Source organism: Schistocerca serialis, chromosome 3 (assembly GCF_023864345.2).
Source record: "Schistocerca serialis cubense isolate TAMUIC-IGC-003099 chromosome 3, iqSchSeri2.2, whole genome shotgun sequence".
Classification (NCBI taxonomy): domain Eukaryota; kingdom Metazoa; phylum Arthropoda; class Insecta; order Orthoptera; family Acrididae; genus Schistocerca; species Schistocerca serialis.
Window position 1 is genome coordinate 1,001,378,708 of NC_064640.1, and position 144,179 is coordinate 1,001,522,886.

At 43.2% G+C, this 144,179-nt stretch overlaps 1 protein-coding gene across 1 annotated transcript; it reads right to left on the bottom strand.

Annotated features, from left to right (window-relative positions):
• Nucleotides 1–13,318: 13,318 nt before the first annotated feature.
• Nucleotides 13,319–108,650, bottom strand: LOC126471361 (uncharacterized protein CCDC198-like; the record flags this gene model as incomplete). Its single annotated transcript, XM_050099483.1, has 5 exons — nucleotides 13,319–13,823; nucleotides 47,703–47,776; nucleotides 82,073–82,227; nucleotides 108,521–108,600; nucleotides 108,631–108,650. Coding segments are annotated over 4 exons (321 nt in total), but the record flags the coding sequence as incomplete, so codon positions are not given.
• Nucleotides 108,651–144,179: the final 35,529 nt, after the last annotated feature.

Sequence of the window (144,179 nt, forward strand, 5' to 3'; positions counted from 1 at the left end):
GAACCCGGTATTAGCCTATGGTAAGCGCATAGTGGACGTACCGTGATCGCGTAGATCAGATATTGTGTAACAGGATATTCTGAGCATCACAGGCCGAACTTTTCAACAAATAAGTTGCGGAATAGGGACACAATTCGCTACATCGGTATCAATTCGACATTCGTGAATCAAACTGTGTTTGAAAAGACATTTTTCAATTTTGCTTACCAGAAACTTCAATTAAAACAAACCTGTTTATACAACTAGCAGAAAAGAAATAAATCAAAGAAAAGTATTTTAAACGTAGATACTTTGTATGGCTTTAAAACTTTTCTTAGATTTTCCCTCTATAAAACAGTAAATTAATTCGTTGTTCAGAGTCCTCATGCTTTTCCGGTGGATATCTCTTTCGAGAGTGTGCCCGGAACTTTATTAATTGCTCAGTTCAAATCAGAAAAGGCATAGAAATGAAACTATATATTGGAGTATTTCGTTAAAGGTAAGCACTTTACAGGAAGAACGTTGTACAAATTTCATGCACTGGTAACTAGATTTTTCGCTTTCATCACTCTGACATCTAACTTAACCTTTCGGTTTCATATAAATAATTTAATTTTTAAATTTTTCACACCATTTACCTTTATCATCGTAATAAGCAATGAATACATGAACAAATTGGCAAAAGCAAACAAACAATTGCTTGAGGAGGTAGTTTCGCGGTAGAATATAATTTTAACATTTTTCACAAAATTTTGTTTCCGTACTAAGCATGGAATACAAAGGAAATTGATAAAAAGTAAAGAATCATTTGTTATAAGAAGATGGTTTTCTTTGGAACCATAGGTACATACAGTTTTCAACCACTCATTGTTTCTTGACATATATTTGAAAGCAACTTCACATTTTTCTCTGGACATAATCCCACGTCACTGAACCTCCATAGACTCATAATCCCTAAAATAAATTATAGTCCTAAATAATAAACAAAATTGGGCCTCAAAATTAATAAATTTATATCAAAAGCGTATACTGCCCCCTGTGGTTTCATTTCAAATCATCTCATTAAAGCAGTAGTACGAAGTCAAATTTACGTTACAATAACTTTAGATGTACTCAAAAAAAAATGGTTCAAATAGCTCTGAGCACTATGGGACTCAACTGCTGAGGTCATTAGTCCCCTAGAACTTAGAACTAGTTAAACCTAACTAACCTAAGGACATCACAAACATCCATGCCCGAGGCAGGATTCGAACCTGCGACCGTAGCGGTCTTGCGGTTCCAGACTGTAGCGCCTTTAACCGCACGGCCACTTCGGCCGGCTAGATGTACTCACTCCCACTGTCAATGACTTATGATCATTATAAAATAAAAATGTTTTGAACGCTGTGACTGTTACAGTACATCACATTCGTAGAATTCTTCCAACTTAGTGTGGACTTTAATGCGTCATACTTCTAATAGAGTCCACAATGAAACTATACCTTTAAATCAAACAGAAAATCCAAAGAGATTCCAGTCGCACGTAAAGCACACTAGCAGCAAGACACAAATAATATCTTCACTGTGCGATACCAATGGTTATAAACGATGACCGCACCACTAACGTGAATTTGTTAAACACAGTTTTCTGAAATTTCTTCCCTAAAGAAGACGAAGTAAATATTCCAGAATTCGGATTGATAACAATTGCCAACATGAGTAACTTAGAAGTACATCCTCGGTGAAACGAAGCAGCGTGAAGCACTTAACAAAGGCAAATCTTCCGGTCCAGACAGCATACCAATAAGACTCCTTCAGGGTATGCTGGTGCAACTGCCTCATACTTAGCAAACATATACAACCGCTCGCTTGACGAAAGATCCGCACCAAAAGACTGGAAGGTTGCACAGGTCACGGAAATAATCAGAAAATGAAAATGGAGTAATTCGCTGTATTACAGACCAATATCACTGAAATTAATTTGCAGTAGGATTTTGGAAAACACGCTATGTTTGAACATTATGAATTATCTCGAAAGTAATGTCCTATTGACACACAGTCTGCATGGATTCAAACAATGTTGTTCTTGTTAAACACTACTAGTTCTTTATTCGACGAAGTAATTAGCACTGTCCTCAAAGGATATTTAATTTTTCCGTACTCCTAGATTTTCAGAAGGCTTCTGGCACCGTTCCTCACGAGAGACTTGTAATCAAATTGCATTCCTATGGTGTATCTCTTCAACTGTGTGACTAGATGCGATATGTCCTCTCACACAGGTCCCCAGTACGCTCTAACTGACGGAAAATCATCGATTAAGACAAGAATGATACCTGGCGTTCCCCAAGGAAGTGTTGTAGGCCCTCTATTGTTCCTTGCCCTTATAAATAATTTAGGAGACAATCTGAGCAGCCGTTTTAAGTTGTTTGCAGATGATGGTATCGTTTATCGTCTAGTACAGTCATCAGAAGATCAAAAAAAATTTCTAAATCCAGTAGACACGACATCTGAACGGTGTGAAAAGTGACAATTGCTTCTCAATAAAGAAAATTGTGAGGTCATCCACATGAGTATAAGAAGAAGTCCGTATTTTTCCATTAAGCAATAAATTACACAAATCTGAAGGCAATCAAGTTGACTAAGTTGGAATGATCACATCGACAATATTGTGGGGAAGGCAAAACAGAGACTGCGTTTTACTGCAGGAACAGAACATACAACACATCTTCTAAAGAGACTTCCTACACTACATTTGTCCATCCTCTACCAGAGGATTGCTGTGCTGCATGGAAACCTTACTACATAGAATTGACGGAGGACGTCGAGAAGGTTCAGAGAAGGGCAGCTCGTTTTGTATTACCGGGAAACGGGGAGAGAGTGCCACAGATATGATAAATGAGCAGGGATGGAAATCATTAAAACGAAGGCGTTTTTCGTTGTGGCGAGATCTTTTCACTAAATTTCAGTTACAAACTTTCTCCTCTGAATGTAAAAATATTTTAACTTTCACCACCCTACATAGGGAGAAATGATCATCGTAAAAAATTAAATAAATCACAGCTCGTACAGAGGGAACTATGTGTTCTTTTTTCCCCCGAGCTGTTAGAGTGGAATGGTAGAAAAACAGTCTGAAGGTGGTTCGATGATGATGATGTTTAGTTTGTGGAGCGCTGAAGGTGGTTCGAAGAACTCTCTTCCAGGCACTTAAGTGTGAATTGCAGAGTAGTCATGTAGATGCAGGCGCAGATTCAGACAGAAACCACTGGTACTCAAAGGGTTAATACACGTATTTCTTTTCATAATTAATGTAATTACTTAACTTTTTCTGAAGATTTTGGAGGTAGAACAATATCAGAGTTATTTTGTAAACTTCCCACAGTGATCCAGAAAAGTAAGAGTGAAAGGTTTGTCGAAAACTGAATATATTATGGACAGGCAGAAAGTTGACAGTTTTTCGTGTATCTTTTACGGCTATAAATATTTTAGAAATTTTTTGAATGTTAGTGTTAAAATGTAGTTATAAACTCGGATTATTGCAGCCCACCACCGACCCAATTAGCAAAATGATTCGGAAGTTGTATCCAGGAGAAGTGTGGGTCGGTTCCCAAAATGTAAAAATGAGACAGAATTCTCAGACATTCCTTAAAAAAACTTTATGCAGATTTACTCTCGGTAACAGAAATAAAACACTTTTAATGTCAATAATGTTGATAATTAAAATAATATCACATGAAACAGCACACTTCCCAGAAAGGACACGACGTAAACCTGAACTTACCTTGAAAGGATTTCCCTAAGCGGAAAGTAAGACTCGAAATTAAACCGCATGTATTACATATTTTCGAATATTTTCCATTTTTAGCACTCAAACTTACCAGTTCTAACAAATGTTGGGAATTTCCACCGAGAAACCCTCGAGTAATAGCAGCTGCATTAACATGATGTTAAACATCGAAACGACTGCTGGAGGGCATAGAGATCAACGCGATACGACATGGCGTGCGTAGTCGGAGGTCGTATCGAGCGACGTGACGCACCACTGGCGAGCTGGATTCGCCTTCGTATTATTCCTGCGTCCACCACGATGACTCCTGCGTGCCTTCCACAGCTGCAGCTATTCTGTTTCCTTAGGTAATGATGTTTCTCTTCTAGATATGATTAACTTTTTCCATTCACTTTGACGAGTCAGTACCACTCGTAAACTTATACAGTCTCTGGCAATCTACTTAGTGACACATGTGTGGAACGCTTCTACGTTAACAAATAGAATCTGACACCAAACCCAAATAATAAATTTTTTTAAGGATACCATTTTGGAACAAAGTAATCAGAAGAAGTCTTAGAACGAACGACTAGTGTCTTGCGTATTAATAACCGTTTCAGCCGTATTTAGTTCTTTATTATTGGATCACTACCGGTTTCGTGATAATAAAAGCCATATCTTCCCGTGAACATCGGTATAACCATGAATCCAGAAGAAATGACAACACTGGTACGGTAAATTATTAATATTTTAAAGAAATTTAAAAAAACTTTCTAAAAACTTTTACATGAGAAATCAAAATATTAGTACTCATATGACTAAAACATTACATCGGAAAAGCTACGAACCTTTTCACTCAACATTTATTGTCTGTCAGAACGAAACACCACTAAAAGGCTAAAAGAGCCTGATTCCAACATTCATTGGTAAGGGGGAAATCCATTGGTAATGAGGAAATAAATGAATACTATTAAGACCTAATTTTGGGCCAAAATGAAAAACCAAGAAGTGGTTGACACAAAATGGAGGGATGTTCTACCTGGGCAAAATTGTCAAGTAAATAGCTGTTAGTGGAAAAGCAGAACCTAAGAATCGCACTTACCGCTTCTCCGGTCTATATAGAATCGCGACCAGGGAACGTGACCGCTTACTCTCTCATACTGATGGCAAGAAAGTAAACAGCTAGCCTGTGGACGACTCACGCATATCCTGATGATGCAATGGGCTCGACCGAATGTTTGGTGGTCTTTTGGAGAATACACGGATAGTGAATGAGAACAAGGAATATTGGAATAAAAAGTACTAAAACTTTTTATGAAAAACAGTCTGCATAATGACAATATGATAGTGACAGTTGACATATTTTTCGTGAAAAACGCCCGTAAGTTATGCTAAAGCTAGGGCTTAAAAGAGAGACACCATATGCATATATTACGGCAACGGAAACGATCTGCGGGCAGAGTCAACAGAATAAACTTTAAAACTTTCAAGCACATTAAAATTCAAAAATTACCGTTTTGTAAAAATGTTTCAAGAAATTCTTCACTTTGTAGTTAAAGGGATCCAAGACTGTAGTGAATTTTGATGCTTCTTAAGAGCAGATAAAACTTAAGAAAATTTATAAAGATTTTAAAAATGGTTCAACTGGCTCTGAGCACTATGGGACCAAACATCTGAGGTCATCAGTCCCCTAGAACCTAGAACTACTTAAACCTAACTAACCTAAGGACATCACACACATCCACGCCCGAGGCAGGATTCGAACCTGCGACCGCAGCTGTCGCGCGGTTCCAGACTGTAGTGCCTAGAACCGCTCGGCCACTATAAAGGTTTTAAAACATACTTGAAATGAAGACGTGGAAAACCTAACATAATACGGAGATGTTGATGTTTTGGTTTGTGGGGCGCTCAACTGCGCGGTTATCAGCGCCAGTACAAATTTCCAACTTTTGCTCGGTCCAATCTCGCCACATTCATGAATGATGAGGACATGATGAGAACAACACAAACACCCAGTCATCTAGAGGCAGGTGAAAGTCCCCGACCCTGCCGGGAATCGAACCCGGGATCCTGTGCTCGGGAAGGGAGAACGCGACCGCGAGACCACGAGCTACGTACAACATAATAAGGAGGATGCGTACAAGCCGGAGAGGTAAAGTGAGGACGTGAAGGGGAGGGGTTGAGGGGGGTAGAAAATGGAAAGACCCAGGAGGAACAAAGGAGGACTAAGTAAACAAAGAGAAAGTACAGAGTGTCACGTTTCTCCATTCAGGGTTTGGCGTGGAAAGCGACTAATGGATCTCATAATTTCGACCTCCTCCAGGATGCGTAAAGTGTGACCCTTGTTTTCTCTATGTAAAACACGTACGTTACTAGTGATGGTGACGGAATGCCTCTACTCATGGAATAGGATACTCATGGCAGTTTTTGAGCCAGAAACCCTAAGATCTTCTTTAAACCTTGTGCTAAAGCTCTTGCCTATTTGTCTGATGTACCACATGGGGGATCATTGCAAGTGATACAATACACCCAATTATATTTGGAAGAAGAGGCATGATCTTTGTGCCCATACTTTGTGCCGACGTTACCGGGAATAAAGAAAGCAGATTCAATATATTTAGACCTCAACTGTCTGCCGATGTTTTCGGAAATATTGCCAAAATATGGAATTTTATGATACGCGATACCAGCGGTCGTCCGACTATCGATATTAATAAAGGTGCTGTCCGTTGGGTTAGCTTTCCTTCTTATCTTTCTGTGGTTACCCCGATTAGTACTATTGACAAACTCGCTGTCATAGCCATTTTTGTAGGCTATGTGGTGTAAGATTCGTAATTCACTAACAAAGACATTCTTTAATAACGGGACACTATGGAGCCTATATCGAAATGACGAAACCGGTAGTGATCCAGTAACAAAGGACTAAATACGCTGAAGAAATAATTAAATTCCCAAGATGATTACTCATATGCAATTTTGTCATATGATGACATGGTTGGAGACCGTGGCTGTTATTTGAAGACAAATGTTGATGGTGTTGGGAGAGCAACCAGCAATAAATTTATTTTAAGTTTCTTTATTCAGAGGGGACCGTTACCGGTTTCGAATCATTACGATTCATCGTCAGACGGCTTTCATGCGTTCATTACAATTTGTGCTGCGTTTTTTACTGATTAGTTATCCTAAAATATAAATAATACATAACTATGTATTACCCTACATTATAAGTAATACATATTCTTTTGTTCCTTCCAGCATGAATCACGGAGGTATCTGGTGTAGTTCGTGCTGCATTATGAAAAGTAAGAATGGGATTTGTTGGCGACTAGCAATTATCCTAAAATATAATATTATTTATATTTTAGGATACCTAATCAGTAAAAAACTCAGCACATGTTGTAATGAAAGTATGAATGCCGTCTGACGATGAATCGTGATGACTGGAAACCGGTAACGGTACCGTTTTGAATAAAGGAACTTAAAATAAATTCGTGGCTACTTGCTGCTCATGGAAGCGGGTACTCATGACAGATTTTGAGCTAGCTTCTGTAAACCTTGTGCTAAAGCTCCTGCCTATTTGTCTGATGTACCGCATCTGATGCCCAACTTCTAATGGGTGAATAACTGTAGTTGTTTGATCATTATTTTCATAAAAGTTACATACATAGCTGTGGTTGCCCTACCTACAAGTTTACCTGCAGGATGACTAGAAGCTGGAATTTGGTCGACGTAGTGAAAATTTTCACAATTATTACCTATATCACGTTACAGTGTCCAAAGTTTCTAAAAACTCGTCATTTTCTGCGTTACCTGTTATGTCTTACAAGAAAAATAGCAGTCATTCAGCTGCTAAGACCGCTGTGTATACCTGCGAATCTCGTACTAAGGACTGCGCGCTTTCATGGTGAGCCGGCCGCGGTGGCCATGCGGTTCTAGGTGCTTCAGTCTGGAACCGCGAGACTGCTACGGTCGCAGGTTCGAATCCTGCCTCGGGCATGGATGTGTGTGACGTCCTTAGGTTAGTTAGGTTTAAGTAGTTCTAAGTTCTAGGGGACTGATGACCTCAGATGTTAAGTCCCATAGTGCTCAGAGCCATTTGAACCATTTCATGGTGAGTTATTATTGTTTCGGCGTAACGTCAAGCGCCGTCATGTCGGGCAAGAATGGAAGAACACAGAGGGCTGTGAGACGACGCACGCGGAAGGGCGCCCTCTAGGACAACACGAGACAGGAGCGGTCTCTGCATGAAGAGAATATAAGTACCGCGCGCGTAGCCGCGGCCGAGTTGAGGTGGAGCCGACATACGAGCGCTACAGCAGTGACCTACAAACTGTATTGCTTCACTTGTATTACGAACTGTATATACTTAAGAGCTTGCTTATGTTTGTCCGTCACCCCTTGTTTGCGACACGTCTATATGTCACAGAGTTAAGTATTGTAATCATTTCCTTTTGTAATAAACTCTGTTAATATGATTTCAATAATATTTTAGTTGCAATTGAAAAGTAATGAAATGTTTCACTATCCATGATCACCAATGAAGTATCTGAGGTTTACGGAGTTTATTCCGTTTACTATCGTTAATTATCAGGTAAAAAATTTCAGAGTGTGTAGAAGTACTTTGGGTTCCGTGAATTGATATATGACCACAAAAAGAGCTATAATCGGGGTAGACGTATAGCAGTTTTAGATTATATTAGACATAATTTTCGTTCCATAGACCCTATTGAAAACAATTTTAATGATGGAAAACTTGACATAAAAACACAAATCAATAGTTTACAAAAATCCTTCTACAGATTCTAAAATAAGTGGTTATTATTGATGTGGAATTCATATAAAACGTTATGTCCAACTTCTAACGGGTGGATAACTGTAGTTGTTTCATCATTATTTTCATAAAAGTTGCATTCAAAAATGATTAACAAGATACAGGTAACTTATAAAATTAATATTTTGCAGCAAACTGCATATAGAGTACATATTATTTTAAATCAACCTCTCAGAAGTTTCGTCGCCGACTCCATTTATAATTTAGAGCTCTCTTCCAAACATTATGTACAGTTCGACTAAGACTTCTTTGTGTAGTTTCCTGATTTCGGAGTGTCTCATAATTAAAGCAACACGTATGTACTGTATTTACATTTTGTTGCAAATTTTCCTTCTTATATTTCCACACTAACAAGAATCTAGTAGCATACGGTTCGACAGCGTTGGTGGCCTATCAATTGGTTAGAGAACGATAAATTTAAATGATCTGTCACTCGACTAGTAGACAATAGAGAAAAAAAACATGAGTAATGCATAACTCATATGAACTTCTTCCAATTACAGTGGTAACACACTTTGCAATAAATCTTTATACTTGAACCATGTAAGAGGATGTGACAAACAAGCATCACATTTAACAAACTAGCGATCTTACCGCACCGCGCATTTACAAAGATACAATGCCCGACAATAGAAAGTGGATTTTCGGCGCATTATAGACGTGCGTTACAGAGCACAGTAGAGCGCAATGAATATGGTGATTCACTCGCGTTCTGGGGGAGCAAGTGAAATCCCTATTTACCCAGCCAGATTTAGGTTCTCCACGGTTGTCCGTAATCACTTAAGCCAAATGTAGAAACAGTTTCTTTGAAAAAGACATGATAACTTTCCTTCCCCTTTTTTGCTCGTTCTCTGGGTCGAATGACCTCGTTGTTGACCCTATGTTTAATCTCAATCTTACCGCACCGCGCATTTACAAAGATGCAATGCCCGACAATAGAAAGTGGATTTTCGGCGCATTATAGACGTGCGTTACAGAGCACAGTAGAGCGCAATGAATATGGTGATTCACTCGCGTTCTGGGGGAGCAAGTGAAATCCCTATTTACCCAGCCAGATTTAGGTTCTCCACGGTTGTCCGTAATCACTTAAGCCAAATGTAGAAACAGTTTCTTTGAAAAAGACATGATAACTTTCCTTCCCCTTTTTTGCTCGTTCTCTGGGTCGAATGACCTCGTTGTTGACCCTATGTTTAATCTCAATCTTTTTTGTTTCTTCCAGCGTAAATTACGGAGGTATCTGGTGTAGTTCGTGCTTCATTTGAAAAGTAAGAATGGGATTTGTCGGCGACTAGCAATTATCTGTAGACATAATTCCAACCTTAGAGATTCATCTCCATCGTGAAAGAATTGAAGCTACTGGTGATAAAATGGCACAAGCCACGTTTACTTAATGTTACTCATACTTCTGCAAGTGGAATACCAATACTTCTCTAAATCGTTCGTAAGAATTGATATCATTACATTTTAATTTCAATGATGAATTAATTCTGTTTCTTCCACACTCCGGTTCAGTTAAAGAAATACGTGCACTGCGAAAGGCATCGGTCACACTAAATTTGTTGACGTCAGGAATAAACTCTCTTGAATCCAGTATACTGCTGTTAGGAAAACACTTACAGTTTTCCACAGAAGGATCAAGATCATTTTCATAACAGAGCCTGTAATCAAATACCCCGTCTGTGTATTCTACAAATGTGAAGACATGTGCAACTGTTTTCAGTACTTACATTGCTCCCGACATAACAGCTCGAAAACACAGTCTAGTTTGATTCAGACACCAGAGTCGCCCGTGCTAGTTAGTATTTTCATCTCGATCGTGCATCAAAAATGATTAACTTTAGTTTCAAGCAACCATGTATTCACATCCACTTAGAATGCAGTGGCTTTATGTCATACTTTTACACATAAAATTACCTCTTGCGACATTTGCAGTTTCACCGAAAACATCATATGTGTACTTCATACAGTTGTAAAAAGACACAATAGAAACAGTTCATAGGACACATAATGGCATGAATACAATTACTTCATAGATGAATGAACAATATAAACTGACGGGAAAAAAATCGCAGCGCCAAGAAGGAGTTGTGCGAGATAAACGAAAGTTGGTAAGCATGTTTCTACATCCGAAAGATGACGTCGCTTGAGATTTGGCGCTAGTCTACGAGGATGTAAATCAGGTTGGCCTTAACTACGCGCTGTAACAGTCATGGGAGTTTGTTACCTTTGAGGTTGGACGTAGTGAGTTGATGTCAGTCAAGAATGTCTTTCAGACAACGATGACGCCATTATAAACAGCTCACTGAGTTAGAACGAGGTCGTGTAATAGGGCTACGAGAATCTGGATGTTCCTTCCGCGATATTGGAGAAAGACCTGGCTGGAAAGTAGCCACTGTACATGATTGCTGGCAGCAATGGTCACGGAAAGGTACTATAGCAAGAGCACCGGGCTATGAACGACCACGTGGCACTACCGATAGGGAGGACCGTCACGTTCGGAGTATGGTTTTGGGGCATCAAACTGCGTCTACAGAAGCAATTTGAGCAGCACATGACACAACGAGCTGTTACAAATCGGTTACTTCAAGGAAAGCCCTGTAGCGTGCATTCCACTGACCCAAAACCACCACAGCTTGCGACTTCAGTGGTGTCAAGCGAGAGCTCATTGGATGGTGAAGTGGTGGTCTATTGTGTTTTCTGGTGAAAGCCGGTTGTGCCTCGTTACCATTTATTGCCGTGTGTTGTTTAGGAGGACGCCAGGTGAGCATCTGCAGCCAACCTGTCTGCTACGTATATTCACTGGACCTACACTTGGGGTTATGATCTAGGCTGCTATTTTACAGCACGTGCACGCTCGTTGCTATCCCGCCCACACTAACTGGAAATTCGTACGTCTGTCTTGTGATTTGACCTATTCTTCTGCCATTCGTGATAGCATTCCAGGAGTGTTTTCCAGCAGGATAACGCTCGCACACATACCGCTGTTGTAACTCGACATGCCCTGCAGAGCGTCGACATGTTGCCGTGGCCTGCTAGATCACCAGATCTGTCTCTAGTCGAGCACATATGGGACATCATCGGACGACAACTCCAGTGTCGTCCAGAAACAGCATTAACTCTCTCTATTGACCGACCAAATGCAACAGGCTTGCAACTCCATTCCACAAACTGACATCCGGCACCCATACGACACAATGCATGCAAGTCTGCATGCGAGCATTCAACATTTTAGCAGTTACACCGGTTATTAATGTACCAGCGCTTACATTAACCTCTGATCTTGCAACGTTACTCTATTAAATATCTTATCTATAATAACGCATTTGCGAATTTTCGTGAGTGTACAGTACTTGTTTCTCGGTGAGGCGATTTTTGTTCCATTAGTGTAAAAGTGTCTGTGCTACACTTCCTACGAAAAGACACAAACAGTAGCTTTTCATACAAAGCGATAATGATACAGTGACGATCGCAAAATGTTAAAAAATCCAGTATATTGGCGAGTAGTTATACTGTACAAATACGTAAATCTAAAATATTAGAAAATAAGAGACTGCTACAAAATTCCCCTTGTTGCAAAATTTCAAATATATTTAAAAAAAGAAAATTTAGATATACTGTTTTAAAAGTTCCTAAATATTGTGCGAGATATTTCAGAAATGTGTATTAGTTTAACAGAACACATTTTCTGTTGTGACTTGGCAAGACAGCCAAGCCACTAGGAGGTGAAGCCGAAAGGCGTGCGTTTAAGCTCACGCAGGCTGGCGTGAGGTCTGGAACAGTTAAAGGATTTGAGTCTAGCAAATAAAGTACGTAGCTGTTGGAATACTTAACTTTAATCCATAATTGGTGAACATCGGTCTGACGGTACATTCATCACAAGATAAATAGCAAATGATAATGGCGCCTTGCTAGGTCGTAGCAAATGACGTAGCTGAAGGCTATGCTAACTATCGTCTCGGCAAATGAGAGCGTAATTTGTCAGTGAACCATCGCTAGCAAAGTCGGCTGTACAACTGGGCGAGTGCTAGGAAGTCTCTCTAGACCTGCCGTGTGGCGGCGCTCGGTCTACAATCACTGACAGTGGCGACACGCGGGTCCGACGTATACTAGCGGACCGCGGCCGATTTAAAGGCTACCACCTAGCAAGTGTGGTGTCTGGCGGTGACACCACATTTTCAGTTCAGAAATTTGCTAAACCTCAGCAATACCGCTATTTTGTAGAAACATTTGGCCAGAAATGTTCAATAAATCTTGAAACTGTAAAACCTGAGTAGCTTTTCCTCTACTGAGGTTCAACAGCCCTTCTGAATTACATTACTTCTTCGAGAGGTCATATTGTGAACACGAAGTTGATAAACATCAAAATGTCGTCTGACTGCCTGCACCACTGACTGAGGAAGGGCAGGTAGTGTATTTTGTTCCTTGCTGGCGCTGCAATACGCGGTATGGGCTCAAGCACGAATTGGGACTTCCTTTCAACGAATCCAGCGGTTTAACAGGCCATTAATGGTGTATGATTTGATATGTGACTATGTCCTACAAAGCACTGACTGAGACATTCCATTAACGTAAATAACTTGTCTACATAGTTGAAACACTTATAAGAAAGAATCTTCTGTCACAGCTCAAAAGAAAATCCTAGAAGAAATATCCAGTTTCCAAATCTCCTACTAATTTTATTATTTAATTCTTTATTGTCATTTTATGCTTTTTCAGAAACTGAGTTCTGCAGTAAAACATTGGAAGTAAAATATAACAGTCTCTAACACACATTTTTATCGCAACCCATAAACCGGTGGTTTTTTTTGTTTTTTGTTTTTTTGTATTTTTGTTTTTTTTTCACTAACAGATTGAAATCGTGAATACAATCTTGAATTTAGCACTCTAGAATTTCTTCGTACAGTAAGTTTGCTTCACACTTTTCACAAAGTTTATAAAAAGTTGAAATACAGAAGTATGTGTAGGGTTCGTTCCACTCACGGATTCTGGTTACAATTATCTTTAAACAAAAGAGATGTACATTCTTCAAACAGGTATTCTAAAACAACTACTTAAGATATCTCACCTTGCTTTTTTTAAGAAAAATAGTAATAGTTTTTCTGTGGATAACTTGAACCTAAGGAAAAGAGCAAGACATAATTGGCAGGTTTTTCTTCGATCAGAAATTCTCTCAGGCCATGATCTAGAAAACCGTGGCCGTCGAAGTGTTCGCCAGGTGTCTTGTCCTAAGCTGAACGACACGTCACGGAAGCATCTCACGGAAGCTGAACCCTGAAAAATAGAACAACGCTGTAGACGAGATTGATTTTAATCTTTCATAAACTTTCATTTCAGTCTATGAACATTTTAAAGTACCACAATCAAGACTTCACATCTTCCAGTGTGGAACTATGTATTGGAGCACACATAACCTGAAATAACGATTGGTTTTGAAGAACGCTAGTACAACTCTGCATCACAAAGCTGCTTTTCCCTTACAGGGCTATTACAAATGATTGAAGCGATTTCATAAATTCACTGTAGCTCCATTCATTGACATATGGTCACGACACACTACAGATACGTAGAAAAACTCATAAAGTTTTGTTCGGCTGAAGCCGCACTTCAAGTTTCTGCCGCCAGAGCGCTCGAGAGCGCAGTGAGACAAAATGGCGACAGGAGCCGAGAAAGCGTATGTCGTGCTTGAAATGCACTCACATAAGTCAGTCATAACAGTGCAACGACACTTCAGGACGAAGTTCAACCAAGATCCACCAACTGCTAACTCCATTCGGCGATGGTATGCGCAGTTTAAAGCTTCTGGATGCCTCTGTAAGGGGAAATCAATGGGTCGGCCTGCAGTGATCGAAGAATCAGTTGGACGTGTGCGGGCAAGTTTCACGCGTAGCCCGCGGAAGTCGACGAATAAAGCAAGCAGGAAGCTAAATGTACCACAGGATGGTGCTCCACCGCACTTCCATCATGATGTTCGGCATTTCTTAAACAGGAGATTGGAAAACCGGTGGATCGGTCGTGGTGGAGATCATGATCAGCAATTCATGTCATGGCCTCCACGCTCTCCCGACTTAACCCCATGCAATTTCTTTCTGTGGGGTTATGTGAAAAATTCAGTGTTTAAACCTCCTCTACCAAGAAACGTGCCAGAACTGCGAGCTTGCATCAACGATTCTTTCGAACTCATTGATGGGGACATGCTGCGCCGAGTGTGGGAGGAACTTGATTATTGGCTTGATGTCTGCCGAATCACTAAAGGGGCACATATCGAACATTTGTGAATGCCTAAAAAAACTTTTTGAGTTTTGTATGCGTGTGCAAAGCATTGTGAAAATATCTCAAATAATAAAGTTATTGTAGAGCTGTGAAATCGCTTCAATCATTTGTTATAACCCTGTATATAGGGTGATTCAAATGTGGCTTACACACTTGGTGGATGTAATATATGCATCAAAATAACAGTAAAAAGTTAAATAAATTTGTGTGTGAAATTTCTTTATTTCAACATATGTATTAGAAAAAGGATCAAAAGTGAATCACAATTGACTCAAAATTAATTCTTGGTGATTGGAAAATAACTGTAAATACCTCATGGGTGTAATGTGTGCATCAAAATAAGAGTGAAATGTTAAAAAATGTTTTGCTTTATTTCAGAGTTATACAGCAGTGTAGGGCTTGTAAGTGGAACACAAACACCATTAAAATAATTCTTCTCAGAAAGGAAAGACACGAAGGGATCCGACATTCAACACAACTGTGTACTGTACATTTATCCCAGAACATGTTCAAAATGATGTCCATGTAGACGAAGACAGTGACGTGCTCAACGTCTTACCTTTCGAGGAACATAGCAGGCTCCGTTCATATCATTCTGCACAGTTGCACAGCTATTTTCAGTTTGCTACTGTAGTTGTGTCGGATTCTCAGTCGCAGCACCGCACATAAGCTCCTTAAGAAGGTCCGAAAAGTGGAAGTCCAAGAAATGCAGATCTGGAGATCTAGGGGGCCAAACAACTGGTCCTGAAGGACCAATCTGCTTATCGGGATAAGCAACATTGAGACACTCTCTTGCCCGTCAACTGAAATGTGCAGGCGATACTCTGCTTCGTGTAGCGAGTGGGACATCATGAAGCAGACCACCCAGTTCAAGTTCCAAAAACTGTCGATACAGTCTGCCAGTCAGGTGCTGTGGAATAACAGCCGGTCTGAGTAACTGACTATACACTATACTACACCAAATAATCACTGCAAAACAATTTTGATACCCTCTTACGGCAGTTACGCGAGAATTCTCTTACGCCCACACGTGCATGTTATGAGCATTCACGATACCCAGACGAGTAAATAGGCACTCATCCATAAACAGTGCCCGACGACCGAACAGTGGATCAGTAGCATGGTGCTCAAGTAAACACTGACAGAAATTCTGACTTGTACTGTAGTCTACAGATGTCAGCTTCTTTACCTTATGCAGGTTAAATGGATGGAACTGCTGTCTCCGTAGAAGGCGCAATACAGTTGACTGAGGAAGTCCTACGATGGCAGTTATACGGAGGGTACTTAGGATCGGATCTCCAGTATGCTCTAAATGCACATGATTTAATGCCTACCACAAATGATATTATGCATCATAACTCGGAAATAAAGCAATTTCAGAAAAAACCTTCATTTAAAAATTTAGTCTTATTTTGGTGCATGCATTACACCCACGAAACTTGTACAGTTATTTTTTAATCACCCTGTATAAACTTATTTACGAGTTCTGTGTTGTATTTTTGTACAATAGTAAGGTACAGGGTGTTTCAAAAATGACCGGTATATTTGAAACGGCAATAAAAACTAAACGAGCAGCGATAGAAATACACCGTTTGTTACAATATGCTTGGGACAACAGTACATTTTCAGGCAGACAAACTTTCGAAATTACAGTAGTTACAATTTTCAACAACAGATGGCGCTGCGGTCTGGGAAACTCTATAGTACGATATTTTCCACATATCCACCACGCGTAGCAATAATATGGCGTAGTCTCTGAATGAAATTACCCGAAACCTTTGACAACGTGTCTGGCGGAATGGCTTCACATGCAGATGAGATGTACTGCTTCAGCTGTTCAATTGTTTCTGGATTCTGGCGGTATACCTGGTCTTTCAAGTGTCCCCACAGAAAGAAGTCACAGGGGTTCATGTCTGGCGAATAGGGAGGCCAATCCACGCCGCCTCCTGTATGTTTCGGATAGCCCAAAGCAATCACACGATCATCGAAATATTCATTCAGGAAATTAAAGACGTCGGCCGTACGATGTGGCCGGGCACCATCTTGCATAAACCACGAGGTGTTCGCAGTGTCGTCTAAGGCAGTTTGTACCGCCACAAATTCACGAAGAATGTCCAGATAGCGTGATGCAGTAATCGTTTCGGATCTAAAAAATGGGCCAATGATTCCTTTGGAAGAAATGGCGGCCCAGACCAGTACTTTTTGAGGATGCAGGGACGATGGGACTGCAACATGGGGCTTTTCGGTTCCCCATATGCACCAGTTCTGTTTATTGACGAAGCCGTCCAGGTAAAAATAAGCTTCGTCAGTAAACCAAATGCTGCCCACATGCATATCGCCGTCATCAATCCTGTGCACTATATCGTTAGCGAATGTCTCTCGTGCAGCAATGGTAGCGGCGCTGAGGGGTTGCCGCGTTTGAATTTTGTATGGATAGAGGTGTAAACTCTGGCACATGAGACGATACGTGGACGTTGGCGTCATTTGGACCACAGCTGCAACACAGCGAACGGAAACCCGAGGCCGCTGTTGGATCACCTGCTGCACTAGCTGCGCGTTGCCCTCTGTGGTTGCCGTACGCGGTCGCCCTACCTTTCCAGCACGTTCATCCGTCACGTTCCCAGTCCGCTGAAATTTTTCAAACAGATCCTTTATTGTATCGCTTTTCGGTCCTTTGGTTACATTAAACCTCCGTTGAAAACTTCGTCTTGTTGCAACAACACTGTGTTCTAGGCGGTGGAATTCCAACACCAGAAAAATCCTCTGTTCTAAGGAATAAACCATGTTGTCTACAGCACACTTGCACGTTGTGAACAGCACACGCTTACAGCAGAAAGACGACGTACAGAATGGCGCACCCACAGACTGCGTTGTCTTCTATATCTTTTACATCACTTGCAGCGCCATCTGTTGTTGAAAATTGTAACTACTGTAATTTCGAAAGTTTGTCCGCCTGAAAATGTACTGTTGTCCCAAGCATATTGCAACAAACGGTGTATTTCTATCGCTGCTCGTTTAGTTTTTATTGCCATTTCAAATATACCGGTCATTTTTGAAACACCCTGTATCTTCATAGAAACATCTGTTTTAAGCAGTCATTACCGCAAAATGTCACATAAAGTCGCTGATGCTATATGCGTAGCAACTGCTGCCAAAATATTATGACAACTGCTAATCGCGAGACTGGATGCCGGCTGCTGGTGAATAGTGCGCGTGATGCGGTGTCGAACGTATGTACGCGGAACAGAGACAAATGGGGAATTATTTTAGCGACGATACAGGCCGTAAATGTGCTGAAATAAGCGACTTTCACAAAAGGGAGATTCCTGTCGCCCGATGCCTGGGAACGAGCATCTCGGCATCTGATCGTCTGTTCGTGTCTACTGTCAGGAGTATCTATGCAAAGTGGTTGAAGGACGGTGACAATACATATAGATGACAAGTTGTTAGACGTCCATGTCTTACTGCAGAACGTGGACTCTGGAGGCTTTCCCGCTTTGCAAACCGGGATCGACAGCGATAAGTGGCAGATGTGACGACAGAGTACAATTCTGGTGCAGCCACGAGTGTTTCGAACCCGCCGGTTCAGTGCACGTTGTTGAACATGGGGCTCATCAGCGGATTATCAGTTGCTCGAAAAATGAACCGTGCCACTGACGCAGGCTTCTAAGGGCAGCATTATGCTGTGGGGGCATTCAGCTGGGCTGCCAGGGGAGTTGTGATAGTAATCGAAGATAACATTACAGCTGTTGTCTACGTGAACAATAATGCACACCTGCATCCCTTCATGCCTGACGTCTTTCCTTCTGGATGGCAACTTCTAGTTGGGTAAGTGCCCATGTCACAAGCTAACAATCGTGCTCTAGTGGTTTGTGTAGCGTGACTGTGAACTCACGCTGATGTCTGCTCCGAACCCGATGGCGCCCAACCATAACGCTATAGGGCGCCAGCTCTGCGTCCACCAGCCACCGGCAGCAGTTTACTAGACCTGCGTGACTTTAACATAGACATACGCTGCCACATAATTTCGGAAACTTGTCGATAACTTGTCGGAGTCATACCACGCAGATACGCTGCGGTAATAACTTCCAAAGGCGGAGCAAGACACTATTAAGCAGGTGGTTATATTGTATTTCAGTGTATATCGTACACCATAGAGTGGATGTATTATGAACACTGATACATAAAATAAAGGATTATCGTCCAGAAATTTCATTCTAAATTATGTCCTACACTGACAAAAACTAAATGGTCTTAATGATATCTGAAGCACGAATTACTGCACTGGAAAATAACTCATTCACACAACTTTAACTTACTACATTCGAAAAGAAACGTTTATCTGTTTTTACTGTTTTTCTTAATGAACTGCATTTGAACAACATATATAACCTGACAAAAAAGGGAAGTACTTAGAAGAGAAGAGAAAATGAAATGGAACTTCACAGGTTGAGAGGGTACGTGATGTTATTTTAGTAATATCAAAACCGAGTCAAATGTACGAAGAACTTGCTATTATGGAGTTTTTATCCTCTCCTGAGGCAAGGTGTCCCACTTCTGATGTAAATCACCATTGATATTCTGAACGCTGGCGCTGGGACGGAGCTGATCCCATTGCATACATCTGGATGTGGCTGGCCACGGGAATACCTCAACATCAGGCAGACAGTTCACAGAGGGACGTACCATGTGTACACGAGTTTGTCCTGTTGAAAAATGCCACCAAGACACTGTTCCGTGAGAGATAACACACGAGGGTGCACGATGTCCATGGCACAACGCCGATGCTTCAGTTTTCGCTCAATAACTACCAGCCGTGAGCTGAAGCCACAGCCCGTGGCTCACCACATTACACCGCTATGCCTTTCCAAACATCGGAAGAATGGGATTTCTCTCAACGTCACCATCATTCTCGCCGATGATGGTCATCCTGAGTAGTACAGAATAACAGTTCACCGTCGAACAACATGCGACGCCATTCTTGAGCAGTGAATGCTTCCCAGTCACGACATCACTCTATACGCAACCGTTTGTGTTGTGGTATTAATGGCAGTCCACGCTTGGGACTAGCTGCTGCTAGTCTCTGACCAATGACAAAGAATGTTACAGGGAATTCATTACCTGTACTCGAATGGTGCAGTCAGACTTGGAGGAGTTGCGATGTGCTTGGTGCACAGTACGACTATCCTAACTTGTGGTTTTCAGACGTGGTCGAATGCTCCACAAATTTGGATACTGCGCAGTTCGACCAGTTGACCAATTGGAGACCCACAATGAGGCCGCTCTGAAACCCTGTCAGGTGCTGATACCGCTGTCTCGCATGAGTACACCTCATCCCTGTGTCCTTCATACTGATCACTCAACACCTGATGCTGTTCACGCCCTTTATATACCCTACCATGCCTTGTCATAAGACAAAACACGAAAATCACTAATGCATTCTGGTGGCCATTCTACCTGTCACATAGAATCGTAGATCTAAAAGTGTCTGATGAGGCACTCCCATACACCCTAAATTTCGTAGTCGAGACAAGAAAATTGTGGAACAAGGAAGAAATATTTGTGCCCTTCAAGCAGAAATAGAAATGGCGTATTTTAAATTAGATAGTTTGAAGGGGGAAAAGAGACAGTGGTAACTGGGAAAAGGTGCTAAGTAATACGCAAAAGGAGAAAATCTCATGAGTCACATTTGAAATTTTCGTTGGCAATCAGGTTGACTAGTTATCTGAAATATAAAAAAGAGCCTTAACCAGTTTATGAGAAAAGCAGAGTGGAGCATACTCGTAGGAACAGTTTTAAGGCTAAGTCGGTTGAAAATTAGGTAGAAAGAAAAGAGTCCTGCTGCTTGGTAACAGTCACGGGAGGGACGCAGGCCAAATGCTACAAGAAAAACCTTGTGTAGAATATCAGGTCACAAACATTGTGAAACTAAGTGCCAAGCTTATCCAGGTGACAGAGAACATAAGGGGCCTTGTACAGAGTTTTGATGAAGAGGATCAGGTAGAGTAGGAAGAGCAGGAAATAGCCTGGTTAGCAACTTAGACAGTAGTATTAAATGTGACCTGGAGGAAATAGGAGCAGCTACAGCAGACACTCGTGTGGCATTTGTGGAGGTCTTGCTGCACCAGACCAGTCCTGGATTAAAGAGCTTAGTGAATTGCTTATGACTGAAACAAAGTCTCAAATCTTTGCCGAGCTTCTTCCTGTAATTGGGACATGGGGACACACATATCACGGCCTGCACCTGAATAGTAGGGCGAGGGAAAGATTTACTGAATATCTTGCAAAAACTGTAATGAGGAGCCACAAGAGCACAGGACAATATCCGTGTTATTACTGGAGTCAGAGATGCACATTTTGTAGGTTAGTGTCAAGTTACAGACAGACAGTATATAAGGAAACTAGAGCAAAACAAGATCATAATGTATGTAATAGATTCCTGAAAAATAAAATTAGTCTCATCACAACTTAAGGGCGCTGAGGAACAAGAGAACAAGACAGATGAGCTTCTTCTATGCATAGAAGAAGTGGAAAATTCTCAAGTGATAGATGTTCTGTGGCTCTCTGCACTCCATGTAACCACAAGGTCGGAGAAGTTTAATGTCAGCGATTATAGACTAGCATCATATGGATGCCCAAATCACTTCGTCACCCTAGCATAGTGCAGAATACTTCTCGTAATTTTATCAGTCTACAGATCCTTTCTAATAAATTTTTAGCTATTTTTGAGAAGTCAAGAGGCATTACTGAGCTAGCTGTCGGTCGAGAAGAAACATTTAGTAGTTTGTGGAGATTTCACTACAGATTTCTTAAAAGATACAGACAGGGAAAATGAATTGGAACCATTATTTTAGTGTTTCAGTCCAATTTCAGTTATCAGTTCTCCAAGTCGTGTGCAGCAAGATATTAGGACACTGACTGACAATATTTTTACGGATAGAGCTCAGACTGATACAATTAATGTGTACCCAGTTGTTAATGGACTATCTGTTCATGATGGCGACGCAATGCAAATTAACAATACAGGACCTTACAGCCCTGAGGCTTATTAATGAGAAAACAATACAATGTTTTAAGAGTAAGTTAAAACAGTTTGTAAGGCATGACATATACATAGAATGATATGCTCATGACAAACTCAATTTATTCCATGCAAAATTTGTGTCAATATTTGAAAGTAACTTTCCCAAATAGTAATTCGGAAAATTCATTAAAAAATAGAACTATGGAAAGTTAAAGGAATTAAAATCTCATGCAAGAAGAAGAGGGAACTTTTTATAAAGGCTGGACTAAGTCAATATCCAACATTACTTGCATACTACAAAAAAATACTCTAATATTTTAACGAAAGTCACTAAAATGTCAGAAAGTATGCATATGACAGGAATTAATTATGCAGATAATAGGATTAAAACTATATGGGAAAATGTCAAATGAGAGACAGGGCAGCCAGTCAGTATACAAGCTCCTGTACCAATTCTGTATCAGTTAAGCTAAGTGACAGTGCTGTGGCTGATAATGCACAAGCTGCAGGTACCTTTCACAATCACTTTCTAAATGTAGCAACATAAACAGGATTAAATGGTTGAGTTGAAGAAGAAAGAGAATATATTAAAAACATTTTTAATATATTTTCTCGCATGTACAACATTTTAAGCAACTAGAAGTAGCACCTAGTTCTTTCACTGAAATTAATAGAATTATAAAAATATAAAAAATAAAATCTGATGTAGTGTTGATGCAATTTCAAACAGAAATCTGAAAAGTTCTTCTTTCAACTCAATAAGTAATGTCCTTAGTGAAATATGCAATGGATCACTGGCACAGGGATTTTGCAAGACAGATTAAAACAAATAATTGTTAAATGTCTTCTTAAAAAAAGTGACAAGATAAACTAAAACAGCTACCAGCCAGCTTCCCTACTAACATCTTTTTTTCCAAAACATTGAAAAAAGTAATGTGCTCAAAAGTAGTCTCACACTTAAGGGATACTCCCAGATACACGATGAAATACTTGTTTATCGGAGGTATTTAGATGACGTATTTGTAATATTCTATGGATCTGATGTGGATGCTTCTAGGCTAACAACATTTGTTTATTCCGATAATTTACAGTACCAGATGGGTGAAGCGTACTGTCGGCGTGCCATCCGCGCACTGTCCCGCGAGACTAGCCGGCTCAGCAGACTCCTGGTGTGCCGACACCACTGCTGCCGTCATCAAGGTCACCCGCCAATGGAAGTCGGCTGCGGTCTCTCGCTCACCTACCGCCGAGGTATTGTGACTAGCGCTGCTCTGCTGCCCGCAATTCCGGAGACTGCTACAGTCCATGGACCTCGCCACCCTCCAGCCTGTTTGGCCTGCTCTGGCCGACCATGGGATGAAGGTGGATGTACTGGTCACCCGTGGCCCTCAGAACGCCGCTACTCCCAGGACGGGACCGGACTGGAACCCGCGCGTTCCTGGACACTGTGCGCAACTTGCCACTAGTGGTGCTTGCTTGATGGCAACACCTGCCACTGTCTCTTGCGCTGTCACAGCGCTGCTGCGTCTCCTGCAGCGTACACCTCGCCCGGACCCTGACAAGCCAGGTGAAAAGGGAACATGGCCGTAGACTCGATAGGAACCGAGCCCCTCCTCGACCTGCAACAGACCGCTGACACTACCCTCCTTCAGGCAGACTGTGCAGTCTCCAAGTTCCAGGCTGCTGTTCCCTCCTGCCCCAGTGTTGTGTCCCCGGAGGCGGAATATAGAACAAACAAGTAAATGAAAACAAAGTACAAGTTTGTGCAGAATACTTATAACATTGCTGCCAGACTGGCCCCTATAAGCGTAGACCAGCACAGGTCCATCCCGATGCTCGACTGACCTGGCACACTCTGTCCCAAGCTAAAATTGCCCCTCTATTTATACTGTTTTTCCCTCATGTCTGATGTAGTGTCAGAGAGAGAAAGAAACTATGGCAGGGATAAATTCCCACAAGTCAGCCACTTACAAATCGCCACTCTTGGCTCTGGTCTAGTGCCCCATCGCATACATCGCAATAACTTAAAGCAACGCTGCGTGCAATACCGCCGTCGCAGCTCCGTGCCTGCAAGTGCCATGTTTACCTTGCCTGGCCTGCTGGCTGTCGACTGTTATCACACTCTGCCAGTGGCCCCAGATTTCATCGCCTAACCGCGTCTTCATTGAATTTTGATAATATTTCCCTTTCCCTCGACGAGGACTGACACTAGTGGAGGAGAATTTAATGCTTTACATCCCACCATGCCCTGTGCGCATGAGGTTACGAAGCATGACGCACGTCTTAATAATGTAGATTTACAATTGCAGTTTGTGATCAATACTATTCATTTTGATGTTTTAGAAAACCCACAATCAGTAATGCAGTTATCCATGATTCACCATGTGATCCGTATGAGCACTAACAAAGTTTTTTAGATCAATGATTGACTGCCTCTGAACCGTCCCCCTCAGCAATTTATCTACAAAAAGAGAGCATGATAATTTAGAGTTTATTGCAGCTGCTGATGGCTATAGTCCACGTATCGTAGATAGACTATATAAAGGAAAATTATCGATTGACAGGAACAATACGCAATCGAATCTTTTTTCACCACCACAGACATATACACTGAAGCATGCAGAAGTGCAGCAGTGTGACGTGGCATTGACTCGGCTAATGTCTGAAGTAGTGCTGGAGGCATGAACCCTGCAGGGCTGTCCATAAATCCGTAACAGTAAGAGGGGGTGGAGGTCTCTTCTGAACAGCACGTTGCAGGGCATCCCAGATATGATCAACAATGTTAATGTCTGAAAGTATTTAAACGCAGAGAAGTTCAAATGGTTCAAATGGCTCTGAGCACTATGGGACTTAACAGCTATGGTCATCAGTCCCCTAGAACTTAGAACTACTTAAACCTAACTAACCTAAGGACAGCACACAACACCTCAGAGAAGTGTTTCTGTAGTCACCGTGTAGCAATTCTGCACATGTGGATTGTCGCATTGTCCTGGCGCAGCCGCCCGCCATGGCCGAACGGTTCTAGGTCCTTCAGTCTGGAACCGCGCTGCTGCTACTGTCGCAGGTTTGAATCCTGCCTCGGGAATGGATGTGTGTGATGTCCTTACGTTAGTTAGGTTTAAGTAGTTCTATGTCTAGGGGACTGATGACCTCAGATGTTAAGTCCCATAGTGCTTAGAGCCATTTGAACCGTTTGTCCTGGTGGAATTGCCCAAGACCTTTGGAATGCACTGTGGATATGAATGGATGCTGGTCATCAGATAGGATGCTTACGTACGTGTCACTTGTCAGAGTTGTATCAGGGGTGTCATGTCACCCCAACTGCACACGCCCCACACCATTACAGAGCTTCCACCAGCTTGAACAGTCCCGTACTGACATGCTGGATCCATGCATACATGAGGTTGTCTCCATACCCGTGCACGTCCATCCACTCGATACACTTTGAAACGAAACTCTTCCGATCAGGCAACATGTTTCTAGTCATCAACAGACCACAGTCAGTGTTGACGAGCCCAGGCGAGGCGTAAAGCTTTGTATCGTGCAGACATAAAGGGTACACTAGTGGGCCTGAGGCTCAGAAAGCCCATATCAATGATGTTTCGTTGAATGGTTCGCACGCTGACACTTGTTGATGGCCCAGAATTGAAATCTGCACAATTTGTGGAAGGGTAGCACTTCTGAAACGGTGAACGCTTCCCTTCGGTCGTCGTTTGTCCCGTTCTTGCAGGAGCTTCTTCCGGCCGTAGTGATGTCGGAGATCTGATGTTTTACCGGATTTCTGATATTATGAAAGGTCTCTGCTGCATTCTTTTCATGTTAATTTCTTAAATCTGTTGTCATTTACGGCATAAATTCCTCTTCTAAATTTACTGTGGCGTTTCTGTTTATCTGGGAGGAGACTGAGTAGTGGAACGTGTTACTTTTACACATAAACAAGAACGATCTGTCACACTACTACACTTTAAAACACAGTTTATATGTAATTCATGTCACACAGTCTCATACGGAACCTACATCCGCTTTCTTTTATATACTGTATATGATAAGATACTGTCATCTGCCTTCCCTTCTGTGTGAGAGGATGAATGAGCAAATGTATTTCTACACTCCTGGAAATTGAAATAAGAACACCGTGAATTCATTGTCCCAGGAAGGGGAAACTTTATTGACACATTCCTGGGGTCAGATACATCACATGATCACACTGACAGAACCACAGGCACATAGACACAGGCAACAGAGCATGCACAATGTCGGCACTAGTACAGTGTATATCCACCTTTCGCAGCAATGCAGGCTGCTATTCTCCCATGGAGACGATCGTAGAGATGCTGGATGTAGTCCTGTGGAACGGCTTGCCATGCCATTTCCACCTGGCGCCTCAGTTGGAGCAGCGTTCGTGCTGGACGTGCGGACCGCGTAAGACGACGCTTCATCCAGTTCCAAACATGCTCAATGGGGGACAGATCCGGAGATCTTGCTGGCCAGGGTAGTTGACTTACACCTTCTGGAGCACGTTGGGTGGCACGGGATACATGCGGACGTGCATTGTCCTGTTGGAACAGCAAGTTCCCTTGCCTGTCTAGGAATGGTAGAACGATGGGTTCGATGACGGTTTGGATGTACCGTGCACTATTCAGTGTCCCCTCGACGATCACCAATGGTGTACGGCCAGTGTAGGAGATCGCTCCCCACACCATGATGCCGGGTGTTGGCCCTGTGTGCCTCGGTCGTATGCAGTCCTGATTGTGGCGCTCACCTGCACGGCGCCAAACACGCATACGACCATCATTGGCACCAAGGCAGAAGCGACTCTCATCGCTGAAGACGACACGTCTCCATTCGTCCCTCCATTTACGCCTGTCGCGACACCACTGGAGGCGGGCTGCACGATGTTGGGGCGTGAGCGGAAGACGGCCTAACGGTGTGCGGGACCGTAGCCCAGCTTCATGGAGACGGTTGCGAATGGTCCTCGCCGATACCCCACTAGCAACAGTGTCCCTAATTTGTTGGGAATTGGCGGTGCGGTCCCCTACGGCACTGCGTAGGATCCTACGGTCTTGGCGTGCATCCGTGCGTCGCTGCGGTCCGGTCCCAGGTCGACGGGCACGTGCACCTTCCGCCGACCACTGGCGACAACATCGATGTGCTGTGGAGACCTCACGCCCCACGTGTTGAGCAATTCGGCGGTACGTCCACCCGGCCTCCCGCATGCCCACTACACGCCCTCGCTCAAAGTCCGTCAACTGCACATACGGTTCACGTCCACGCTGTCGCGGCATGCTACCAGTGTTAAAGACTGCGATGGAGCTCCGTATGCCACGGCAAACTGGCTGACACTGACGGCGGCGGTGCACAAATGCTGCGCAGCTAGCGCCATTTGACGGCCAACACCGCGGTTCCTGGTGTGTCCGCTGTGCCGTGCGTGTGATCATTGCTTGTACAGCCCTCTCGCAGTGTCCGGAGCAAGTATGGTGGGTCTGACACACCGGTGTCAATGTGTTCTTTTTTCCATTTCCAGGAGTGTTGTTGCATGCTTGAGGGTAGCAGACAAGCCTGTCTGCTAGAGAACAGTGGGACCAACGTCGGAACAGGTAGCTACGCTTTCTAAAAGCGGAGAATTTTCTATTCTTAGTATGGTCCTGTCCGTCCCTTGTCATGTTGGTATAGGAAGCTGCCCCTCTGGCCACTTCCGTTTGTATTTGTGAGCCACCCTCAGGAAGGGACCAGGTCAGTCGGTCCGTGGCGAGCGTCTGAAGTGGTAAGATCTCCGGCTAAGTGCGTGTCTGCTAAGTCCGTAGGACAATGGATTTCCTAAGTTCAGCCTGACTGAAAATTTAATCACCTTTATTTCAGGTTTAGCTCTATAATGTCTAATGTTATCTTAAATTGCAATGCAGTGTAATTCGAGTGTGAAGTTCAGAATATATTCCGGTAGTTGCTTTGTCACTACTTTGTGAGTAAAGTGGAACCACGTGTTGATCAGTAACTCTAACTAGCATCATCCATCTTCAATGCGAATGTGCGTGAGATTATAACGGTTCGTCTTGACAATTTTTTTCAATATAGCAACTTCTCTTTATGTTCAACCCACGTGGGGTGTACTTTGTGAGACCAGTACCACGTGCTCATACAATGGTTTGACCCATCAAGTTAATAGTAAGACGATAGTAACCAGTTTGAGGTTTTTCTTTTGTAAATTGCTTTTCGAACTAATTTATTTTAATTATCAAAATTATTGTGGAGTTACACTCTTCGTGTAAACCAAGTTGACCACGTGAAGCATGTGGTGTAATCATCAAAGTAGCCCTCAGCTTTTCTTTTCGGGAAGATTTCACAGAGAGTTAATATGAATTTAGTATACCAATGTGTGGTAATTACATGACGGACAGGATTGCGCTACAAACGTAACTTCTTTGGGTGAAAATTGAATCGGTTTGTTGTGGTTAATTTCCTCTTGCATATGTTTCAACGTTCTTCGTGTGTTATTTTATGAATGCAGTGTTGTATGCAGTCTCCCAATCTTGGCTCCATATTTGATGTGTTCCGTAAGATTACAATCTCACATTTTCACAATCCTAAATAAGGCACCAGCTTAGTTATGAATCGAATTTAATATGCTGAAATTTCAATGATCAATGTTAAAATAAATTTCCAATTATAAACTGACTTATTTCTTTTTATTTAAATTCTCTTTTTTATATACATATCACAGGTTGTTGTATGACTATTAAAAGATTATAATTAATGTTAGTCTGGTTGGGAGTTTGGTAAGCTAGACTGGAGACCTGGTGAAACAGATGCTCAGTAATGCAAGGCTAACTTCCCCAGACAGCTTACAGCTTTTAACCCGCTTTTATTGTCAATCAGCACCGCTTTCATAGCAAATTAATGCAACAACGTTACACATGGCGACCCTGTTCTGTGATTCCGCTAGACTCTGGAATCTCTGAAACGTTAGATTGCGAGCGTTGTATAATCTTAATTTTTTCCCTGCAGCGCTCAAACAACTTCTGCGTTGTTTCTGAGCAGACTTTCAAATGATTCATGGCGTTATTTAGCGGCGTTGTGTTGTTTGTCTTGTTTTGTTTTCTATATTTGTGTGTTTTATATGTATGTGTTTTTTTTCTCACTTGTAAATTGCACTGACTTCGATCAAAGATATAAATTTGATGTGCATGTGAAAAAGTACTTACTAAGTTGGGTACCTTTCGTGTAACTGTCGTAATTTTTGGGGGATACATTTATTGTGATTAGTGTGTTGCGTACCGGGTATAAATTGAACTAATGCAGACACGTAACCAAGCTAAAAGTAGGTGGTCCAACAACTTAAGCAACATGGACCAAGGGGATAATTTGATTTCGAATATTAACACGTCAGACGGTTCCGAAAATGCAATGGGGAATACTTCAGAGGAAATGCAAAACAGGACGAACGGGCTCACAGCAGAGCCAGAAATTAATTTGCCCCCTACTAACCAAATTGATTTGGCAGAACTCATGAAAGCCTTATTGCAACAAAATAAAGAAAACGCAGAGAAATCAGAAAAATCGTTCCGAGAACAAAAAGAATCATCTGAAAAATCGATTCGAGAGCTAGGCGAAGAAATGACAGAGAAATCTGAAAAATCGATCCGTGAGCTAGGCGAACAAATGACGCAAAAATGTGAAAAATCGATCCGAGAGCTAGGCAAACAAATTACGCAGAAATCAGAAAAATCGTTCCGAGAACAAAAAGAATCATCCGAAAAATCGATCCGAGAGCTAGGCGAACAAATAGACGAAAAACTAATCCAGCAGACAAATAAAGTCGACAAGTCGATGCAGAGAGTGTCCGATGATATCTCACAAAGAATAAACAATCTGGCAAGTGAAATAAAAAGTGATATTATGAAAGAATTAGGCCTTACATTTGAACAAATCGATGATCGTCTGCAAGTCTTAGAACAACGCAAGCGGAGTCGCGATGCGGAATCGAAAGAGAGCGAAGAACAGCTACTTAGGAATTTCCAAGCGCTGAGAGAAGAATGCCAAAGGGAACGCCAGAAGGTACTCTCGAGGGTCCAGGAGGCGGAAACGCATTGTCCCGCATCCATTAGCAATACAGTAGCGGACAACAGTCAAGCGATCCCCGCACTTGAACAGCAAGTAGAACAATTGAAGCAGACTGGGGCGGAGGACAACAGACAAATACATGATAAGACTGCGGCATTAGCGGACATCGTAGGCACGATGAAGGTGACGGAAAGCGAGAACAATACTACACTGGTAGCGGTCGCAGAGACTGAAGAAGGGGTTCGCTTCTTAGATTTCAGACGGGACAGTTCGAAGTGAACAGGCGGCACAAAGCTGTAACAGGCGAATTACAAGAACACGTGGCGCATCTGGAAAACCGCATGGCGTGTGATTCCGAACTCGCCAATAGCACTAAAAATAGCCGTACAAACAGTGCAGAGAGGGACTCTGGCCACGAGGGAGATTTTGACGACAGGGAAGAATAGAAACATTCAAGGGCCGCGCCAGGAGGAAATGCGGGGATTTGATTTCAAACATTTCCTTACGGTGAGAAAGTCTGAGATATTTCGAAATTCGAAAAAAGGAATACATCCACGAGCATGGCTCGAGCAATTTGAGTTTTGTCTTCCCCCCAACTGGGCAAGTTCACATAAGATAGAATATATGTGTGGCTATTTGGAAGACGAACCGGCGATTCGCATGAGGTCGGCAGCGCGTCACTGCAACTCCACTCGGGAGTTTCGACAAGCCTTTCTGTCCGCCTTTTGGTCGGAAGCGGCACAAGATAGGGTAAAACATGGCATAATTATGCTGCCAAATTTGAACCAGTCTGGTTTCGGCAGCCCAGCACGCCTATTCGACCACATGCTGCAGGCAAATCAATTTTTATACGACCCATACGGGCCTGCGGAACTAATTAGGATATGCATCACCAAATTGCCGATGCACTTGCGCCACGTCATTCTTGCGGGACGATGCAAAGAGGACGTGTAAACGTTTAAGACACTTCTCCAAGAGTTGGAATACAATACAGGAGAATACCCGCCTAATCAGGCACAAAGTTATTACAGGACACAGCAGTGCGATCGCAGTCGTGGCCGTAGTACTAATCAACGGCGTGACTGGTCGTCGCGACGGGAACGGAACAATAATCGGGACCGGCCGTATAGAAACTGGGGTAACAGTCGCGAACACAGGTGGAACAACGAAAATGATCGAGGACGTGGACAAGATCGTGAACGCAGCGGGTACGGCTACCAGAATCGATACTACGATGAACATGGTGGGAATAGGATTGTAGGCGGAGCACCACATGATGTTGAAATTCGGCCGGCCAACCCTAGACGTAATCCAGCAAATGGAAATGAACAAAGCCGGCAATGACAAATGATCAACGCAGAAGGCGCCCAATCAGAACAAATGAGCGACATGGCAAATGAGTACATAGGGTATATAGAAAGGACAGTGAGGAGTAGAGAGGACGGGGAAGAGAAACAATTGATTAGTTTACATTTGTGATAAATGCATTTTGAATAATATGTTGGTAAAAATAATGATAAAGGTGTTTCTATGTGATTGATTGAAGTGATGTTTTTAGTTTTTTTTTCTTTCCTTGTGCAATTAGGATTTAGGTTCGTTCAAATGTGTAGATAAAAGGTTTCTTTGTGAACGAATGAAATGTTGTTTATGGTTTTTTTGTGTAAATTGGAAAGAGTCGCTCCTGAGAGAAGCAAGATCTGTGTTGAATTAATGCAAAACTCAGGGGAATATCCGATCTGTGGGTATTATGGGTCTCCCAAACCCAGGTCCCCAGCTGTTAGTAGCCTTGTTTCCGATTTTCTGCTTTCAGTGCTACTATCTATTTATAACCATTCTATATCTGTCAGTATAAATGAGGATCTCTTACTATAGTATGCGTGCTGTATGAATATTTTAAGATAGGAGAACTCTGAGAAAGGAATGAGTAAGTTTGGAATCTTGAAAACAGGATGCGATAATACGATTGTTTAACCAGTGGCTTCCCAATATGCGATGATATGTTAATAATGATGATATATGCCTTTTTGTTCTTTATAGCTGAGTATGTAATGTGCTGTCTGTGGATTTCGTCAGTATATTGATTCCCTTCAAGGTGAAAGAAGAATTGTGGTTTGTGTAATTTACGTGGCCCTGAAATATTATTGTGGTAGTCAAATACGAGCAGTTTTTCAGCCAATGGAGAATGGAACAGAAATATGGATCCCTTCTGTAGTCTTGATTGATGTTGAGCCAGAGGCTGAAAAATTATTCTGCGTTAATACTTGTCCTAGAAAAGCGACGTTTATGTGTTTTGCTGATGCTGTGAGCATTACAGCTTACTGTTTTCGCTGGTGCGGGATGCACTGCAGCCTATATGATTTGTACTGAGGAAATTTCCCTCTTGAAGGTAGAGGAAGATTAAATAACTTTGATTATGGGACCGAAGGAAAGCTTGGTTTAATGTAATAAGGATGAAGCAAAACATTTGTCATTTAAACTACAGGAGGATTCTGATCTTATGTGTCTGTTGTAAGTTCAATATGTTAAGATGAAACTATTTTACTGAATAGAGGTGACCACAATTTTGCCATTCATGAGAAATGAATCCAGAATGACCACCACAGGCGAAATAACTGATTTGGAAGCGAAAGGTAACTTAAAGAAGGAACGAAATGGGTAAGAAAATGTAGTATAACCTGTATGATGAAAATATTTTTACATTTCTCAGACTCATCTATGTTATTAATTCTTGTGATAACGTAATCTTAGATGAAATTATCTTACTGTTTTATGTATGAACATATGAGTATGATAAATGTATAATTGCGAGTTTCTTATCAGGTGTGTTAACTGGTATAAATGTTTTGGCGTCTAAATAACGATTGTTCTTTTTACTGTGTATGTTTAAGGAAAGTTTCTCCATATTTATCATGTGATAATACGTATGCCGCGAGCGTCAGGAAGAGGACGAATTAGAACAATGTTGTAGTGGTATAAACACTGTGTTGAAGTAGCATTGAAGTAGCTTGTTGGATCAACTAGTAGTGGATAGAAGTAGAATTTTGAGTAATACATGTTTATGGGTAGTTAGTTTGTAGTATAGACAACAGGTCTGCATGTGTGTGTGTGTGTGTGTGTGTGTGTGTGTGTGTGTGTGTGTTTGTGTGTGTTTGTGTGTGTGTAAATAACATGTGGACCCTATGCTGCCCTGACCTATACTTGCACAAGGCATAATCCTATTCATTTTAGTGAATTAATAAGTAGCATTTGATTTATTAAAACGGAAGTGAACCACATTAGTGATGTGGATTTAGATATTATATTGTCAGTTCATTTAATTTTTATTTTTATACTGTCAAGTCATTTCACTTTTATTTTTTTTATATTGTCAAGTCATTTAAATTTTGTTTTTATATTGACGATTCATCTAACTTTTTTTATTTAAAATAAAATTAAGTCTCACTTTTGTTCTTAAAAATTGTGAAAGACAATACTAAGTGGTATTATGTATGACACTTTGTAATCACATAACTATGATGAACAATTTCTGTGAATGCAGTTGAGAACGTGAAAGCGAACCGGCTAAACTCTCACGAGACAGCGGGAGCAGCGAGGAGGAGGGCTAGTTGTAAACTGGCGGGTTTCCCAGCAGGACACACTGTCAACCGGGCCACTTCGGGAGCGCGGTCACCCACAAAAGAAGGGTACGCGGCAAACACTTTCCCTTGCACCCGGAGCTAATGGCCGGCCGCACCAGTGCGACCCTCCGTGGAGGCGATGACCTGAGATGGCCGAGCGGTCCACCGCGCGGAAATCCATCTGCTGGCAACGCACCACACACACGCGACCGTGACGAGACGGCCGCGGTGAAACGACAAAAGACCGGGGATAAAGGGGCATGGATCTTTTTGACAGGTACTGTCCAGAGAAACTTGCAGACGTCAACGACTACTATCAACATTTCCTGACGGATGCCCACTATCAAGCGACAGTAAATCATGGTTCGATGTTCTCTGGTCGCTAAGGGTGGCACAAAGAAGAGCCATTAAGTGTCATCCTTGTCCAGGAATATCAAACCGACGAACCAATTGAGGATAACTCAAGAATTTAACAACACAAGGGGCGTGGAGCCTTTTGACACGTACTGTCCAGAGAAATTGGAAGACTTCAACGACGCCTACCAACATGACAAGGGATGGACAGGACCATACTAAGAATAGAAACCTCTCTGCTTTTAGAAAGCGTAGCTACCTGTTCCGACGTTGGTCCTACTGTTCTCTAGCAGACAGGCTTGTCTGCTACCCTCAAGCATGCAACTAGAAATACATTTACTCATTCATCCTCTCACACAGAAGGGAAGGCGGATGACAGTATATTATCATATACAGTATATAAAAGAAAGCGGACGTAGGTTCCGTATGAGACTGTGTGACATGAATTACATATAAACTGTGTTTTAAAGTGTAGTAGTGTGACAGATCGTTCTTGTTTATGTGTAAAAGTAACACGTTCCACTACTCAGTCTCCTCCCAGATAGTCAGAAACGCCACAGTAAGTTTAGAAGAGGAATTTATGCCGTAAATGACAACAGATTTAAGAAATTAACATGAATGGAATCCAGCAGAGACCGTTCAATATTCACGGTACATTCGTGAAATGGTCGCACGGTAAAATTCCCACTTCATCGCTACCTCCGAGGTACTGTGTCCGATCGCTTGTGCGCCGACTATAACACCACGTTCAAACTCACTTAAAACTTCATAACCGGCCATTGTAGCAGCAGTAACGGATCTAACAACTGCGCCAGACACGTGTTGTCTTATATAGGCCTTGCAACCGCAACTCTGTATTCTGCCTGTTTACATATCTCTGTATTTGAATACGCATGTCTATACCAGTTTCTCTGGCTCTTCAGTGTGCGAAGTTTCCGGTTGTGGGGAAATTGTCGTATCAGATAGCTAAGTTATTCAAAAATCTTGACGTTCGTGTAGCTTTTTTATCGCATTATCAAGTTCACAGTTCTTACGTGCATAATGAGCTGCCTCTAAAGATTGGTATAACTTCTCTGTTGTTTACAAAGTGGAATGCAGTTCCTGGCATAAATTCTACATTGGTTAAACTGGAAGAATATTTAAGACAAGACTGATGAGCATTTGCTAACCGGAAAAGGTCAAGTAAAGCAGCATTCTACGTTTGCCGAACAGCAGGGCACCAGCCACTCACGCTTGACGATCTCTTCATCTTACATGGTGCTCGGAAAGACAAAAAGCTTGGTTTATTGAAGAGTTAGAAATACTTTAGCACACGTGTCCAGTCGACGAACAATTGCTGAATGACCAGCTCAATAGTAAGAAGAAAGGCTATTATGAGTCAATGACGCAAGTTTTTAAATTTCTTACATAAATTTCGTTGTGCTTTTCTAATGGGTTCCATTTCATGTTTATTAATTACGTCCCCTCCCCTCCCCCCTCCTCCCACAAATGACTCATTCCCAGACAATGTATTTGCAAAGTCAAGTCGGGATTTCCTGTTTTAAGAATTTGTTTTATGCCCAGTTATTGGGGTGGTTATCTTATGGTTTTATTTAGATACGGCTCATGTTACTATTTTATCTTAGAAAAAACTTAACTCCGTCCGAACAGGCAATGAAGTACCAACGGTACCGACCGGCCACCGTATCATCCTCAGCCCACAGGCGTCACTGGATGCGGATATGGGGGGGCATGTGGTTAGCACACCGCTCTCCCGGCCGTATGTCAGTTTGCGAGATCGGAGCCGCTACTTCTCAAGGGCTGAGTGCACCCCGCTTGCCAACAGCGCTCTGCAGACCGAAATATTGTATCTATCTGGAGTAATTTAAAGGTTCCTTTATGGGTTACTGTGTTCTAGCCAAGTTATTTCATTAGAATGAATCAACCATTTTTGATCCTTTTTGTAAGCATTAAATACGCTTCACGTAACTGCTTTGAGCGCCGTCTATGTACGTCCACTGTAGACATAGGCTGAAAGCCTCATTCCATTGCTCGCCCGTCTACCTGCTGGATGCTGCTCCCGTGAAACTACGGCTGCAGCAGCACTGAGTCTGCAGCACGATCTCTACGAGAGAAATTAACTTCAGTATTTAAAAAGAGAAGAGGAAGTAGGTCAACATGAGATAGGAGATATGTTATTAAGAGAAATATCTGAGTGATGACTGAACGACCTGAGTGGAATCAAGTTGCCTGAAGTAGACGACATTCCCTCTGAATTACTGAAGCCCTTGGGAGAGCCAGCCATGACCAAATTATTCCAGCTAGTGTGCAGGGTACATGAGAGGCGAAATACACTCTCGTTCAGTTTGATTTCTATCCCACGATTACGTGATGTTATATTAGTTGACACACAGACAGACGGACGGACAACAAAGAGATCTCATAAGAGTGTCCTTTTTACGGATTATTAAATCTGACTGTGGCGCAGAGCTTATTTCAATATGCATCAAAAAAAGTTACTGATCGTTTGTCCAACAATGTAAAATATCTGTGAACAAGCAGAGGAAGTTTTAAAATTAACCTAAAGTCACTTCTTCTGGACATGTTCTCTTCCACAGACGAATTTCTATTTAATAACGAGTAGCCTGTTAATCATATATATATATATATATATATATATATATATATATATATATATATATATATATATATATATATATATCTTGTATATTGACTCTTTGCACTTCATGTCGATAAAAGAATCGTTCAAAAGATCTACGGAACACGTAACTAACTATCTATTCATATGTTTTCCCTCCAATGATGTGTGCGTGTGCGAAATTACATTGAAGTCCGACCATATCTTTTGGACACTTCACTTTTTTTTCAGGCCGTATATAACAAATGGTCACGGTCCAAGAGACCTGTTAGATATATTTGTTTAACACTATAGATACTGAATTTAGCTGTCGAATGGAGAAAATATAAACATGCAAGTAATGGAGCAGGCAAAAGGAAATACCGATGTCTAAAAAATGAGTTTGACAGAAAGTACAGAATGGCTGACAAATATGGCTCCAGGACAAACCGAGGCTGAGGAGGCTTGTATGACTTGGGAAAAACTGGTGTCGTAGATTGAAAAATTAAAGAATCTCTGGAGGATGTAAGCCTGTACTAAGTAAAGAAAGGACAGCTGAAAAGTGGAAGGTGTATAGGACAGTCTATACTAGAGAAATTAACTTCAGAACAATATTAAAAAAGAGAAGAGGAAGTAGGTCAACATGAGATTGGAGATATGTAATTAAGAGAAAAATTTGACTGATGACTGAACGACCTGAGCGGAAGCAAGTCGCCTGAAGTAGACGACATTCACTCTGAATTACTGAAACCCTTGGGAGAGGCAGCCATGACAAAATTATTCCACCTAGTGTGCAGGGTATATGAGAGGCGAAATACACTCAGCGTTCAGGAAAAATGAAATCCAAACAAAGGCAGATGCCGAGAGCTATGACTGTTACCGCACTATAAGTTAAGTTATGATTGCAAAATACTGACACGAATGGTTTATATAACAATGAAAACACCGATAGAAGCCCAGACTGAGAAAAATCAGTTTGGGTTACAGAGAAATGTAGGAACGGGTATGGCAGATTGAAGGGAGGCAAACCTGCGGTTATAGTATTTGTAGGTTTAGGAAAATTATGAGGGTAGGAGGGATACAACACAGATAGCTAAAGGTTACCTATAACTTGTGCAGAAACCAGGCTGCGGTTTAAGAGTCGATGACATGAGAGGGAAGCGACAGTTGAGAAGTGAGTGAGCCTAGGCTATAGCCTAATCCCGATGTTATTAAACGTGTACATTGAGCAATTTGTGAAGGAAACCAGGGAGAAATCTGAAAAGAGAACTGAAATTTAGACAGGAGAAATTAAAAATTTGAGTTTTGCCGGTGACATTGTAAATCTGTCAGAGACGGGAAAAGTCTTGGGAGAATGGAATGGATAGCATCTGGGAAAGAAACTAAAAGATGGAAATAAACAAAAGTAAAACAAGTGATCTTGAATGTAGTGGAATTAAGTCAGACAATGTCGAAGGAATTATATTAGGAAATGAGATACTTAAAGACGTGAATAAATCCTGTTAACTGAACAGCAAAATAACTGATGATGGACGGAGTAGAGAGGAGATAAAATGCAGACTGACATACGAAGATAATCATTGTGAAAAACATAAAAAAATTAAACGTTAGAAATTATTTTCTGAAGTTATTTGTCTGGAGTGTCTGGAGTGTAGCCTTGTCCAGAAGCGAAGCATGAACGATAAGCGATTCAGACACGAAGAGAACAAGGTTTGGAAATGTGATGTTACAGACGAATACTGAAGATTAGATGCTGAATCGAAAAAGGGAAGAAAGAAATTTATAGCAAAACTTGACTAGATAAAGGGATAGATTGATCGACACACTTTATGCATCAAAGAAGCGTCATTTTGTAATAGAAGCGTGAGAGTTAAAAATTATGGAGGATGGCCAAGGTCAGAATGCAGTAATGAAGTGCAAATGGATGTACGTTCGTTATGCAGAAATAAAGAGACTTGCACAGGACAGAGTAGCGTGGAGAGCTGCATCAAACCAGTCAACGGACTGCAGAACACAATGGAAATGTAAATGTCGTGTGGCTAGGGCCTCCCGTCGGGTAGACCGTTCAAAAAAATTGTTCAAATGGCTCTGAGCACTATGGGATTTAACTTCTGAGGTCAGCAGTCCCCTAGAACTTAGAACTACTGAAACCTAACTAACCTAAGGACATCACACATCTCCATGCCCGAGGCAAGATTCGAACCTGCGACCGTAGCGGTCGCGCGGTGCCAGACTGTAGCGCCCAGAGGCGCTCGGCCACTCCGGCCGGCGTAGACCGCTCGCGTGGTGCAAATCTTTTGAGCTGACGCCACTTCGGCGACGTGCGTGTCGATGGGATGAGATGATAAGAACAACACAACACCCAGTCCCAGAGCGGAGAAAATCTCTGGCTCAGCCGGGAATCGAACCCGGGCCCCTTTGCATGACATTCCGTCGCGCTGACCACTCAGCTACCTGGGCGCACGCAGAACACAATAATAACATAATACATTTTCGAGGTGTATTACTCTAATAGACCGTTGGGAACAGTAGCAGAAGTGATGCTCTCGAAATACGTGCTTTAACTAATTTTGCCACCAGTACAACATCCTTGAACATCTTGAAAGGAAAGTAGGACATACGTGACCAACCAAGGAGCATTGCCGTTGATAATGAATTAAAACAAAAAAATAATTAAAGACATACAGACATTATAAAGGAAAATTGATTTTATACTGAATAACTTTTACGTATTATTTACATTTTTTACAGGAAATTCGATTGTGTCAGGAAGTTATTTATGCAAGATGGTAGAAATGTGTACGAAGAGGAACATAGATCTTTGGCCTTTCTTCCTTATGCTGGAGGCTTATCGTTAAAGATTGGACGAATTTTAAGGAATTTTAACATTAAGAGTGAGTTCCGTCCACCTTCTAAGATTAGGGCTCTGCTCGGCTGTGTGAAGGATGATTTGGGGCTTAAGAAAACCGGCGTGTACAAAATTCCGTGTCAATGTGGGAAAGCTTACATAGGCCGTTCGATTGGTACAGTGCATGACAGGTGTGAGGAACATCGCCGTCATACGAGGCTACAACCGCCGGAAAAATCGGCGGTAGCAGAACACTGCCTAAATGAGGGACACAATATGAAATTTGAGGAAACTGTGGTGGTTACCAACATTTCCGGTTTTTGGAACAGTGTCTATAAAGAGGCGATTGAAATTAAGTTGGCTGACAATTTAATTAACAGAGACAATGGGTTTCCTCTTAGCAAGACGTGGAATCCTGTATTATCTCGCATAAAAGCTGAACGTTCTTTGGTGCGGCCTTGATTGCGATATATCGTTGCCAGCAGTGTTTCACTAAGGGCGGCGCCACCTCCCTGTTTTGGAAGGCAGAAACCGTGATGGGCGGCGCATGCTCCGTGTTCTGAACGGTGGTCTATATAGGACGTCGATTTACAACCTGGCGTCAGTTCTCAGCGGGACTCATCAGCAGAAGCAGCATTTTCCTGAAGATTGCGACCAGTTGGATCGCCGAAATATCGAGTCAAGTTGATTTTAGGCCTTGATTGCGATATATCGTTGCCAGCAGTGTTTCACTAAGGGCGGCGCCACCTCCCTGTTTTGGAAGGCAGAAACCGTGATGGGCGGCGCATGCTCCGTGTTCTGAACGGTGGTCTATATAGGACGTCGATTTACAACCTGGCGTCAGTTCTCAGCGGGACTCATCAGCAGAAGCAGCATTTTCCTGAAGATTGCGACCAGTTGGATCGCCGAAATATCGAGTCAAGTTGATTTTAGGATCCCGCAGCAAACCCGAAGAGACTTTCAAGAAAGTAACCTGCAAAACTGAACAGTGTTCGCGTTTTATTTTCTTTAAAAGTTCAGGATTTTCATAAATTCAGGTCTTCATAATTAATAACCTGTGGCCCGGTGACATGGTTAGGAACACAAAGTACACGAATGGCTGCAGATGGTCTCAAAGTAGCCCAGCATATCCATTTCCAGTCAACGATCGGTTCAGTTGGACCAGAGGAGCCAGTTCATTCCATTTAAACACATCCCACGTCATTATCGAACCACCAAAACTTTGCATAGTGCTTTGTTGACAACTTGGCTCCATGACTTCGTGGGGTCTGAGTCACTCTCGAATCCTACCATCAGCTCTTACCAACTGAAATCAGGACTCATCTGATCAGGCCACAGTTTTGCAGTCCTTCAGGGTGCAACCGATATGGTCACAAGCCCGGGAGAGGCGCTGCCGTTGATGTGCTGTTAGCAAAGGTCGTCTCCTTCCATGTACCATAAACAAAAAAAAAAAAAACGCCTTACTGTCCTAACCGATGCATTCGTCGTGCGTCGCACATTGGTTTCTGCTGCTATTTCACGCAGTGTTGCTTGTCTGTTAGCACTGAAAACTCCAGCAAACTCCGCTTTTCTCGGTCGTTAAGTGAAGGCCATCGGCTACTTTGTTGTCCGTGGGGAGAGGTAATGCTTGAAATTTGATATTCTCGGCACACTCTTGACACTGTGGACTTAGGAATACTGAATTCCCTAACAATTCCCGAAATGGAATGCCCCATGCGTCTAGCTCCAAATACCACTCCGCGCTCAAACTCGCCGGCACGGTAGCTCAGCGTGTTCGGTCAGAGAGCCGGTTGGCCTCTGTAATAAAAAACTGAGTGGAACGATCGACCACCGGACTTGAACAGGACGTCTTGCGACGTCCGCAACGACCAAACACAACGATCAATAACGGAAAAAAAGTCTATTAATTCCCGTCGTGCGGCCATAACCACGCCGGGAACCTTTTCACATGAGTCATTTGAGTAAAAATAACAGCTACGACAAACGCACAAGTCTTTTATACCTTGTGTGCGTAATACAACCGCCTTCTGTATGTGTGCGTATCGCTGTGACACCTCAGTGTAATGAGCCGTGTATGACCCACAGAAACGAAAGTAATATCAGGTGCTCCCAGGCAGCATAATAGGATTTGCAACCTTCTGCATGCACATAAGTGATTTATCAGATAGTACAAGCAGAGCTATAAGGTTGTTCTCCGACACTGCTTTTGTCTACAGGAAGCTGTATACGATATACCTGTGACATTCGTGTTGTTGATCATATTTTACCGTTTTCGGCACAACAATCCTGTCTACGTGCAGACGAGCGTCTTATTAACACATGCAGTCCTTCATATCTCACAGCGAGCTTAATGCTCTTGTCTGAACAACATTACTGGGACACTCCTTCCAGTAAAAGAAAAATCCTTTCTGTCCTACTCTGTCACTTTAGCCACTTTCTTGAAATCCTTTTAAGCAGCGGGAATACGCCCTTGGAATGACCTCCCATACTATATCAGAGAACTGAGTAACATTCGAGATATTCCTCATTTCCAAGGGTTCTTAGTTCTCTCCTTCAGTACTCACTTTGTCAGAAAAAAACACTTTCGTAAACTAATAATTACTTTTGTATCTGGCGATATTACTATTGTTATTATCATTATTAGCAGCCGCAGTAGTACTACCAGAGCGTGCTGAGATGTAATGCCTCCGCATATCTTATGGGAAAATTCTTAAGGCTTCTTAAATAAAACGAACGATATTAACATTCTACATCTTTATTCCACATTGCTACGTATTTTTTCTCAACATCTTCACCCTAGTGACGAATACATTTCTCTCAACGAAAGACCAGTTTGTTGATTCATCACTCTAGAATATTTGTCATTGTTGACAGAGTCGCAACCTCACCTCTGCTTGCACCGTATCATCATTATCGAAGTGAAGTCCTCGAAGGTTTTATTGAAGTTTGGGAAACAGATGAAAATCAGATGCAACCAAGTCGGGACTATATGAAGCATGATCTATGACAGTGAACCCAAGATGTCGGATTGTTGCAGATGCCGCCGAGCTCGTGTGTGGTCTGGCATTGACATGCTGAAAAAAGGGTTCTCCATGTGTGGACGAACCCTTCGAATTCGAAACACGATTACAGATATGGGCTGCAAGTGAGGAAATCCATTGAGATAAGCTACTTTCACAAAGGGTGCGTTATTATTACGCAGAGCCTACGAACGAGTATCACGAAAATGGCAAAGCTGGTCGAATGTTCAAGTGCTACTGTCGTGAGCATGTGCGAAAAGAGTTAGGACAGTGAAACTAACCACTAGGCGCTAAATGATTGAACGTCCATGATTCTTCACAAAATGTGGGGTTCGGAGGCTTGTCTGCTCTGTGAAATACACTCCTGGAAATTGAAATAAGAACACCGTGAATTCATTGTCCCAGGAAGGGGAAACTTTATTGACACATTCCTGGGGTCAGATACATCACATGATCACACTGACAGAACCAGAGGTACATAGACACAGGCAACAGAGCATGCACAATGTCGGCACTAGTACAGTGTATATCCACCTTTCGCAGCAATGCAGGCTGCTATTCTCCCATGGAGACGATCGTAGGGATGCTGGATGTAGTCCTGTGGAACGGCTTGCCATGCCATTTCCACCTGGCGCCTCAGTTGGACCAGCGTTCGTGCTGGACGTGCAGACCGCGTGAGACGACGCTTCATCCAGTCCCAAACATGCTCAATGGGGGACAGATCCGGAGATCTTGCTGGCCAGGGTAGTTGACGTACACCTTCTAGAGCACGTTGGGTGGCACGGGATACATGCGGACGTGCATTGTCCTGTTGGAACAGCAAGTTCCCTTGCCGGTCTAGGAATGGTAGAACAATGGGTTCGATGACGGTTTGGATGTACCGTGCACTATTCAGTGTCCCCTCGACGATCACCAGTGGTGTACGGCCAGTGTAGGAGATCGCTACCCACACCATGATGCCGGGTGTTGGCCCTGTGTGCCTCAGTCGTATGCAGTCCTGATTGTGGCGCTCACCTGCACGGCGCCAAACACGCATACGACCATCATTGGCACCAAGGCAGAAGCGACTCTCATCGCTGAAGACGACACGTCTCCATTCGTCCCTCCATTCACGCCTGTCGCGACACCACTGGAGGCGGGCTGCACGATGTTGGGGCGTGAGCGGAAGACGGCCTAACGGTGTGCGGGACCGTAGCCCAGCTTCATGGAGACGGTTGCGAATGGTCCTCGCCGATACCCCAGGAGCAACAGTGTCCCTAATTTGTTGGGAAGTGGCGGTGCGGTCCCCTACGGCACTGTGTAGGATCCACCGGTCTTGGCGTGCATCCGTGCGTCGCTGCGGTCCGGTCCCAGGTCGACGGGCATGTGCACCTTCCGCCGACCACTGGCGACAACATCGATGTACTGTGGAGACCTCACGCCCCACGTGTTGAGCAATTCGGCGGTACGTCCACCCGGCCTCCCGCATGCCCACTATACGCCCTCGCTCAAAGTCCGTCAACTGCACATACGGTTCACGTCCACGCTGTCGCGGCATGCTACCAGTGTTAAAGACTGCGATGGAGCTCCGTATGCCACGGTAAACTGGCTGACACTGACGGCGGCGGTGCACAAATGCTGCGCAGCTAGCGCCATTCGACGGCCAACACCGCGGTTCCTGGTGTGTCCGCTGTGCCGTGCGTGTGATCATTGCTTGTACAGCCCTCTCGCAGTGTCTGGAGCAAGTATGGTGGGTCTGACACACCGGTGTCAATGTGTTCTTTTTTCCATTTCCAGGAGTGTAGATTAGATAGTGATCTGTGGCATTTCTGCCGAAAGAGCATAATGCTGGTGTTCGCACAAGTGTTTCAGAGCACATCATTTATCGTACATTACAGGTTCGCAGCAGACCACCCCCATGTGTTCAGATGTTGACCCGACGACACGGTCAATTACGATTGCAGTGGGCACGGGACCATAGGGACTCGACAGTCGATCAGTGGAAACGTGTGTGAACAGCTGCTCGAAATGTGCAGCACGTAGCGGACACAGGTTGGTCAGAGCAGTATTATGATGTGGAACACATTCTCCTGCGCTTGTGTGGGGCCTGTGGTGGTACTCGAAGACACGCTGACTGCTGCAAACCGCCTGCATCACTTCGTGCTGGATGGCACCCCGACGGCGATGTTATCTTTCAGCAGTATAATTGTCCGTGTCTTGGAGCAAGAACCGTGCTATAGCGGTTTAAGGAGAATTACAGTGAACTCACGTTGATGACTCGGCGACCAGAATCGCCTGATGTGAATCCTCTGGGAGCCATGTGGGTCGCTGTTGGGCGCCATCACCGAGTACGCAAACAGCGGCTGGTTATTAACGCGAATTATATGATCTGTGCGCAGGCATCTAATGTCACATACCTCCACAAATCTACCAACAAACTATCGGACCCTTGATAGGCAAAATCAGTGATGTATTTCGTTATTTCGTTCCACAGATGGACAAACACGCTATTAAGCACGTGGTCACAATGTTTTGGTTGATCAGTGTAGCTACGTTATACGCCGCTTCAGTTCGGAGCCCTCTAACGGCAGAGGGTTGCAAATGTGTAGGCACGATGAATTGTTGTTGTTGTTGTGGTCTTCAGTCCTGAGACTGGTTTGATGCAGCTCTCCATGCTACTCTATCCTGTGCAAGCTTTTTCATCTCCCAGTACCTACTGCAACCTACATCCTTCTGAATCTGCTTAGTGTATTCATCTCTTGGTCTCCCTCTACGATTTTTACCCTCCACGCTGCCCTCCAATACTAAATTGGTGATCCCTTGATGCCTCAGAACATATCCTACCAACCGATCCCTTCTTCTGGTCAAGTTGTGCCACAAACTTCTCTTCTCCCCAATCCTATTCAATACTTCCTACTTAGTTATGTGATCTACCCATCTAATCTTCAGCATTCTTCTGTAGCACCACATTTCGAAAGCTTCTATTCTCTTCTTGTCCAAACTATTTATCGTCCATGTTTCACTTCCATACATGGCTACACTCCATACGAATACTTTCAAAAATGACTTCCTGACACTTAAATCAATACTGGATGTTAACAAATTTCTCTTCTTCGGAAACGCTTTCCTTGCCATTGCCAGCCTACATTTTATATCCTCTCTACTTCGACCATCATCAGTTAATTTGCTCCCCAAATAGCAAAACTCCTTTACTACTTTAAGTGCCTCATTTTCTAATCTAATTCCCTCAGCATCACCCGACTTAATTAGACTACATTCCATTATCCTTGTTTTGCTTTTGTTGATGTTCATCTTATATCCTCCTTTCAAGACACTGTCCATTCCATTCAACTGCCCTTCCAAGTCCTTTGCTGTCTCTGACAGAATTACAATGTCATCGGCGAACCTCAAAGTTTTTATTTCTTCTCCATGAATTTTAATACCTACTCCGAATTTTTCTTTTGTTTCCTTTACTGCTTGCTCAATATACAGATTGAACAACATCGGGGAGAGGCTACAACCCTGTCTTACTCCCTTCCCAACCACTGCTTCCCTTTCATGTCCCTCGGCTCTTACAACTGCCATCTGGTTTCTGTACAAATTGTAAATAGCCTTTCGCTCCCTGTATTTTACCCCTGCCACCTTTAGAATTTGAAAGAGAGTATTCCAGTCAACATTGTCAAAAGCTTTCTCTAGGTCTACAAATGCTAGAAACGTAGGTTTGCCTTTCCTTAATCTTTCTTCTAAGATAAGTCGTAAGGTCAGTATTGCCTCACGTGTTCCAGTGTTTCTACGGAATCCAAACTGATCTTCCCCGAGGTTGGCTTCTACTAGTTTTTCCATTCGTCTGTAAATAATTCGCATTAATATTTTGCAGCTGTGACTTATTAAACTGATAGTTCGGTAATTTTCACATCTGTCAACACCTGCTTTCTTTGGGATTGGAATTATTATATTCTTCTTGAAGTCTGAGGGTATTTCGCCTGTCTCATACATCTTGCTCACCAGATGGTAGAGTTTTGTCAGGACGGGCTCTCCCAAGGCCGTCAGTAGTTCCAATGGAATGTTGTCTACTCCGGGGGCCTTGTTTCGACTCAGGTCTTTCAGTGCTCTGTCAAACTCTTCACGCAGCACAATGAATACAGATGTAGAATGTAAATAACGTTTGAATTATGTAAAAGCTTTATGAGTTTTTAAAAAATACAGGGAGACTTCTTTTCAGCACGCTCTCGTAGCAGCTGTAGTAGTAGTAATAGTAGTAGTGTTAACGATATTAGTTTCCTCCGTACCGTTATGCGCTTAGTCATTAGGTGGACTCAAATCATTTATAACTCAATTACATCGTTTTACTACTACTTACCATACTAAATTTACTGTTCTTTTGCATGTATCTATGCTGTAAAAATGCTGTATATATGAAACCCTAGTAAAATGTAAGACACGAACTGCAGGCCGTAATCTGATCAGGGTAAACAAAAAAATAAATAAAATGGGACCTAGACGAGAGATAAGTGTTTTTAAGCTAAAACAAGAACAGAACTTCACTCCCAAATGGAACAGTTTTCTCATTGCTGTTGTATTTTTCAAACAGGAGAATCCTCTAAACACAAGAACAGAAAGTTCCACAAATAAATCAGTAACTTAAGAAATCCGTAAAGGTTATTTCTTCTGCCGAAAGTACAAGAAAGCATTGTATCAAAGGGTCGAAATAATCACAGTGTCACTGTGAAAGAGGATGTTTACTTTTCATGAATACCTGCCGTGAACGGATCCGAAGACATGGTCACCCAGAGCAGTTATAGAAGAAATGAAAACTCTTTTCACAATGGCTATAGACACTGGGCACGGAATCAAGCTGTTAGGAGAAATGATCTAAATCATACCAAGAGATCGACGAAAGAGCCGGAATTTGCAGAAAGAAGAGCGATGATGGAGAAACAAGAGGTTGTGAAGTATGGAGAGGATATTATACTAAAGGCAGGAACACTGAGGACAGCAGTTTGGCTTTTACGTGGGGCACTCAGAACCTATCCTAATGTAAATTAATAGCTGTTTGTAGATCACTTGAGTGCAGTTCTAATATCAGTTTCGTAAAATTGTTGTTGTCCAAAAGATTTTATCTTCCTATATCTTGCTACTAAATTTGTGTCTCTTTTCGTGATATCGAACGACAGGTCACTAATTTGCTGTAGTGAATTCCCACAAATATTGGTAATGTACACCATCACCATCACAGAGACTAGTTTTCCAACTTGGGAAATATTGCGGGCTTATATGCATTTTCATTTATAATTTTTGGGTACCAGCTAGAACTAAGAACTTAAATTTGTGCTCCTAAGTTTCATATTAGTTACAGTTCTTACCATGGTGCTTAGTATCCTTGAAAGTTTCTCTTGGGATATCTTTGTTGCGCCGACTGCACACGCTGGGTCAGTATCTGAAAGTAAAAGCATGGCTTAAAATTGCATCGATCTGTCATGTGCGAAGACTATGCAGACTGTATTTATCTGGTTAAAAGAGGCTTATAGGTAAAAAATCAGTGCCGTATAATTAATAAATACAGATTCTAGTGTGAGAACAAAAGCAATGGGATTTTAATGGGCTAGAGTATCGCTAACTTTGTTTCTTAGCACTTTCGAAACATATCTATTTAATAGTAGATTAGCTCAACTTGTAAGGCTGAAAAAAGCAGTAATATAAGTAAGAGACAGCAAGAAAGGAAATTAAAAGATTTCCAATATCTTTTGAAGGTTAAGAAAGTCCCTTGGTTGCCCTTTACTGTGCTTTTTGGACATTTTCAAAATTATTTTTGTGAAAAAATCTTAATTCTATATAACCAACAATATTAGATTACAGTAATATTCCACTTGCATCAATTCAAAGTTTATTTGTAATATATTATATGCACAGATATAGTTTACAGTTAGCCCTATCGAAGTGCCATCTTTCCATAACAAATCAACCAGTCCTTCTGGAAAACCTAAATCTTCTTGGTATTAATCAAGTTTCTACAAACAGAATCAATTAGCCAGCTCAGCATCATAGTTTTAAATACAACACTATGAAACCAATCTAAACACGTTAATAGTTATTAGTTCAGTGAATTCTGAGTTCTTAAAACAGAATTAGCTATACTAAATTGTATTGGTACAGTCGTGCTCAAAAGTATCCGAACGACCTGAACTGCATTTCGCCTGATTCGCATGGAACCAGCATATCGCGGCTGTCTAGCAGGTCCTCTAATCGCTCCTTGGTACAGTCGTTTGACAATTGAAAATGGTTCCAACAAGTCACCACTAGAAAACACTGCTCTGTGTCGCAGTAACTCATGATGTAAAGTAATACCACGATGCTACAAATATCAGGGAACACCTTATCACAGATAAGACTGTCCATAAGGCTTGTAAGGTTAAATTTATTACAATAAACGACATACCTGAAATGCTACCACTCTCGTTATTAGGTCAGATAGGTAATGCACGTAATAAATTCGTCGTATTCATGATTTCCTCTGCAAAGTAACATACAGTACTTATTATTTCACACAAAATGACATTAAAAATTTAAGTTATTCACGAGCAGTTAGTTGAGAATATGTATGAACTTCAAATGATACGACTAACCTTCTCGTTCTGCATATGGATGCAAACCCAGGTCAGGCAGACTAAGCAAAGATTTCGTGACTGACGCAAACTAACAGTCATTCCTGATTAGGCATACAGAGAGTGATTTACCTGCTGCCTGGCTGTCTATTAAACCTGAAAAGAACAAAATGTCACAGAAGTTAGCCCTTTTTCCACATGCGACTATTTTGGGTTGAGAAGTGAAGGGAATTATGTTCAAAGTTCCATTAGACTGGTAACTTCAGCAGACAGCAGAATTGCGTTTTAAAAAACTTTAGCAGTAAATGTATTCGAACTCGCGACATCTTATCTATGGCGCACGACACTTACCGTTATGCTACTAGCTGACACATAGAACAGCTCCAGAGCTGAAAAACAATTCCTCCAGAACTTCTGCATACCACAGCGCTGCGAGATAATGCAAATGGCCGGGTCTAGACTTCTGACAATGAGAGAAACAGTTACAGCTTTTCTTTTGCGCTGCACGACGTTTTTTACAAACAGATAGCGCAATAGAATAGCTAAAGTGGAAAGGAACACTTCCTATTTAAATTTCTGCATCCTACACTGTTGTCAGTTCTGTGTAGGTGGCAGTTACGTGATTTTATTTCGGTGATTACAAAATAGAGTCGAATGTATGCACTCGGTAGCCGAGGCAGCTAGTTCATGGTGATTCGGTCAACCAAGTAAATGAATTTACTGAACATGCTGCAAATTACTACAGGGAGCCTGTGTGTCAGAATTCTCATCCAGTGTGACGCAACGGCATTACGACAGAGAAATGAGTCACAGAAAAGAGGGTTTGGTGGTCTGTTGGACATGGTAGGTTATTATACCTATGGTCTGGGTTCGATTTCCACTTCTGTCAATGATTTTAGATAGGAAGAGAAAGGTTCCATTCTCTTCTGACTACACCAAGTGAAGAAGAAATAATGGCAGTGTGGTCTGAAATTCACATTAAAGATGATGTTCCTTCTCTGACAAGTACACGTTAGGTTGAACCACAATAAGGTCTGGAGTGGCGACATGTAGATACTCTATCACCAATAACCTTCCTTATACTAGTTATTTATTTCTAGTGACGAAACAAACGCTATGTAGGTTCACAGGACACTTATTCCATCCTTTATCTGAGCTTCTGTATGTCGATAAAATTGTTTCTGAACTGAGAATGCAACTCATACCGCCCTTAACGCGGAATTTGATCCCTTCATGACAATACAGCTCGGCTACAATTTGTTGTTTGTCCAAAACTGTAGATTTCTTAACATCTCCACATATTGCGCGTGAATGGGTTCGAATCCTGGCCCGGCAGTAAAGATTTCATTATGTATTATCAAGCTCTAGCATGGGAACACTTATCTGCTGGTGGATAATAATTTTGATTTTTAATGTTTTTTCATTCGTTGTCAACACTAACTATAACTGACGTTTTTGACTCCCAGTGCGACACAGAACTATTTGCGAGATCACTGTAAGTTCAAGATGTTATTCCGAGCTGCTGGTGGAGAAAAATTCGGTAGATGAAGTCTCTTTGTGTGTAGTCAACAACGATATGCGTGGGGCTCTATTCCCAGTGAGCACTGAACTTTTCGTCATATTATTTCTAGTTCAAACATGCTCACATGTCGCTGCTGGTGCAACAAACCCACATTTAACGTTCGTTTTCTCTAGAATATAACAGCGACAGGTGCCGAGTTGGAGTCCTGGGAAGGAAAAAATTAATGTTTCGTCTCGTCATTTCAGTTAAAACATCTAGCTACTGCCGAGAAAATCCGATATGTCACAGTTGGTTGTGCTTCGATATCAATCCGATTAGGTTCTGGGTTCGAATTCCTGTCCAACACAAAGCTTTACCTCACGGCATTTCAAGTAAGTTACTTGTGAAGAAGCAATATTTAACATCTCTCGTAGTTCGTTTACAGGGACAAGAGATGCTGGGGAGGAATTCACGTCCGTTAAAAATGTTTGCGTTATGTAATTTAAAGTTGATATTTGCTAACTGATACTGTCTAAAATCGAGGTATATCACTCTCTGTATGCCTAATCAGGAATGACTGTTAGTTTGCGTCAGTCACGAAATCTTTGCTTAGTCTGCCTGACCTGGGTTTGAATCCATATGCAGAACGAGAAGGTTAGTCGTATCATTTGAAGTTCATACATATTCTCAACTAACTGCTCGTGAATAGCTTAAATTTTTAATGTCATTTTGTGTTAAATAATAAGTACTGTATGTTACTTTGAAGAGGAAATCATGAATACGACGAACTTACTACGTGCATTACCTATCTGACGTAATAATGAGAGTGGTAACATTTCAGGTATGTCATTTATTGTAATAAATTTAACCTTACAAGCCTTAAGGACAGTCTTATCTGTGATAAGGTGTTCCCTGATATGTGTAGCATCGTGGTATTACTTTACATCTTGAGTTACTGCGATACAGAGCAGTGTTTTCTAGTGGTGATTTGTTGGAACCATTTTCAATAGTCAAACGACTGTACCAAGGAGCGATTAGAGGACCTGCTAGATTGCATGCGGATCAGGCGAAATGCAATTCAGGTCGTTCGGATACTTTTGAGTATGACTGTACATGTTAACAGCTAACCGGTATCATCTTTAAGGTTGTATCTGCTTCACTTCGCTTATTTTACTTCTGCGGAATTGCAAATTTCGAGAGTATCATCTTATGCAAAAAATATTTAACATTTTTTTTCTTCACTTTATATTTTTTTCAGATCCGTTTGTTACTATAACAACAGCAGAACGAATTCCTACAGCAGTTATTTACACAACTGAGCCGGCGCTCCTTTTCGTATAGAATGATTTCAGGAGAAAGAAATATCTTAAAAACAAATATTACGAAAAAATTTAACCTGGGGAACAGTTATTTCTGAATCTTACTGTATGAGAAACAACAGGGTGGCCGATGTGAAATGTTACATTCTATTTTTCTTTTCGTTGAGCCTCTGTGTTAATGATAAAGTCCAAAACGAGTCACTTTCAATCTATATGGCTTTTCCTAGCCGAAGGATAGGGAAATTAACTCTGTTGTAGTCTGAAATGAAATCTGAGCGGTCCATTACACACTGAAATAGAATAGGCAGCCATTGTAGCGGTGGCATGTTAGCTCCTGACGGAGTAAAATAATGAAACCCAACACTGTATACCGACAATGTTCTGGGACTAACGAAGAATTTTTCATAATGGAAATTTGACTCCATAAATATCGAAAGACAACGCGAGATCATCAAAAGGCTTTTTATGACTATTCGAAACAAGAATAACGGGCGGATATTAAAAAGGGGGTTCAGTGTACGACAACATTCGCCAACAAACCGCACGCAAAACAGTGGCGCTCCGCAACAGTTTTCGTTCGTATATTGTGTTCCATTCGGCTCGTCCTACCCACCTAGTACCATACGACTTCTTTCTTTTCACCATATTAATGCGGCACATGGGCGGAAAACGTTTTTCACCTGAAGAACAGGAGAATGATTCCGAGTACGTTTGGTCAAGGCATTATCAATAGGAACGCGCGTAAGAAGTGTACAAAACCTAATGCCCCTAATATTTGGAACATTATGCATATTACGTGGCTGTACCACAATATTTTCACTTAAAATGCGACGGTAGCTTCAATACATATAAACTTTTTTTTCTATTCGAGAAATATATTCAATTCTTACTTATCGAACACGTTTCATACACTTCGCCCCTATACCAACCAGGATATCAACGGAGAAAATATCAATCATTCCTCTGAAAGAGCACAATAATCACATTGTATCGAAATTCTTGCACAAAATTCTATAGTTTTCCTAGTAGCGTTAGGCGTAAAAGATGCTTCAAGCTTTCGACGGGTTCCTCGTCGTCATGATATGACTACAGCATCTGATTTTGTGTTGTTCTTCAACTAATTTTACACTTCATAGTAGCTAAAATTACGTCGTGTCGGTGTCATGCTGTGGTGAAGGAAATAATTTAAGCTTGCAGAGATTATGTCGATGCCTGAAAGATCGTACTCTACTAGACACCATCATCCCAGACACCGTCATAATTCGTGGAAGCATATTTATATTCCTTGGAATTCGCATGACGTCATGATAACGTAAGTCATAAAACTGTTTAATATAAAACTAGTTGAAATAACAGCACTACATTAATTACAACTTGCAGCTATCGACGATGCTGTCAGAACTTATCATTACATCATTTCTGCTTGACAACTACTACTCCATTGATGAACTGCTGAACAGAGTAACATTTGTGAGGGGGGGGGGGGGGGGGGTGTTCGGTAGGGAGTTGTTCAGTTCCTAAATTTAAATGTAAGTTAAGGTTAAAGTAAAGCCACATCGCGTAAGTGTGGATCATTTAGCCACATTTCCAGTGATATCATGTATTATATTTGTGAGCTTTATTACAAGTTCTACGTCTTTGAGAGATATCGCAGATGTGATGCACAGAACTTGCAAATAACTAAAGTAACTAAAAGGAAGCAGACGTGTGTGGCGGGACCCACACTAGAGAAGGTCTGTCAGAAAATTGTTCTATTTATTGCACAGAATTCATATTGCGCGTCCGCAGATTACTGACCGGTGATCATCCCCGATGACTCGCGTATTCTTGATGGTCTAGTTGGCGTCGGCGGCCTGCAAGAAACGTAGGAGAACAAAGTCTCTACAAGTAGTGAGCGAAGAACAGAAGGTAGTTGCGTTAACGTTATGCTCAAGCGAAGGTTTCCCAGGCTTTCTCCACAAACATTTATTATAGTGGAAGGCACACTTCATCAATTCCATTACGAATGCACCTTCGAAGTCACCTTTTTCAGCACATAATGATCGCTTTCGCTGTCTTACAACAAGAAGAACAGCAAATTTTTGAAAGAGCACGCCAATGGCTTCAAAGAACTTCTTTACCCTTTAAAAATTCCTTGTATTGTAAGACAGTTGAACATCCGTGATCTCTGTACGAGACAACCAGCCACACATCCTGGAACAACTGTGGGAAGCGCAGGAAACAGCACGATTCCGGATATCAGCAGATGGTCGTAATGATTTGCGTCGACAGCGCATTGGTTCCATTATTTTCATAACTGTCTAGTTGTTGGCTCACCTTTAAAGTCTAACAGCACAAAAATGCACTTGCATTGAGCTATAAAACTTCTCAACCTTATGTGAAACCATATTCGCAGTTGTCCTAGAATAACATGTTGCCTTCACAACCTAGAATACCTTGATCTCAGTGTAAATGTGTGTACATACTCGTGAGACAAAACATTATGACCACCTGTTTAATAGCTTGTCTGTCCATCTTTGAAACGAAATACGTCACTGATTCTGCTGATTCTGAGTATCAGGGATCCGACAACTTGTTGGTAGGTTTGTGGAGGTAGATGTCTACGTACAGGTCATGTAATTCGCGTAACTAACGGGCCGCTGATTTTCGTATGTGGTGATGGAGCCATATAACGACCCAGATGGGTTCCATAGAATTTACATCAGGCGAGACATCACTATAATACTCCTCAAACCACTGTAGCACGGTTCTGGCTCCGAGACACGGACAATCATGCTGCTGAAAGATGACATTGCCGTCGGGAAAGACACCATGCATGAAGGGATACAGGTGGTTCGTAGCTGTCAGCGTTCCTTCGATTACTACCACAGGTCACATGCAAACGCAGGAGAATGTCTCCCATAGCATAATACAGCTCCCATCAGCCTGCGTCCGTGGCGCGCTGCACGTCTCGAGACGCCATTCGCCTCGATGATGGAGTTTGTGGAGACGACAATCGACCTAGTGTAGCAAAACTGTGATTCACCCGAAGAGCCGACACTTTTCCACTGATCGACGGTCGAATCCCTATGGTCCCGTTCCCACTGCAATCGTAATTGGCGATGTCGTTGGGTCAACATGTGAACACGTAGACATGGCCTGCTACGTAGCTCCGTGTCCAACAATGTACGAAAAAGTCTGTGCTCCGAAACACTTGTGCACACACCAGCGTCGTGCTCTTTCGGCACAGATGCCACAGATCATCATCTATCCTAATTTACAGAGCAGACAAGCCTCCGAACCCTACGTTCCGTGAAGAGTCATGGATGTCCAGCCATTTAGCCCCTAGTGGTTAGTTTCACTGTCCTTCTACAGCTTTCCATACATGTTCACGACAGTAGCACTCAGAAATTCAACCAGCCTCGCCGTTTTCGAAACAATAATAATGTGCCCTTTTTCAATGTCGCTTATCTCAATGGATTCCCCCATTTACAGTTCATGTCTTGACTAGGGTGTTCCCCGTCCGTGTCTGTTCCGCTTCCATACTTTTGTTACAGAAGCCACCAGACAGCATCTAACATCGCGTTGGGCAATGGTCGTAATGTTTTGGCTAATCATTGTCGCCGGCCGGTGTGGCCGAGCGGTTTAGGCGCTTCAGTCTGGAACCGTGCGACCGCTACGGTCGCAGGTTCGAATCCTGCCTCCGGCACGGATGTGTGTGATGTCCTTAGGTTAGTTAGGTTTAAGTAGTTCTAAGTTCTAGGGGACTGATGGCCTCAGAAGTTAAGTCCCATAGTGCTCAGAGCCATTTGAACCATTTTTAATCAGTGTATGTTTAACTGTCATGTCAAGTAGTACTTACGATTCCGACTTATGATGTGTCCCATACCCGAGCGAGCTGGATGAAAAGTATAGATAGTTTCCTACTTGAAATTTAGATATTTAATGAAGATGGCAAAAGTCAGAGTACCGCTTTCCTTAAAAGGGAAACTCCTCATCGCACCCCCACAGATTTTGTGGTAAGATAGCTTCACAATATATATAAATGACCTAGTAGATAGTGTCGGAAGTTCCATGCGGCTTTTCGCGGATGATGCTGTAGTATACAGAGAAGTTGCAGCATTAGAAAATTGTAGCGAAATGCAGGAAGATCTGCATCGGATAGGCACTTGGTGCAGGAAGTGGCAACTGACCCTTAACATAGACAAATGTAATGTATTGCGAATACATAGATAGAAGGATCCTTTATTGTATGAATATATGATAGCGGAACAAACACCGGTAGCAGTTACTTCTGTAAAATATCTGGGAGTATGCGTGCGGAACGATTTGAAGTGGAATGATCATATAAAATTAATTGTTGGTAAGGCGGGTACCAGGTTGAGATTCATTGGGAGAGTCCTTAGAAAACGTAGTCCATCAACAAAGGAGGTGTCTTACAAAACACTCGTTCGACCTATACTTGAGTATTGCTCATCAGTGTGGGATCCGTACCAGATCGGGTTGACGGAGGAGATAGAGAAGATCCAAAGAAGAGCGGCGCGTTGCGTCACAGGGTTATTTGGTAAGCGTGATAGCGTTACGGAGATGTTCAGCAAACTCAAGTGGCAGACTGCAAGATAGGCACTCTGCATCACGGTGTAACTTGCTGTCCAGGTTTCGAGAGGATGTGCTTCAGGATGACGTATCCAATATATTGCTTCTCCCTACTTATACCTCCCGAGGAGATCACGAGTGTAAAATTAGAGAGAGTCCAGCGCGCACGGCAGTCGTTCTTCCCGCGAACCATACGCAACTGGAACTGGAAAGGGAGGTAATGCGAGTGGCACGTAAAGTGCCCTCCGCCATACATCGTTGGGTGGCTTGTGGAGTATAAATGTAGATGTAGATGTAGATGTAGATGGATAGCCCGTCAAAAACTGAACACAGATCAAACATGAAAACGGGAAGAAGCTGTACTGAACTGCGAAAGAAAAAGGAAACTATCCAAGCTCAAGATACGCGATGTTGAGTGACTTTGATTGACCGTGGTGCCGTGGTCACGTGCTCATGGAGTTGCACTGCGAAACGGGAAATCTGGGTTCAAATTTCCCTCATGCCTCACTTTTTTCACAAAATTATGAACTGTGCGTCCGGCAAGTGGCGTGTCTGTATGCTGTATTCAAATTTGCGTCTGTATCGTGGTGTTACGTCTATTAACAAAAGCGACGTGTAACGACGGTACTCCAGACGTAAGTACATCCTATTTGTACTACCCAAGTATCACATGTTATGCCGCTTGCGTTCCGTTTTGGAAGTTTTGACTCTTGAATTCCTTCGTTGTAATATAGTTCGCACCGGTTTCTTTGTTGTTTTCACTTCCGTAAGAGCTCTATGAGGCATCTCGCATGCTCTCACAACTCATCACATTTACTTGTGACGGTTATACACTACTGGCCATTAAAAGTGCTACACCACGAAGATGACGTGCTACAGACGCGAAATTTAACCGACTGGGAGTAGATGCTGTGATATGCAAACGATTAGCTTTTCAGATCATTCACACAAGGTTGGCGTCGGTGGCGACACATACAACGTGCTCACATGTGCAAAGTTTGCAACCGATTTCTCATACACAAACAGCATTCGACCGGTGTTACCGCGCGAAACGTTGTCGTGATGACTCGTGTAAGGAGGAGAAATGCGTACCATCACGTTTCCGACTTTGATAAATGTCGGATTGTAGCCTATCGCGATTGCGGGTTATCGTATCGCGACATTGCTGCTCGCGTTGGTCGAGATCCAATGACTGTTAGCAGAATATGGAATCGGTGGGTTCAGGAGGGTAATACGGAACGCCGTGCTGGATCCCAACGGCGTCGTATCACTAGCAGTCGAGATGACAGGCATCTAATCCGCATGGCTGTAACGGACCGTGCAGCCACGTCTCGATCCCTGAGTCAACAGATGGGGACGTTTGCAAGACAACAACCATCTGCACTAACAGTTCGACGACGTTTGCAGCAGCATGGACTATCAGCTCGGAGACCATGGGTACGGTTACCCTCGACGCTGCATCACTGACAGGAGCGCCTGCGATGGTGTACTCAACGACGAACCTGGGTGCACGAATAGTAAAACGTCATTTTTTCGGATGAATCCAGGTTCTGTTTACAGCATCATGATGGTCGCATCCGTGTTTGGCGACATAGCGGTGAACACACATTAGAAGCGTGTATTCGTCATTGCCGTACTGGCGTATCTCCCGGCGTGATGGTATGGGGTGTCACTGGTTACACGTCTCGGTCACCTCTTGTTCGCATTCACGGCACTTCGAACAGTGGACGTTACATTTCAGATGTGTTACGACACGTGGCTCTACCCTTCATTCAATCCCTGCGAAACCTTACATTTCAGCAGGATAATGCACGACTGCATGTTGCAGGTCTCTGGGGGCCTTTCTGGATACCCTGGCCAGCACTTTCTCCAGATCTCTTACCAATTGAAAGCGTCTGGTCAATAATGGCCGAAGAACTGGTTCGTCACAATACGCCAATCACTACTCTTGATGAACAGTGGTATCGTGTTGAAGCTGCATGGGCAGCTGTACCTGTACACGCCATCCAAGCCCTGTTTGACTCAATGCCCAGGCGCATCAAGGCCGTTATTACGGCCAGAGGTGGTTGTTCTGGGTACTGATTCCTCTGGATCTATGCACCTAAATTGCGTGAAAATGTAATCACATGCCAGTTATAGTAAAATATATTTGTCCAATGAATACCCGTTTATCATCTGCATTTCTTCTTGGTGTAGCAATTTTAATGGCCAGTATTGTATATTCGTACCACGTGACTTATATTCTACAACCAGTGTATTGTGTAACAGTCGCCAAGACTACAGAAGGAGAACAGACACTTTAATGACCGGACGGGAAGTTCATAAATTTGTGGGAAAAAGGGGAGACTCAAGGGAGGTTCCAGCACAGATCCGAGTCACCGGTGTTGAGCTGACACGTTAAAGTAGCAAGTTCAAGGATGCATGTCCATTCCCCACACAGACTATTTAAGTGGCGAGAGCTGTGCAGCTCGTATGTATGGCAATAAGCATTAATCACACTAACTTGCATTACGTCTCTTCACCGATGAGCCAAAACATTGTGATCATCTGTTTAATAGCACGTTGGTCCACAGTAAAAATGCAGTGCATCAGCGATTCTGCTTGGTACGTACTCTGTAAGTCATTGGCAGGATTCCAGAAGTATGTGGCACGAGATGCCTTTGCACAGGTCACTAACTCCCGCAAATTACGGGATAGTGGTTTACGGGCACACAGCTGGTGTCAGATATGTGTTCCAGTGGGTAGAGATCAGGCACATTTGCTGGCCAAGATATCAATGTGAGTTCACTATAATGCCCTTCAAACCACTGTAGCACGATTCCAACCTTGCCTCACGGACAGTTATCCTGCTGGAAGATGTCATCGCCGTAGGGGGAGACTCCTAGCATGAAGCGATGCAGCTGGTCCACGATAATGTTCATTTAGTTCATTGCTGTCATGATACCTTCGATTGCCATCACAGATCCCATGAAAGCTCATAGCATAAATCTGCTCTCACCAGCCTGCATCTGTGGCGTCGTGTATGTTTCGTGCATCCATTCGACAGAATGACGGCGTGTAAGGACCCAACCATCGATCTGGTGTAGCAAGAAATGCGATTCATTCTACAGGCGACATGTTTCTATTGATCCACGGTGGAAACTGAGAGATGCTGTGCCCACTGTAATCATAGCTGACGATGTCGTTGGCTCAACACAGGAACACATAGTGGTCGTGTGATGTGGAGCTCCATGTTCAACAATAGCTTTTGAACGGTGTGCTCCGAAACACTTGTGCCTGCACCAGCATTGTGCCCTGTCGTCAGATCTGCCGCAGATCGCTGTCTATCCTGGTTTACACATCGGGGGATTCTCCGACGTCTACGTTTTGTGGTGAGACGTGGTCGTCCAATAGCATGGGCTACTCGTTATTTCACCTTCCTTCAACCACCTTCCGTAGGTGCTCACGAAAGTAGTACGCAAACGGGCGACCAGGTTCGTCGTGTCAGAGACTCTACTTTCCAGCCGCAGCACTGCAACAATGTCTCATTTGTCAGAACTACTTTTATCAGTTGATTTTCGCATTTGCGGCCCGTACCTTTGTTATAATGACTGTCTATTCGTTTCTCTTCTGCTTACATTCTTTTCTTACAGCGTCACATGCCCGCAACACCTCCCGGTGGGCAGAGCTCATAATGTTTTGGCTCATCAGTGTATTCATGCCTTCAGCAGACGAAGCGTCTACTGAAGCAAAGGAGCGACATTTCGCAAGCAGGGAACTCTATGGGCACCAGGAACACGTGCGTCTTTATTTATTACGTTGGTCGAAGACTTCCGGTTACGTGGAAACGCAGTGTAAATGAACGCTTTCCTGCCGAACGCCAGACGGAGCAAATATTCCGATCGGACTGCGCTGTGAGCTGACAAACGAAACCTCCATTATTCTTATACATATTCTGCGAATGGCTTTTCTGGCCCACACTGACATAGTTGCTTCCCATATCCTGTCTTTGCATTCTCCTACTCCCGTTCTCAATATGTTCTTCACCGTCTTTTTATAATCATAATTATTTTAAGAGTTCGCGTGGCTTGCACTTTTGATAACATGTGTTCAGACATTGTGTGTCTTTAGCATTTGGGTATATACAGGGTGGTCCACTGATAGTGACCGGGCCAAATACCTCACGAAATAAGCATCAAACGAAGAAACTACAAAGAGCGAAACTCGTCTAGCTTGAAGGGGGAAACCTGATGGCGCTATGGTTGGCCCGCTAGATGGCGCTGCCATAGGTCAAACGGATATTAACTGCGTTTTTTAATATAGGAACCCCCATTTTTTATTGCATATCCGTGTAGTACGTAAACAAATATGAATGTTTTAGTTGGAGCACTTTTTTCGCATTGTGATAGATGGCGCTGTAATAGTCACAAACGTATAAGTTCGCCGACCTCATCATCCCAGAGCAACACTTATACCCACCGTTTTGGTTTCTTTCTTGGGTATATTTCAATCTTTATCTTCCTCTACAGTTTTTGCCATCTACGTCTCCATCTAGCAGGCCTACCATGCAAATTATTACCTGATATTCTAACAGATGGTCTATCTACCTGTCTCTTCTTATAGACAGTGTTTGTTAGATATTAGATTCCTCGCCGATTCTGCGGACGAATTTATTTTTTATTTTATCAGTACGCTTAATTCTCGACAACAATCTGTTATACCACATCTGAAACGCTTCAAGTCTCTTCTTTCCTCTATATATTACTAATCTGGGGCTTTACTTCGAATTTTTCATTATTTCTTTCACTTTTATTTTCTTTTAGCAACGGACTTTCTCTGAGCCACGAGAGCGAATTGTTTATGAGTGGCCAAGACGTCACTGATCCATTTTGAGTATCATAATATACTCTATTGTAAAGCCAGACGCGTTCGCTCACTGCCTACACTTCCTATAACCACATAAAAGACCACGATCAAATCCTGATCACCACCCCTTGCTACTAACTGATGTCTGATTACATGCCGACAGTTATCGTCTTCCTGTAATTTATGTAAACTGCGCTCTCTGTAACCAAGCTGTACACATTAAAGGCAGTAGCAGCTGAACATTAGTAACTGATATTTCTTTGGTGTTTTTCCGTTACTGATAGAGCATAATGAAATCTACTGTACTTGAAAATGGCTTCTACAGAAAATCTTAAGTCGCAGTTACCTCTTACGCACTTACTATATCATACAAGAAAAAGATTTACGTGAAGGACTGATCATACGGTTGCCCCTTGCTTTTCGTGTCTATTGTTGCGTTTGCTGGAGCAGGCAATGGCCTGTCTCTTCTTAAGTGGGCACGTACTGGCGATTGAGGACAGACGACTGCAGACGACGGCAAGCTTTGTGCATATTTCACTAGGGTTGTCTCCACTGGCTAACATGCTGAATATTGCACTACACAGGCCGAGTTGAGGAGAGACGTCACTTGTGAAATGGTCTGCCTTCCACGTTTCGTCACTCGAGGTTGCTGACAGATTACGTTTAGATGCTTGGGCTGAAATTTAGACCTGCATTTTTTATGAAGCGGCATTGGATCAATCACTCCTCACGCAAACCTATTTAATAACGGTAGGAGATGGTGCTGTTTCAAATTTCATCACGATTTCTGCGAAATTACAGCGTTCAACTAGCGATGCCACTGATGTCTAACAATATAAACAGCTTTAGCAGTCAGAAATAGACAGAAGCACGTTTCGATTTCTAATAATTATTTTCAAGAAGATAAGTATCATGCACGAGTGTTGCTCTTCATGTAATCCCTCCCAAATGCGTCACATGTTTCAGAAGAATGTTATCTGACGTTATTTTACTATTGCTGCACACTACTTGCGACACTAGAAGTATCACACGTAGACACGTGTGACTTCGTAACGAAAGAGAAAAGAATCCATGCTAAGGTCCAATGGACTTTTCGTATGCCAAATGTTCACTTCAGTGTGACCTGTATGTTTTAATTTTTGAATGTAGCTCTCCCCGCAGCTTTCAACCGTCTGACGCGGTGGGTCTAGATAATGAATAAATATTGACGCTATTTTGATGCAGCTTGTTGACCAGTTTTAACAGGCTGTTTAGCTGCCTAGAGTTACATATTACAACCTGCCACCAGAGAGTTACCAAATGACTTTGCAGCGTCCCAATATTTGAATTTTAGGTTGAGTATCTTTTCCTGTTATCCTCTGAAGAAAATATGCAAAGTAGTGGAGTAAAATTTCGTAGGAGAATTTATTGGAGCTTGTGGCATTAGTGTACCACGTACAGGAACACTGTGCTGAGAATGTAGCGTACAGTAAGGTAAGCACTTCCATATGTGTGAAACGACGCATTTGTAAACAATTAAAATGTTTATTTTGGTTAAATATTTTAAACACTCGGAACTAGATAAGAGATCGTATTTAAAGATGATGATGTCCCTCACTAGTGTCTCTAGCGAGAGGATATTTAATGTATATCGGCTCGTCATTATGGATAAACGTAATGAAATAGCTACGAAAAATGCGAATAACCCGCTTATGGTACACTGCACCGCCGTGTAACTTTCAGATACATTTACAAAACATGCTATTTTCGTTTGTCATAAATCTCTAACGACTTAATAGCTTGTTTCAGAAATAAATTCATCCAGAAGGTCGTTACAGCGTTACGAGATGACGAATATTTCTGTACTGCTTGAATTGGCCGTGCGGTTAAAGGCGCTGCAGTCTGGAACCGCAACACCGCTACGGTCGCAGGTTCGAATCCTGCCTCGGGCATGGATGTTTGTGATGTCCTTAGGTTAGTTAGGTTTAACTAGTTCTAAGTTCTAGGGGACTAATGACCTCAGCAGTTGAGTCCCATAGTGCTCAGAGCCATTTTTTTGTATTGCTTGAAGGAACAAAGTTTTCAATAAACTTCATAATTATATCTTTCTTGTCTGCAGTTTAGGTTTCTTTATTATTTTAATTTTAACAAGTGCACTTGCGCCCAACAGGTAGTTCAGTTGCTATCACGTAGACATTTATGCACATACCGAAGAGTAGTAATTCCTAAACTTTTTTGATATGCGATCTCCTTCCACACAAATCTGACAGATCGCCTTCCACACAAATCTGATGTGTGCGAGGCCCCGCCTTATAAAAGAAAAAGGACTTACTGTAACTCGGAAGTAACTGAATTCCAAACAAATGGTTTAATAACTCTAATGCTTTTAAAGTGCTTTACATTTGATTTGTATCACACTAAAAGATCTGACGAAGGCTTTTGCTCAATGCAGAGCTGTAGTATGTAACATTAAAGTATTTTACACTTTTCTGTTAACCTATAAGTTTTCATTGTAGGACTAAGTGGGTCGATCCTCCTTTGGAATTCGTTGTGGAGGATCCGCCTGGTTTGCATGTCGCATAATTTTGAAATCAGAAACCACAGAAGTTAAAGGTATCTGAAATTACTCTCACTGAGAAGTTTGTATCTTTATTTACTTCTTACGTGAGCGTAAGAAGGAGGAGATGATAAATTTGTTTCCTCTTTGTTTAACATCATTGGAAACCACCTTTAAGCTTAACCAGAAACTTACCGGTGACAAACATAGTTTTATTTTATGTAATTTAATGTCGCTCTAAGTTTCGATTAGCTGCTTCTTTTAAGGTACATTTCATGAGGGTTCGAAAATAACTGTCTCTTCCAAAAGATTCCGAATCCAGTTCCTATAACTAGACAGAGCACGGAAACAGTGTTTGACAGCTTTTCCAAATCCCTTGAAAGCTTCATTAATTATGTACTTGATATTTTCGTTCTGAAGAAAGATGAATTTCTACTAGTAAGTCGTGAGGGTTAACGAAGCAGCCGGCCGCTGTGACCGAGCGGTTCTAGGCGCTTCAGTCTGGAACCGCGCGATCGCTACGGTCGCAGGTTAGAATCCTGCCTCGGGCATGTATGAGTGTGATGTCCTTAGGTAGGTTAGGTTTAAGTAGATTTAAGTTCTAGGGGACTGATGACCTCAGATTTTAAGTCCCACAGTGCTCAGAGGCATTTGAACCATTTTGAATTTATTGGTGCCTAAAGTTGTCACGATATTCTCGTGCACGTGGAATAACAGGTTCTACGTTCCTCACTTTTTCACCAAAGTCAGCAATATAGGTATATGGCTGTTTCTGTATAAAAGTGATTTCTGCCGTAACAGTGAATAGCACTTCGGTAACAGGACACATTTTGGCTCGTCTTGGACGAAATTAAACGACTGTATCAAGGAGGCAGACAGCCGATTTACGTCGTTCTCACTACTAAATATATTTCAGTCAGGTTGGATGCGTATTACATGTCAGATTCAAATTTCAGCAAGAAAGACTGTGTTGTAGATAGGAAAGGAGAAAGAACAGAATCTGACATCTCGTCAACAAGGAGATTTTGGAGATAGAGAAATAGTTTACTTCCATAATGATGGGAAGGAACAGATCATGGACTTACGGACGACACATCTAGCAAGTCTCTTGAATGAGTCATTACAACTACGTGAGTTGTTCGACCAAACTCAACACACTGAACTCCTTCATTCATTTACTGGAACTTTTCTAGATCTCGCGACAGTTAATACAAGAACAAGGGACGTTCAGTAAGGTATGCAACACATTTTTTTCTGAAAGCGGGTTGTTTTTATTCAGGATACCAATATATTATTCCCTACTCTTTTGGCTACAAAACACTGTTTTTCAATATAATCTCTGTTCAATGCCACATTAATGGGAGGGCCTATATGCCCACATCGTACCACTCTACAGGTCGACGTCGGAGCCAACGTCTTACTGCATCAATAACCTCTCCAACATCTGCGTATTGCTTCCCGAGAGAGCAGCCTTCATAGCGCCAAACATATGGAATTCTTCTGTTACGTGGCGAAGAATCCAGCTGCTACAGACCTTGGAGTACCATAACTGGCGAACGAGTGTGTCAGCACTAGCAACAGAGACATCCAGTAGTGTAACGAAGTGTTTGTGACCCGTCGATCACATCGGATTAGAGTGTCCGCACGTTCCAACTTTGCAGGAGTCGCAACTGTGTGCGGCCGGTCAGCACGCGGAAGATCCGACAGGTTTGCGCGACCTTGTTGCAATGATGACAGGCGTCTAGCCCAACGATTCACAATGCTTTTGTTCACTGCCATCTCTCTGTAGACATTCTGCAAGCACCTATGAATATCTGGCATGATCTGGTTTTCCGCCAAAAGAAGCTCAATGACAGCTCTGTGCTTGGAACGCATTTCCGTTACAAAGGCCCTTTTGAAGACTACGTATAGCACCGCCACCTATCGGAATTTCATGAAGCTATGTGGGCTGAAGCGGGAATATTTCAAAATGTAACACAACAAATTCCGCATTTTTTCAACTGAAATTAGCCGAGAAAAGAATTTGTTACACTACTTATGAGCGTCCCTCGTACTAAAAAGTGAACTTACACTGATGAGCTAAAACACTGATACCACTGTTCGCCGCGACTGGTGGCGGTGACATAGTACGAAAAGTATATAAACGGGTCAGAGACAACTGAGAAATCATTTCAGTGACGATACGTGCCACAAATGAAGAAATACACGAAGATACTACGGCTAAGAACAAACCGTTATTGTCCGTAGTTTGGGAATGAGCATCTAGGTAACGTCGAAGCTGGGTGGTTGCTCCCGTGCTACTGTCGTGACGATTTATGGAAAGATGGTGACAAGACGTTCGACATCAGCCGTTCATCACACAACGTGAGGGCCGGAGGCTTGTCCGCTCTCTAATGCCAGATAGGTGGCGACCTCGAGGCAGATGTGAAGACAGAGTTCAGTGCCGGTGCAGCTTCAGGTCTCTCGGAGTACACTGTTCACAGCACATTGTTGAAAATGGGGCTCCTCAGGGACGACTGCTACATTTTCCCATGTTGACCCAATGACATGGTCAATTACGATTACAGTGGGCAAGAGATCATCATGACTGGAGCGTGGATCAGTGGAAAAGTGTCGCCTGGTCGTATGAACCACGTTTGTTGTGACACACGATCAGTGATCGTGACCGGTTACCACGTCTTTCAAACAGACGACTGCTCGAAGTGAGAACCGCATCAAAGACGCAGGCGATGGAGGCACTATTACGCTAAGGGGAGCATTCACTTGGACTTTCATAAGACCTGTGCTAGTAATCGAAAGCACTTTGGCAGCTATGGAATACGTGAATATTATTACAGACCATCTGAATTCCTTCATGCTTTATGTCTTGCCCGACGCCAGTGGCATCTTCAAGGTAGATAACTATTGTTGCCATGAGGTCAGAATCGTTCTACAGTGGTTTGAGGAGCATGCTAGTGAAATCATGTTGATGCTTTGGTCAATTAATTTGCCTAATCTGAACCCGATGGTGCACATCTGGGACGCTACTGCCTTCCTGCTGACGAACCACAGACCCATAATTTATGGGAACTGCTTTAAGCAGTGATCACGAAGTTTTAAGCCATCAGCGTAATTACACACGATTTCCACTGTATTACTGCAACTGCTACCAAAAATGCGATAACTGAAGAATACATTCGTAGCTGCAATAGATCGCTGAAGCAAACGCGGACATATAAAATAAGAGACTATACCTCTACTTACGGCAATTCTTTACAGTTGCACTTTCACTAGATAGCAAGTATTGGTTCAAATGGCTCTGAGCACTATGGGACGTAACATCTTAGGTCAACAGTCCCCTAGAACTTAGAACTACTTAAACCTAACTAACCTAAGGACATCACACACATCCATGCCCGAGGCAGGATTCGAACCTGCGACCGTAGCATTCCCGCGGCTCCGGACTGCATCGCCCAGAACCGCACGGCCACGGCGGCCGGCAGCAAATATTAAAACGTCGTCATAAGCTTTGGGGAAAATGGCGAAAAGCTACGGCATCGCTAGCCATGTTTGGAAAGTAAGAGTCAGCGCGTTTGATACTACTCTATTTGTGTGTAGAAGACGTGACCACCCATGTACAACACTCCCGCAAGGAGTTTCATAGCATGAACTCATTTGAAAGAAATGGCAGCTTTTGATCTGTCAGCAGAGAAAAACGATTTCCGCGAGAATAGCATTTGCACAGGAAGGTATGACTATTTTGCGGGTTCCACCTTCAACAGGCTTCCTGCAAAACTGAAAAATTTGAGTGATAAACTCAATTAGAAAGCCTTCCTTGTGATGCAATCCTTTTTGTTGCACTTGAGTTCCTCGCTCTAATACGCTATCCAGCTGAATACACAATCAAAAATTTTCTTGTAGTTTCATTAATTATTTTAGTTTTTTAAATTTCACATTTTTATCATCATTTTCCGAGTTATGTAGTCACTCTTCCTTCAACCGAGTAACGTAGGCATATACTGTTGAGTCGAATTCGAGAAAAATATAAGAAACGACATTTCACAAGACCTGCAGGTAAAAAATCGAAGGTGAAAATGAAGTAGGACTTGTTCTCGTTCATCTTCCAATGTAGGTTCGATTACCATGCATGAATCTTGTCCACAGCCTACGTGATTATGCTGCCAACCAACTAACCCACACCTCGTGAAATAGGTTTCTCAGCGAATGAAATATAAGCAGAAAGTAAATCACGAACCTTTCACGTACAGCTAACTACAGAACACACACAGCACGATTCAAGAAATAGATACCTTAAAGACTCTAGGAATGTAGCTATAGTTCTCTTTGTATGTATTCTATAGTACTTTTGATCACATCTATTTCATGGATATAGAAGAAAGGGTGGAATGGACCGGCCGCTGTGGCAGAGCGTTTCTAGGCGCTGCTGCTACGGTCGCAGGTTCGAATCCTGCCTCGGGTATGGATGTGTGTGATGTGCTTAGGTTAGTTAGGTTTAAGTAGTTCTAAGTCTAGGGGACTGGTGACCTGAAATATTAAGTCCCATAGTGCTCAGAGCCATTTTTGAAAGGGTGGAATGGATACTGCATACATTATGTGATCATCCGGACACCACCAAAAACAAACGTTTTTCATATTAGGTGCATTGTGGTGCCACCAACTGCCAGGTACTCATATCAGTGACCTCAGTAGTCTTTAGACATCGTGAGAGAGCAGAATGGGGTGCTCCGCTGATCTCACGGACTTCGAAAGTGGTCAGCTGACTGGGTGTCACCTGTGCCATTCGTCTGTACGCGAAAATCCACACTCCTAAACATCCCTAGCTCCACTACTTCCGATGTGATAGTGAAGTGCAGACGTGAAGGGAAAGGTAGAGCGCAAAAGCGTACAGGCCGACGTCGTCTCTTGACTGACAGAGACCGCCGACAGTTGAAGAGGGTCGTAATCTTTAATAGGCAGACATCTATCCAGATCATCACACAGGAATTCCAAACTGCATCAGGACCCACTGCAAGTACTATGACACTTAGGTGGTAGGCGAGAAAACTTGGATTTCATGGTGAATGCCAAACGTCGCCTCGTTTAGTGTAAGGAGCGGACGGTGGTGTTATGGTGTGGTCGTGTTTTTCATCGAGGGGAATTGCACCTCTTGTTGTTTTGCGTGGCACTATCACAGCACAGGCCTACATTGATTTTTTAAGCACCTTCTTGAGTCCCACTGTTGAAGAGAAGTTCGGGGATGGCGATTGCATCTTTCAACACGCCTATGGCAGAGTGGTTACGCGACAAAAAAAGTCTCTGTAATGGGCTGTCCTGCACAGAGTGCTGACCTGAATCCTACAGAACACTTTTGGGATGTTTTGGAACGCCGACTTTGTGCCATGCCTCACCGACCGACATCGATACCTCTCCTCAGCGCAGCCCTCCGCGACGAATGGGCTGCCATTCCCCAAGAAACCTTCAAGCACATGGCACCTGATTGAACGTATGGCTGCGAGAGAGGAAGCTGTGATCAAGGCTAAGGGTGGGCCAACACCATACTGAATTCCAGCATTACCGATGGAGGGTGCCACGAACTTGTAAGTCATTTTCGACCAGGTGTCCGGAGACTTTTGATCACATAGTGTAGCCTATACGGATATCATTAGGGATGGAAGACTAATTCATTTAGACAATAATGTGGAAGTAAATCGTACGTGGCAAACTTGAATCACAGCGGAATTACCTGAAAAGTTTAGAGGCACAACAAGAAAACTGAACTCTAGATTCACAGACGGGAATATAAAACACTCATCCCTAATACAAGTTCAGTGTCTAAATCGTAGCACGCAACTGATTTACTGCTTACTGAGGGTTATTCGACCAACCGAGCGAGATTTTCCCAACATAGGTAGGAGTTCTGATTTATCTCGTCATTCTTGTATCCCAGCCTGGCGGCTTTGAAAGCCCAGTTGGTTCTCTCTTTCCGGATTACTCACTGAACTCTTTTTATCTTTAATACTGTCTCCAGTCGTCCGCTTCCTCGATGGTATCTTTTCTGTTCTCACTCGACATTCGCTATTGACGGCTCCAATCCAGTCTCTGCAGCGTCATCAGGTTTCTCTCGCATCGTTCCCGAGATTCGATCGAAATTCGGTCGCAATAACTGGCCACAAATTAAAATATTAGCAGAGTACGATGAAAGCGAAGGTTGTAAGCTCCTGGAACAGCATCAGATGCAACTTTAGCAGTAATTGGAACACCAGTTCCTGCAACAGCAGCAACGATATCAGGAGCAAAATGAGTTCCTCCGTCAGAAAGTTCAGCTTCTGAAGGGTGAAGTGCAGATACAAGTAGAGAGACCGGTTACCTACCCAATACAGTCGGTAGTCACTACCCAGGAGGAGAGACGCGCACTTACGTTTCCTCTATTTAATGATGCCAAAACCAATACTTCATCGCTTTTCCCGTCACAGATGACAGTCTCGAACGGTCGCTCTTCATGTCATGGGCTTCCCTGGAGACGTTTTTTCTTATTTCAGGAGTCAGCTCCTCTCTCCAATCCAGTGGTTCTCAAATTCGAGTAAATGTGCACTTCACTTTCAAATTGTTATTGTCAAATATTCCAAGTGGTTGCATCGATACTCGAATTTCATCAGTACCACAAACATCCGGCTCAGACTTATTGCTACTGTGTGACGGATTAACGAGTTTTAAGTCGCCGAGGCGGTTTCGCTTGTGCTACACCCAGAATGCAAAATCTCATTTGCACACTCTTTACTTGGAGACGTACACTGAGGTGACAAAAAACGCGGAACAGCGATAGGCACATACATAGATGGCGCCTGTCTCACCTACGCAAAGTAAATAACGGCAGTGCATTGGTGGTGCTGTGGTTTGTACTCAGGCGATTCATGTGAAAAGGTTTCCGACGTGATTATGGCCCCACGACGGCAATTAACAGACTTTGATCGCAGAACGGTAGTCGAAGTTAGACGCATGAGACATTCAATTTCGGAAATAGATAAGAAATTCAGCACAACGAGATCCACGGTGCCAACAGCGTACCGAGAAAACCAAATTTCAGCCATTATCTCTCAGCAACGCAGTGGTCAACGACCTTCACTTTACGACCGAGGGCAGCGGCGTTTTAGTACAGCTGTCAGTGCTAACATACAAGCAACTCTGCTTGAAATAACCGCAGAAGTTAACGTGGGATGTACGGCGAACGTATCCATTTGCTGTTAATGGACCATGCAGCAGACGACCAACGCGAGTGCCTTTGTTAACAGCACGACATCGCCTGCAGTGCCTCTCCTGGGCTCGTGACCATATCGGTTGGACCCTGAACGACTGAAAAACCGTGGCCTAGTCAGATGAGTCCAGATTTCAGTTGGCAATATCTGATGGTAGGATTCGAGTGTGGCGCAGTTCTCATAAATCCATGGACCCAAGCTGTCAAGAAGGCACCTTGAAAGCTGCTGGTGTCCCCATCACGGTGGTGTGGACTGTGTTTAAATGGAACGGACTTGGTCCTCTGGTCAAATTGAACCGCTCACTGACTGGAAATGGTTGTGAAACTTCCTGGTAGATTAAAACTGTGTGCCCGACCGAGACTCGAACTCGGGACCTTTGCCTTTCGCTGGCAAGTGCTCTACCAACTGAGCTACCAAAGCACGACTCACGGCCGGTACTCACAGCTTTACTTCTGCCAGTACCTCGTCTCCTACCTTCCAAACTTTACAGAAGCTCTCCTGCGAAAGGAGAGCTTCTGTAAAGTTTGGAAGGTAGGAGACGAGGTACTGGCAGAAGTAAAGCTCTGAGTACCGGCCGTGAGTCGTGCTTTGGTAGCTCAGTTGGTAGAGCACTTGCCCGCGAAAGGCAAAGGTCCCGAGTTCGAGTCTCGGTCGGGCACACAGTTTTAATCTGCCAGGAAGTTTCATATCAGCGCACACTCCGCTGCAGAGTGAAAATCTCATTCTGGAAATGGTTGTGTTTGGCTACGTGGAGACCATTAACAGCCATACGTGGACTTCATGTTCCCAAGCAACGACGGAATTTTTATAGATGACAATGCGCCATGCGGTCCATAGATGTTTGCGATTGGTTTGAAAAATATTGTGTACAGTTTAATCGAATGATTTTGCTACCCAGATCGCCGAAAACGAATCCTATCGAACATTTATAGGACATAATCGAGAGGACAGTTCTTGCACAAAATCCTGCACCTGCAACACTTTCGCAATTAAGGACGGCTATAGAAGCAGCGGGGCTCAGTACTTCCAACGACTTGTTGAGTCCATGGCACGTCGAGCTGCTGCACTATGCTGGGCAAAAGGAGTTCCGACACGATATAAGGAGGCATCCTATCACCTGTGCCACCACAGTGCAGTTGTCCATTTGGCTCGTGATCCAGAAGCACAAGTGTCTATCCTCAAACTAGAGAACCCTTCATTGGAAGTGTTTCGAAATTACCAAGCTGCAAATGGGCGCTTCATGGTCCGACCACAAGGAACAACGGTCCAGACACCACATGGCTCCCCAGGGATGTGAAATCCCCGCAAACTACTACCAACACGGCGGCGTCGTAACTCATATAAATATTAGATATATCAGTGGCCACTGAACAGCCTGTCGTACTCCGTCGGCGCATCTCGTCATACCCACACTGGTTGATGGCACATGCGCGGGCAGTGTCTGGACCTCTCGACACATTACACCCACTGTGGAAAGGATGGACATCTCCGACCAGTCTGCCACAAACCGTCAGGACAATCAGAGCCAGTTCCCCACATGCATTATGGGACAGTGCATGAACTTCAGGCTGATTTCTCCCAGACGTTCCTTTCACCAACAAACTATTTATATAGTTCACAACTGCAAACAGAGGCATCCTATTCCAACTGGTCACGGGGGCTAAAGTTTAATTAGTAAACCAGCAGAAGTATGTTCATCCAGGCTCTCCTGACTTAGCACTAACCTTCCATACGTCGGCAGATGTGGTGGCAATGCAATTCCCCTTCGGGATCAATGCACAATCGCCGCTGCCCACAAAAGGCCAAAGGGCTGACAACTCTATTTGTTGTCAATAGTCACTCAGCCGAAAGCATTTTCTGTCGGGATACCTTTTCGATGTTGGGATTCTCCATTAATGAGGAAGTTCAGATCATATCTGGCACTGTTCCCTTCCATGAAATTGACGACCTCTATGCTGCATTTGCACCTAAATTCGAACTTCGCCTGGGGCTCGCCATAGATTTCCAGACTCGTATTTGCTGTGACCAGAACCGATACCCTATTTCTATCGAGCATGGTCCATTCAGTTTCCTTATGGACAGCCATTAAGCAGCAAGTATTGAGTGCTGGAGGTTATGGTGATTAAACCAGCTGAGAAAATCACGTAGGCCACGCCCCTGGTAGTGATCAAGAAATCCATCTGATGTGATTACGAAGGCTTTCCCGGCGTAATAATTGATAATATTCTTCTCTGGTGTGGAGCCGGATCATAACGTCATCTTGGCACAATATTTCCGGGGTCCAACTGGTCGCCATCTTCAGGTGAGAGTGCTGGTACACGATCTCACCGGAACTGATTTCTCAGCGCAAGCGGCGGCCCATATGTAGGCCGCAGAAGGCCCACAACGCGTGCGCGAGAAGGTGCCGTAACTGCCCTCTAGCGCAAGTAAACATACCACGCCGCCATTGGTGGAAACAGGCGAAATAGAGATATCGTTATCAAAAATTAAAAATTATTCAGACGATCTAAACACAGACCGTTCTTTTTTAATGTCTCATAACACGAGGTTCCAAGTCTTACTTAAAAGGTAACCCTTGTCTCTATTAATAAGATTATCAGATAAACGAATCTCTATGGATTCTTTTAAAACACAGTCCCAATAGTGAGATGCAGGGGCAACCATTTGTGTCTCGTCATACAGTATTCTATGTCCCTCAGTGAGACAGTGCTCCTCAGATTTCTCAGGTTGAAGTAACCGTGCGTGCCGCTGGTGCTCAACACATCGGTCCTGAATGGTCCGGATTGTCTAACCAATATCAGCATTCCCACAGTGGCAAGGGATGTTGTACACACCGGGCTTCCTCAAACCCAAGTCATCCTTAACAGAGCCAAGAAGCACTCTAATCTTGGCTGGCGGACGAAGAATACTTTTGATACGATATCTTTTTAGAATTCTTCCTATCTTCAAGGAAATGCTCCCAGAAAAGGGTAGAAAAGCCACCGATTTGCAGGTATCTTCTGGCGGTTCAGTCGAAGGTCCAAACTGGAAAGCGCGATGGATCTGTTTATCTGTATAGCCATTCTGCTTGAACACAACCTTAAGATGGTCCAATTATTGTGTCAAGCTTTCTCCATCTGAAATGACATAAGCTCTTCGCGCCAACGTCCGCTTGCGCTGAGAAGTTCCGGCGAGATCGTGTACCAGCACTCTCACCTGAAGATGGCGGCCAGTTGGACCGCGGAAATATTGTGTGAAAATGACGTTATGACCCGGCTGCACACCCGAGAAGAATATTATCAAGAAATCCATCTATTTGGAGACTTTACATCAACAGTCAATGGCCTGTCATAAATCCAGAAGACCTCTTCACATTGCTTGTCGTTGGAGAATATTTTTCTACGAACGGCATTGCCGATGCATATTTGCAATTATCGCTGAATGAGGAGTCGCAAAACAGCGTAGTTATCTACACTCCTTTCGGCTTGTACAAATACAAGCACTTGCCTTTTGTGATTTATTCTTCCCCTGAAATCTTCCAGGGATACATGGAACAATTTACCATGCCCATCCTCGGTTGCAATAACTATGTAGACGACTTAATTGTCGTAACTGATAGCATCAGGAACACATGCGATATCTTTGCACACTATTTACTATGTTAAGCGACGCAGGGCTGAAATTCCGCTAAGACAAATTCCAGTTTTTCAGGAACCAGCGGAATACCTCTGACACTCTCTCAACAAAGAAGGGATCCAGCCCACGGATCGCGTCACAGCCAGCGACTCTCTACACCGCCCCCAAAACTTAAAGGAGCTCCCAGCTTTTTTACGAAAAGTAAATTATTATTCTAATTTCCTCCCCCCAAACCTATCCTAAATCGGCAGTCATGTAAGGAAGCTGTTCTGTGCCCGCGCCCATGAGCATACCTTCACGCAGTTTACGGTTATACTGCACTCGTCCCCCTGCCTCGGAGCAACTTAACCATCGTGTCCTCAGGTTCTCGTTACACATCTCTCTCCATATGGCACCGGTGTAGTGCTGACAGCCGCGCGGGATTATCCGGGCGGTCAAGGGCGCTGCAGTCATGGACTGTGCGGCTGGTGGGTGTGTGTGTTTGTCTTTAGGATAAGTTAGGTTAAGTAGTGTGTAAGCTTAGGGACTGATGGCCTTAGCAGTTAAGTACCATAAGATTTCACACACATTTGGTGCTGACACAGCAAAGATGAAAGTGATAGGCAACCCGTCTACGCATTAGAAACCTTAACATCCGCATAGAAGAACTACTCACAGATAGAAAATGGGAAACTAGCGATTGTATTTGCAACTGAGGATTTCCGTGTTTACCTACTCGTAAATAAGCTCACTTTAGTCAAGGGCCACAACCGTTGGTAGTGCTGTCTGGGCCATGGTTCAGTCTTCTAGAACGAACAGCACAGTACCTCCAACGTTTCGTACATTTCCTGAGCTCCTACAATTATGCAACTAAGTGCAAGCGAACAGAGCGACACGAAAATAATGACGATTAACTTCGCTTTCCCTTGTGACCAGACCAAGCCTTTGACCAGAAGGAAATATTATGTTGACACATACATGCTGAAAGGAGACAGACGTTGGAAGAATTTCTCATAATGGCAGTACGAATAGCTGTAGACACGCGTCATGGCTCGATATTTCGACTAATCGTGCGCTATGTGCTCAATGGGTAGCCCACATACATTTCATAAAATAAAAACAAAGGCTCCAGACCTGGCTCCACATCTACCATTGTTAATCAGTCATCAACGATGTCTTAATTGACGCTGGGCCGGAAACAAATGATCTCGCCATCCTGGCCACACTGTGGCCACAGCTTTTACAAGAACTTCATTTTGGTCACTGCCGAATATCACAAACGAAAGTCCTAGCGCCGGCGCTTCAGTGTGGAACGGCGCAACCGCTACGGTCGAAGGTTCGAATCCTGCCTCGGGCATGGATGTGTGTGATGTCCTTAGGTTAATTAGGTTTAAGTAGTTCTAAGTTCTAGGGGACTGATGACCTCAGCTATTAAGTCCCATAGTGCTCACAGACATTTCAACCATTTGAACCATTTGAAAGTCCTAGTGAGATGGTATGCTTACTAACTAAGCCTGAACAGGGACACATAGTAGCCATGTGGGCAGCTCTTCAGGCTCCACCCGACCTGAAGCAGCACTACCTCAGTCTTTCGCCCACCCCATGTCAATCTCTGAAACGCATTCATTTTGACTTTTCAGACCTATTTCTGGGCTCCGTGTGGCTAATATTCGTAGACACCTATTCGAAATGTCAGAATGTAGTGTGTGCATAACATCGAACACAACTGAAGCGACAATTAACACACTAATCAAAATTCTAGCAATAAAAGGGCTTCCCTGAACGATAGTAGAGGGCAAATGGGCCCCCATCAACGGAAACAGATAATTCTGCACAAGAAACACCCAAAAACCCCTTTTTAGTCGGTAATTTCACCCATGTTCCAATGGCGATGCAGGGTGTTGGTGTGGGTACTTAAGCAGCAAATGTGAAAGCAGTGGAAACCACCAGTACAACAGCACCACTTACACTGTTCCTGAGTACGTAGACAGCTGCGAATGCTCGTCGACCGCCTTGCTAGCCCCAGGACTCTGGGAGCAGGCACTTGGGGTGACACTCATCGAGATCGGCAGTGGGAGCATGCTTGTATACAGAGAAAGGCAAGTGGACGTCAGCAACAGTGGTTAATACCCATGTGCGACACGTTAGTGTTGGTCACCACATTGAAGGATTTCGAGCGTCATCATACAAACCAAATCGGCCAAAGCATACCAACTGCACCACCGCCAGTGGTACACTCTGAACTAGGAAGCCCACCATTGCGAGTCCTGCAGCCGCAGAGATATAGCTTTGCAATCACGAAAACTAGAGGCAGTTTCATTGAAAACAGACGTGGAGATAGAGATCTTCACAGAGCCTCCTCAACCACAACCGACAACACCCACATCGTTTCGTCCGGCACAGTGCCGGACGTTCCCAGTTCCTGCCACCATCCGGTGCGATTAAGTGCTGGAACACCAACCGTACCTTCCAAAATGTGTTCGAGGATACTTCCATCCATACGTACCCATTTCGTGGGGAGGGATCTGGTATATCTCTGAAAACCCGCTGGAGGGCATGGTATTGGATCTCGGCTCCCCGCCACAGTGCAGCAGTATGGGACTCAGAAGGGGTCCGCGTCTGCCCGTCATCACCGATTTCCTCCAAGTTAATGGTATACGCACGGTTTGGCCAGAAAATGAAAATGACAGCAGTTGGAGCTGTAGATGGCGAATCGTTTCGAAAAATAGCATTTTGGCACGGGTCGGGCGACGTATGAGGCACTTGTCTTACCGTAAGTATCTGGCAGCGGATGGTGCAGCGGAAAGCACACAGAACGGTGATGCGAGTGTCGTTAAGTCGAGTCTCTATGCGCAAACTTTTTTATTTTCTGTTTTTACGTTACAGTGTAAACAAACCGAAATAATGCTCACGTTATTTTATTTATGAATATTTTCATATAAGGCATGAAAAGGAAAAGGAAAGGAAAATTTGGGATTGCAAAGAAATTTCAAGAAGGAGATCGTATGGAGTTCGCTAGAACTTCGTACTAGATACTTTTATTATTTTGCAGTTTATGGCTTACTCGTGCTGGTGTGATGTTCATTGTAAAACCAGGGTAGCAGTAATTTTCCCAGTCATCAAGCCCGCGTTATAAACATCGCATTTTTACAATTACGTGGCTATTTAAAATTTTATATAGAAAAACAAGCATACGAATATTTTAAATTCATAAACAGTTCTCTGTCATCGCTCAATTTGGCAGTAAACCACACATATTGCATCATTCCGCCAAATATAGGCGAGGACAGATGACGAGGTACAATGGAATGTATCTTGTTGCAGTCTTGATCTCTTGGGATACGATTTTTTTTCTCTCTCTAGGAGGTGAGAGCAATATTGAAGCTTTTTGATGAAATTATTTACCTGACGATACGAACAGATGTTGCAGGGTTGCACAATCGGAGTGCATATGAGAGGAATTACTTTACTACTGCACGATGGCAGTCCCTTATGCTGAAAAATCTCGTCGTATTCATATGATTTGTTTGCTCCGTCACAAGTCAATAATAGTAAAATTTGTACTGTGCGTAATACAGTCAAAAGAAATTTGTATAATGGTGTTGTCAGTTTTCCCCATTTTCATCTGTATGTACGGCTGCATATCGTCTATCAAAAAAAAAAAATTGTATTGTGGTGTTGTCAGTTTTCCGCATTTGGATGAAGTAATGACGACACTGGTATATTTTTCCGCGTACTCATCCACCGTTTTTGGAATCCTCGGTCCCAGATTTTCTTTTATCTTTTCTTTTCATGCCTTTTATGGAAATGAATAAATACACTACACTGGCCATTATTTTGGTATATTTGCCGTGCAAGTAAGGAAAAAATTGAAAATAAAAGGGAAGTTTCTGCACCCCACGGTCCTCTGATTACGGTTTTGTACCCTTTCCACTGCTCCAACCGCTGCCTGGAAACTATTCTAACGCGCATGGATCATAGCTCACCTGACCCACTCCAGAAATTTTATATTTACTAAACGCTTGACCATTTGGAGCTCCCACTTCTGTGGCTTTCATTTATACCCAAGCCCTGAACATATCACAAATTTGGAAAAAATCGGTGATTATCCCCTACTAATGATTTATCCGTTTCGCTGTAGTCTTGTAATAATGCACTGTTGGTACTTGGTCTCCTACGATTCAGGTTCTCAGTCCGGTTGAGATGTTGGACTTTTCTTATCTGCAGTTCCGTCTCCACTTTTTCATTTCCTCGTTGGTGTCTTTTCTGTTCCCACTCGGCAGTTTTCTGCTGGCAGCAGCAAACAAGTCGGTCGTGACTCATCACGTTTTTGTCGCGTCGTTCCCGACATTCGCTCGAATCTGAATCACAAAAGTCATGACTCCTCACATTTCGTAAACGTTAATAAAATCCAAATGATGTACTTAGAATATCTAGCGTATCGATACTACCCTTAAATTCCTAAACATTTATGTTTCTCTGACAGTAATCGTACACCACATTAGAAGGAAGCCATTATCGTTTTCACTAATCATACAGTGCTGCACTCATAATTTCTTAACTCACGTATGGGAAATCTACGTAAACAAGTACGCTGATGTGTATACTGAAGTTCTCACGGAATAGTGAATAATTCATGAGGTTTCTGGACTTCTACTGGACTAAGACGACTTTATGCCACGATGTATCGCTGGCAGCAATCTCCAGAGGAGTTTTCCACTCGAGATTACTGGTGTACGTCGTTGGGCTTATACAAAAATTGTCGCGGTCGTGCATGCACACTGTTGTACATGACAGTCCTCTGTCGATTACTGCTCTACCTGTGGCGCGAAGGCGCTTTCGTAAAGGTGTTATTGCATGCACACCCTGCGTCGAATGACAGGTCGGCGCAGCTAATATCTGATGGTCTAACTGATAAAATCAATCGTAACTGGTCCTCTCTGTAACGAAATCACCGACTCCTACGTCTCATACAGTTAGAAGGCGTCATCACGTTTAATAACATCTTCCGACAAGGCATTCCCACCGAAGCCATGTAACTGAAAACGAATATATAGAAATACGTTTGCACTCTGATGTTCCGAGCCAATCGCGTCAGTATTTTAGCATTTCTCTTTCCCCTGCGTCTCTCATTTTCTTTCGTTCTTTCTTTCTTTAATGGCAAAATGAGAAAATTCCTTGCACCTCTGGCCTCGACACTGGGCGCCTGTGTGCCGAATCACAATGTACGTACAGTTACATCTACATCTACTTTGACATCTACACTCCACAAACAACCTTATAGTGCGCGGCACAGGGCACCACTGCAACTGCCCACCTCGAATGTTGTGCGGGCGTGATGACTGTTAGTATGCCTCAGTTTGAGCTCAAATCTCTGATTTTAACGAGGAAGCTATACATTGGATCATTATTCAAGGAACGTAGTCTCTCGGAATTTTAACAGTAAATGTTTCCGTGGAACAAAACTTTTCTCGTGCATCTGCTGGCACTCAAGTCGTCTGAGCACCTCCGTGACGCTTTCTTGCATACTAAACGAGCCTGTAACGATAAGCGCTGCTCTTCTTTGCATTTGCTCCATTTATACTATAAATACTGTCTAGTAAGGGTGACAAAGTACAATATTGGCCATTAAAATTGCTACACCACTAAAATGACGTGCTACAGACGCGAAATTTAACTGACAGGAAGAAGAAGCTGTGACATGCAAATGATTAGCTTTTCAGAGCATTCGCACAAGGTTGGAGCCGGTGACGACACGTACAACGTGCTGACATGAGAACCGATTTCTCATACACAAACAGCTGTTGACCGGCGTTGCCTGGTGAAACGTTGTTGTGATGCCTCGTGTAAGGAGGAGAAATGCGTACCATCACGATTCCGACTTTGATAAAGGTCGGATTGTAGCCTACCGCGATTGCGGTTTATCGTATTGCGACATTGCTGCTCGCGTTGTCGAGATCCAATGACTGTCAGCAGAATATGGAATCGGTGGGTTCAGGAGGGTAATACGGAACGCCGTGCCGGATCCCAACGGCCTCGTATCACTAGCAGTCGAGATGACAGGCATCTTATCCGCATGGCTGTAACGGATCGTGCAGCCACGTCTCGATCCCTGAGTCAACAGGTGGGGACGTTTGGAAGACAACAACCATCTGCACGAACAGTTCGACGACGTTTGCAGCAACATGGACTATCAGCTCGGAGACGATGGATGCGGTTACCCTTGACGGTGCATCACAGACAGGAGCACCTGCGATGGTGTACTCAACGACGAACCTGGGCGCGCGAATGGCAAAACGTCATTTTTTCGGATGAATCCAGGTTCTGTTTACAGCATCATGATGGTCGCATCCTTGTTTGACGACACTGCGGTGAACGCGCATTGGAAGCGTGTATTCGTCATCGCCATACTAGCGTATCACCCGGCGTGATGATATGGGGTGCCATTGGTTACACGTCTCGGTCACCTCTTGTTCGCATTGACGTCACTTTGAACAGTGGACGTTACATTTCAGATGTGTTACGACTCGTGACTCTACCCTTCATTCGATCCCTGTGAAACCGTACATTTCAGCAGGATAATGGACGACCGCATGTAGCAGGTCCTGTACGGGCCTTTCTGAATATAGAAAATGTTCGACTGCTGCCCTGGCCAGCACATTCTCCAGATCTCTTACCAATTGAAAACGTCTGGTCAATGTTGGCCGAGCAACTGGCTCGTCACAATACGCCAGTCACTACTCTTCATGAACTGTGGTATCGTGTTGAAGCTGCACGCGCAGCTGTACCTGTACACGCCATCCAAGCTCTGTTTGACTCAATGCGCAGGCGTATCGAGGCCGTTATTACGGCCAGAGGTGGTTGTTCTGGGTACTGATTTCTCAGGATCTATGCACCCAAATTGCGTGGAAATGTAATCACATGTCAGTTCTAGTATGATATATTTGTCCAATGAATACCCGTTTATCATCTGCATTTGTTCTTGGTGTAGCAATTTTAATGGCCAGTAGTGTAATAAACAATACCCAAGTGGCGGTCGAACGAAGTTTTCGTTAGCCTCTTCCTTCATGGGTGGACTACACTTCCTGGAGGAAGAAAGGAAGGAAGGTCATTGTTTAACGTCCCGTCAACATCGAGGTCGTTACAGACGGGGCACAGGCTCGGACTGTTTTCAAGGATGGGGAAGGAAGTCGGCCTTACCTTTTCCAATGAATCATCCCGACGTTAGCCTGGTTCGATTTTGGGGAAGTCGCGGAAAATCTAATTGCGAATGCCCGGTGGCGGATTTGAACTGTGGTACTCCCGAACGCGAGTCCAGTGTACATTTCCTGAGGGCTGTTCCAACGTATCTCTGACAGGTCTCTTCTTTTTGTACAATTAGTTTCGTTGCTCTCTCCCGAACGAATTCCCTCTGACATTTAATGGATGTGACCGCTTCTAGTGTTGTTCGGCGATCGTTCATCAGGTATTTCTGCACATCTGGTCGACGGCCGGCCCTGCACAGGAGGAGGTGAAGGAAGAGAGCAGACCTGGTGGCGGCGCTGCTCGGCCTCGGCCTGCTTCTCGTCGAGCAGCTGGTGGGTGAGCGGCAGCTGCTGGTCCTCCAGGCGCTTGAGGCGGCGCGGCGGGTGCCGCCGGATCAGGCTCTCCGTCGTCACCGGCACTTCGAACGCCAGCGGCTGCGCTGCGCACACACACACCGCACTTTCCTTAAGTCTTTTATGGCTTACAATAAAGTTATCGGGGACTTAATATTTATTTACTTATTTATACATTTATTCCACCCGACAAGATGAGGGCCTTCAGGCTCTTTCTTACATCTAACGAGACACCTTTAGTGAGTCTACGCTACAGTTTATCAAATGCACGAGCAATATAATAATAAAATAATAATAGTGACAATGTATAGTAATGAATGTGTGATAGTTCAGAATTGTAAACTTTATCAATAGCAAAGCATATTCCACAACGCGTACTACCAACGGTGAGGCGGGGACTTTCTGCCCACCACAAAAAATTAAAAAATAAACTAATTTCCCTAATTGTTGTTAACTTGTATTAACAACATCCTTTTTTAAAAAGTTACTGATGAATATGTAGGATCCAGAGCATGAAAAGGCCTTTTAGCATAATTTTAGAAATACCGACGTATGTTCTGTAATGTGTTCACAGAGAGGAGGGGTACTTTACGACCACCACAAAAATTTAATAAGAATACAGATTTCGTTAAATGTCGCTGAGTTTTATTCGTAACACACTTTTTAAATATATATAGACGTGTACGAAGGATCCTGAATCTGAAATAATGAAACAGTCATTTGTTGCGAAAAGCCACATTCACTACGAAGACTTAAGTTTTTGGGTTACGTTATAATGAAAAAGCCCAAAACAGTTACGGAATCTGGTAAAGTAAATCATTAAAAACAATAACTATTTTTTTAAAATTTAAAAATATAAATTACATAACTAGATTATAGCATATTCAGAAGTTGGGCGTAAACTACCATCCCACTCTCTTCGTATTGCGAGGATTAAGTGATTTCCTCATTGCGTTCGTGTCGAACGTGAGTAATGACGTTAACAGAAATGTCAGATAACAGTACAGAAGGATTAAAAATGGACCAAAAAATTAACTGATCGGAGTAAGTGCGAGAAATAATATGGTAAATTAGCAGATGGAGTGCAAGGCAGGATACGGAACATACTGGTTCCCTGTTGAGCAGAAATAAACCAGCTGTGTTATGCCGAGAGGCGGAGTGGTTTTGGATAAAACGCGGGTTACTAGGTAGTTGTTCCGCAGATATATAGACGAAATGGAGAAGAAGAAGAAAAAAGATTTAGCTTTTAGATTCCTCTGCTGAGCCAACCTTATTATCTCAGAGTAGCACTTGCAACTTACATCCTCAATTATTTGCTGGATGTATGTCTTCCTGTACAGTTCTCCCCACCCCCTTTAAACCCCTCTCTGGAGAGGAAAGTAGTGATTAAGAAATCGATGGACAGAGCATGTGAAAATCTCGCCGCCTCTCCGATCACATCCAACCTGAATGAGTAAGGAAGTACTAATGCGCTTATACAACCATGTTCACTCATACCTTATGCAAGTACTCATAGCTAGCTCGAGTTATTTGAAGTTTTCACCGTTTTTGGCGTGTTGAACTACATCACGGTAGTAAAGATTTGGTAGCATTAAATACTGGACTGATTTTGGTAGTCTGAGGTGGGGACAGTTTTCTACATTTCTGGTGTGCATGTACGCAGGAGAGAGATTTTCTACGTGCTGTAAAAGTTTGTTCTTTCCAGATCAGATTTTCAGAGAAGATCTTTTACTGTGTCCAGAATGAGAAAGTAGAAGATGACGCACTGGCGAAAGTAAAGCTGTGAGGAAAGATCGTGACTCGTGCTTCGGTTTCCCAGTCGGTAGAGTTCTTCTCCGTGAAAGGCACAGGTCTTGGCTCCGAGACCGGGTCCAACACACAGTTTTAATCTGCCAGAAATTTTCTTTTATTGTGTACTGGAGCGGTAATTGGATACCATTCAGAAACATTGGAAGAACTGTTTCACGGAAATATACGCCGATCAGCTTTCAGTGTTAGATGAGTACGACCAGTAACTTCTTAGGGTTTTGTTTAAGAATAACATGACACAATTTCAGAGACTCTACTGGTCTCATAGAGATAGCCATCTTGGCACAACGGTTGCACAACTCCACAGATTACCCTGGCACGCCTTCCCCCTCGACCCAAATTCTCACTTCCTCCCTAGTCTACTTAAAATTTCCCCTTACACACTTTTTGTGTCCATCGTGATACTGAATAAAGATCGTCATTCAAATGTGATCCGACAGCAGGTACGTTCGTAGGGTTGGTACTGACGTACAATTGGACATCATCAGCATGTAAGTGGTAGTTACAAGAATGAAGCACACATGAAATATCATTGAAGTACAGCGAGAAATGCAATGGAGCATGGACTGGACCGTGGCGGACTCCAGAGGGCATTTGTTTTCGTGATGACTTCGGCGCATAGATCACTCGTTGACCTTTTCTTTTTGAGATTGCTGTCGAACAGCAGCAATGCATTATTTGAGGAAGACAACTGTTTCATTTTAATAAGTAATATATCGAAATCAACAGTATCAAAAGCCTTCCTGAAGTCAGGCAATATAAAAATGGACGCTTCACGTCTGTCCATGACGTTATTGACGTCGTGAGTCACTTTGATTAACGTAGGTGCTGTGTAATGATTATTTCGGAGGCCTGATGGATATCTACCGTGGGAGTTTTAAGGTAATCCGTTAGCTGTTGAACAATTTATTCCAGGGGAGGGTAAATCCAATATTGCACTGATTGATTGTTCCGTCGGTTCCTGGTAGAACATTTTATACGTTATGAATGAAAACGTACACCACACTGGTGTAGTATTCTACAATATTTACTATTTATTTCAGTTGCCTTTGTACCTGATGGCGTAACAGCCGAAAACCGGTTTGTGAAATAAATAGTAAATATTGTAGAATTGAGGGTGTTTTCATTCATAACGTAAATATAATATTCTTTTCCTCTTCCTGTCGAACGCTTAATCGACAGCATGTGCTTTTTATTTGAAGTTTCTTTTCATGGAACTCAGTATCTGTTTCCTTTCGAATTTTTGTAACTACGTACATCATATGAAGTCCTGGCTGAATCGCCATCTTTTCAGATAGTGCAAAGCGTTAGACATTGGCCATCTGCTTTACATTTATAGCCCAGCTTCTCTCATAACGTTCCCATTGCAACAGAATTTAATTTACATCGCCAGTCGCGTTAACAGCTATGTGTGTGAAAAACGCTGACTTGATGCAAGTGTGCGAAGAAGAAGCAGCATTCGACCATAGGATGATACGATTGTCGGATTCTGTTAAGCATAGTTTTATTAGGACGCACAGATCGTGTCTCTTTGCAAACGTGCATAGCTGCTTCCCCCTAATTTTCCGTACTTTCTCTCCGCCATGAAAAGATTGTTTATCGTTCGATTTACAAAAGGTATGAGAACTGTATGCTCATTCTATTATCCTCCTAATTGCATTTTTCGCTATTTTGTCCACATTAATTACTAATCTGAGGCTCAACTCAAATTACTTCTACGATACTTTTTTCTTCTTCCTACTCGATCCACAGCAAATTTACGTGTATTTCTAGCACAGTTTCTACCTCAAACGGATTTCACAACACGTTTGAGTCAGAGTTTATTATTTTCGTGTTTGTGTTTACTACTGCTTCGTACACTTTTAAGAATATTTTGTATATATTGGTCTCTACAACTGCATATGTTTCTACTGCAAATATGGAAGATTCTTTTGGTGGTTAACTTTCTTTTCTTAGTTTTTGGACAGAAGAACGCGTATGCATGACTTCCCGTATTTATTTTCAATCCGAAATTCTAAATTTGAGTATAGATCTACCGCTTTTCTTGCAGGTTAATTCGTGGCTAGTTACGTCGGTTGAATCCTGACATATCGCGACGTTATATCTGCAAGGCCTACAACACATCATACATCCAAGCGTTGGGGGTTGCCCGCTTGCCAGGCAACCAACTCTCACCGGAGATTTCCTGGTGTTACACTTTGCGGTTCTCGCTGCACCACCAGAGGTCACTGGTCGTGGGGTACCTACTTTATTCCGCGAGCCACGTGGCCGAAACATATCTCATTATATCCTACCGCTGGAAGGTATTTATGCCGGTGCAGTTCACTCCGAGCCAGGGCTCCAGTTGGGAGCTCTACACTGTCTCAGCCACCGTCAGCTGCCACTGCGACGCTGCCACGCCACCGACCGCCTGTTTTCGTGGTTGTGGATGTCTTAAAATCTTGCTTAAACTGTTTTTGAAGTACATTGACTGTAGACTGTTCCAAGGGAACTTTAACTACATACATAGACGAAAGAACGTACCAAGACGGAAGAACTTAAACTCTTAGTTGAATTTTGCTTCGAGACGGTCTCAGCGAGACTGAGCATTTTCATTCCCGTGGCAAATCTTTTTTCTAAAGTGCGGCCTTTATCCGGTGACTTTCAACTTGAAAATCTTGTACCTCCATTGTTATTCGTCGGAGTAGAAGAACAGTGTTTCTTACTTTTGTAAATAAACCTTTTGGAGAATCTGTGACTTTTTTGTGCCACCTTCTGCCAATTTTTCCAATGCTTTGATTGGTAGAGTAGCAGACAAAGGAACAATAGAAAGCTATAACTACCAGCTATCTAATTTTGGAAATGTTCCCAGCATTGATATCTCTTGTAGGTAAGTGGTTTGTGAAACTAAATACAACTTTTTATAGTCAGCGTTTAGTCTCTACCATCTATTTTTAAGAAAAAAAGACTTGTTTGTTCTGCAGATGAGTGGAAAAAAAATTGGAAATTTGTAGTAAGGTCTTATGGGACCAAACTGCTTAGGTCATCGGTCCCTAAGCTTACACACTATTTAATCTAACTTAAACTAACTTACACTAAGGGCAACATACACACCCATGCCCGAGAGTGTACTCGAACCACCGACGGGGGGATCCGCGCGGACGTTGACAAGACATTTTTGTTTCTTATTCTAGAATTAACACACAAGTGATTACCTGTTCTAATGGATTTATGGTATTTTTGTTATTTGAGATATCTACCATACCTACGACAACTACGACATTGTGCATTTTCTCTTGCCTTACATAGGTGGGTGTTGTCTATCTGAGGCTCCCGTGACACTCCTATATCCGAGAGATGTTGTTTCACCTTCACCTTCCATTTCACCTGATAAATTTCGTAGCTAGTTCAGGTAAAACAACTTGGGTGATCTCCACTTTTTGTTAATCTACAGTTTTCACTGTTGCAGAAAGCTGCATCATGATTGGCACGCTGCAATGATATATTGAACAGATAGATGCTGTCAGCTCGGATTGCTTCATGAGTGGCTATCTTAATTCTAGCTGCTAAGACTGAGGTCAGAAGGACCTTGCTTTGTTGTAAGCGATGTGGTAGCTGCGAAGGCAAACTCGTTAAGATTACTTGAATCTTAGCCACATTATCAATAGGGACCAGTGACAGTACATCGACATTGGCTGTGCACCCAGTGATGTCCACAGCTATGTTAATTACTAAATAAGTTTCAGAGCAGTCTGTTATAACCGTCTTTCATGTTATGAATCAATGTACGCGATGCGGACCACTCATATGATTCAAAGACTTTATAGTCATACTTTCGTCTGCTAGGGAAGTCTTATTTTTGGATGAGTAGAGAGAAGCATGTCTTTCTGTAGCACTTCGAGAGCTATGCTTTGTGAACCATTCAGGTTGCTAGTCAGAGCAGCGTGTGCCTGGACAAAAAACTAGTCTTCCAAGACGCTTGGTCTGCGCAGGATGCAGTTGACAACGTACTGCCCGCTGACGATTTGTGAAATTCAGAATTTTGTCTTGTGATTTACCTGGGTAATTACTAGGATTATTGGTAAGATCGTTGCTCGCTTGCACTGCATTGGCGTCATTCCATATTACGTAATTTTTCAGGTGCTGCTGTTCAGGTCTTTGTTCAGACGGTGTATCTGAACACATGGAGGATCAATATATATTTTTCCGTGATTCATCCAAGGATTTTCTACACCCCAGATGATATTACGGGGATTGTAAAGCATATGGAGCTATTTTTCTGCTTTTTGTGAAACTTTTCCACTGAACACAACGTGATCAATAAGAGGATATTTGTATCCACTGTTCATTAATTTTCGTCTGCTGTCTAAATACTAATTGAAGTTAATTTAAAATCTCTCACGAATGATTTTCCTCCTGAAGTTATTATTTCATGCTCGTTGATACTCATGCTCATGTAACCTTTGCTCATACAAATAGTAGGTGCGAGCACAACGAACTTAAAACAAAATTACTTTCAGTGGACATAGGATTTTTTCTTTAATAGACAATTTTCCATCAAACAAATTAAGTTCGAATAGTAGAGAAATTCAAGACACATGCTGCAGTAGTGAATACATCGAGACATTGCATTTCAGTGAATGATTTTCTTGCGTTAGGCATTAAGACAAGCAGGATGTAGTTTCATCATCATTGCACGCATGTTACTGACAAGGAGAGATGATTTACACTCAAAGGTTGTATTAGTGTGCTGAAGACCTTGGCTGCAATATTTTCAAGGTTTTAATGCCTGAGTCATAACTTGCTATGTTCTCAAATTGGATTATAAAAGGCAGTGGTGGCTTTCACGTGTTCGCGATGAAAAATAGATGCAAGTCACACAAACGTAAGTATTGTCCCAAGAATATCAGGAAATCGTGATTATTCGGGTAAAATCCCGCGAAAACGAAGCGCATGTAAAGAAACGAAATTACCATGTGTATGCGAATCATGACAACTTCAGACAAACAAGCATTTGAACGAGAGCTCACTAGAAATAAGAACAGACTGCTACCAAACCTGCTGGGTCCTGCGTGTTAAGTGCATATTCTCTTAGGTCTGCGTGCTGGCGAGTTACTCCATTGGTGTTCATAAATCGAAGTCTTCACTTAATTAGGAAGACGTGGATCCGAGGTACGTTGGGCAGAAAAAATATCAGCTAATTTTACCTTACTCCTTCAATATAACTGCAGTCGAGAGGAGCAGGATTCAGATCCCCGTCCTCAGTTTAAGATTTAGGGTTGCCCTGTTTCCCATAATCGATTAAGATGATAGCTGGAAAGGCTTTTTAGAAAAGACGTGTCCAATTTCCTGGTGCTTCGTTGTTCTGTTCAAGTTTACACTTCGTCTCGACGGGATGTTAACCTCCATTCGCCTTTTTCTTCTTTTCTTTCTTTCTTTCTTTCTTTCTTTCCTTCGTTCCGACAGAACGACAAGTATCCATACATCAAATACGCCAAAATGCGGATCTTAGAATTAAGATCACTAGACGAAAACGTAGTTACTTTCGTCCTGTTATCCTGTAACATTTCTTAAAGGAAGTCAGTTTCCTGCATAAGCTGTTCTTTTAGTTTCAAATACAATCCATATTTTATTATTTATCAATTATGTAGGCATTATGAAGGTTCGTCACATCAAATGTTGTTATGTTAGCAGCATGTTATAATCTAGACATCAGCGTGAGAGAAAAGCAATATCTGATGGACTTCCAACCGAGAGTTTCACACAACAATAGTAGGTACGGGTACAACTATCACATGTATAGGTGCATACAGGGGTTAAATAATTATATTTAAACACCGCGAGAAATGCATGCGTGAATATAAATGCAGATGCTACCAAAGTGAGCAAGTGGCGCTGTTGTAGCTGACCTTTACGATGGCTTCCAATACATTGCATCTGTCAGTTGTAGTCAGAAGAGTGCTCCGTGTGGTTTTGATTGCATATTAACGGAGCTAAGTGAATCCGGAAGTAAGGAAATTGTTGGTGCTCGTTTGGTGGGTGCCTCTGTAACCACGGTAGACGAAGTGTTTGGTTTTTCGATAGACACCGCGTCGAAGATTTACACCGCACACAGGGAAAGCGGAAAAACATCATCCGTTATGTCACAACGCAGACGAAATTTGTATTGGGTGATCGTGACAGTAAGTCTTTGCAGTGGCTCGTGACGAAAAAAATAAGAGGACGACAGCTGAAAATCTACCCCCCCCCCCCCCCCAATTCTACTTTCCAGTTTACTTAAAATAACGGGTAAAATAAAGGTCGCACTTGACAACAATACAAACATTTTTCAATGGTATAATGACTCGAGTTCACTTGCTTGAACTGGTCGAACTAGACGTCATTTGAAGAAATGAAAAGCTGAGAATTCTCATGTTCGGGTCCCATCCCATTCAGAAATCACCTACAGAAGATTCAGATGGTCAGACAGCTTTAACCGATAATCATAACAAAAAGCTTATCAGGATTAAAACATTCGTCGTTTTGATAATGTACTGACGCGGCGATCTTTCTACATCGACTTGCACAGTAACTGGAGTTGATATTATGCCGTACCTTTCTGTGCTCTATCTTCCACTATATTAGCGTTCTCAAGTGTTCGTACTCGTTTCGGGTATTTTTATAATGTTCTCCTTGTAGTGTACATTTCGTTGCCACTAAACATAATAAACATTTATTCTGCCAGGTTTATTCTAGCCATCCTATATTAACGGCAACATGCAAGGTGACCGTCCCACGAGCTTACTTGAAAACATCTGTCACGCTGCTGAATAAGTGAAATAGGCCAACTTTTATTTATACCTGCCTGTCGAATGAGTACTGCATGTTCGCTTAGTCCATTCCACACAGTAGACGCCTTAAGGTCGGCAGCACCTTGCTGAAATTTATGGGATAGTATCGAAGAGACACACAACAGAGTTATGCATCTGGTGGAAAAGAGCTGCAATCTATCTTTCAGTCTCTAAAACTTTTGACATGCAACAGATGTAATTCAATTTTCCGTGAAACATATGAGTCAAAACTTTATCTACGATAATAATAGAAACTGAAGAAATGAATTAAATCTTGTAGCTGTGGCACAAATTTTAATTCATTTCTTCAGCTTGTATCATTATCGCAGATTTTGACATTCAGTTTTGTGTTGGCATACGCTGGCGTCAGCACACCATGCGGCATAGAGGTTACGATAGTATCGATGGAGGCCAATGACAGCCACGCTGGAAAAGCACCGCCAACACCCTCCGGCCGCCAGTATTTAGATAACCGCCGCGGCGCGGAGGGTCAGTGGGTTAGTTTAGTTCGTTCGAGTCAGTTCTAGTCTGTATGCCGTGTGAGTTCCAGTGTCTCACCGAGACGGAATCACAATCAGCCTCCAGCTTAGAGACAGGCAGCACATAGTGAACATAAAAGTGTTCATAGCGGACTTTGTACGTCAACAGCAGTGAAGCTTAAGTGGACTATATAGGAGAGCTTGTACCACATCACATAGAAGCTTAAGTAGCTCTTTGTTTATGAATAAAGAACCCAGTTAATAATTGCGTGCAGTGTGTGTTATAGAACGAGGGTACGGGCCACCAACCAACAACCTCTCCTTGCCCCCTCTCCCCCCCCCCCACCCACCCACCCAATCGCACAGCTCTATAGAGACAACGAGACGACTAAAAGCGCCTAACGAGGATTCAACAAGTTTCACGAAGATACAGTTCTAAGTTCATCCCTATATTATTATTCACATTACTGAATCCAGGAAGCCCGAGTGTTTTGGAAACAATGAAATCCTGGTACACTTCACACAATACAGAGTTTTAACAATCAACGACGCAGTGGGTTCCTCTAGAGTCCTAGAAATTTGAATAGTGATGGTTACGTGAGTTGAAGTGAAACAGTGAATGTTGTAGCGCCGCCAGAGAATACCTCCCTCTCCATCGTCATTCCTGAACCTGAGGCGGCCAAAGGCACGCGCTTTCTACAATTCATACATCTTCTGGAAATCTACGTGACTGGCTACTGGGGAACACCTAGCAACTTTAGAAAAGCCCAGTGTCAGTATCGGAGTGTCTACAGGGCACAAAGCAGCAGTCATATTTAACTAACGATGTCCAACGCTCGTATTTAAAAATCTATTTCACACGCCTTATGTACCCATATCGCTGTGTCAGTGGTTGCCGTCGTGAATATCATCCACTAATTTATAAGGCACATTTTTGGTCAGTTGTATTTAACCACAAAAGCATTCAGTATTGCCATGTCGTTATTGTGACATTTGTTGTAAGAGCCACTATGTTTGAACTGAGTAAGAAGATAGCATCCAGCATTTCACCAGGAAGGAGTTTTGATACGTCCAGATTAATCTGGTACAGTAAAAGCTGAAGGCTGTGGCGCAAGCTTGACGGCAGGTAGACAGCAGTCTTTCTATTCGCCACGATGCTTGGAGGGGGAGGAGTGGCGAGCCTCACGGCCTACACGACTCTTACCCCCCCCCCCCCCCCCCCCAAAGATTCCGGTACTCAATTTCACGGCAGGCTGAGGGCACCCGAGGGCGTCGTGGAGGGAATGGGAAGAGGAAAAAATCATCGCACCCGTCCGGCGCTGAACCCGGGACGTTCCAGGCCGGAGTCTAGTGCTAGGAGACCAAGGCTGATGCTGTCGTGTGCGATAAGGTGTCGAAGTTGAGTGACTGCGGGAGGATGCAAGATGACAGATAAAATTTCTATTGGTATGATGAATGACTGCTAACTCTAAATGTAGAAACATGTAAGTTAAAGCGGATGAATAGAAAAAACAAACCCGTAATGTTCAGACACAGCATTATTAGCCTCCTGCTTGACATAATCACGTCGTTTAAATATTTGGGCGTAACGTTACAAAGCGATATGAAATAGAACGATGGAACGAGCATGTGACGATTGTGGTAGGGAAGGCGAATACTCGACTTCAGTTTACTGGGAGAATTCTAGGTAAGTGTGGTTCATCTGTAAAGGAGACCACATATAGGGTGCTAGTCCGACCCGTTCTTGAGTACTGCTCGAGTGTTTTGAATCCGTACGAGTTCGGTTTAAGGCAAGAAGTCGAAGCAATTGAGAGGCGAGCAGCTAGATTAGATACTGATAGGTTCGAACAACACACAAGTGTTACGGACACGCTTCGGGAACTCAAATGGTAATCGCGGGAGGGAAGGTGACATTCTTTTCGAGGAACAATATTGAGATAATTTAGGGAATCGGCATTTGGTGCTGACTGCAGAATGGTTCTACTGCCTCCGACACACACTGCACGTAAGGGCCACGAAGGTAAGATACGGGATGTTAGGGCACATACGGAGGTATACAGACAGTCGTTTTTCCTTCGATCTGTTTTCGAGTGGACCAGGAAAGTAAATGACTGTTAGTGGTACGGGTACCCCCCGCCACGCGGAGAGTCTATGTTGATGTAGATGTACATCTGGTGCAGTTCCTGTTCTTAATTTTCCTCACAGGGATCACAGACAGATGTCAAAAACTATTATGTAGATAATTTTTTCAGACAAGATTTTACGAACTTCCTGCACATGAAAACTGTGCGACGGACCGGGACTCGACCCCGAACTTTTGTCATATGCGGGAGAATCATCTGCTTACTGGGCTATACAGAAAATTCAGAATGAAGTTTATTCTCTGCAGCGGAGTGTGCGCTGATATGAAACTTCCTGGAAGCATAAAACCGTGTGCCGTAGCGAGACTTCAGCCCGGGACCTTTGCCTTCCGCGGGCAAGTGCTCTACCAACTGAGCTGCCCAAGCACGACTCACGGCCCGTCCTCACAGCCGCAATTCCGCCAGTACCTCGTCTCCTACCTTCCAAATATCTCGTAAGCTCTCCTGTACAACTTGCAGAACTAGCTCACTCTGTAGGGGAGTGTGCGCTGATATGAGACTTCCTGGCACATTAAAACTGTGTACCGAACCGATACTCGAACTCGAGACCTTTACCTTTCACGGGAAAGGGAAAGGTCCCGTGTTCGAGTCTCGGTCCGGCACACAGTTTTAATCTGCTGGGAAGTTTCATATCTAGGAGATACTCTGAGAAGTTTGGAAAGCAGGAGAGGAGTACCAGCGAAAGTGAATGTGCGAAAGCAGGGATATAAGTCGTGCCAGGTTAGCTCAGTCGGCAGACTATTTATTCACCAAATTGAAACGTTCAGTGTTCGACACCCGTTCGTGCATACAGTATGAATCTCCTAGGAAGTTTTAATCAGCACAATGAAGTGTGGGATTTAATTTTGGAATACACGGGGCGTTCGGAAATTCCCGTTACAAACTCCAATGGCCTGTAGATGCGACTGAGTAGATAATGCTATTAATTAGAACGCATGTCCGGAAACTTATCGTTTCCGTGTTATAACTGTTTGAAAACATGTACGTAACGCGACCACTTTTATAAGTAATAGACTATGCGTGACCCAGTACAGCACTTGTTTTGCAGTTTCACTCACTAACTGTCAAATAAATTGTTCGTGTACTCGTTGACGCGTTTTCTTCCACGTGTTTCAGTACGGCCTCTTCCAATTCGGGTGTGTGGCATCTCCTCGGAGCAGCAGAGTCACACCTGATGCCGTCTCAAAGACGATGTGCAATTGTGCCGAAAAGGGTATGCAATGGCGTCGGAGGTTATGGATAACAATCTCGATAAAGACGACAAGCAGCCCTTCCATTACCGTGAGCTTCGCAATTCAGAAGGATCGTGTCTGTTTATTCTGCAAACGTTTAATCAACCATGTCCCTCTAACACTCACAGACACGGGAATGAGCGTCGAACCAGGTCAGAGAGGTAAGACAGACGTCAAATAACATCAGCCGATCCAACGTAACTACATGCCACCATGAGTACTCTGTTGCATACATACCCAGCAGACATGTTTTCGAACGGCTGTAGCACGGAAACAGTAGGTTTCCGGCCTTGGGGTCCTGTTCAAAATACACACATCAAAAAAAGTTTTGCATCACCCCGCTTCACACAACTCCTGAAGACAGAGGTTGACTGTGGATATTGTATCACAGACACAGTCCCTATGACTGTTCAGGGATGTCACTAAACCCACCCAAAGATGTAAACAAGCATGCATAAGTAGCTCCTATTAGACGGAGGGGGTCCGACAGCTGATCTGCTCCAGTCATTCCACCAGGAAGGAGGTACACGGCTCGTGTTGTCTGTAGTTCAATCATGCCTAGACGGTCAATGCCGCGGTTCGATCGTGTCCACACTGTTACTTTGTGCCAGGAAGGCAGTATTGCAACAAGGGTGCTATGAGATCACTCTGCATTGTTGCCAGATGTATCCAAGATGACGGCGCTGACGTTATCCAAGATGGCGTCATGTAGACTTGGAAACAGAGCATGACGTCATCCAAGATGGCGGCTATTGTGGTTGGCAAGAGAGCCAACACTGTTTTACTAAAGGAGGCCGAAATGCACGCGTTTTAGCTCACGCAGGCTGTCGTGAGGTCTGGAACATGACAAGGAAATTAGAATTTAGAAAAAATGGACGTAGCTGGTGGAATACTTAACTTTAATCCATTAATGATGAACGTCGCTCTTGACGGTACATGATTCACAATATCAATAGTAACTGAATACGGCGCCTTGCTAGGTCGTAGCAAATGATGTAGCTGAAGGCTGTGCTAACTATCGTCTTGGCAAATGAGAGCGTATTTTGTCAGTGAACCATCGCTAGCAAAGTCAGTTGTACAACTGGAGTGAGTGCTAGGAAGTCTCTCTAGACCTGCTGTGTGGCGGCGCTCGGTCTGCAATCACTGACAGTGGCGACATGCGGGTCCGACGTATACTAAGGGACCGCGGCCGATTTAAAGACTACCACCTAGCAAGTGTGGTGTCTGGCGGTGACACCACAGTGGCCATGACGTCAGATGATGACGCAAGTACCATTATACAAGGTGGTGGATTTTGGCGGAAAGTTTGGATTTTGGTGTAAAAGTGCCACCCCCCACCCCCCTCCCCCAGAAAAACGGCAGGAAATTCAAATTCCAAGAGGATAATGCACCACACCACTGTTCTCTCTGCTAAACAAAGAAAATCGTGGGAAGATGGCTCACTTAGCCTACCTCCACTAACCTAAGTCACCCGACCGTCACTTCCTCCTATGAACTGGCACCAAGTTTGAATTTTGGCGGTAAACAAAGCTCACTTCGGATTTCGCTGCTAAGGTGAGAAAATGGCGTGAAAGAAAGGACACTTGTACTAACCTCAGTCGCCCGACCACCACCTCCTCATGAGGATTCGTGGGAAAAAAGGACCTGTCTTTACTATTTAACGAATTTTATGCCGGTGTGTTTGCGACTGGGTCCGGATTCGAACTGGCTCAGCACATTTCGCCACCAGCAGAGGGCGCCCTCACGGCGTCAGGTGATGACGCAAGTACTGTTATTCAAGATTGCCGCAGCCAGTGTATTTGCCACGTGATCTAGTTCATATCGCCGCCACCAGAGGGTGCTGTCGTGACGTCAGCTGATGACGCAAGTACTGTTATTCAAGATGGCTGCATATATTTTGTACGCCATGTGCTGTAGGACACAGCCACTGCACGATCCCATTACACAATCCAAGATCGTCGCTCGCAGTGCATTAAACACACGTCACCCCCGTAGTCAAGCGCTGAGAGAGATAGATGCTGTAATGCTTTCTCTCTCACACGTCTACAACGGCGTGCGCCGCGCGAATAGAGCCCACAGGCGCCACAGCTAGTCTTGACACATTCCTCTAAACGGACTTTGATATATGCGGTCCTCCCTATTGCATCTTGGTTGTAAAATAGAGACTTCAGCGTCATAACTAAGTTAGCGATAGGAGCTTGTTAGGCGCTGCAATCCACGTGTACACATTTGCCCGACAGATGTGCTATTTACGGAGTTAGTGATGGAATGACTTGCAATTTTCAAATGTCGGACACTGTTGTTATGTGGTTATCTGTTTCCTTGTAAGATGTATCCCCCGCTAGTAACGATCATTTTATATAGGCCTGATGCAGGCATTGTGTAATTTCTGAATGGTGATCTAATGTGAACAGTGGACACTATACATCTCCGGAAAGCTGTATTGTGCTTATATCACGAAGAGCAAGTGTTTTACGGTTCGATACCATAGTTTTTTATTGAGAAATCGGGAAGGAGGATGTATGTCATGCACTTGAAATATATTTCTCACAAAGAAATTTTAACAACGTTACATTCCATACGTCTGATAGGTAGGAAACGCAGGTGATCTAAGATTATAGGCCCGTTTTAAGTGCAGAACATTGTAGCCTTAGCAGTGCGTGTGTTTATGTTCTCTCTTACCAATACCTTCCAGGTACTGATCCTAGATTCTAGAACAGTACTTTAGAGTTGATAGCTTGACTGATTTACATAAAAATGCGTCGAACTCCATCCGTCTGGTGCTCCGTCTCCTATAAAAACCATTCTTTTCTTGTTTTTCTTATCTGGCTGCTATTACATGATGGCACTTTGAAATCTGTTACTATAGATCGATAAGGAGTGCTAAGCTCCTTGACGTGGAGGCATCTTGAGATAGGTGAGGGCTCAGAAAGCTCCATTCATTCACGGGAGGTGGAGTGTATAGGTCTGCTTCTGGTCGGTTGCAGATTAATTGACTAACGGTGCAGCAGGGCTGGTTGGTCAAAGACAGTGTGAGGAGGGTCTTTCACTCTCTAATTTTACCCTAAGACAGCGAGAATACTCTGTGACTCTCATACGCATAGAGATAGATCGTAAAATTAAACACTATGCTCGAGGTGATAGAAATATGTGGAGCGCTATCTGGTATACTTTGATGATTTATGTGTTTGAGAATTAACACTGAATGGGCGTACTGCACAGTCATTTATCCATGTTCGCAATGATACTCGCAAAGTCGAGAGGGGGTGGTTTAAATACGATACTGAAATTGAGGAAACTTGCTGTCAGATCATTGGCCGGTGTTGAAGTTACTGTAAAATTCTTCACACTATCAACTGTGATGTTTATTATTAGAGTACATCGATGGTGACTTTTTTATCACATCTGCACACTCGTTACCACATAATGATTGACTGATGTGGCTTGTATGAGTTGGGGAACAAGTTTTTGTGGATGGACAGCAACTTCTGGGGGTTGCTAGCAGTGAATCAGTGATCACGTACATGAGTGAAATATGAGAAATCAGTCGAAAGGTAGCCCAGAGTCGTCAGCTATTCCATCAGTGTGAGAGGCAAGTCTAAATTTAGAGCTTGTGAATGAGTTTCGGACTGTAGTTTGGAGACCTACGCCAACGCCGTAAAACTCTTCCAGTTTGCTTATGTTGTAACTGTCTTTTATTTAAACATCCGGGGTTATGCTATCCGCCGTAAGAATATGATTTACAAGGTGCAAAGTCTAGTTTCCTGCGAAAGGCGGTCGATCAGAACGTCTTAATGTCAGTTTAGAACCTTGCACAGGCCACGAAGTCATGGCAGAAGGAAACGACATGTTTGGCAGTGTAAAAAGGGTGTTAGAAAACAGTGTTTTAAACAGGACCAGAGCAATTTAGCATAGTCTGCGGGATACTATCATTCGCCTAGAGTATAGCTGGTCAAACTTTAGAGGGGCCTGTGGTGCCTGTATATTTAATAGGCGGCAGTAGCGGTAGCAGTTTGAGGTAAGGGACTTGGTAAACAGTTAGGAATGCTTGGAGGGTTTCACACTTCGCTATTCTTGGGAAACATTGCAAAATCTCTTTCTCTGTGGCGGAGCCCCACCGCACCTATGCGTCGGGGAGCATTGTGAAATCTCTTCCTCCGCGCTGGACCGCACCGCAGCTATGTGTCATTATGTCAGCATCGGTGCCTAATTGACTTCTAAATTGGATAAGGTTTTATAGTTCGTAATTTTTCTCTGTTGGGGGGTACAGAATAACGATGATAGCATGTTCGGCTGATTGATTTGAATGGACGTGGATCTGTAGTACTTGTATGTAGTTTGGGTGCGTACAACATTGCACGCATTTTCGCCAAATGGTCAAAACACTGTCTTGTTCCACTAACTCAGGTCGTTCTGTTTCTACACTGGTTGCCGAAGGTGGTGGGTATGTCTTTCTCCGACTTCTGCTCACTTCCGACTTAAATTGGAACGATCACATGAGGAAAGCTGTAGAAATAGAAGCAGTTGCAAGATGCATAGGGGCTGGCTAAAACCAAGTTGTAATTTTACTGTAGCAGCTAGGTTTGGGAAAGGTGACTCGTTTCGAGATATGGGAATGTTAAAAATATGATTGAGTAATCGTAGTAATCATTAAAGGAATTGTCCATAGGATCAAACGCAGGTATGTGCTTGAATGGAAAGAGCTGTTACCAAATTCCCGACATCATTTCTAGCTGATAGCATAACACTAGAGAACAGAGAAGCTAGTGTACATTTTTCATCTTACGACCTCAATCGGCACATCATCTACTACTACTGTTTGTGTTCCTTCTCAGTCAGTCATCGCCAATAGCTCAGTGGATATATCGCAATACCTCTGATATGGCATCGAGACAGAATGCAATAGAAATACTATAGAATGATCTAGTTGGGATGGTGTGAGGGAGTCGCAAATACCACCTACATACCACGTTCCTTAGCCGAATCACTTTCAAAGTTGAGTGATTTTATCACGAGGTTGCATCGTGGACGGATAATACGCATTTGTACGATCCCCGTCATGGTATTTCTCCGAAAAAAAACGACGTCATTGAGAAGTCATGTAGTACCTCGATTTGTAAAGCGGGTATAGCGTTTAACATGGATACTTGTGTGCACCTGTAGAACCAAAACTGTTTGTGACAGTAACATGCAGTAGTTGGTGCGATCGGTTTTTTCTTTAACATCTAGCGGATTAGGTCTCCCTTTCTAGGACACAGTGGTAGGACTCGAAAGAAAAACCTAATATACATGCACACCTATCGTTGATTTTCGTTCAGTATTATTTCGTACCGTAGGCGATCCGTTCTTGACGGAGTATTATATTTAGTACTAAGGGATGCGTCATATGTTCGCATTTGAACAAGAAGTTTTATAAAGTATGTGTTTGTGGGAGGGAAATGACTATGTACAGTCGTAAGGAGGGTATGGATGTGACTTGATAGCGAGGTGAAGAGTATGTCCAGTCGTAAGGAAGGTACAGATATTTCCATTTCCAGAGCTACTGCCGACAGCATGGTGTATTTCCGATACTTCGCTCATTGTCGAATGTCATTCAATTGAGACCGCGATCGTAACATTTAATTGTAATTATAATGATAAAAGATATATTTGACCGGTTTTCTAGAATGATTCCATGTATGCATGGCCTGTGGTGGTAATGATTCACGTTTCCCGTTAGTGCAAGCCCCTGTCTGAATGCATAGGCCTGTTGGAGTGTAGGAATGTATCTGAGTTAACTTTGCAGTTCTCTACACGACAGAATAGTGAACTAATACTTGGTATCTATCGGGCGGCTTTCGTGATCAAGTGTAAATTTGAGAAGATGGTGCGTTTGCGCTGGACCGCTATTCCCTCCCATGTAAATTGTTCGGTTGACTACTTCTGTAGATTTAGCACCTTTATTTAGTTGAGAGAAGATCGATTGTGGTGTGTGGAAGACACGTTTGCTGTTCTCTAGACATGGGAAAAATCTTAGTTGGCTTCTAATTTATAGGGCTGATTTGGGATCAGTTATATCATCGACATCGGTATTCTGGAGTGGAAATAATAGTTTCCTCTATTTGTTTCTAGTTACTCAGTGGTTTACAGCACGCTGCACCTCGCTAAAGTTTGGGGTTGTAGAGAAATCATTTAGAAAGGGGAAACTACAGCCGTAATTTTTCCCGAGGGCATGCAGCTTTACTGTATGATTACATGATGATGGCGTCCTCTTGGGTAAAATATTCCGGAGGTAAAATAGTCCCCCATTCGGATCTCCGGGCGGGGACTACTCAAGAGGACGTCGTTATCAGGAGAAAGAAAACTGGCGTTCTACGGATCGGAGCGTGGAATGTCAGATCCCTTAATCGGGCAGGTAGGTTAGAAAATTTAAAAAGGGAAATGGATAGGTTGAAGTTAGATATAGTGGGAATTAGTGAAGTTCGGTGGCAGGAGGAACAAGACTTCTGGTCAGGTGACTACAGGGTTATAAACACAAAATCAAATAGGGGTAATGCAGGAGTAGGTTTAATAATGAATAGGAAAATAGGAATGCGGGTAAGCTACTACAAACAGCATAGTGAACGCATTATTGTGACCAAGATAGATACGAAGCCCACACCTACTACAGTAGTACAAGTTTATATGCCAACTAGCTCTGCAGATGACGAAGAAATTGAAGAAATGTATGATGAAATAAAAGAAATTATTCAGATTGTGAAGGGAGACGAAAATTTAATAGTCATGGGTGACTGGAATTCGAGTGTAGGAAAAGGGAGAGAAGGAAACATAGTAGGTGAATATGGATTGGGGGACAGAAATGAAAGAGGAAGCCGCCTGGTAGAATTTTGCACAGAGCACAACATAATCATAGCTAACACTTGGTTTAAGAATCATGAAAGAAGGTTGTATACATGGAAGAACCCTGGAGATACTAAAAGGTATCAGATAGATTATATAATGGTAAGACAGAGATTTAGGAACCAGGTTTTAAATTGTAAGACATTTCCAGGGGCAGATGTGGACTCTGACCACAATCTATTGGTTATGACCTGTAGATTAAAACTGAAGAAACTGCAAAAAGGTGGGAATTTAAGGAGATGGGACCTGGATAAACTAAAAGAACCAGAGGTTGTACAGAGATTCAGGGAGAGCATAAGGGAGCAATTGACAGGAATGGGGGAAATAAATACAGTAGAAGAAGAATGGGTAGCTTTGAGGGATGAAGTAGTGACAGCAGCAGAGGATCAAGTAGGTAAAAAGACGAGGGCTAGTAGAAATCCTTGGGTAACAGAAGAAATATTGAATTTAATTGATGAAAGGAGAAAATATAAAAATGCAGTAAGTGAAACAGGCAAAAAGGAATACAAACGTCTCAAAAATGAGATCGACAGGAATTGCAAAGTGGCTAAGCAGGGATGGCTAGAGGACAAATGTAAGGATGTAGAGGCCTATCTCACTAGGGGTAAGATAGATACCGCCTACAGGAAAATTAAAGAGACCTTTGGAGATAAGAGAACGACTTGTATGAATATCAAGAGCTCAGATGGAAACCCAGTTCTAAGCAAAGAAGGGAAAGCAGAAAGGTGGAAGGAGTATATAGAGGGGCTATACAAGGGCGATGTACTTGAGGACAATATTATGGAAATGGAAGAGGATTTAGATGAAGATGAAATGGGAGATATGATACTGCGTGAAGAGTTTGACAGAGCACTGAAAGACCTGAGTCGAAACAAGGCCCCCGGAGTAGACAATATTCCATTGGAACTACTGACGGCCGTGGGAGAGCCAGTCCTGACAAAACTCTACCATCTGGTGAGCAAGATGTATGAAACAGGCGAAATACCCTCAGACTTCAAGAAGAATATAATAATTCCAATCCCAAAGAAAGCAGGTGTTGACAGATGTGAAAATTACCGAACTATCAGCTTAATAAGTCACAGCTGCAAAATACTAACACGAATTCTTTACAGACGAATGGAAAAACTAGTAGAAGCCAACCTCGGGGAAGATCAGTTTGGATTCCGTAGAAACACTGGAACACGTGAGGCAATACTGACCTTACGACTTATGTTAGAAGAAAGATTAAGGAAAGGCAAACCTACGTTTCTAGTATTTGTAGACTTAGAGAAAGCTTTTGACAATGTTGACTGGAATACTCTCTTTCAAATTCTAAAGGTGGCAGGGGTAAAATACAGGGAGCGAAAGGCTATTTACAATTTGTACAGAAACCAGATGGCAGTTATAAGAGTTGAGGGGCATGAAAGGGAAGCAGTGGTTGGGAAGGGAGTAAGACAGGGTTGTAGCCTCTCCCCGATGTTGTTCAATCTGTATATTGAGCAAGCAGTAAAGGAAACAAAAGAAAAATTCGGAGTAGGTATTAAAATTCATGGAGAAGAAATAAAAACTTTGAGGTTCGCTGATGACATTGTAATTCTGTCAGAGACAGCAAAGGACTTGGAAGAGCAGTTGAATGGAATGGACAGTGTCTTGAAAGGAGGATATAAGATGAACATCAACAAAAGCAAAACAAGGATAATGGAATGTAGTCTAATTAAGTCGGGTGATGCTGAGGGAATTAGATTAGGAAATGAGGCACTTAAAGTAGTAAAGGAGTTTTGCTATTTGGGGAGCAAAATAACTGATGATGGTCGAAGTAGAGAGGATATAAAATGTAGGCTGGCAATGGCAAGGAAAGCGTTTCTGAAGAAGAGAAATTTGTTAACATCCAGTATTGATTTAAGTGTCAGGAAGTCATTTCTGAAAGTATTCGTATGGAGTGTAGCCATGTATGGAAGTGAAACATGGACGATAAATAGTTTGGACAAGAAGAGAATAGAAGCTTTCGAAATGTGGTGCTACAGAAGAATGCTAAAGATTAGATGGGTAGATCACATAACTAATGAGGAAGTATTGAATAGGATTGGGGAGAAGAGAAGTTTGTGGCACAACTTGACCAGAAGAAGGGATCGGTTGGTAGGACATGTTCTGAGGCATCAAGGGATCACCAATTTAGTATTGGAGGGCAGCGTGGAGGGTAAAAATCGTAGAGGGAGACCAAGAGATGAATACACTAAGCAGATTCAGAAGGATGTAGGTTGCAGTAGGTACTGGGAGATGAAAAAGCTTGCACAGGATAGAGTAGCATGGAGAGCTGCATCAAACCAGTCTCAGGACTGAAGACCACAACAACAACAACAACAAGCAATCGGTTGGATGATGTCAAGTGCTTGATATTGGGAAGTACCACGAAAATGGTGTAATATTATGGCGACAATACGAATGTTCTTGTAATTCCCGAGTCTGGAGATGTGTGTAGAAAAAAGCGAGCAAGCAAGGAAGCAGGAGCAGTAACGCGTTTGTGCCGAGGGGAAACGAGTGCACGTTAGTACACGTTTATGTACATTAATGTATGGGACAGTCTTCCCTTGAAATATACCACTTGGAGTTCATTCTATCATGTAGCCATTGTAGTTCAATATTCTAGCTCCTGTCCTCAGTGGGAGAACAGTGGAGTTGAGTTAGAGTCTTTCCGTATTTGACGATAAGTATGAGACTTTGCGAGGTTTAGTTGTCGGTGCAAATGGCGATTCCCTAGGACTGGAGAGCATAGTGACATATAGCCGGTGTGAGTGTATGCATACGATAACTTTTTAGGGTCCTGTACAGATATAAAAGATAGCTACACTGTTGTGTAAAATGTGTATATATTGTATTGTAACGTTAGTGTGGGTTACGTTGTGTAAAATTTGTATACATTGCATTGTAAAATTACTATGGTTTATGTTATGGCATGACTAGAGAGTATGAGTGTGTCCTATCGTAAGAGTCTTTCCGTATCTGACGATATGTATGTTATCAGTGAAATATGACGATCTGTGTGAAATAATTGCTGAAAGTATCGTCTGCAGAAGGAAAAAAAAAAGGTGGACAGTACTTCGAATATCGGCGGTATCAGTAATTCAGCGGGTAAATTCGATAACAGCCAATCAGAATGCTCGATTCATTGACATCGTTTGTACTGGGGTAGAGGAGCCTCTTCATAGCGGAGGGAACGTTTGCGCATGTTTGAAGCATGAAGGTTAACACGTGATGGACTGAGTACGATCTTAGGCCTGAAGGGAAGACTGCATTAGGCTCTAGTTTCGTAAACAGGTGTTGTTAGAATAAGAATTTTCGTGCATGCAAGCTCAGACATCTAGAAAGCAAGCGTTACATATTTCTGGGACACTATACAATTCCCGAGAGGTCCGCTTGGCTGTTATTTTTTTTACAAAGCAATGTGATGTAAGAATAATATTGGGAACGTTTTAGATGGAGAGTCGCCAAAAGGACGTTTTGCAGCGGGGTGTCAGTGACGCTGGGATGGGTACGCATCTCGTACGTTCCGTTAGGGGGAGAGCAGGCTGTGCGATTCAATCATCAGCGGTAAAGACAAGTGCCGCCCTGCGGTGTCTCGTGTATGGGGCCTGCGCCTTGGAGTTCTGTGACGCCGGTATATAACAGTAGACGTATACTCGAAAATAGAAGCAGCTCTCACCTGCATCCGGCGGTGGCTCCCGCCCCTTCACGTCAGTCGTGTCGACCACACGTGCATGCGGCTCTGCCCGGAGCGTCCACGCCCTGTAAATATGTCTTCGCTCCCATCCGATTGTGTCATTATCGGCGCCTAGGTCGCCACGTATTGCGATAGGAATTTCTCTGATGTCACGTATGAAAAGGGATGTGGCTGCGTTATGCCTGAGGGCACCTGTGTGTAGCTTCACAGCTGCCGACCACGTCACTTCGCGGGGGGAACGGGGCTGGCGGACGGTGCTTGCGCGCGTTGATTGCATTATTTTTTCGCCAGGGCTCTAGGCTGTGCCATGCACTATTTGGACAGTTTACGAGTACTGAGCGTGCCTACACATAAGTGTGCTGTATTATTTAGGAGTAGTCTGCAAGTTTGTAATGGAATTATTTTGTCAATTTAGGAGTTGTTTGCGTGTCTGGAGAGCGTTATTTAGAAGTAGTCTGCAGGTCTGTGGGCTGTGTGAGATGGTCCCAAGAATGTGAGAGCGTGTGTTTTGTATCATTGTGATAAATGTACTCCATCCCTAAATAAAATGTTCAAAAATAAATAGAATTCACTCCTTCCTTACTCTCCCCAGCAGCCCAGCGCAGTCTGAGTCATTTTCGCGCCATTTTCTCTCTACAGAGCACCATCTGGGGTTCTATGGCGTAGAATCACGTTACGAATACAGTAGCCAATAACAGTGCAGTATTCTAGTGGGGGGGGGGGGGTGCTATGTCATGAATGAACACTGCGCTCCTAGTGGGAAAATGTGAGAATTTTCATTTGATAATTGAATATCCAAATGGTACATTCATTTATGGAATATGATTGCAATTGAATTGGAATTAAGTACTTAGGTAATTGATACATTAGATGCGCGATGAAGGTGTCACAAGTGTTCAGTTACATTCGCTGGCATACTTCCAGAAGAGTATCTGTGGCGCCCACTGGCCCTACACGCGAGGCACACGCCATCATATTGGTTCCCGCCATTTACCCCACCACATAACGTCATCATCTGATGTCATTATGGCGCCCTCTGGTGGCAGCAATATGGACTAGACCACGTGGTCAATACACCGGCTGCCGCCATCTTGAATAACGGTACTTGCGTCATCACCTGACGACACGACATTGCCCTCGGGTGGTGGCAATACGCACTAAGTCAGTTGGGCTCTAGACCTAGGGGTGAAAACATCTGTATGAAATTCTTTAAATAATAAAGACAAGTCCTTTTTCCCACAAATCATTAGGAGGAGGTAGCGAATGAAGTTAGTACAAGTGTGCTTTCTTTGCTAGCATTTTTGTACCTTAGCAGCGAAATGCCAAGTGAACTTTGCTTACGAACAAAATTCAAAGTTGGTGCCAATTCATAAGAGGAAATGATTGACTTAGTATAGTTGAGGTAGCCCAAGTGAACGATCTTCCAGCGATTTTCTTTGCTTATTAGAGATAACGGTGGTGTGGTGCATTATCCTGTTCGAATTTGAACTTCGCGCCTTTTTCTGGGGAGTGGCAATTCCCTGCCAAAATTCAAACTTACCACCAAAATCCGACATCTTGAATGATGTCACCGCCGCCATCTTGGATGACATCATGCACTGTTTCCAAGTCTACAAGACGCCATCTTGCATGACGTCATCGCCGCATTCTTGGATACATCTGGCAACAATAAAGAGTGATCTTGTACTGACTTGTCCCAATACTGAGGGCCTCTCAACAAAGGAAGTGTCCAGGCGTTTCGGAATAAACCAAAATGATGATGTTCAGACATGGAGAAGATACAGAGAGACAGGAACTGCTGATAACATGCCTCCCTCAGACTCCCCAAGGGCTACTATCGCAGTGGATGACTGCTACCTATGGAGTATGGTTCGGAGGAACCCTGACAGCAACGCCAACACGTTGAAAAATGCTTTTTACACAAAACACAGGACATCAAACTATGCGCAATATGCTGCACGATGTGCAATTTCACTAGTGACGTCCATGGCGAGGTCCATCTTTGCAACCAGGACACAATGCAGCACGGTACAGATGGGTCCAACAACATGCCGAATGGACTGCTAAGGATTGGCATTAGGTTCTCTTCACTGATGAGTGTCGCATATGCCTTCTACCAGACAATCGTCGGAACCACGTTTGGAGGCAACCCGGTCAGGCTGAACGTCCTAGACACACTGTTCGACGAGTTCAGCAAGGTGTACGTTCCCTGATGTTTTAAGATGGCATTATGCGGAGCCGACGTACGTCGCTGGTGGATGGCGCCCTAACGGCTGTACGATACACGAATGCCATCTTCCGACCGATAGTACAACCGTATCGGCAGCATACTGACGAGGCATTCGTCTCCGTGGACGACGATTCGTGCCCCCATTCCGCACATCTCGTGAATGACTTCCTTCAGGATAAAGACATCTTTCGACTAGAGAAGCCAATATGTTCTCCAGACATGAACCCTATCGAACATGCCTGGGATAGATTGAAAAGAGCTGTTTATGGACGACGTGACCGACCAACCACTCTGAGGGATCTACGCCGAAACGCCGTTGAGAAGTGGGACAATGTGGACCAACAGTGCCTTGATGAACTTGTGGATAATATGCCACGACGAATACAGGCATGCATCAGTGCAAGAAGACGCGCTTCTGGGTATTAGAGGTACGGGTGTGTACAGCAGTCTTGACCTTCAACTCTGAAGGTCTCACTGTAAGGTGGTACAACATGCAATGTGTGGTTTTCACGAGCAATAAAAAGGGCGGAAATGATATTTATGTTGATCTCTATTCAAATCTTTATGTGAAGGTTCAGGAATTCTCGGAACCGAGGTGATGCAAAACTTTTTGGGTGTGTGTGTGTGTGTGTGTGTTGTGTACTTTGGTTCAAATGGCTCTGAGCGCTATGGGACTTAACCTCTGAGTGCATCATTCCCCTAGAACTTAGAACTACTTAAACCTAACTAACCTAAGGACATCACACACATCCATGCCCGAGGCAGGATTCGAACCTGCGACGGTAACGGTCGCGCGGTTCCAGACTGTAGCGCCTAGAACCGCTCGGCCACCCTGGCCGGCTATTTTGTACTCACTCGCCTCTACAAGTCGTAGAAATTTGTAACGAGTATTTCCGGACACTTGTACTAGAGTTTGGTTTAATCGCCAAATTGCATATTCACGGAGTATCCAGTAGCCAACTCGTGCTTAGGTATTGTGTGCAAATGGTGTTAACACATGGGAATGTGAAACAAGTGCGGAACTTGTTGACTGTTACCGACTCTGTGGGAGGTAAAGACTCGTGTTGTGCGGATGAGGAACAGAGAAATGCCTTCTTACGTACCGACGGCGGGCTTAGGCGGCGGTGTGTCCGGCGCGAGCGGCGGCGCCTCCCGCAGCAGCTCCGCCGGCGGGTCGGCGGCGTTCAGCGGCTGCAGCGTCGACTGGCGGCGCGATCCCAGCTGTGGCCCCGCCTCGGGGCCGCCGCCCCCGCCGTCGCTGCCGCCGCCCCCGCCACCCTCGCCACCCCCGCCGCCCTGCGACGCCTCCGTCACCGCCAGCGCGGCCGCCGACAGCGACGCCGACGCGGACCCCGAGGCCGGCACCACCACCGTCGTACGCCGCGACACGCCGCACCCCATCTCACTCCATGCTCGGCTCTGCATCACAATCCTTCAGGCACTTACTGCTCATTCGTGAGCCGTTACACACAACCAAAATGTAACAACCCATAATGCAGTATTAGGGCAAGCACAAATTTTTCGACACTAGCAGAGAGCCGACGTAGTTATCAGTGGAATCCTGTTCTTATTACGCTTAAGTGACAAAAATAGTGCGGCACCTCTTAATACGAGTCTTTAGAAGTCCCATGAGACATGCTGCCTCAATAGCCATCCGTAGTGGCGAAAGTGTGGCCGGTGCAGGGTTTTGTGCGCGACCCGACCCATAAATGTTCAGTGGGGTTCACATCGGGCAATCTGAGTCGCCAACTCATTCGCTCGAAATGTCCAGAACTTTCCTCAGACCAGTCGCGAACAATTGCGGCGCCGTGACGTGGCGCATTGTCACCAGAAACAATTACATCGTCACTTGGGAACACGAAGTGGCACTGACGTCTCTCATCTGCTGCCGTAGTCTATTAATGTCATACTTCACCGCATTGTCGTAACGGATACGTCCGTCGTACCTCCCACATCGATTTTTGCGGTTATTTCACGCAGCGTTGTTTGTCTGTTAGCACTGACAAGTCTACAGAAACGCCGTTGCTCTCGGTCGTTAAGTGAAGGCTGTCGGGCAGTGCGTTGTCCGTGATGAGAGATAACGCCTAAAGTTTGGTATTCTTGGCACACTCTTGACAGTGCGGACCTCGAAATAGTGAATTCCGTAACGATTTCCGGAATCTAATGTCCCATGCGTCTAGCTCAAACTACCAGTCTGTTAATTCCCGACGTGTGGCCGTAATCGTGTCGGAAACCTTTCCTCACGAATCACCTGCGTACAAATAACAGCTCCGGCAAGCCACTGCCCTTTTACACCTTGTGTTCGCGATACTACCACCATCTGCAAATGTGCATATCGATATCCCGTGACTTCTGTCGCCTCAGTGTGTGCTGGGGACACGTGTGGTAACGCAGTAGGTCAACTATCAAACATCCTGATGAGCACCCCTGTTTCTACAACTTTTCAAAGTGCTGTGTCAAACTTAAGGACGAAAGTGACTTTCCCATTACGTATCACGGTATAGCAACACAGCTCGATGAAAATTGGACCATACATAGAACTGCTACAGTATAGTACAAAAGGTAATTGAAGAAAATACACAATCGGATGAATAGAAATGAAACCTTTGTTTAAAGACATTAAATACGATGAAGTCATAGTCAATGATGACGGTCCTCTGGATACTGGAAAATCAGCGACGTGTTTCTCCATGCGGTGCTCGATCGTCACAGACGGCAACGGACGCTCCGCAACACTCCCACGCTGGCTGCAAGACTGGTAAGGAGTTCTTCTGGCAGGGCGTTCACTTCGTCCACTAACTTCGGATGGTCGCTCGTACACGTCCACATGCAGCGATACGTCTCCCGACGCATCCCACAAGTACTCGATGAAAATAAAGACTTGGAAACGGGAAGGCCAGTCCAAACGCCGAATATCCACTCGTTCCGAGAGCTGTTCCACCTGCGCAGTTGGCACTGGTGGTACACTGACATCCATAAATAGGACGTCAGGGCCGAATCCAGCCCTGAAAAGACGCACGTGGTGAACAAGTACTGTACCACAGAGTGCTCCCGACTCCTGGGGAGGTGGGTGGGTTTATTATCTATTACATTCTGCTACAAATTGATCTTGTCAAAAGCCGAGAAGCGATTCTTCTTGGTGTTTTAGGTCTCTGGGGCACTCTGGGATGCTTTCTACTTCACTGTGGGATGATCTCTGGGGCATTCTGGAATGCTCTCTGGGGCACTCTGGGATGCTCTCTGGGGCACTATGGCATGCTCTCTGGTGCATTATGAGATGTTCTCTCCCATACTCTATCTACTTTATTGATTAGTTCAAAGATGTGAACCATCCTTATATATCCTGTTAGATTTTTTTAAAAAAAAGACTACTCTATTAATCATTTAAAATTCTTATCTTTTCGATCTATTAATTATTTGTTTAAAGATCATAATGTATTGTGGGTTGCAGGGGTTCCGACCCCTTGGGAGGTGGGTGGGTATTCATTCATGGCTGTGTGAGCCGCCATATTGGCTGGTGACCTTGAACGAGTTTCGCTCGGCCGCCGCTAGAGCTCGGCGGATCGCCCTCTAGTTTTAACTAATTAAGCAGTCCTGTACTGTTTACTATGTTTATTTCTGGATTCGTTTATGATGTAATAATCGAAATTAATAATGTAACGGAAACTAGCAGAAATTCATTTGTTAAGGAAAATTGTTATACCCTTGGAATATGGTTATTTCCACAGAGTGTAAGAGTCATAAGCATTGTTCTGATGTGATCGGACTTACTTTCGTATTTTTCTACGAACAATTTAATTTCGAGTTTGTTAATGTGAAAAATCAAAAAACTGTATAATACACTAAAATGAGAGGAAATATATTTACGTACAAAATTTTGCAACAACAATCTTCAGATTTATTTTGTTCAAATCAATCGTGAGGACCTGATGTGACGTTTTCAGGTTAAAGAGTCAGGCCCCTAGAGGAGAAAAGCTGGAGCCAACTCAACATGAAAAGCTAAGTAAACTAGAAAGTTTATTCTAATCTTTGCTCCTCTCAAATCCTCATAAAAGACATTGTTTATTAATTACTTGGACTCGACATTGGTTCATTTGGACAATTGATGGAAGTAGCAAGGATGGGGGAGATTACAAGGCGGATTAGCCTCATAAGCGGAATAGCCCAGCTGTACCCTGAGGCTGCTGATGCTGCATTGAGTCTCTCCACAACATTACATATAGAACACCAAAATGATTATGTTCGCCGTGTTCCTGGGTGCATTACGTGCCCTCATTCGGTGACAGATGTGAGCACGTTATATTCATTTGTCAGCCGCGATGCTTAACGAATGGATCACCCTACCACGAGAACTTTTCACTAACCTTGTGGGCAGCATCGGCTCATGTTGCGGAGCATGTATTACCATCCAGTTGATCTCACATTCTATTAAGAACCGTGTACTGCTTTTTCTTATGTTCAGGGGCCATCATAAAGCGCGGTAGCTTCAGCGTAATTATTGTCTTTCAATAAAAGTGCGATATCTCTTCGTGTCATTGCGTGCTTGTTTTAGTTACCTTCTGTACTCCGCTGTAGAAGTTCTATATGTGATCCTAGTATCATCGAGTTATGTTACTTCTCAGTAACACATCAAGCGAGAGTTACTTTGGTCCTTAAGTTTTGCACACCAGTGTATTTGATTCGTTAAAATTGTAAAATTAGAGTACTGCACCGTTATAAAGGTCTTGGTTCGACGGTTTGTCGTCAATAGAAATTCATCCAGAGTTCATTTTCAATTGTCAAAAGAGCTATTCTATGTATATAGGGGGTGCTCCATTTACCTAGAACACGATAGGGAACTTCTTGTCCACAAGAAAAGAAAAGTATCAAGCAAATGTTTTAGGAGGACATTAACCAGCATGATTGCCTTTCTTGTTTGTTTGTTCGTTAAGAAGACAGGAGCGGCAGTACTTACTTCTTACACGGCATTTTACATATATTATTCTATAAGCCACTTCCTGTCCTCATGATGTTAATAGAAACACAAAATTGACTCTGACTCCCGTGTACTAGCACATAGTTCAGGTACCTGGGTAATGTAACTCGTCTACTTGCTGGAGTAGACCGCAAAGAAAAGAAACACGTAGAAGGAGCATATACAACCGCCATTCAGTCAGTCGTCTTCTGTTGAATGTTTGTGAGTACAATGTACACTAACGAAAAGTATGTAAAAATGCTAATCATCTACAGAAAATGTTGCTTAGCAAGGAAGAAATTTCAGTACATTCTCATTTACAATATAGACATATACATATCAAAAAAAGTTTTGCATCACCTCGGTTCCGAGAGTTCCGGAACCTGTCCAGAAAATTGGAATAGAGATCAACATCAATATAATATGCGCTATATTAATTGGTCATGAAAACCACAAATTGCATGTTGTACCAGTATACAGCGAGACCTTCAGAAGTGGTGGTCCACATTGCTGTACACACTGGTACCTCTAATACCCAGTAGCACGTCCTGTTGCACTGATGCATGGCTGTATTCGTCGTGGCATACTATCCACAAGTTCATCAAGGCACTATTGGTCCATATTGTCACAATCCTCAACGGCGATTCAGCGTAGATCCCACAGAGTGGTTGGTGGGTCACGTCGTCCACACACAGCCCTTTTCAATCCATCCCAGGCATGTTTGATAATGTTCGTGTCTGGAGAACATGCTGGCCACTCTAGTCGAGCGATGTCGTTATCCTGAAGGAAGGCATTCACAAGAAGTGCACGATGGGGGCGTGAATTGTCGTCCATGAAGACGAATGCCTCGCCAATATGCTGCCGATATGGTTGCACTATCGGTCGGAGGATGGCATTCACGTATCGTACTGCCGTTACGGCGCCTTCCATAACCACCAGCGGCGTACGTCTGCCCTACATAATGGCACCCCAAAAACAGCAGGGAACCTCCACTTTAATGCACTCGTCGGACAGTGTGTCTAAGGCGTTCAGCCTGACCGGGTTGCCTACAAGCACGTCCACGACAATTGTCTGTTTGAAGGCATATGCGACACTCATCGGTGAAGAGAACGTGATGCCAATCCTTAGCGGTCCATTCGGCATGTTGTTGGGCCCATCTGTACCACGCTTCATGGTGTCGTGGTTGCTAAGATGGACCTCGCCATGGACGTCGGGAGTGTAGTTGCTCATCATGCAGCCTACTGCACACAGTTTGAGTCGTAACACGACGTTCTGTGGCTACATGAATAGCATTATTCAATATGGTGGTGTTGCTGTCAGGGTTCCTCCGACCCATAATCCATACGTAGCGGTCATCCACTGCAGTAGTATCCCTTGGGCGGCCTGACCGAGGTATGTCCTCGACAGTTGCTATATCTGTATCTCCTCCATGTCCGAATAACATCGTTTAGGTTCACTCCGAGACGCCTGGACATTTCCCTTGTTGAGAGACCTTCCTGACACAAAGTAACAATGCGAACGCGATCGAACCGCGGTATTTGCCGTCTAGGCATGGTTGAACTACAGACAACACGAGCTGTGTACCTCCTTCCTGGTGGAATGACTGGAACAGATCGGCTGTCGGACTCCCTCCGTCTAATAGGCGCTGCTCATGCATGGCTGTTTACGTCTTTGGCCGGGTTTAGTGACATCTCTGATCAGTCAAAGGGACTGTGTCAATGATACAATATCCACAGTCAACGTCTATCTTCAGGAGTTCAGTGAACCGGAATGATGCAAAACTTTTTTTGATGTGTGTATGTAGTACAATAACTTACGCCAAGTTCCCCAGACACATTACGTGCCAGCAATTCTGGTGTCTCATAATGGCTGGGGTAGAGGACGAAGCAGAGTCGGTCAGCGGGCCAAGGTACGTCAAATACTATAGCGCAAAAAGATTTCAGTTCGCTGAATACGTCGTCCGTGCCAGATACTATGAGGCGTTGTGGTTCTTTATTGGGCGTAATAACTCAATACTTTAATCTGGTGATGGCCAGTATATCTAACTCACACGTCAATTCATAACGGTGGAAATTATTTCACAGAATGAACGAATCCGAATGGATCTGGAGATGCTCACTAAAATTAATTTAGTGTTACGATGATTTACACTTTCAAGAGTAAACTGTGATTACTAATGACGTGCAGAAACCAAAGAAAAATAACAAAAACTTTAGCACATGAATATATGTACGCCACAATAGACTTAACAGTGAGTGCCAGGGCTACTTGGTATAACCCAACGATCTTCCAGTTTTTCTGTCGCACTCGAAAAAGGTGCATGGGAAGAACGAGCGCGACTTTCTCTAATTTTATTTGAATTAATTTAATTAATAGATCGCGCCACTCGGATTGTCAAGACAACTGGCACTGCTAAGAGTATCCTACGACTTTCACATCGCTGGCAACGAGTTATACACAATGCTGGTGACTACTTTGAAGGTCAGTAAAACTTTGAAGCCGGCCGGAGTGGCCGAGCGGTTAAAGGCGCTACAGTCTGGAACCGCACGACCGCTACGGTCGCAGGTTCGAATCCTGCCTCGGGCATGGATGTGTGTGATGTCCTTAGGTTAGTTAGGTTTAAGTAGTTCTAAGTTCTAGGGGACTTATGACCACAGCAGTTGAGTCCCATAGTGCTCAGAGCCATTTGAACCAAAACTTTGAAACACGTATCTATTTTGTGCGAGCTGCAAATAAATAGTTGCCACTATTAAAGTTCCAACCCTCGTACGGTTGCAGAAAAAAGCGCAATACTTTGCTGCTAATTGTGAGGTACGAAAATTAAAGGCATTCATAAATATTGGAAACACTGCCTAGTATTTTTAGAGGGATAGCACTGTCACACACAATTCACCTACAGGATTAACATTTTTCCATCACTTTGGGCAGTTTATCATTAAATTACGTAATGCTGCCGTATCTTACATGAATATTTCGAGCCATTTACAGAATGTGCCCACACAGTGCAATTTAGAAGTGTCTTACATAAGTATTTACAACCATTCTGAGGCCTGCTGCTAATGGCCTCCTCACTACAGCGTAATTGGAATAATATTGTAACAAATTCGTTATCAAATACCAACTAGAGAGCATAGACCTAGAATGTAAACCGAATTGGTGGAGAGTAGTGGAGCTATGATTGGAGAGGTGATTTTTTAAAACAAAGTTCGGATTCTTTTGAGAACAATGCAGGCTATATGGTACACATTCGCTTAGTGTCAAAGTTGTTGTTGTTGTTGTAGTCTTCAGTCCTGAGACTGGTTTGATGCAGCTCTCCATGCTACTCTATCCTGTGCAAGCTTTCTCATCTCCCAGTACCTACTGCAACCTACATCCTTCTGAATCTGCTTAGTGTATTCATCTCTTGGTCTCCCTCTACGATTTTTACCCTCCACGCTGCCCTCCAATACTAAATTGGTGATCCCTTGATGCCTCAGAACATGTCCTACCAACCGATCCCTTCTTCTGGTCAAGTTGTGCCACAAACTTCTCTTCTCCCCAATCCTATTCAATACTTCCTCATTAGTTATGTGATCTACCCATCTAACCTTCAGCATTCTTCTGTAGCACCACATTTCGAAAGCTTCTATTCTCTTCTTGTCCAAACTATTTACCGTCCATGTTTCACTTCCATACATGGCTACACTCCATACGAATACTTTCAGAAATGACTTCCTGACACTTAAATCAATACTGGATGTTAACAAATTTCTCTTCTTCAGAAACGCTTTCCTTGCCATTGCCAGCCTACATTTTATATCCTCTCTACTTCGACCATCATCAGTTATTTTGCTCCCCAAATAGCAAAACTCCTTTACTACTTTAAGTGCCTCATTTCCTAATCTAATTCCCTCAGCATCACCCGACTTAATTAGACTACATTCCATTATCCTTGTTTTGCTTTTGTTGATGTTCATCTTATATCCTCCTTTCAAGACACTGTCCATTCCATTCAACTGCTCTTCCAAGTCCTTTGCTGTCTCTGACAGAATTACAATGTCATCGGCGAACCTCAAAGTTTTTATTTCTTCTCCATGAATTTTAATACCTACTCCGAATTTTTCTTTTGTTTCCTTTACTGCTTGCTCAATATACAGATTGAACAACATCGGGGAGAGGCTACAACCCTGTCTTACTCCCTTCCCAACCACTGCTTCCCTTTCAAGTCCCTCGACTCTTATAACTGCCATCTGGTTTCTGTACAAATTGTAAATAGCCTTTCGCTCCCTGTATTTTACCCCTGCCACCTTTAGAATTTGAAAGAGAGTATTCCAGTCAACATTGTCAAAAGCTTTCTCTAAGTCTACAAATGCTAGAAATGTGGGTTTGCCTTTCCTTAATCTTTCTTCTAAGATAAGTGGTAAGGTCAGTATTGCCTCACGTGTTCCAGTGTTTCTACGGAATCGAAACTGATCTTCCCCGAGGTTGGCTTCTACTAGTTTTTCCATTCGTCTGTAAAGAATTCGCATTAGTATTTTGCAGCTGTGACTTATTAAGCTGATAGTTCGGTAATTTTCACATCTGTCAACACCTGCTTTCTTTGGGATTGGAATTATTATATTCTTCTTGAAGTCTGAGGGTATTTCGCCTGTTTCATACATCTTGCTCACCAGATGGTAGAGTTTTGTCAGGACTGGCTCTCCCACGGCCGTCAGTAGTTCCAATGGAATATTGTCTACTCCGGGGGCCTTGTTTCGACTCAGGTCTTTCAGTGCTCTGTCAAACTCTTCACGCAGTATCATATCTCCCATTTCATGTTCATCTACATCCTCTTCCATTTCCATAATATTGTCCTCAAGTACATCGCCCTTGTATAGACCCTCTATATACTCCTTCCACCTTTCTGCTTTCCCTTCTTTGCTTAGAACTGGGTTTCCATCTGAGCTCTTGATATTCATACAAGTCGTTCTCTTATCTCCAAAGGTCTCTTTAATTTTCCTGTAGGCGGTATCTATCTTACCCCTAGTGAGATAGGCCTCTACATCCTTACATTTGTCCTCTAGCCATCCCTGCTTAGCCATTTTGCACTTCCTGTCGATCTCATTTTTGAGACGTTTGTATTCCTTTTTGCCTGTTTCACTTACTGCATTTTTATATTTTCTCCTTTCATCAATTAAATTCAATATTTCTTCTGTTACCCAAGGATTTCTACTAGCCCTCGTCTTTTTACCTACTTGATCCACTGCTGCCTTCACTACTTCATCCCTCAAAGTTACCCATTCTTCTTCTACTGTATTTATTTCCCCCATTCCTGTCAATTGCTCCCTTATGCTCTCCCTGAATCTCTGTACAACCTCTGGTTCTTTTAGTTTATCCAGGTCCCATCTCCTTAAATTCCCACCTTTTTGCAGTTTCTTCAGTTTTAATCTACAGGTCATAACCAATAGATTGTGGTCAGAGTCCACATCTGCCCCTGGAAATGTCTTACAATTTAAAACCTGGTTCCTAAATCTCTGTCTTACCATTATATAATCTATCTGATACCTTTTAGTATCTCCAGGGTTCTTCCATGTATACAACCTTCTTTCATGATTCTTAAACCAAGTGTTAGTTATGATTATGTTGTGCTCTGTGCAAAATTCGACCAGGCGGCTTCCTCTTTCATTTCTGTCCCCCAATCCATATTCACCTACTATGTTTCCTTCTCTCCCTTTTCCTACACTCGAATTCCAGTCACCCATGACTATTAAATTTTCGTCTCCCTTCACAATCTGAATAATTTCTTTTATTTCATCATACATTTCTTCAATTTCTTCGTCATCTGCAGAGCTAGTCGGCATATAAACTTGTACTACTGTAGTAGGTGTGGGCTTCGTATCTATCTTGGCCACAATAATGCGTTCACTATGCTGTTTGTAGTAGCTTACCCGCATTCCTATTTTCCTATTCATTATTAAACCTACTCCTGCATTACCCCTATTTGATTTTGTGTTTATAACCCTGTAGTCACCTGACCAGAAGTCTTGTTCCTCCTGCCACCGAACTTCACTAATTCCCACTATATCTAACTTCAACCTATCCATTTCCCTTTTTAAATTTTCTAACGTACCTGCCCGATTAAGGGATCTGACATTCCACGCTCCGATCCGTAGAACGCCAGTTTTCTTTCGCCTGATAACGACATCCTCTTGAGTAGTCCCCGCCCGGAGATCCGAATGGGGGACTATTTTACCTCCGGAATATTTTACCCAAGAGGACGCCATCATCATGTAATCATACAGTAAAGCTGCATGCCCTCGGGAAAAATTACGGCTGTAGTTTCCCCTTGCTTTCAGCCGTTCGCAGTACCAGCACAGCAAGGCCGTTTTGGTTATTGTTACAAGGCCAGATCAGTCAATCATCCAGACTGTTGCCCTTGCAACTACTGAAAAGGCTGCTGCCCCTCTTCAGGAACCACACGTTTGTCTGGCCTCTCAACAGATACCCCTCCGTTGTGGTTGCACCTACGGTACGGCTATCTGTATCGCTGAGGCACGCAAGCCTCCCCACCAATGGCAAGGTCCATGGTTCATGGGGGGGAGTGTCAAAGTGCCTTACGTTAATAGTTTGGAGGGAAATTGCACAGATCGTTCGGATACTTCCGAACATACTACGGGTCGCAAATGATGAGCACTAAAATAATTATGGGCACTGACGCGACATCAGGATGGTATGTCGCATGGCAAACGCTAAGGTTATGTCATGTGAGACATGTCTGATGCATATTCAACACTTGTGTGACGCTGTCAGATCATTTGGCTACTTCCTAGCACATTTATGTTTATAACAAATAAGGTCTTTGCAAACATGAGGTAAACAGCATGATATGCAAATTAATTAGAGCACTCCTGCAACACCCGGCGGTGCAGGGAACTTGGGAGCGTGAGGGCGTGTGGACATGCGGGCATGGGACGCCGAGTATGGTGCATGGTCCGTGGCGTGGGGGTTAGGGGTGGGGTCGGGTGGTCTTCACAGAGCAGTGACCTAGCCTTGGTGCAATTGACAGGTTGTGACGACGTCAGAATTCCAGGAATCCTTCAGCGAAATATAACAAGCACAACTGCCTGAACACCGGATGGTGGCGTCCCCAGTTCCTGGAATTTGTCCACATATGCACTTTAATTCGTTACTGCTGTTCAGTATAATTTTGAAATAAGACTTTTAGTGCACTGTCATACTAATCTCGTACCTACAACCTATAACATCCACGTGACCCTCACAGTCAACAGCTGGGACCTGAAATCTCCCACTATTTTTTAAACATAAACAAGAGACTTACAAGTGATATCCGTTTCTTATAAGCACGATGTCAACGGGAAGTTAGATGCTTATTCTCCGTCATTACTTCTCTTACAATCGATATTGTCCTCCTTTCTCACGGACGCATTGCGCCACTAAAGCTTGTCTGCTAATCAATACTACAATAAAAAGACAATTCGTAGGTTAACTTAGTTAATGAAAATATTGAAAAGCTCTTGAACAATTTAATTCATATTTTTACACGATACTTTGATAGACGTCCGGACGGACATAGCATTCGGTCTTCAGGCCACAAGTAGGCCATCGGGACCATCCGACCGCCGTGCCATCCTAAACTGAGGATGCGGATAGAAGGGTCGAGTGGTCAGCACATCGCTCTCCCGGTCGTTACGATGGTTTTCTGTGGCCGGAGCCGCAAGTATTCGGTCAAGTAGCTCCTCAGTTGGCATCAAGAGACTGAGTGCACCCCGAAAAGTGGCAACAGCGCATGGCGGCCCAGATGGTCAGCCATCCACGCCTGACAGCTCTTAACTTCGCTGATCTGACGGGAACTGGTGTATTCCACTGCGGCAAGGCGGATGGACGTAGGCAACACATATCTTTTAAATATATGGCACACATATATATATATATATATATATATATATATATATATATATATATATATATATATATATATATATAGCACACACACATATACAGGGTGTTACAAAAAAGTGCGGCCAAACTTTCAAGAAACATTCCTCACACACAAAGAAAGAAAATATGTTATGTGGACATGTGTACGGAAACGCTTACTTTCCGTGTTAGAGCTCATTTTATTACTTCTCTTCAAATCACATTAACCATGGAATGGAAACACACAGCAACAGAACGTACCAGCGTGACTTCAAACACTTTGTTACAGGAAATGTTCAAAATGTCCTCCGTTAGCGAGGATACATGCATCTATCCTCCGTCGCATGGAATCCCTGATGCACTGATGCAGCCCTGGAGAATGGCGTATTGTATCACAGCCGTCCACAATACGAGCACGAAGAGTCTCTACATTTGGTACCGGGCTTGCGTAGACAAGAGCTTTCAAATGACCCCATAACTGAAAGGCAAGAGGGTTGAGGTCAGGAGAGCGTGGAGGCCATGGAATAGGTCCGCCTCTACCAATCCATCGGTCACCGAATCTGTTGTTGAGAAGCGTACGAACACTTCGACTGAAATGTGCAGGAGTTCCATCGTGCATGAACCACATGTGTCGTACTTGTAAATGCACATGTTCTAGCATCACAGGTAGAGTATCCCGTATGAAATCATGATAACGTGCTCCAATGAGCGTAGGTGGAAGAACATGGGGCCCAATCAAGACATCACCAACAATGCCTGCCCAAACGTTCACAGAAAATCTGTGCTGATGACGTGATTGCGCAATTGCGTGCGGATTCTCGTCAGCCCACACATGTTGATTGTGAAAATTTACAATTTGATTACGTTGGAATGAAGCCTCATCCGTAAAGAGAACATTTGCACTGAAATGAGGATTGACACATTGTTGGATGAACCATTCGCAGAAGTATACCCGTGGAAGCCAATCAGCTGCTGATAGTACCTGCACACGCTGTACATGGTACGGAAACAAATGGTTCTCCCGTAGCAGTCTCCATACAGTGACGTGGTCAACGTTACCTTGTACAGCAGCAACTTCTCTGACGCTGACATTAGGGTTATCGTCAACTGCACGAAGAATTGCCTTGTCCATTGCAGGTGTCCTCGTCGTTCTAGGTCTTCCCCAGTCGCGAGTCATAGGCTGGAATGTTCCGTGCTCCCTAAGACGCCGATCAATTGCTTCGAACGTCTTCCTGTCGGGACACCTTCGTTCTGGAAATCTGTCTCGATACAAACGTACTGCGCCACGGCTATTGCCCCGTGCTAATCCATACATCAAATGGGCATCTGCCAACTCCGCATTTGTAAACATTGCACTGACTGCAAAACCACGTTCGTGATGAACGCTAACCTGTTGATGCTACGCACTGTTGTGCTTCATGCTAGTACTGTAGAGCAATGAGTCGCATGTCAACACAAGCACCGAAGTCAACATTACCTTCCTTCAATTGGGCCAACTGGCGGTGAATCGAGGAAGTACAGTACATACTGATGAAACTAAAATGAGCTCTAACATGGAAATTGAGCGTTTCCGGACACATGTCCACATAATATCTTTTCTTTATTTATGTGTGAGCAATGTCTCCTGAAAGTATATATATATATATATATGTATATATATATATATATATATATATATGCCTATTTCGTGAGATATCTCGTGATATATCTCACGAAATAGGCATTAAACGAAAAAACTAGAAAGGACGAGACTCGTCTAGCTTGAAGGAGGAAACCAGATGGCGCTATGGTTGGCCCACTAGATGGTGCTACCATTGGTCAAACGGATATCAACTGGGTTTTTTAAAATAGGGACCCCCATTTTTAATACATATTCGTGTAGTACGTAAAAAAATATGAATTTTTTAGTTGGACCACTTTTTTAGCTTTGTGATAGATGGCGCTGTAATAGTCACAAACATACGGCTCACAATTTTAGAGGAACAGTTGATAACAGGTACGTTTTTTAAATTAAAATACAGAACGTAGGTACGCTTGAACATTTTGTTTCGGTTGTTCCAATGTGATACATGTACCTTTGTGGACTCATTATTTCTGAGAACGCATGCTGTTACAGCGTGATTACCTGTAAGTACCACATTACTGTAATAAATGCTCAAAATGATGTCCGTCAACCTCAATGCATTTGGCAATACGTGTAACGACATACCTCTCTACAGCGGGTTGTTCGCCTTCCGTAATGTTCGCACATGCATTGACAATGCGCTGACGCATGTTGTCAGTCGTTTGCGGTGGATCACGATGGCAAATATCCTTCAACTTTTCCCACAGGAAGAAATCGAGGGACATCAGATCCGATGAACGTGCGGGCCATGGTATAGTGCTTCGACGACCAATCCACCTGTCATGAAATATGCTATTCAATACCGCTTCAACGCCACGCGAGGTATGTGCCGGACATCCAGCATGTTGGAAGAACATCGCCATTATGTCATGCAGTGAAACATCTTGTAGTAACATCGGTAGAACATTACGTAGGAAATCAGCATACATTGCACTATTTAGATTGACATCGATAAAATGGAGGCCAATTATCCCTCCTCCCATAATGCCGCACCATACATTAACCCGTCAAGGACGCTGATGTTCCACTTGTCGCAGCCATCGTGGATTTTCTGTCGCCCAATAGTGCATATTATGCCGGTTTACGTTACCGCTGTTGGTGAATGACGCTTCGTCGCTAAATAGAACGCGTGCAAAAAATCTGTCATCGTCCCGTAATTTCTCTTGCGCTCAGTGGCAGAACTTTACACGACGTTCAAAGTCGTCGCCATGCATAGAAATATGGTACTGGTGCAATGGATGTTGATGTAGCATTCTCAACACCGACCTTTTTTCACATTCCCTATTCTCGCGCAATTTGTCTGTTACTGATGTGCGGATTAGCCGCGACAGCAGCTAAAAACACCTACTTGGGCATCATCATTTGTTGACGGTCGTGGTTGACGTTTCACATGTGGCTGAGCACTTCCTGTTTCCTTAAATAACGTAACTACCCGGTGAACGGTCCGGACACTTGGATGATGCCGTCCAGAATACCGAGCAGCATACATAGCACACGGCCGTTGGGCATTTTGATCACAATAGCCATACATCAACACGATATCGACTTTTCCCGCAATTGGTAAACGGTCCATTTTAAGACGGATAATGTATCACGAAGCAAATACCGTCCGCACTGGCGGAATGTTACGTGATACCACGTACTTATACGTTTGTGACTATTACAGCGCCATCTATCAAAAAGCGAAAAAAGTGGTCCAACTAAAACATTCATATTTCTTTACGTATTACACGAATATGCAATAAAAAATGTGGGTTCCTATTTTAAGAAACGCATTTGATATCCGTTTGACCTATGGCAGCACCATCTAGCGGGCCAACCATAGCGCCGTCTGGTTTCCTCCTTCAAGCTAAACGAGTCTCGTCCTTCGTCGTTTTTTCGTTTGATGCCTATTTTGTGAGATACTTGGCCCAGTCACTATGAATGGACCACCCTGTATATATAAATGGGAAAGGTTGTTAGCAAATATCTTGAAAAGTTCTTACCTGATTTACTTCATATTTTCACACGGTACTCTAATAAACGTTCATATAGACTTTGCTAGATATTTTTAATTATATATGTTGTATAAATGTAACACCAGGAAGGACTAGTGCTGCATAAACGAAAGTTAGTCGTCGTGTTTCTTCATCTGAAAGATGATGTCTATTCAAATTTTGCGCCAGTCGCATAAGAGTGGCGCTAGTAGCGCCACTATATGCACGCAAGTCAGGTTTGCTTTAAATACAGGCTGTAGCTGTCGAGAGCATTAGTTACCTTCGAGATTGGACGAGGTGATCTGATGTTAGTCAAGAATGCCTTTAAGGACACAAAGGCGACATTACCAGCAACTGACTGAGTTTTAACGAGGTCGTGTAATAGAGCTACGAGAAGCTAGATCTTCCTCCTCCGATATTGCAGAAATACTTGGCAGGAATGTAGCCACTGTACATGATTGTACACAGCGCTACTCATGAGAATGTACGGTCGCCATGAGGCATGGGTCCAGACGGTCACGTAGCACTACCGAGAGGTAGGACCATCGAGTTTGGGGTATGGCTCTGGTGCATCGTACTGCATTTGCAACAGCAGTTGGAGCAGAGGTTGGCACCAAATTGATACAACTAACTGTTAAAAATCGATTACTTCTAGGACAGCCCCGAGCCAGACGCCCTCTAGCGTGCATTCCACTGACTCCAAACCACCACAGTTTGCGACTTCACTGTCAAATGAGAGCACGTTGGAGGGCAGGGTGGAGGTCTGTCGTATTTTCTGATGACAGGTGTTTCTGCCTCGGTGCCAATGATGGCTGTGAGATGGTTTGGAGTTAGCCAGCTGAGGGCTGGCAACTAACTTGTTTGCGTGCTGGACCTGTGTGTGGAGTTATGGTCTCGGGTACGAATTCGTATGACAGCAGGAGCAGTCTCGTAGTTATCCCACGAACCCTGACTGCAAATTTTTACGTCATCCTGGTGATTCGACCTGCTTCCTGCCGTTCATGAACAGTACTGTGGGGATATTTTACAACTGGATAATGCTCGCCCACATACCACTGTTGTAACCCAACATGCCCACAGAGTTTCGACATGCTGCCTTTCCCTGCTCGATCACCAGATCTGTCTGCAGTCGAACACATATGAGACATCATCTGACGACAACTATAGCGTCAATAACCAGCATTAATTGTCCCTGTATTAACCGGCCAAGTGGAACAGGCAGGAAACTACAACCCCCAATCTGATTTCCAGCACCTGTACAACACAATGCATTCAGATTTGCATGCTTGCATTCAATATTCTGGCGGTTACAACTGTTATTAATGTATCAGAATTTCACATTTGCAGTGGCTTATCACGTGCTTAAATTAACCTGCGATCTTGCAATGTTAATCACTTAAATATATTACCTAGGCAAATATACAATTACTTTACATAAGTTATTTTTTGCTTACATGAGTTATCTTCCGTCAGTGTATAACTGGCAAAAGTTGTCAGCGCTAATCTCAAGAATTCTTGATCAATTTACTTCCGCTTGTTGCACAGTACAGTAATAAACAGTGAGATGGGCATAGGTGATATATTTTTTAAACAAAATGTACACGTTTTCAGCTAAGACAGATTGTGGAAAAAGAGTTGTGAGCGGTGCTGTGCTGTGAAAATGTGCTGGTTAGTTTTTTTTCCTGCAATGTTTTTAACTACAATATCATTGTATTTAAACCTTTACACGAATAATTTCTCCTTGTTATATTGTTTCTCCTCGTATATAGTTTTAAACAAAATGTGTATACATTGTATTCCTCGAAAACAGGAAATTTGTATGGATTACTAACTTAATTATGATTGGAATACTATTATGGAATCTGAATCGTCCGAAACTTTGCGGTCCTACGCGTTCACATTTAAAACCATGCAATATACAATCACTGAAACAACTATCCTCAATGATCCAGTAGCTGGAGTGGTCTCTCTTATACCCCACATACCAAAGATCCCTACCGATTTACCAATTCATTTTAATCGACTTCAGTTGCCGATCAAGGTTGCCCTTGAAACACCAGTATACAAGGCTAAAAGTCACAGAGAGTGGGGAGGAAATGAAAATAGCGAGGGGGATGGGAAGGCTTGCAGAGAGAGCGGAGGATGAAGAGATGGGCTGACATGGGTGAGTAGGAGGGCGACAGAGAGAGGAAGGAGAGATGGTTGACAACGAAATGAGGAAGGAGGAGGTGACTGACATAGAGAGGGGGAGGAGGAGATGGATAAGGGGAGGGGCGAGTTGGAGGTTAGGACGTATGTCCAATTCCCATACATATTTAGCAACTGGGAAGCATTTCCAAGTTCGCTAGTGGTCTATAAAAGCATCTGATTACCATGTTTGACACACGTTAAAGGTTGCTTTCTCCTAAATTCAGTTCCGAATATGCAGTAACATCAGTTTATTTAATACAGTTCCTTACGGCAATAAATAATACTAAACTTACGTAATGCTGCCTCGTAAGTGAACGCATCTTGAAATCACGGATACACCATCCATTTTATACATTTCGTAATTATCAACCACGAACAGTCAGCGAAGTCACATCTACACTAAAACTCCGAAGAAACTGGTACAGTCATGCGTATTCAAATCCAGAGATACGTAAAGAGGCAGAATACGGTGTTACGGTCGGCAACGCTCTTGAGGCATTTACACTTAACCGATCGCCTTATAGAGAGTTCATGAACCATTTTAGATTAATCTGGGTGTCTCTAGTGGCCGCACTTGAGACTAAAGCGTTGTCCATATATCGTTATGTAATGTCCTACTGTGCAACAGTCTGCTCTCGCTTACTGCATCAAATTCAGAATTAGTCTTCTGTTCCGGAAAATCATTGAAAGTGTCAATTTGAGACAGAGATCCTACGTATGAACGATATTTAAAGTTTATGGCTCCACTGGAAGTCTCCAAAAAATAAAATTATTCCTTCACTTTCTCCAAAGCGATGATGAAATCCGCACGGATTTTTGCAGTACTAAGTTCACGCTTATTAGGGAACTAATACTTGATTATCCTTTTACTGTTCAGTCCAAAACAAAGCATTCACTTTCTCACTTAATCTTTTCCTTGAGTATCATTATTTTCAGACGTGCGGTACGTGAACTAGAATTGTTAATGGTGTGCAAAAGGAGATCATTGGGATAGTAGGTTAAAGTTTAACGTCCGCCGACTTGAAGGTAATGCGCAAGTATGTAGTGTGAGTGCCGTCAACAGTGTCGTAGGCCATCACTGCAGAGAGGTGCGGAATTTAATCTAGAGCGTTGCCGCGAGCTTTCTCTCCAGCCGTCACTCATCCTTCGCAGCCAAGGTAAAAAGAATTTCTTTCGCCAGCGGCTGCGCCTACTCATCCATGGACGTGTCTCGTAGCACCGGCGCACTGCGATGTAGTTACACCCACTGCGGAAGCAGTTCTTGAAATTAAAAGTTTGGAAGACGCCATATCTCCTAGGTTCGGCTACTTTTGCCTTTGGAGTAACTGCCTGCCTTAAAGATGTAGTAAACATTAAGTAAACATACTTTGCAAAATTTTCATTCACACATTTATTTATTTATTTATTTATTTATTTAACCTGGCAAGATTAGGGCCATCAGGCCCTCTCTTACATCTAACCAGGCATGCTACTTATTTCACATTCATATGTTTTGGTAGGCATGTTAAACTACACTTGTCTTACGGAATAATAGTCTGTGGTAACTCCTCACTTAGACAAAAAATATTATGTGTGCGGATCATACACGTACATCATGCAAGCATTTTCTAACTATACAATAAATATCATTGTGAAACACCAATACTGTGTGTTCAAGTTTTATCAAGCAGTATACTTATTCTCGGGTGGCAATGAATACATACGTGTGTGAGTTTGACAACTTGTGTACCCACATTACCAACTTATTACTCATTTGGAATAACGTGTGGTCTAGAACAAGGTTTCATAACACGTTTGGCGGATGTCTCCACCTCCTCCTCCTCTTCCCCGAATTGAGCATCCCGCGAATAGCGGGACTTTCAAAATACGTGTGTGAATTTCTAAGGACCAAACAGCTGTGGTCATCGGTCCCTAGACTTGCACACTACTTAAACTAACTTACGTTAAGAACAACACACACACTCATGCCCGAGGGAGGACTCGAACCTCCGGCGGGAGGAGCCACGCAGTCCGTGACACGGCGCCTCAAATTTCGCGGCCACTACGTGCGGCAGCAAGGCTTTGCCTGTCACTTCGCTGTAGGGTACTTCGCGTTCTGGCATTAGGCGGCTGCAGTGGGTCGTAGTTAGTGACAAACAACTGGTGCGCGCGAAATTTGAAAGCTGTACATTCAGAAGGTCATATTTGCGTACTGTCAGAATCGTGACCCAAATTTTTGGGGGGGATCGACTGCTGGGACCGATAGCTGGCAACTGTACTTTTTTCTCCTTAAAATATCAGGTCATTTGGGTTATACTTCCTGGTGAGGAAAATGATGGAAATACCACCTTTAGAATGTATGTGAGTACAGTAGGCCTCTATATGAAGGAGTGCTGTGCTGGCTACATATTTCAAGAAGTAATTTACGATGAGTTCACGGAGCTGTGAGTTGTCAAGTTGATAAATTACTGTAGGACGTCGAAGATGGGCAGTAATTGGCCCTGTACATTAACCATGATATATTTTACGATAAAATATTTTCTATCTTTTGTAATGCAGAGAGTGAAGCACATGTCAGCAGACACACAGATACCATATTTTCGATTCAGCATACGTTCCCGTGCAGTATTAGACGAAGTTCTGTAACTGAGAAACTGTGTAATGTTTCTGCATTATTTGGACTATAGTGGGTAATATAGTGTAATATATTCGTGCCAGAGTGATCTGGTAAGTCTTTGATGAGCTATGAAAATCGCCAGCGATTTGGTAGGTTTCATCTAAAGTCCTCCTTTCCTAAATTAGTAGAAATATCTTGGAGCTTATCATTAATATAATTTATAGACTCCGTTAGATTTTCTAGGCTGACGCTCATACACCCTTGACAATTGTCAGCTGAAATATAATTATTATCAATAATATGTAGTTTACACGTATGTAAAGTAAAAGTAGCCTTTGTAATGATCCAGGGGTACATCTGAGGCTGTGATTTTCCATTACGTCTTTTGCCTTTTATTCATTATGCGCTAATGGCGACCTTTAAGACATAATCCAGACAATTTATAGGTCTTGACGGTAATGCCGAAGTTATCAGTTTTTGCAGTTAGTACATGAAATCAACAGCTTGAAAGCCTAACTAAGTTCGAGAAGGACAGTATGGTCGTTTGTTATCAATCCGTAGCCAGCTTTAAATTATTCGTTAATTTGATTAGAGCAGCTGTAATTCTGTGATTTTTTTAATAACCTCAGCAAGTGTTATTCGAGTGTTTTCGACAAACCTGTAGCATTATACATTGATCTATACACATAGGGACATTTTGCTGACACATTCTCTGGCAGGGATGTTACTACGCCATGATTAAGACTGAACTGAATGTACGTGTTTTAACGGAACGACTTCAATTACCGATTATTGTTGGCACTACTGTATCGCGAATATCTTGTTACCACGCAGACGATAGTATTAGCATGCTGTCCTACAACCATGTGATCTGTAATACAGAATTGTGGGTCATGTGAGAACTGACAGGTGTTGAAAATAACTTCTCAGTAGTTCTTTCATTGCATTGTTTCATTCTTCACGCGTTGGTCGATTAAACATGATGTGTGGAGAAATAATCGTTCAGCTTTTCAACAAAAATGCATACTTCTGTTGCAGGGTGTGAGTTTACGTTCGAGAGTTATAAAGTTTTATCCTATGCAGTCCCCCTCTAAGACTTTGGGAGACATCAATTTGAACGTTTCTATATTTATCACGTACAGTGACAAGTTTTACTGAATCAAATACGTTAACATGGAACAACTGACAAAATTTCGATTGAATGGAGGACATCACAGACATGTTAGAGCAACTCTTACTCATGCTACACAAGTTCAGTGAACTCCTTTCCTCCAACGTCTATCATTTCTCTGATTCATTATAACAGTCTGTTGCATGAAATTTACATATATCTAAATAGATTGGATGTCATAGTCTAATTATAACACACGATGCCATGTTCCTGGCAGTCCCATAAATTTTCAGTGAGGTTGAAATCCGGTGGCTTTGCGTAAAAGTCAGGAAATATTATTATATCTCACTATGCTTATCACGTAGTCAATTTCACTTTTGTGAGTGTGACCATCGAGAAATACTGGATGCCCGTTCGGATTCGAAGTACGTACCTGCCACCGCAAGTTATTAACACTTAATTAAGATATTCATAGGACATCAGATAGCCTCCTGTAGCTTGTACACTCATTTTCAACGTTCATTACGTACACGACTCGCTGAACCATTCAGGTACGGGTAGAAGTGTTAACTGCCAAATGATACAACACGTTTCCAGTCTCCCATACGCTACCGCTGGAGCAACTTTGCTGAATGCAATCTGGAAAGTTTATGGGCAAGAATATGAAATATTCTCTTCTACACGACTCTGTTCCAAGCTCTCGTGTGTCATAATTCCTTTCGCAGTATTCATTCGTAAACTGGTCAGAAGGAACTATAAATACGGGATTTCTTTTGTCACGAGCCGTGACTCACGCGAGTGGTCCTGGTGCTTTGTTACGGGGTTACACTCTAGGTTTCAGAAGACGACTGCACAAAAAATACAAGACATTTATCAGTGCACAGAGCATCTCTCACATTAAAGGTGCCCAACATGGGCATCATTTGTGACCCAAAAAACGTCAATACGTGCGTGCAATTCATTGAAGTCAATGAACCGAATTGTCGGGAAGCAACGGCAGCAGCCAAATTTTGAAATCTGTTCACTGAGTAGCCTATCTGCAGGTGCGAACTAACTCGATGTGACAATACGGAGTGGATGACTTTTCAACGTGGTCAGATATGCCTGCACCCTATTGCAGCTACGGCAAGGGGGCGTATTACGAATCGAAACTTGGAGAGATGTTCTGCTCACTGGCACGTATCATTGTTCTGCATGCCTTGTAGTTTTTGCGCAGTCATCTTCTGCAACCCCATAGGTACATATGTATAACCGTGTATTAGCTTTAAACAGCAATTCTGACGTGAATGACTCGTAGCTCTACAAGTCTGCCAATGCAGATGGCATTCAGAAGTGATATAGAGAAAAGTACGTACTCTACTTCTTGTTATCTTTCAAGATACCGCAATAGTTTGCATACTTGACTCGCACTCGAGAGGACCGGCGCTCAGACACCCGTTCGGCGATCCTGATTTGAGACTTTCGCAGTTTTCTAAATCGAATATGTTGAATAGTGGATTGGTTCCATCGATATGTGCATGGATGATTATGCTTGCTGTCCTTGCCCTATACAGGTTTGAGTTTAGTCTCTAATTACATGGTCGTTGACGGGACGTTAAACGGTGATCTTACTTTGTAATGTTCACCGATTTTTGTAACGCTATCATAAAGTAGTCTGATGCTGCAATGTATCTTCTAAGCATGTCAGATATGAGTATCGTACTAACATAGCTTCCGAAAACTCGCAGGTGCTGTTGTTCCTGCACTGCCTAGAATCTTCAGTCGTGATGCAGGAACGGAATAATACAACATGTAACCATATGTCGCCTCGGTCCTTATTAACTGTTTGTCCACATGTAAGACGTTCCTTGCATCTGTTCAATGTGATCGACACTTATTAAAAAAACAAAAGGAGCTGATGCAGGAACGGAATCATACAACATGTAACCATATGTCGCCTTGGTCCTTATTAACTGTTTGTCCACATGTAAGACGTTCCTTGGATCTGTTCAAGGGGATCGACACTTATTAAAAAAACAGAAGGAGCTGAAGATCATTGAGGAAGCTAAATGCTGCATTTAGAAATAAATTCGCAATGTGTTTAAATGCAAAGTATATAGGTAGTGTATACCGCCAGTACTATCGTACAGAATTCAAACATGAACCTGAAATACGATAAAGGTTCAATAAATGAAGGTTGTCCGGCGAGCAATGGAACGATGGGTGTTGGACACGACAGGAAGAGACAGAAAATGAAACAAATGGATAAGAAGAGAGACAAAAGTTGAAGACGGGATAATGACTCTTACAAAACTGGAATGGAAGTGAGCTGGGCATTTAGAAAGACGAACCGATGAGAGATGTACAGGAGATTATTTGTTGGATTCCTCGTAACAAGAAAAGATCTACAGAACGATCTACAGTAAGAAGAGTGAAAAAAATAGAGACAAGCAAGACAAATTGGATGTGTGTAAGCCTGGAAGAGAACTATCACTTTTGACGATGATGACCATGATCTGTGTTGCATACTACCAGTCGTTACGCGGTGGAAGCTCTTATGTGACCGACTAATACTGAGGATCAGATGCTCTACCAATCATGCAAGTTTCCCTATCTTAAATATGCTAGTTAAATCAAATTATTTACTCTCGGCAGCCCTTAATACAAATTCTCCCATCGCATATAACTAATTATTTTGGGTCGCCAGATTCATTATAGAAGGTTCACTCCGTGAGACATGGAGAAATATTCTAAACGGAAATCATTGGCCCATCTGAGAGTCGCGAAGATCCAGCATTCTTTCATAACAATCATCGAACCCTAGGAAAACCAATGCAAAAATACAGACACTATATATAAACATAGCCTATCATCATACAAAGATTACGGTGGACACTGAAAAAGTAATGACGGTACATAGGAAATGAAACACTTACATGCGGAGAGACTTACCGTTAAAGGGATATAGCAATATAAATTAAAAGTGGAAAGGCCTAAATTCACATCCTTTCATTAACATTTCAATCCTTTTCCGCTTTGACAACTAAGATTTCATCTAGTCTCTGTATTTATATTGTCTAACAAATACTCCTTCCTTACACTATGAAGAAAAGGCTTAAACTAGGCTCTGTTACGTCCTTAGACACTTCCAGTCCTTCCTGGAAGCTAGTAAAATACCAGTCTTTGACCCATCAGAATTACCTTCTCACATTCATAAATGAAACTAAAGGAAGTTTATTACTGCGCTTTACCTTTGACAGTGAGCGCTACGCCTCTAGATTCTCCACCAGTCCATGCTGGACTGCCACCCTCTTCATTCAGGCTGCTTCCAACTCCTCATGCCGTTTTCACTACTGAACAATTACACTACCGGCCCTGACTCAAGACCAGCATCCACTGCCTTCATTACTCTTTCCACTCCAGTATCCCCCACACACGAATCTTAGCCTCCGCTCTCTTTTTATTGTCTGTCTCATAAAGAAGCTCATCCACGAGCTGTCATTTGTCACTCATTTCCCTGATAACTCTCTGCCTTTCTTGCTCCTCCCAGGGAAGTTTCGTGATATAACTGTGGTCTGAGAACCACAGGTAGTACAGTCAACGATAAATTAACACTTGACAGCTGCCGACACACCTCCACACTGGGTTTGCAAAATAGCCTCTGAGTTCCCAGAGCCGCTGTGTTTCCATAACTACTGCAAGGGTCGGAAAGCGCCGTGATAATCACTTCCGTGAACGGATTAACCTGGGTGTGTCTGGTGTTCCTCAGCTCCGTTCTATGTCTGCAAATTAACCTCAGAGCTCCCACAGCCACTACGGTTCCACAACGTTGCAGGGGTCGTACATTTCTGAGAAGGGGTTGACCTTTCGGTTCTCAGGGCCTCGTCCCCGAGCGAGCTCCCAGCCACCCTCTCCATCGCCGTAAACCGTTATCCAGCAAACTGTACTCCTCACGGCCGAAGGTGCAGACCTCCCACCTTCTGCCATTGACTAAAGCTTGACCAATATTGAGCTTATCTACATCTCCAGACTAAATTCTCGTTAAATGGACAAACACAATCACCCATTACAACGTAAACTCTCCAAATTCCTAAATCTGATATAGGCTAAGACATATTAGAAGTAGAAATCCAAACCTGCCTTATTGTATACTATGGTACGGTTTAATTCTAGAACATCTCACAGAACATTGTGAGTCAAACAAACAATATCTCTTTAAAAATTCACTGTTCAATGTGTGATGGGCAAACAATCATCAGATCGGGAGAGGACAATCATTTACAAAGGCGACGTTGTTAACTGTTAAGTCTTTTGCCGTTCAACACGTGGTTCTTTATACAAGAAGTCGACGAAGTCCTGCTACATACCGACCCGATGAATGCTCTACAGTCTGTTATAAAGGCAGCCGGAGCCAAACTTTAAATTTCTCGGCATACGAGAAGACTTAACAGAACAAAGGAACTGCGTCAGCTGCTTCATCAACAATGGGTATCAGGCAAGTTTTGTGAGGAGAAATTGACGTGTAGGCCAACTGCTGAAATACGCTACTGAAAAAAAAATAGTACACTTTTTTAGAGGCTTCCAGTTCACTAAAGATTTGTTGTTGCAATAGTGCATACGGAGTACATTAAATGATTATATTTACAGTTCAATATCGCAAGCGGTTCTGAGGTACCAGGTATCGAACTATACTCGGACATCCCATTAGTACGCCATGCAGCCTCTACGGACGGCAATGCAAGCTTTGACTCTGAAATCCAGTCGATCGTGCAGATGGGGCATACTGTCCTGCGATTCGTTACGCCACGCCTGCTCGACCTGTTCACGTTGTTCTGTAAGAGTTGTTGACTGACGAGTAGTACGAATCACTTCTCACCCCATCATATCCCACACGTGCGTGATTGGAGGCAATTAAAGAGATCGTGCTGGCCAGGGAAGTTGCTGCACGTCTTGCAGAGCACTTTCAGTTTGACTGGAAGTGTGTGGACGAGTATCAGCCTCCTGTAGCAAAAACGGCGAAAGAAAAGGTCTAACAACAATCTTCAAGTACCGAGCGCTGGTTAGTCTCCCATCCAGAAACACCAGAGTTGAACGTGTGATGTCGCTTATCGCAGCCGGGACCATAAGGCCTGCGAGTGGGGCCAGTGTGTCTTGGACGAATGTATTCCACGAGACAGTGCTCACCAGGTCCACGTCGTACGCACAAACGACAATCACTTGCGTGCAGGCAGAATTTGCTTTCTCCGCTGAAGAACACGGCACGGCATTCCATCTCCTACATCTGCATCCGTACTCCGCAAGCCACCTGACGGTGTGTGGCGGAGGGTACCTTGAGTACCTCTATCGGTTCTCCCTTCTGTTCCAGTCTTGTATTGTTCGTGGAAAGAAGGATTGTCGGTATGCCTCTGTGTGGGCTCTAATCTCTCTGATTTTATCCTCATGGTCTCTTCGCGAGATATACGTAGGAGGAAGCAATATACTGTTTGAGTCCTCGGTGAGGGAAGTTCTCGAAACTTCAACAAAAGCCCGTACCGAGCTACTGAGCGTCTCTCTTGCAGAGTCTTCCACTGGAGTTTATCTATCATCTCCGTAACGCTTTCGCGATTACTGAATGATCCTGTAACGAAGCGCGCTGCTTTCCATTGGATCTTCTCTATCTCTTCTATCAACCCTATCTGGTACGGATCCCACACCAGTGAGCAGTATTCAAGCAGTAGGCGAACAAGTGTACTGTAACCTACTTCCTTTGTTTTCCTACTGCATTTGCTTAGGATTCCTCCAATGAATCTCAGTCTGGCATCTGCTTTACCGACGATCAACTTTATATGATCATTCCATTTTAAATCACTCCTAATGCGTACTCCCAGATAATTTATGGAATTAACTGCTTCCAGTTGCTGACCTGCTATATTGTAGCTAAATGATAAAGTATCTTTCTTTGTGTGTATTCGCAGCACATTACACTTGTCTATATTGAGATTCAATTGCCATTCCCTGCACCACGCATCAATTCGCTGCAGATCCTCCTGCATTTCAGTACAATTTTCCATTGTTACAAGCTCTCGATATACCACAGCATCATCCGCAAAAAGCCTCAGTGAACTTCCGATGTCATCCACAAGGTCATTTATGTATATTGTGAATAGCAACGGTCCTACGACACTCCCCTGCGGCACACCTGAAATCACTCTTACTTCGGAAGACTTCTCTCCATTGAGAATGACATGTTGCGTTCTGTTATCTAGGAACTCTTCAATCCAATCACACAATTGGTCTGATAGTCCATATGCTCTTACTTTGATCATTAAACGACTGTGGGGAACTGTATCGAACGCCTTGCGGAAGTCAAGAAACACGGCATCTACCTGGGTACCCGTGTCTATGGCCCTCTGAGTCTCGTGGACGAATAGCGCGAGCTGGGTTTCACACGATCGCCTTTTTCGAAACTCGTGCTGATTCCTACAGAGTAGATTTCTAGTCTCCAGAAAAGTCATTATACTCGAACATAATACTTGTTCCAAAATTCTACAACTGATCGACGTTACAGATATATGTCTATAGTTCTGCACATCTGTTCGACGTCCTTTCCTGAAAACGGGGATGACCCGTGGCCTTTTCCAATGTTTTGGAACGCTACGTTCTTCTAGAGCCCTACGGTACACCGCTGCAAGAAGGGGGGGGGGGGGGGGGGCAAGATCCTTCGCGTACTCTGTGTAAAGTCGAACTGGTATCCCATCAGGTCCAGCGGCCTTTCCTCTTTTGAGCGATTTCAATTGTTTCTCTATCCCTCTGTCGTCTATTTCGATATCTACCATTCTGTCATTTGTGCGACAATCTAGAGAAGGAACTACAGTGCAGTCTTCCTCTCTGAAACAGCTTTGGAAAAAGACATTTAGTGTTTCGGCCTTTAGTCTGTCATCCTCTGTTTCAGTACCATTTTGGTCACAGAGTGTCTGGACATTTTGTTTTGATTCACCTACCGCTTTGACATAAGACCAAAATTTCTTAGGATTTTCTGCCAAATCAGTACATAGAACTTTACTTTCTTGCGAGAGATCCTCTAACGGCACGTGTTGAGCCGTGCATGTCGATGCTGTAGCGTGAGTGTAAGATGGGACTGAGGTGTGTGTGCCTGTGGTCGCTCTCCTAGTAACCGGTTTGCAAAAGTGCGTGTTGACGCGTCTAGCCTTGTAGGCCCTCTTATCTGCGCTGTGGTAGCTGTACGATCTTCCACTGCTGCTCTTACAATACGACGATCCTGAAAGGCAACTGTGCTGCATGGGTCCCCAGAGCCTTGTCTACGGGCTTGAGAATGTTCACGTGATCACTGGTACCGGCATCGTTGCAGAACTGATGTGTGGCAGTTCTCCGAAAGGACCATCCCACCACTCGGAATGCCACAATTTGACCCCTTTCAAACTCGCTCATTTTGCTGCAGGAAGCACGAGTGCGTCTCCGTGGCATGGTTCCCTGCTTGCTTCACACGTTTGCAGCATATCTAGCCTTCTGGCTGTGAACATTCTGCGTTAAACGATAGACGCAAATAGCGCTCTGTCAGCTATACGACTACGTTGTCTGTTAGCGGACGATATTGAAACCAGTACCAATACGTGTGCTATACCCCAGGTGGTATATTCCGTCATAATATCAAATCGACGTCGCCTTTCCAGCTGTACTACTTTTTTTTTTTGGCAGTATAGCTGCAGCACCAGTTTCCCAACAAAAAACTCCTACCGTACAGTGAGTTTCATAAAACACTCGACAACAAAGCAAGGAGGTAATGGACTATGCAAGTGGACATGGACCATATTATCAAAGGCACATGTTACTGGGAGGCAGAACAAAAGATTCCATGTCATCTATGGTTTCTCAACTCTGAGGTCACAAGAAAAGGAGTCTTTCCCATTGATAGACTTACAGCAAGTCTCATAAATAGTAATAAAATAAGACATTTGTGAAAATTAATACCCTCTCCCAACTATGGCAGCTAGCTCACTGAAGAGGACATTGCACATATGTTAATAAAATTTGATAAATGCAATCAGCCAATATAAATTACACTGTACACTGGTTTAAAAATTACTAATCATTTCTCTCTTAGGGTAGGTCAGCTCCTTGAACGTTTCCGTTTCCAAATGCATTTGCGACTCATTTGTCTGTGCAAAGCAAGTCTTTAATATAGTACGAGCTTTTTGTATGTAGCATTATTTAATCTTCTGTAGTGTTATATACAGTATTAAGTTCTATGTTGCAAATTGTGTCTTACATTGGAGTGGTGCGGACAAATAAATGTACTTTTTAGCATTGTTACTTCTCATAGCTACCTACATATTTTCATATGATTAGTTTTTATATTTTGAAACATCGTCGCAGAGTAGATTCATTCCGAAGCCAACTTTCCTGTTTCAAATTACGTTTATATTATAACTACGTTTATATTATACTATGGAAGAATCCTGGAGATACTAAAAGGTATCAGATTGATTATATAACGGTAAGACAGAGATTTAGGAACCAGATTTTAAATTGTAGGACATTTCCAGGGTCAGATGTGGACTCTGACCACAATCTATTGGTTATGAACTGTAGATTAAGGCTGAATAAATTGCAAAGAGGTGGGAATTTAAGGAGATGGGACCTGGATAAACTGCCTAACCAGAGGTTGTACAGAGTTTCATGGAGAGCATAAGGGAACAATTGAAAGGAATGGGGGAAAGAAATACAGTAGAAGAAGAATGGGTAGCTCTGAGGGATGAAGTAGTGAAGGCAGCAGAGGATCAAGTAGGTAAAAAGACGAGGGCTAGTAGAAATCCTTGGGTAACAGAAAAAATACTGAATTTAATTAATGAAAGGAGAAAATATAAAAATGCAGTAAATGAAGCAGGCAAAAAGGAATATAAAAGTCTCAAAAATGAGATCGACAGGAAGTGCAAAATGGCTAAGCAGGGATGGCTAGAGGAGAAATGTAAGGATGTAGAGGCTTATCTCACTAGGGGTAAGATAGATACAGCCTACAGGAAAATTAAAGAGACCTTTGGAGAAAAGAGAGCCACTTATATGAATATCAAGAGCTCAAATGGAAACCCACTTCTAAGCAAAGAGAGGAAGCAGAAAGGTGGAAGGAGTATATAGAGGGTCTATACAAGGGCGATGTACTTGAGGACAATATTATGGAAATGGAAGAGGATGTACATGAAGATGAAATGGGAGATACGGTACTGCGTGAAGAGTTTGACAGAGCACTGAAAGACCTGAGTCGAAACAAGGCCCCGGGAGTAGACAACATTCCATTAGAACTACTGACGGCCTTGGGAGAGCCAGTCCTGACAAAACTCTACCATCTGGTGAGCAAGATGTACGAGACAGGCGAAATACCCTCAGACTTCAAGAAGAATGTAATAATTCCAATCCCAAAGAAAGCAGGTGTTGACAGATGTGAAAATTACCGAACTATCAGTTTAATAAGTCACAGCTGCAAAATACTAATGCGAATTATTTACAGACGAATGGAAAAACTGGTAGTAGCCGACCTCGGGGAAGATCAGTTTGGATTCCGTAGAAATGTTGGAACACGTGAGGCAATACTGACCTTACGACTCATCTTAGAAGAAAGATTAAGGAAAGGCAAACCTACGTTTGTAGCATTTGTAGACTTAGAGAAAGCTTTTGACAATGTTGACTGGAATACACTCTTTCAAATTCTGAAGGTGGCTGGGGTAAAATACAGGGATCGAAAGACTATTTACAATTTGTACAGAAATCAGATGGCAGTTATAAGAGTAGAGGGGCATGAAAGGGAAGCAGTGGTTGGGAAGGGAGTGAGACAGGGTTGTAGCCTCTCCCCGATGCTATTAAATCTGTATATTGAGCAAGCAGTAAAGGAAACAAAGAGAAATTCGGAGTAGGTATTAAAATCCATGGAGAAGAAATAAAAACTTTGAGGTTCGCCGATGACATTGTAATTCTGTCACAGACAGCAAATGACTTGGAAAAGCAGTTGAACGGAATGGGCAGTGTCTTGAAAGGAGGATATAAGATGAACATTAACAAAAGCAAAACGAGGATAATGGAATGTAGTCGAATTAAGTCGGGTGATGCTGAGGGAATTAGATTAGGAAATGAGACACTTAAAGCAGTAAAGGAGTTTTGCTATTTGGGGAGCAAAATAACTGATGATGGTCGAAGTAGAGAGGATATAAAATATAGACTGGCAATGGCAAGGAAAGCGTTTCTGAAGAAGAGAAATTTGTTAACATCGAGTATAGATTTAAGTGTCAGGGAGTCGTTTCTGAAAGTGTTTGTACGGAGTGTAGCAATGTATGGAAGTGAAACATGGACAATTAATAGTTTGAACAAGAAGAGAATAGAAGCTTTCGAAATGTGGTGCTACAGAAGAATGTTGAAGATTAGGTGGGTAGATCACGTATCTAATGAGGAGGTATTGAATAGGATTGGGGAGAAGAGAAGTTTGTGGCACAACTTGACTAGAAGAAGGGATCGGTTGGTAGCACATGTCCTGAGGCATCAAGGGATCACAAACTTAGCGTTGGAGGGCAGCGTGGAGGGTAAAAATCGTAGAGGGAGACCAAGAGATGAATACACTAAGCAGAAGGATGTAGCTTGCAGTAGGTACTGGGAGATGAAGAAGCTTGCACAGGATAGATTAGCATGGAGAGCTGCATCAAACCAGTCTCAGGACTGAAGACCACAACAACAACAACATTATACTAGCGAAGTCCGAAAACGTTGTGTTTCAGTCTCATTATGTTACATAATTGTACATGATATCTGGGTGATAATCCTATGGAGTATACTGTAAGTTTACACTGTAACCGACCAAAGTAGCTCTGCTGGAAACCAATAACAAAAGAACTCAACGAGGCGCAACGAACAGAGCATTTTCAAAACTTCGTGCAAGAAAGAACTGAATACTGTGTTCTGGTACACTCTGTTAATGTTGTTTCCTATTACTGATGTACTATCAAGAATTATAGAAAGTGAGTTCTAACATGGAAATAAGGTATCTTTCTGTTACTCCTTGTGTTAAAGACTAAAAGGATCTACATGTTTTGTGCGTCAGAGATCGATTACATTGCGCCAGCTACCACGCGATCAATGTCAAATGAAAACCTTCATGGAAATCTCGTACGTATGTTACATGCGTGTTCCACAACAGTTAATCTATGCGTGAAACCAGTTGCTCATACATATTCAGTCCTGATTCAATCTCGAATTTTCTCTCCGTTACAGCAAAAATCCTTTAACTGAAGAACGTTACAACCCCCCGCCACTCCTTCATGATAAACTGTTACGAAATTTTAGCAGAAAAATGTATTTCGCCACAAATTATAAATGACATTTCTATCAACTGACGTTATTAGAAAGAAGTGAAGTTTTTTAAAACGATCTGTGACACGATGATGGATAGCAATGAGCAAACGAGAATTTTATCAGCGTGACCTTCCTTTATGTTCAGGTATCTATATCTATAATAATACATCATACGGTGAGTGGGGAAGCGTAGTTAAAGTCACATTATTACCAGCCTATGCTTTCTATTTATGAAAGAAGTGCGGAAAGTATGCGTGACACTGCACATAGGTTTTTGTTGCTGTTTTACCAAGATGGTCATTAATACAAGTGTTAATAGGTGGAAGTAATATCTTTAATTCGTCTCCCAACATTCGGTCTCGGAAGTTTAAAAGTCCATGATGAAAAACTTCTTTCTTCTAGCGTCTCCATTCGATATTTTTTGGGCGTAAATGTGACTCTTTATCGCTGATTAAACAAATCCGTGACAGATCTCGCTGTTATTCTCTAAATCTTGTCTTTACATGTTTAATCTAGCTTTGAGAGAGCGCTGTCGAATAATACTCGAAATCACTTGCATAATTATTTAGTGAGCGGCTATCTTGATGGATTAATTATATTTCCTTTGGACTCTTTCTGATGAAAGCTTCCAAATTCCTAAATTTGTGCGGTAGTTCTGCTTTAAACCCATAGACGATGTACAGAAATCCAGTGATTCATTTCCGCTGATGCGGGCGGAGAACACCGTGTATTTTTGGTTGTTAACCGGTATTTCGTTACATTCGCTTAAGGGGGGGGGGGGGGCTCGCTCCCTTCCTTGAAGTACAGTGTTGATCATGCGAAAGCCTGTCTGCGTTTCACGATTTCTTTTCTACGGTGCTACGTCGTTCTATAACTGCCCCATGTCGGAATGGTCTCAGGGTGTTAGCGGCGAGATCTGCCATGACATTTATGAAGACTGCACTTAACAACCGTCCTGTCACACTTCCTTGAGGTTTTCCCAACGATACTCTGCGACAGATGCAGAAGACATGTAAGAAGAGGAGAGAACATGATTAGGTGGTCGATCACCGTTCCGGAGACTGAATTTGGATATGTGAAGCGAGAGTAAACGCCTGGTATAAAGAGTGTTAAAATTTGCTGAGGGACTGATGGCAGTCTACAGGGAAAGGAAAGTGGTGTCGTCGCCATTCTGTGTACAGGAGCAGGTGGACAGGGCTAGTTGACTTAGACCTACCACTTGCATAGAGGAAACATAATGGTGGAACCAAAATCGCAGTTGTGTTGTGGGTTTGGTGGGTGACCAAAGAGGAGTGGTGTATCAGAAAGAAAGGTATAAGTTGGACAAAGCTGACTGGATCTGTGGGGATGTGTTGTTTGAAACAGGCACCAATATCCCATAGGTTTTTTCGGGTTCGAGATAGACAAAAGTAGATGATCGCCATTTGTCCTATTGAACTGATAGTTAGTGTGCTGCTAGGTCGCAACTTAACGCAAATCGCATGCATTCATAGCAAAAACAATGTAATTTGTGTTGTAACTACGCGAAACGGTTACTGCAGCACTGGGTTTAGTAGCCTTCCTCCGGTCGACCTACGCTGATCAGTCACAACATTACGACCACCGACCTACTATCGATATAAATCCGTCCAGTCGATGGCAGCGTCACCTAGTGAGGAATGGCAGCTAGTCAGACACACGGACGGTGCATATAATATCAGTGAGCGTGCTGTCTTTGTGTAGAATGAGGAAGGCGCGCGATCTGTCTGATTTTGAGAGAGGGCAGAATCTGATGGCCCGGAGGCCACCACAATACACAACGTCCATACGTTGTTTAGTCTGGTGGCCACCCCTCGTGACATATGTCGGCTGTCGTAGGCTCGGCAGGCTGGTAAAACAGGATAGGTGGCGAACTGTGGCAGAACTAACATCAGACTTTAACGCTGGGCAGAGCAGAAGTGTGTCTGAACACATTGTATCGACGACCCATGTGCCAATGTTAACACCATGACATCGGCAACTGCGACTGAAATGGGCAAGTGAACATCGGCACTGGACGTAGGCGCAGTGGCAAAGCGTAGCATGGTCTGATGAATGCCGATACCTTTTTCATCATCCTGATGAGAGGGCGCAAATCCGTCGTATTCCAGGAGAACTGCTCCTTGACATCTGTAGTGCGGTACGGAGACAAGCAGGCGGCGGCTCCATTAAGCTCTATGCAACATTCACTTTGGCATCCATTGGTCCAGTGGAGCTCTGCAAGGCGCCACGACAGCCAAGGTGTATCGTACATCGTTTAAGGACCACGTACATCCCTTCATAACGATCGTGTTTCCCGAAGGCAGTAGCATTTTTCAGCAAGATGTGTCATGTCACAAGGCCAGTAGTGTGATGGAGTGGTTCGAGGAACGCAGTGACAAGTTATAATTGATGTGCTGGCAACCCAGCTCGCCAGATCTGGACCTGGTCGAGCACATCTGGGATGTGACTGAATGTGGAGTCAGAGCGCATCGCCCCCGTCCCCAATTTACGGGAAGTAGGTGACTTTTGCCTGCAGATGTGGAGCCAACCCCCTCCAGCGACCCACCAAGGCCTCACTGATTCCGTGCCACGACGCGTCGTCGCTGTTATCCGTGCCATCGGTGAACATACCGGCTACTAGGTAGCTGATCATAACGTTCTGGCTGATCAGTGTATAGCGCTTTCATAATTTTAGAACCATGAAAACTCTCACGCCTCTGGTGAGTGACATACAGCTCCATTCCAGCCCAAACGCAGATCTACTAGCTTTGTTTCTGGACCTAAGAAGAGCCTACGATAACGTAGTACTCCAAGTGCTAACTAAAAAACTAAAGGAACGTCACATACCCTACACATTTGGATAACACCTGTTATCTCTTCTCTCTGATTGGTTGTTGCTAGTCGTAGAAGGTCGTACGATAGGACCACGAACTAAAGGCATGGGGTTGCTGGAAAGATATATTTTGAAACCTCTTCTGCTGACCACTATAGAGTACTACCAGAGAAGGTAAATTTTAGCAGTCTGAAAACAATAAATACATTTATGTGTGAAGTACATCCCTAGAAGACAGTATAACACAACTGACAACCGTGGTGTTCGCGCTC